We start from the raw sequence: 128,931 nt of genomic DNA, 5'->3' as shown, positions 1-128,931 counted from the left end.
AAAATATTTATATTTCAAATAAATGCTGTACTTTTGAATTTTCTATCCATAAAAGAATTCTGAAAAAAGTATCACATTTCCACAAAAATATTAAGCAGCAAAAACAGTTTTCAACATTGATAATTATAAGAGATATTATTTATTGATCAACATTTTTACAGTTTTTAGCACTTCTGTCAAAAACATTTTCCTAATGAATCCAAACTTTGGAGTATTGAAAAATGAAAAAAATATTTAATAATAACTATATTATTATAATTTCATTTTAATTTTAAAATAAAAAAATTACTTTATGAAATACATGGCTATGAAATTCATTCAAAAACTCAAAAAATAAAATAAAATAAATAAAAAATTGCAGACATAAAAATGCCATCCCATAATACCTGAAATGCTGCAATTATTTTATTTTTACATTGAATTTCTAACAACAGCAGCTGCCTGATTTTCTTTTTTATTCTTTTTTTTTTTTGTACTTCAATATAACAGGTACACCTTTTCAAATCCTGTGAACAAAGGTGTGATGCTGTGGTAACAAAAACAAAAATAAATAAATAAAATAAAAACCTTTCCCTGCAGTTGAGCTGAACAGTGCAGTAGTCAGCCAGGTGTAGCTTAGCGACAAGGAAGATATTTCAACCTCTTGTGGTGCGTGAGACCTTCTCATTACACTAACAGATTGAATAATTTAGCCTGGGTAGACTGAAAGAGGCGTTTATGACCGTTTAAAACAAATAGGATCACAGAGCCACTCCATCATACAGTGAAGCAGCATCCCCAGAGTCTGTTCAAGTCATTGTTCTCACACAGGACAGGATGAGAAGACAGACAGACAACAGATCAGTCAGTACTAATGATGGTCCTTACGCTATTTACATGTTAGACTGATGAACAAACAGGGAGTGATGCTAGAATACAGAGTAGGAAATATCAAAACAAGAAAAAATGTATGCATGGATGTAGAATGTAATGTATGTTTTGTTACCCTTATTAAAAAGCAACACAGCTTATTACTATAATTTTGATCAAATAAGAGACTTCTTTCCAAAACATAAAAAATATTTTTCCAAATTTGTGACCAGCAGTTTATATACATTCTGCATCTTAGTTTAATATAAAATCATTCAAATCATCATTGATTTTGTGAAAGTGCTACACATTTGTTTAGCTCATCACGGCTGATTACACTCAAAAGCATTCCTCATCTTCAAACTGTGTTTGAATTCCCTGACAATTGATTATCGATTAGCTGACTGTCTGAGGCAACATCCTACAGAGCTACGGCACGTGTCAGGTGCATACATGTGTAATGATATCTGTAATGGTATCTCAAGTGAAGAGCTAAAGTACAGCATGACCCTTTGACCCCATTAGCTGATGGTGTGCAATTAGGAACAAAATATCCCCTGCCCACATACTTCATAAAGCATCTACAATACATCACCACCGCCAGCTGAATCTAGACACATACTGCATGCTTTAAGAACCTTAAAAAGCATTACATTATTGTACGGCACGTTGACCTTATCGAAATAACTTATGTCCTGTGAAATATGACACCTGCACTATAGTTAGGTAACACACATCGCGCTGAAGCACTGCTCCCTTGGTAACATTTCACATGTTTGTGTGTCTATAAAAGGAAGTTAATACAAACATCAATCGTGTCACAGATGACACAAATGTCTTTTCTCTCACGTAACTGCATATAAATGGGAAAATGAAGGCAAAGGAGAAATGTACCATAACTCAGGTCAGGTCATATTACATCAGGTCAACCCACCGCTACACAAGCAATTATCAGGACATCTCAAGAACAGCTTTAAAGCGTGGCAGAGATGTTCCGCATGACATAAGATGGTGCATCGAGAGGGTTGAGCAAGAATCATTTGTCATTAAATATCAGAGAAATCAACCACACATTTGCCCCCATATTAATCTTGACAACACCGGTGAAAGTGGTAAATCTCTTGATGAAAACATGCACAGGTCACATTTCACCCCAATATTAAAAAAAAAAGAAGAAAAAAAGAAACTGAATTATATTTTGCATAAAGAAAAGTCATTTTTAAGACGACTTTTCAATTATTTTAATGACAGTTTAAGCTCAGTTGCTTATTACCATGATTTACAGTCATGGCTAAAAATATCGGCACCCTTGGTAAATATGATCAAAGAAGGCTGTAAAAATTAATCTGCATTGTTAATCCTTTTGGCGTAGCAACCGAGGGGACGGGGGTATTAGAAACATGTGATTCTGTCCCCCGCAATTTTTTGACCCACCGCCAATATTTCCATCCACGTTCTTCGATTTGTTACTTAGATTTGAGTGAACTGACATTCAGCCAATCACAAGGCGAGTCATCTCTTGGGCGCATCTGCCATGAGCTTCAAATCTCCCGTTGCTCTCGCGGTTTCATTCATTCACTTCTTTGCTTTTTGGCGGTCTGGCGTAAAATACACCCCAGAAAACGATTACGTCCTTTTTTTTTCTCCCCAGAAAACGATTACGTCCTTTTTCTATTCAGTGATCAAATCAGTGATTTGCCGTCACCTACTGGCAGTTTTATTTAAAATTTTAAAGTATCTTTTTCTGTTATTTAAATCATTTAATATTTCTATAAAAAATCAAAAAAAAAAAAAAAAATCGAAATTCAAAACCTGAAAAGGTACTTGTGTGTCGTCCTGTGCCACTTCTGTAGTACAAATTTATTTCTTAAATACTGATTTAATTTTATTGCTAACTTATTCTTAATCTATTTCTTATTCTTCTTGTTTTTATTCTGTTGTTTTAATTAGAAATGTTAAAAGCTTATATATATATATATATATATATATATATATATATATATATATATATATATATATATATATATATATATATAATTTTATTTTTGATTTGACATAAAATGTGACATACTTTTAATAAAGTTACAAAAATGCCATTACACAGGTAAAAACAAAATTCCCTGTAAATCACTTTAAGGAGTCAAATATTGCCTCTTAATGGGAAGGTTAATTTTTGATCAGAATTTTTGATTATTGATTAGAAGGTGCTCCTAAATTTTTTAAAGTAGAATTATCCGGAGTAGAATTATCTGTGAATAAGTGTTAAGAATTAAGATAAACATTATTATTCAAGTGTAGTGTAATTGAAATATTGTCCATAAAATATCTTTATTTTTACAAAAAGTATATTTTTACTTCATCAGAAAATATAGATGTCCACAGTGGTCTTAAAGTCCCAAGTCCTGAAGTTATTTTTCAAATTTTAGTATGATATCAAAAAATAGGTTCCTGCAAGCTATCATGGCACGCTTCCAAAATTGCAACTATGATGCTCTAAAACGCCAATTGGTATTCTATTTAGAATTTATTATATGAACATGAATGTACTTACTTTGTACATTATGTACATAATTTATTTTCCTTTGAGGGTCACATCACCTGACAGCTGTCCCCCCGTCCCCGTTTTGCAAGTTCTCCCACTTAGAAATCATGGAGGGGTCTGAAATTGTCATCGTGCATGTCCACTGTGAGAGACATAATCTAAAAAAAAAAATCCAGAAATCACAATGTATGATTTTTTAACTATTTATTTGTATGATACAGCTGCAAATAAGTATTTGAACACCTGTCTATCAGCTAGAATTCTGACCCTCAAAGACCTGTTAGTCTGCCTTTAAAATGTCCACCTCCACTCCATTTATTATCCTAAATTAGATGCACCTGTTTGAGGTCGTTAGCTGCATAAAGACACCTGTCCACCCCATACAATCAGTAAGAATCCAACTACTAACATGGCCAAGACCAAAGAGCTGTCCAAAGACACTAGAGACAAAATTGTACACCTCCACAAGGCTGGAAAGGCCTACGGGAAATTGCCAAGCAGCTTGGTGAAAAAGGTCCACTGTTGGAGCAATCATTAGAAAATGGAAGAAGCTAAACATGACTGTCAATCTCCCTCGGACTGGGGCTCCATGCAAGATCTCACCTCGTGGGGTCTCAATGATCCTAAGAAAGGTGAGAAATCAGCCCAGAACTACACGGGAGGAGCTGGTCAATGACCTGAAAAGAGCTGGGACCACCGTTTCCAAGGTTACTGTTGGTAATACACTAAGGCGTCATGGTTTGAAATCATGCATGGCACGGAAGGTTCCCCTGCTTAAACCAGGCCTGACTTAAGTTTGCCAATGACCATTTGGATGATCCAGAGGAGTCATGGGAGAAAGTCATGTGGTCAGATGAGACCAAAATAGAACTTTTGGTCATAATTCCACTAAACGTGTTTGGAGGAAGAAGAATGATGAGTACCATCCCAAGAACACCATCCCTACTGTGAAGCATGGGGTGGTAGCATCATCTTTGGGGTGTTTTTCTGCACATGGGACAGGCGACTGCACTGTATTAAGGAGAGGATGACCGGGGCCATGTATTGCGAGATTTTGGGGAACAACCTCCTTCCCTCAGTTAGAGCATTGAAGATGGGTCGAGGCTGGGTCTTCCAACATGACAATGACCCGAAGCACACAGCCAGGATAACCAAGGAGTGGCTCTGTAAGAAGCATATCAAGGTTCTGGCGTGGCCTAGCCAGTCTCAGACCTAAACCCAATAGAGAATCTTTGGAGGAGCTCAAACTCCGTGTTTCTCAGCGACAGGCCAGAAACCTGACTGATCTAGAGAAGATCTGTGTGGAGGTGGGCCAAAATCCCTCCTGCAGTGTGTGCAAACCTGGTGAAAAACTACAGGAAACGTTTGACCTCTGTAATTGCAAACAAAGGCTACTGTACCAAATATTAACATTGATTTTCTCAGGTGTTCAAATACTTATTTGCAGCTGTATCATACAAATAAATAGTTAAAAATCATACATTGTGATTTCTGGATTTTTTTTTAGATTATGTCTCTCACAGTGGACATGCACCTACGATGACAATTTCAGACCCCTCCATGATTTCTAAGTGGGAGAACTTGCAAAATAGCAGGGTGTTCAAATACTTATTTTCCTCACTGTATATATATATATATATATATATGAATAATGATTTTGGGGTTAAATCTGACCTGATTGACATATTGGTGAACTGTCAGTTCTTGCTTTACATTGTGCTGCTGAAGCCTTTAAAACGTGAAATGTCAAATTTCATTTTTGTAATGGACTGTGTGAGGAAGATAAAAACAAGCAAATGTGGTAACTCAATCCGTCATTCCCTGTCCCTGCATCAGGCTCCTCTACCGCCCACCTGAACGCCCCCATTCCTAGGACTGACCAAGAACACCCAGGATTCCTGCAGTCATCAATGTGACATCCTGTACCACATCATTAATATATGGGATTTCGATTAATGGAGGAATACAGGTATTCTGCAGGCTTAGTCTCTCATCTATAATCCAGTCTTCCTCACAACCTTGAATATTTCATACCGAGTCTCTTTTACTGCTGACACCAAATGATCATGCGGCCTTGTAAAATGCAGTACTGTCAAGTTCAGGACTGTGGGTCAGAGTGCAGTACAGTAAAGCTGAACACTTTCTGATCATCTGAAGCTGTCTTTATTATCAGTAATGGTCATTCACTGTCTTCTGTCACACACACTCATACAGAATCAGGAAAGGATGGAATTTGGTTTTTCAATTTTACACCCCACTACACTGGTCACACAAGCAATTTACATGTAATTTCAAATGTGCAATCATGCATCAGATGTTATTAAATCAAGTATGTCGCTGGAGCTTTGCAAATACAAACAATTCAGCAAATAAAAAAAATAAAAACATCCAACAAGCAATACATATATTGTTACATAACATGCTAACATAGTGGTTCATCTGGTATTCACACAACAGGATATGAGGATGAAAATGACACAAAAATAAAAAAGGACAAAAGTATTGTTTGGATATTTCATACAATGTGCGTAAGTACATATACAGTGTATATATATATATATATATATATATATATATATATATATGTGTGTGTGTGTGTGTGTGTGTGTGTGTGTGTGTGTGTGTGTGTGTGTGTGTGTGTGTGTGTGTGTGTGTGTGTGTGTGTGTGTGTGTGTGTGTGTGTGTGTATATATATATATATATGTATATATATGTATATATATATATATATATATATATATATATATATATATATATATATATATATATATATATATATATATATATATATATATATATATATATATATATATATATATATATATATATATATATATATATATATATATATATATATATATATATATATATATATACACACACATCCTGTACATAATGCCATATTCACTAATATCCTGGAAAATGAACAATTATGTCCATAATGCTGTATTAATTATGACAAATTAAGATTGTTTGTCATGTCACTTTTTAAGGCACCTTTTTGACCTGAATGACAAAAATGTTCAGACCATTAAGGCAACATTAAACGATCATTATCACACAACATTAAACACATAATAGAGCGTTGTCTTGCTCATCAGTGCGATTTCCTCACTGATGATGAGAGAATTATGAAGCTTGGCAAAGCTATTTACTGTAGCAGTCATGTGCAACTAACAAAACACTGAAAATTGGAAACATAAACAGACGCAAAAGAAACATATCCATGATTATATTAAAGAAAAAATTAACTCTTTGGATGTAACTATATATTTTTTTTGGTTAAAGTGAGGTTTTAAGAGGTCCAGAATGGTTGGCAAAAAAAAAAGAAGAAGAAAAAAGAAAAGAAAAACAAAAGCAAAGGAGATCTCTAATATCTCAGCTCATTCTTCTAGAAATAGAGAGAAAATGGAGAATTTTTGCAGAAGTCTACATGTTCTCAGGTGTTTCTTCTGAAAAAAAAAAAAGATTCTAGAAATTTCATGAGTTTCTCCTCTAGAGATTCATAAAACAACTGCACTGTAAATGTGCTGAGAAATAACAATATGAACTCAAAATCTCACAAAATTAAATATCCACATTCATTTCATAGTTCACAAATATACTTCAACAAGTGTCTAATTTGTGTCTATTTTTACTGTTCCTAAGAAAATTTAAATGAAAAATGTATACAACTGATACTAAAGTCTCCTGAGTTATGAAAGCACAACCTCTGATCAATAAATCTTTCCTCTTAGGGAGTGTATTGGTGTGAGACAGGACAAAAAAAAAAATCATGGACACAAGCATTCAAAAGTTTGAAGACAGATAGTAGGATAAATAATATTATTAATTTTCAGCAGCCATTATTCTAGTCTTCAGTATCACATGATCAGAAATCATTCTAATATGCTGATTTGGTGCTCAAATACTTATTATTAGCCAACAAAAAGGACCCCAAACTTTTGAACAGTAGTGGACGTGATCAATCAATATTAACTTAAAATGTCCAAAAATACATAATTATTTGCATGACATTCAAACATATGTATTGCATAGAATAGCATTAATGCAATGTATTCTTTTTTTGGAAGAGAGTGGGCTCACACAAAGTCATCCTATGACTAAATTTGTTGGTGATTTTGACCTTTGCTGGGGTCAGATATGTTGGTTAACAGCACAACAGAACAAATATTTACCACACACAAAGTCTTAGCACAATGAGAGCTAAAGCCAATAAAGCTGCCCATGCAGGGAGTAAACAGCTGAGGCTTTGTGACCATCTGTAATAACCAACAGCTAAACTTTGACGATCAACTAATGCTAAAGGAGCCGGCAGGCTTAAACAGTCCATGGGCGTGTTGAAATCCCTATGGTTAAACATGGGCAGGGAGGTAGAAAGAGAGCCAAAACTGAGATGGAATCTGAAAGTGCTTTTTTAAGGACACATCTGTAGTCCTCCCTGAGCAGCCTGGCGCTATAGTGGGATTTAAAATTATAGTGACCTTTTCTTTGCAGTGATGAATAGCACATAACTCAGTGCTGGTGTGAATGGTAACTTAATAGAGTGGAACTATTTTATGATGAGGTCTCCTCATATCTGATCAACCGCAGAAGCATCTGAGTTGAGGTGACTGCATTTTTTTCACAACCAGTCCCATCAACTTAGACATAAAAACTGTCCAAATGTCAATATTTGTGGGCAGGCTGCCCTTCATCTTGGTGTGACATGCATGGATAAACATGGACGATATATGACTGGTTGAAGTATTAATTGTCATCCTTAAAGGACATAGCAGACTATGAACCCAAGATGGCTCTTATATAACACATTATTATTTCACTTTTCCAAATCGAAAACCCTGGAAAAAAAAATATTTATTTTACAAAACACTGACACTAATAGTATAAAGTGAAATTACTTTGCTGAAAAGGGACTATTGATCTTTGCTAACAAATCTGTCTGTTTTTCTCATTTGCAATGCAATCATACATGATAAATCAGTTATGCATTATATATTTATGGCATACCCTCATGCATTTCCATGATGTGGCTTGGTAATTAAAGTTTGGTAATAAAATCATTCATCAGCAACTGGTTTTGACTCAAAGGCTCAAGTTTAAAAGTCTAACATTAATCTGCTGCTTAAAATATGGATTTTTATATGTGCGACTATGCAAGTAACAATTATTTAAGTGCTCTAAAATGAAAAAAGGACCACAAAATGTTAACAAATGAGCTAGCAGTTTGAATACAGGTTGTGGCAGATGCATTTGGCACATGCATTTCCCAGCACTTTAATTGCACTAAGAGCATATTGGCTCTCACAAAAGCTAGCAAAAATACAAATAGTAGAAATAACAAAGTGAAGGGGCATTCATTTGTCCTGTTGTAGTGAATCTGTTGGCTGGATTAGTTAAATGTTTTTATCAAATTTTTTAATCAAATAAAAGGTATAAGGATATCCAGCCATTGCATATAGCCTAAGGCCTGTTCACGCTTCTTTGAATGAAAACTTGCTGTTTGGTAAGACATAAATAACTTAAGGATAGAAGAAAAATTTAAAAACATTGTTGAATAAAAAATTTGTATCCAGCAGGGTTCAACAGACTGAAACCACATTGAAAATCTGGGATCCAAAATCAAATTTAAAATAAACAGAATATAAGTTTTAGGATTTTAAATTGAATTAAAACCCAAGCAGCATTACAACTAATCAAATACAAAATATTAGATAACTTCTAGGCCACTAATTTGTGACATGGAGCATGTGAACTAGGCCTATATAAAAAAGTAAAATTTTTTTGCATTAAAATAAATGAGAGAAAAGCAAAATATAACTATTTTCACTAGCAGTTTCAGACTTTTAAACCCCACTGTGTAGTAAAAAAAAAAAAAAATTTTAAAAGTAAAAGCATGTGGTTTTGCAGGTAAGTAGCACGTAGAATGTCCTCATTTAGGAGTGTTGATCATTATTATTGTAGTGATCTCAGCCCAGTTTGATTCTGGTGTCCTGGCCGTAGTAGCCCACCTGGAGCAGAATGGCAATGTCAATTATGATCTGTACCGCACCACAGACCACGAACTGGGTGGGGCTTTCATTGATCACGAAATACGTGGTCTTAAAGATGTCACCAGCCGTCCATAAAAGCACCATCTTTACGCTGAAAAAAAGGGAGAGAGACAGAGAAATAGAAAATTTTATTGAAACATTCAGAAATATATGAAAAGTCTCTCAGCAGTTGGAAAGATCCCACTCAGCTATAAAGCTCTGATAAATGAACCTCATTCGAAACCTTTTAAAGGCGTCACAAATACATCAGAGTAATGTATCGTACAATGTCCCATCCTCCCACTTGATAAAGTCATACATCTGTATATCTCACACATTTACAAGTCTCTGAAGTGCAATTGAGTGCAGCTTTCAGCTAAACTTAATTAAATTTAGAGGACGCAATTATTTATATAAAATTTCTATAAAATTGTGAAGGGGTGAAGAAATAGGTAGACTCCAATTATCAAACTTAAAGGGATAGTTCACACAGGAATGAAAATTACCCCATGATTTACTCACCTCAAGCAATCCTAGGTGTATATGATTTTCTTCCTTCAGACGAATACAATCGGAGTTATATTAAAAAATGTCCTGGCTCTTCCAAGCTTTATAATGGCAGTGAATGGGGGTCAAGATTTTGAAGCCCAAAAAAGTGTATCCATCCATTATAAAAAGTACTCCACACAGCTCCGGGGGGTTAACAAAGGAAATCAGCAAAGCAATGCATTTGTGTACGAAAAATATCAATATTTAAATCTTAAAAAAAAAAGTAATCTCTAGCTTCCGCTGTTGTACACGTTCATGGCATTTCAGTGGATGATGTATGAAGTAGTCATAGTGTAAGCTCCGTTGAGAATATGCTAGTCTCGCAAGAACCGTTTTGTTTACAGCAAAGGAAAACCAGTCTCCTCTGGTTTTATTAGAACACCTGACAGATCTGAAAATATTGACCCTTTTTTGCCTCCAAAACATGATTTCATTTCATAATGTTCATAAAACATGCAGATGGTTTCTCTGAGTCGTACTGTTTTTATACATTTTTAAGTTTAATATTTGGCATGTCCACCTTTTGTTCAAATAATTTTAGCCACCACTGTATATTGAAATCCTCCAACATTTCTCTTTACAAATCCTCATTTTGTACTTCTAGTTTGTGTTTTGTTTTGCTCTCTCCTCTGCACTTCCACTTATGCTTAGGCCAACGTCCTACGGCATCTGCTGGAACGCCACTCTCTCGTCATTTTATGATGGATGGATGCACTTTTTTGGGCTTCAAAATCTCGACCCCTATTCACTGCCATTATAAAGCTTGGAGGAGCCAGGACATTTTTTAAAATAACTCCAACTGTATTCGTCTGAATGAAGAAAGTTATATACACAAAGGATGGCGAGTGAGTAAATCATGGGGTAATTTTCATTTTTAAGTGAACTATCCTTAAGGTATATTATGGCTCATAGAAGCTATAAATAGATCCATTTATGCATTATATGCAGAAAATTTACATTTAAATGTCAATTTGACCTTGTGAGGTTAAGAGACGGGAGGAACAGTACATCCTGGGACACGGATCGAGCCATCTTCAGGATGCTTGGGGGATCACGAAAGCACAATATTTTATAAATGTCAATCCTTGTTCCTTTTAAAAAAGTTTAGCTGTAAAAACTTCCAAGAAGCAGCCAAGGATAGACACTGCATTCTCAGCGGTATTTATGCTGAATGAGTTCATTCATTTCTTTCAAGTGTAAAGAGGGAAAAGGTGGTCTAAAGATGAGTACAGTCTATACATCAGCTGTCACAGACAGAGAGGAATGAGCATTGGACTTTTCGTGCTCATGGCAATTGCCCCGACAAGATAAATGAGTCTTTCACACAGCGTGGGGCAGCAGAAGCAGACATCTACAGTAATGAAATGGTCCATTCTTGCTAGCTGTCTACTTGATGTTGCAAACCCACCCATCTCAACATGACATTGATTATTGTGCATTACGTTCTTCCTTATCACTATCTGTGCACTGTTCTGGTGTCACAGGAAGATTGCGAATAAGAATGTAGGAACATCTGCTGGCAGGAGATGCGATGTTCGCTAACAGCAGTGTGAAATATCATCATTTATCTGGCTCTTAGATACTTTACAGTGCTAAAATATCCTGTTATGGACACTGCCCTCGAAATGCTGATAGTTGGTGCTCTAAGCAAACTAAAAAAAAAAAGTGTCATGGAGGTGAATGAGGTGTAACAATGAACTGGAAAGGGCCAATAGGGATCCTGAAAGTTACACTTTCCATTTGAAAATCTTTTCATAAAATGGAACATTGCATAGCCGGAAATCTCCATTAAAACATCCTGCTTAATGTGCTTTGAGAGGAAACGTGTCCTCTATGTCTGATCTCAAAGTCATGCCTCTCATTCCTCTCCTCCTTCATTCGTCTTTTGCATTAGTTTACTCTAGAGACCATCTTGAAACATCATTAATGGGGATGAAACATTAATGAGGTAATTAAAGGGGGGTGGGTCATCTGTACAAGAGCGATGATAACAGTGATTCCACAATAAAAAACACTTAAAAGTTCTCCATCTTCCGCCCAGTGATCTCAAACTCTTTCAATTGTTCCCAAATATTCATGCAAACAAACACGCCCTTTCTCGCTCACAAAAAAAAAAACCCAGCTATCGTTTTCCCTGCTCCCCTTCCCCTCCGAGCCCTATATGGATTGACAGCAGATGAAAGAAATGCTCAGCAAACAGCGAGCAGCGCTTCAGGGCCTGTGAGAGAGGTAGAAGTGATTATTGCATTGATTAGCAGAACTGAGGCCACGGTTACAGCACTCCCAGTCCACACTGAACAGCCCTGCACTCAACCCTGACAAGCCTTCAATTGATCCTCTTCAACCTGACACTCATCTCTACACTGAGAGAAGCTTCTCTACTAGGCAGCTAGTGAAGAAAGAAAGAAGGAAATGACAAAGAAAGAAAGATAGAAAGAAAGAAATGACAGAAAGAAAGAAAGATTAATAGTAGCCAAAATGAAAGAAAAAACAGACAGACAGGTCAACAAACAAAATGAATGATATAGTGGTAGAATGTTACCATCATAAACAGATAAAAAGTTAAGAACAGACATACAGAGTGAGGAAAAGTGTTAGAACACAAAGAAGGACTGGAGGATAAACTGAATGATCAATAGAACCATAGAGAAAATGAAAATGAAAAAATTGGGAAAAGAACATTAGAACCACTGAGAGAACAATAGGAAGAATGATAGAAAGAACAGCAGAGTGATAAAACTCTAGAAAGAACAATACATGGAATTATATAATGCCAGATAAAAGAACAGCCTGAATGAAAGATTATATAGAATTTATAGAATGATAGAGACAAAAACAGTTAGAATGATAGTTATAGAACAATAGATAGAATAATAGAATGATGGAACAACAGAAAAATTGAAAAGATAGAATGACAAAAACAAAACATTAAACTTTTGAGAACTTTAAAATGGTTATGTATAAATATATAAACAACTACACACAGCATAGAGAGATAGATAGACAGACAGACAGCTGAAATGTTATAGAAAAATAAAACAAATATATTATTAGACAATAGACAGATAGATGGAATGATAAAGGGAGTGATAAAACAATAGTATGATTGATTGACTGATAGACAGAATGATGAATCGAGATAGAATGATAGATAGAATGACAGAACGATAGATAGGCAGAAGACATATAGAACGATAGAATGATAGCTGCAATGATGTATAGAACGACAGAAAGAACGATAGATAGACCAGCAGACAAACAGAATGGTAGTTAGAATGATACAACCCCTTCTTGTATAACTGGCCTGTTGGTCTGGTGAAGCAGACTTCATGTCGATAGTTAAAAGGTCTGTCTACTAGAGGCTAGAGACAACAGACATATAAGACGCAAGACAAGCCTACCAGGCTTCTGATGAGATTTCAGTTTTGACATTTGGCAGAGACATTTAAGAAGGGGCAACATTCTAAAGATCTGCTCCAGACAGATGTATCGACACACCGGCATCTTCCTTCACAGTCTCTCTGGTTTCTCTCTACTGAATTCACATCGATGGAGCGATAAACCGTGACCAGGACTCTCTCATAAAGACCCTCACTCACTACAAGTGTCCACAAAGGGACTGAAGAGAAACAGAAACTCGTCCTGCTTCTAGTCGCTTTTCACCTATGGAAAGACAAAGACAAGCGAAAACAAAACCTTGAGAATCCGTCAGGAAAAGCAACTGTATGAACCACTGAAGGGCTGAAGGTAAAGTAAGCTCTTCAAAACTCTGGCACATTTGAAGACGGGTGTATTCAAATGGTCGGTGAGAGAAAAGACAGGCCATCCTCAAAAAAAAGAATATGAAATATGTATGTAGATCGATCCATCCAGCTCAAACACGAGAGAGTTTACACACTTCCTAAAACAGATCAGTCTCCACCATACACACACAAAAAAAGAAAAACCACAGAAAAACGTCCAAGAGGAAAAAGTGATGGAGACATTAAAGGCCTCAAATCAAATTATGTTTCTCCACCATATGGCAACCAAACAAGCTCACACAGATCACTGTCTTACGAACAAAGCTTAGCCAATCAAAACAGTCAGAAACTACATTCAGCACAGCTGCAACGTGCTTTGGATGGAAGTAGAGTGTTCGAGTGGCCTTTAAATCAGTACGGTTGGACATTATAACATCCCCGTGATATATTTCTACTTCTGTATACACAAACCCATTAAGAGTGATGCTAATGTCATACAAATTGGCATGTCAACCAGAAAAAACGATGGTTGTCTCTTTCGTTCCCTCCAGAACGCCGGCACTCTGCTCTCTTGTATTTTTCTTGTTCCTCACCCCCCTCCTCCGCTGAGCCTTGCCCTGGAGGGAATGTGAATAATTCTGTTGCGGTACTGGTCCTGGCAAGCCGTGACTGCTAGAGGCTCCTCTAATTCAATCACACGGCTCAGTCTGATCAATGGGGACTGTGCAGGATGCTGGCGTACCTCAGCTCACCTTGGGTCATGTGTGGGGATCCACTCCAATGGCTTTTTCTTCTCTAATTAACCCAGACATGACAGCCAACAACTGTGAGGGCAACAACTCTACTGATAAAGTTCTGTATGTTTGCGTGCCTCTAAGCGATAGCAACTGAAAGATCGAAATGTGTCCAGACATACCTTGCTAATATGTGCTGAGGTGAAACATCACTTTCAGGTATCAGAAAGTCATTGCTATGTTTAGAACAGAATGCTACTATTTCTGGAGTATGAATCATGAACTCTCAATACCAAATTAGGGATGCAAAATATATTTATAACATATCAGTTATCAGCCATGATGGACAAATTCTTCGATTTATCAGTAGTGGCCCATATTGGTTATTTAAAAAATTTTTTTTTTTGTCTGTTTATAAGACTTAGATAACTCTCTCATTTAAAGGGACAGCAACACTAAAAAGTGCATTTTTCTTTTAAGAGTGCATATTGTCATGGGTTGCTGTGTACATGTACAGTAACAACAGCAGAACTATGTGCATTTGTGAATAAAATTAGTTTAGATTAGGTTTGCAATATCCACGTTTTATCGGTTATCGTCCATAAAATGGAAATAATTTAGATTGCAGCACGTCAGATTGCAGTTATTGGCTTTTATTCATCATTGTGCATCCATACACTGTATGTTTATTTTATATATGCAGGGAATAACTGAGCTACACTACCATTCAAAAACTTGGGGTCAGTAAGAATGTTTTTTAAAGAAATTAATACTTTTATTCTGCAAGGACACATTAAATTGATCAAAAGTAATGTAAAGACATAAAATAAAAAGAAAACATTGTAAATATGGTAAATAAAGATTTGCCATCATAGGAATCAATTTTTAAAATACATTAAAATAGAAACTAGTTATTTTAAATTGTAATAATATGCCACAATTTTACTGTTTTACTATATTTTTAATTAAAAAAACTAAATTGCCTTATTGAGCTTAAGAGACTTTTTTTAAAAACATTTTACTGACCCCAAAGTTGTACACTGCAAAACATATTTACATAATCAGTATTTTCACTTGGTTTGCAGTAAAATAATCTAATAAAAATGATTTACTTGCAAAGCAAAGATAAGAAGACTTGTTATTAGATATACATTGAATGCTAAAAATAAGAAAAAAGAAATGGAATAAATTAATTTAAAATATATACAAGAAAACAAGTATTAGTGTACTACATTTGACTAAATGTACAATATACAACCAGCATACAGTACATTGATTTTTAAACGTCCTTCTTGATTATTTTATTGGATTGTTATAACACTTTGCACAAAACAGGAATAAACATACAATATTGAAATTAAAAATGCAAAGTGACTGCCAAATTTAATATTCAAAGATTATCTCTAAGACAATGTAATACTTGAAAAGTTTAAAAAAGATTATCATTGCATAATGTTTCGCATATTTCAATTTTTAAACAATAGTAAGTAGAATACAGTGTATACTTTCTAGTATTCCATTCTAAACATATAGCTTGTTGGCAAGTAAGAAAAATAAATGGCATCCCTCAGTTTTGTTGACTTGTTTTAGGTTAATAAAGCATTTCTTTTACTCTGCTTGTGTCCATTTTCATGGATTTTGCTTCGCTAGCTATGATAAATGAGTTTTTGCCACCTGGGTGTATCACTGAGCACCATTTGAAGCGAATATAAGGTAGATCACATGCACAAACAGACCACAGAAAGACAAATAGCTCCCACCAGTTGTCATAACAGCAGCCACAACAAATCAGAACCGCATCTATGCTAGAGCAAGGACACTTTCCTTTCCCCAGATACCCTGTATAGCCAAGTTATATCCACTGCTTCCTTATTTTTTATAAATACGGGAAACGTTTCCTATGGGCGTGAAACTCCCAGGGGTAATCAGGGCCGATCAGGGCTCTGTGTGAGCAGCGAGGCCCATGGCGAAGCTCGGTCTCGTGGGAGAATCTGACTGCGTGTCTCTGCTTGTTAGGGAGACAGATTACGGTGCACTCGGCTTCATCAAAACAGCAGGGTCCTGATGCTAACAACGCTCTTGACTTAGCATGGAGCCTAAACCCCAGAAACTGGATTCAGCCGACATTAGAGCTGAGTGGCTCGAACTTTTTTTGTTAACTTTTTAACATTTTAGAGCTCCTGTGGAGGCGCCTGAACTGGGAGAAGTGGGAGACAACAACAGCACAGTGATGGTTGCTGTGCAATCTGAGTATTTGGGACTTATTCAATTACACTATATAGTGATTTTGAATTAAAGAAATGCATGGAAAAGCCTCTTCATTTCTGTTTCTTTTTCAATCTTACAATGCAAAGATGCTGCAGGTTATTTGTTGGATCTAATGCAGAAGTGCAATGACATGCAACAAGTGCAACTGTGATGCAACATTTAATTCAAGCAAAATCAAAGTCTAAAATCTCAGTTTACCTAAAACTTCAACACCATTTTGTTGATAATCTACCTTAGACTCATGTTGCCATTGACTTGAACCGACCCTGATGCCATTATTGCAAAAATTGCATACTGAATTATGGATGCTCTTCTGTTTTACCTTTATCTGCACATAAAATTTTGCTAAAACATAAAAAATTATGATGAATCAACGTCTAAACCATATCTTTAACATTACTGGAGCAGCTAAGTGAGTATTGGAAAATCAGAAAAGTTCAATTTACACCAAGAATAATAAATAGTTATTTATCTACTATTACATTCCTCTGTTATTTGTTCTAATTTTGGTGTGGACTACCTTATTGTCATTGAATTCAATTCTAATTATTAGAATGATTATTAAAACTTTATAGTTATAGTTATCAGTATCAGTCTTGGTGTGAATGGCCCTTTACTCCAACAACCTGCATCAAGGTCTTTGCTTGCATCAGACAAGATGTTTTAAAATGAGGATAATGAGTGTGAGTCTGTGTTTGAGACTATGCTGTAGGAGAAAAAGGGGTTTACAGGGTGAGACTCCATGTATGCTGGTTCATTAAGTCTCTATAATTAGAACCATCATCAAAGAGTCCACACCAAGGCTAAAGACGATAGCCATATGAAATATAATTCACACTGAATGTGGTTGTCAGATACGCACACACGATAGCGTGAGAAAAAAAAAGAAAAAATCTTAGATAAAATAGGTTGAGCTCCTTTTGCTCACATGTGTCAACAGAGCCCCCAGGGTACAAAATCTGAAATGAAAACGATCAGGAATCAATTTCTGTAAAAATACAAATGTGAACACACTAAAAAAAGCCCCTGTCAAGAATTCTGAAGGCCTTTCAGAACTTGAAAAATGGGGTAAAGCCTCATGGGAGAAGGGAGTCAGCGTGTTGCTGGATACCAGGTCCATTAATGTCAGTCACAGTCTAAGACACACATTGCCCTGCTGTTCCTCACTTCATCCTGTTCTTACATCTGTGTTTCCACCAGAGCAACATGAATTTAAACAGCAGCAGAGGTGGACACAGAATCAACGAGAAGTTCAAACGAGGAGAAAGAAGGTCAAAAAGAGATGGGAGCTTTCAGAGAATAACAAGGGGAGATGGGCCATTTAAACCCTTCAGGTTCAATAAATGTCTGGCTCAAGGGCACAGCGTTGGACCCTCCCAGCTTCACTGGCCCATATTAAGGACAGCAGGATGGTATGGATGGTTGCTCTTGTTAAAGACAGTACTGCATGTGTCATTGGTAGAGGTACTGATGTGGAGTCTATCACAACACCTCATAAAACTCACTCTACAAGGGCACAGCAACACAAAAACAAGCTCTGCTCCACAACCTAGTGAGCTGCAAAGCTAGACGGCATTTTACAACCAAAAAAAAAAAAAAAAAGTGCCATGGTCATGGTTTGAAAATTACTTTTGTATAACATAACCAGATCCATATATATGGATAGCAAACTTGCTCGGTAGCACACCCGGTAGAGCATAACACTCGGATAAGGGTACTGTGAAACAAGAGTCAAGATAAAATACTTGTAGAAGCAAGCTAAAATGGCATGGTTGTTCCGGCAAATGTGTTTTTATCTAAGTTAGGTTTAGTGTACATGGTACATTATTTTCAAACGTGATAGAATCCTTTAAGTCAATGCAATAAAACATTACCAGTTTCATATTTATCTTTTTTAGAAACACCTACTAGTCTGTTAACTTGCAAGAAGCAAATATAATATTGCAGAAATGTTGCCACAGGCATGTTTTTCCAAAAGGGCAGGGTTGGAATTTTAAGACAATATTGTTAAAATTTTAACATACATTAAAGAAGTATTGACAATTCTGTCACCATTTCCACACCATCATTTCGTTCTAAACCTGTATGCCTTTTTCTTCACTGAAACATATGTTTGAAAAATGTTGCCACTGGTCTTTTCTATTCAGTGAAAGCATATAGGCAAATATCCCAAAGCATAGTATGCTGCCTTCTAAGGTAGCTCACAAGAGTTTAATTTGTAACACTCTACATTGACAGTAACATTTCTCATGTGAACACTTAACCCACATTTGATTTCAACAGTTTGCTGTTAGCATGTTGCTTCAATAAGCATAAAATTACCTAGCACATACAAATGTTGGATAAAATAGTTAATCTGTGAATTACATTTACCTAATTTCAACTTTTATAATCAATTCAATTAAAACAAAATGGCACTAAATGAATTATATTTACATATAATCAACATACTAGGTTTTGGAATGGAGCCTTAATGACCAGGGGCTGTCAAGCTCCCCAAAGTGCCATAAAATAGTCTATAAAACCTGTTTATTATATTTTGAGTCTTCTGAATTCAAACGTTAATTTTGTATGAAGAACAAATAAAAAAATTTAAATTATTCATTATCTGCAGAAGCTCTCAAATCTTATTCACACATCTGTATACTGAAACTAAAATCACAGACAGATCACAAATGCAATATGTAGAACCTGAATTCATTGAGCAAATTATTATTATTATTTTTTTTATATATATTATTTGTAGTAGTTTCTGCACATTTAATCATTTTAGACAAAATCCCAAAAAGTTTGTGTGGAGCCTTGTCAGGTTTAAAGGTTCACTACATATTTATATGAACACAATATACTGTATTCACAAACACTGCAGTGCTGTCTTGGTGACAGATATTTTCCACTCATAGATGTTGAAGGATGGCTTTAAATATACTCTCTGAACTATGTCTCCAAAGACTTCGCAATAATAATAAATTCACTCGTATACGCAAAGAAACACAGATGTCATTGCAGTGATCGGTCGAAGGCCGTCAATGCCTGCAGACACTCTGAAATCACATCAAGGGCAAAGGCATTACACACTACATGCTACATGCAGTGACACATTCATTGTGTTCATAAAAAGATGGATTTCCGGAGAAATGCCATTTACATTAGCTTCCATTTTCCCTCTCTCAGCCTAAACTGTGCTCACAATGTTTAATTTGGCTCATAAAGGGGAGCCTGGAGCGTGTGTCACACCCAGTTCTGTGGAGCAGACCATGAGATGAAGGGCTTTTTCTTTTTCTTTTTTTAAATAAAAAGAGGGGAAAAGAGCTGGCTTCAGCTGAAGTGAGCTGATATTGAGCTGTGATTATTATGCTGACTGAAGCCTGAGGCTAAAGATATTAGCTTTACTCTAAATTCTCTCTGGTGCTCATTCCGAGTTTTTTTTTTTCTTTTTTTCAAAAAGTACCAGTAAGGTCAACTTTCTTTCACCAAGGAGTCTTCGGATTCGAGCAGAGTGGGCTATAACATAAATTAACAAGCTCATTAGCTGTCTAAAATTAATTATCATCATTACGTTCCTTTAATGAGTGATGTCTCGGGTGAAGCATGTCCTGCAAACAATTACCGTGTGTGAATTTAACCTTCTCACCATCTACCTGTCATGGCTCATGCGACACACATTATGGCAACAATGAGCAAAAACTACTACAAGAGGTTGTGAGGCATAGGCTGTATATTTTGAATGCTACATGGAAAGTAACATACATGGACATACTATTTTTTGTCTAATTAAACTAAATCTAAAACACTGATAACTAAAATCAGCTGTTTTAAATGCTACAGTTGCTACAATTTAAGGAATAGTTCAGCCAAAAATGAAAAATTGCTAAATAAATTGTTTACACTGATGTCATCCAAGATGAGTTTGTTTCTTAATCAGAACAAATTTGGAGAAATTTAGCATTACACCACTTGCTCACCAATGGATCCTCTGCAGTAAATGGGTGCTTATAAAACATGTTTATAAGAAACAAAAATCGTCATTTGTTTATTATAAAAATGCAGTTTTTCACTTCACAAAACATTCATTGATTAAATATATAGGGTCGTGTGGCTTACTTATGGATTATTGTGATATTTTTAGCCATTTTGGACTCTCATTCTGACGGCACCCATTCACTGCAGAGGATCCATTGGTGAGATTGTGATGTAATGATATATTTCTCCAAATATGTTCTGATGAAGAAACAAACTCATCTACATCTTTGATGGCCTGATGTTCATTTTTGGGTGAAATGTTTCTTTTAGCATCATAACTTTATAATGCACGTATTGAAAAATATTTATAATTAAAATTATTTTCAGATTCATTTGGGACAGAGCTGTTTTTAAATGATAATTAAATGATAAGTGTTTTTAAAGAACAACTTCACCTTTGCTGTAATATAATGCTCACTTAATCTAAATGCAAATGTAAAAACATGGGAAATGAGCATGAACAATTAAATAACCAATAGTGATAAACTACCTCTAACATCAGCTGACAAATTGGATATGGTATGGTATATTGGATATACGATATGGTACTGATATGTTGTGCATCCTTAGAGTCAACATTACCTAAACAGAATTTTTACACTAAACCTGTTACAATGAATTTTGGGATTGCATTTTCTGCTTGGTAAGATTTTGAATGCAACATTTTGATGTAATGTAATGCCCAAATTAAACATATTATTAAAAGATCAATAGGGTCTTGTTTACCTCATGCCTCGGGTGGAGAGGTTGTTGTAGTTCTGCAGCAGCTGAGGCAGTCCCAACATGGCTTCAAACATTACAGCCAAAGAGCCCAGGGCCTCCACAAATAGGACCCAGTCCAGAAAGAGGAACGTAATGAAAGCACACAGCAGCGTGAAGGCAAAGCAGAACATCAGATAGTCCTCAAAAGAACTCCAGCTCCAGAAATACCGAAGGTCCAAATCTGTAGGAGAGACAAAGAAAGAACGATAAAAAGGATTATAAAAATATTTCATATACATCTCCAAGCATCTCTCTATAACACTACCCAAGAAAATAAGAAAGGGAAACTTTAAAGCATTTTATTATTAGTATGCATATCACAATGCTCAACACCTCACACAAACTCTCTCACTCTATATGAAAAGTTAAATGAGCTTTGAAACCTGTGTGCCTTTTTCTGAAAATCTCCATTATATAAAGAAACCCATTTACGACAACTCAACATTTCATTTACAATTTTCCTGCGAGCCATGAAATAAATGACCAGGCTCTCCAGGGGAACACAGCCAAACATTCAGCAGGGAGGATTAAGCACTTGCATAAAATAATAACAAAAGCACAACTGCACTCCAGTCAGCAGAAAAGAAACCATGCACATATGGATATATATAAAAAGTTTGGGGTCAGTAAAGTTTTGTTTTCTTGGAAAAGAAACATTTAATACTTAAGTAATGGCTGCTGAAAATGCAGATTTGCCATAACATTAAAACAAATATACATATACATATACATATATATATATATATATATATATATATATATATATATATATATTAAAGTGTATTAACAATTGCACGGTTTTTGAATGTATTTTTGCTCAAATACGTGCAGCCTTGGTGAGCATAAGACTATTCTTTCAAAAACAAAAAATATTTCTTTGTATAAAATATGTACAGAGATTATAGCACAAAATAATAAATTTAAGAAAAATGGAAATCATTAAAATATTTTGGTAACACTTGAAGCCTTCATGTATAATGCGGTATTCATAATGTATGCTGTAATGAATTATCTTTTCATAAATATTTGTAACTAAAGTTAAAAAGCTGTGCAATATTAGCAGATTCCTTGTTACATCTGAAATTAGTTGTTTGTAATGTGTTTTTACTTTCTAAATGTGAAACAATGAATAGGTAAGTACTATATTGTTTTATAACTTATCATTACTCATGAAATCATGCAACGAAGGTGCATTACGAAGCATAATTAATGCATTAAAAATGTGTTATATAAAAGTATATTAATGTCAAAATGGAAATTAATGGCAAATGTGGTACATGTTTTGTCCGGTCTCTTAAGAATCAGTGAAGAGACAAACAAGTAAGACACAGGATTGTGAAGACAGCTTCTTTGTCACATTGGTCATCTCTACATTAGTGATCATGAACCATGTGAGACATCCTGACATGATCAACGAGTACCTGTCTCTAGCCCAAACTGATGGCACAGGATCCTGAAATGAGCTGACATCAGCTCCAGAGAATTGATAGCTAAATAATAGCCCTATTTGTTACAGCTCTGACTGGAGTGTCGCGTTCAGCAGCAGAGAGCCCGCAGACCACACGTTGTCATTTAGTAGGTTTTATGTTCTGATTTCTTGCATGCGTCTACCTGACAGGCACCAGCACTGTAGTGTGGCCGCCGTGCCATCCGCTGTCAGGAAACATTTGCATGACTGTGTGGTAAAGCATGGGGTGAGACGTCTCGATCTGTGTTTGTGTGATTAATGCACCGTATTATCAGAAAACTCACGGCTTGAAATTGGAGAACAGATAGGATCAGGAATGAAAAAGCCTCAGAAATCACATAAACGGTAAGTGCTAAGTTAGGAAGGAAAAGAAAAAATGTGAACGGCCTCTTCCTGACAATATGAAAGTATAGTTTCCATGAATTCATGTGATATCGGTCCAAAATTAGCTGTGGTATCACTGTATGTGGTAATAAAAGTAGATTTCGGTCCATGTACAAATATAATTTACCTTTTTTTGTGATAAACAGCAGATATTATTTGTATCACTCAAAAAAAAATTTTTTAATTAGATGATGAAATCACAGTTTCTACTGTTTTCAACATTCATAGTAAGAAATATTTCTTGTGCACTAAAGCAGCATATCAGAATGATTAGTGAAGGATAATATGACACTAAAGACATCACAGAAACAAATGACATTTTAAAACGGATTTTAAACAATATTACAGTTTTTACTGTATTTTTGATCAAATAAATGCAGCCTTGGTGAACAAAAGACACTCTTTCAAACTCTTAATGGTGGTGTAATTGTGTATTATGTTACCATTCTGAAAGTGACACGCATAACTGTTGACTAATTAATTTGGGACCCTGCATTTGATCCTAGAACAACCTGAGGTTAAATGTCTTTCTCAAAGGCACATCGGTGCTAGATCACTGAAAGCTCCAGGATCAAACCAGTTGCTTTCTGGAAACCATTTCTGAAAATTAGACACTAAACACACTATGCAAATTCAGCTACAAACGAAACACAAATGCACAGCACATTCATTTGGTGTACAAGACAAACATTGACACTTAATTTGTAATAAGCACCATTAAATAAAACGCTCTAACTCTGCATTATTCATCTGGGTGCAGAATGCATAAAAATATATTCATAGTTCATAAATCCCACACCTTCAGAACAAATAGCTAAGTATTCAAATGCACCACATCCCACATTGTAAATGATACCTCAAATCATATGGGTTGTGCTATTATTTTTCTAAAGAAATGAACCGACAGTCAATAAAACAGGCAAAAAAAAAAAAAAAAATCCAGCAGATTGACACTGAACTATTCATCCAAACCATAATTTGGGACAAGATCATCTTTTTTGACCAGCAAACCCCCAGAACACTCTAGAAACAGTTTATAAAATGCCATCATCCTTCATCCAGGCTGATGTGCAAGCTATAACCCGTCATGCTCCAGAACGTCTTGTTCTCCACTAGCGGCATTCAGAATGAAACGGTCACACTTCAAAACGAAAGATATAGAGAATAACCTTTTCTTCTCAGATGTCTACAGATCAAACATGTCAATTACTAACATAGCACCTCAAAGTCAGAAGTCTGCCTTAACCTTTGTGTGTCTTGTAGATGTAAACATATCTGTAGTCTCAACCTACATCAAGATGTGAGGCCAATAACGCAGGTTTTAGTTTCCTACTGCTTCATGAGCCACTTCAATCTCAGCCCAAAAACAAAACACAAAAAAAAATCAAGCCAGAGGAATCTTGGATGAGACTAACAACTAATAAGAAGGCCCATCCAAATAAACCATTTCTTCCGCTTCTCTCACAGTAGCTGTGTTCCCAAGATCTGCAGCCTGATGAGCCCTTTCTCATGTTATGTTCATGCCTGGATGAAGGCCAAGGGCCCTATTGGCAGATGTTTGTCCAGGCTCTGTAATTTTTCTGGGCTCTGCCCATCAGCTGCACCCTCAAAGCCATTCAAGGCCATGTTCAAGTTTTGCAGAATCCTATGAGTGTTTATTTATACACCAATTCATTTTGCATGCATAATCATGCATATTTATTTGCAGATGCACATGCCTCTGGTATGATATGAATGCTTAATTATGTGTTGCCATAAACAGTCAATGCAAGATACGAGAAAATGCTAGAAAAAAAAAAAATGTTTTATATTTTTATGCATGTATTTTACACACACTGTGAATATACACAAAAACATATGCATATTCAAATCTGATCTTTACATTGAACCTAAAGTCTGATATCTACAAATTGTACTATAAAAAAGATGACGACTAGCGGGCTATTCCTGATATTCCAGAATTTTTCATTGTAGCATCATCACTTATCAGCCAATATTCAATATTTAATTTTGATGTTTGTGATTCATTTTAAAAATATACCAAATTATTATCTGCTTATTGTTATCAGGCAGAATTTTAATCCTGATGCATCCAAAATCATAAATTACATCCCCTCCCTAGAAATGACTAAATTTAGGACTGTGTTGAAGTTAGGAAAACAGACTGATGAGATTTTTAATGTGCTGGGAAGGATCGTTCTGATCTCTCTGCCAATGTGTGGACGCTATCTATGGTGGCTTCAGTAGGTTTCTGGGTTTTGAGAACACTAAAATTAAAGGCATGCTGAAGAACAGATGTCCAGAACTGTTGAATAATTCATAAAGCTGATAACATGTTCAAATATAGCCATGTTTAGCTCACACATACACTTTAGTCTATCAATAACCTACAGAAGTCTTAACTCCACCTCCTCCTTTGAATAGTCAGCACAGTCAGTACATTTTCTTTTTGACCGACATAATCACAACTACTAAAACCTGATGCACTTCATGAATATTTATACAATTCGGTGATACTACTGTGCATTGATGCTTACTTAGTATGCATGCGTTCAACATATTTTCTGTCAAGTGTGACGGTTCTATTTACATTAAGCAGTTCTTTCTCTCACACACACACACACACACACAGTTTATCCATGATAAGCAGTATGAAAGTCCTAATGAACCTTCTCATTCGGTGTCTTTTTGACTGACAAAACTACTCTGAGCTGATCCACTCAATGAATATTCATGCAATAAAGTGATACGCACACCACTTTGCAATGGATTTCATGCATGCGTACCCACAGCATGTGCTTATTTCCTGTCAAGTGTGACCAGTCTCCATTTGGAGCACACTGAATATTAATTAGAAACCTTGTGGGTTAATTAGTGAAGCAGTTTATCAAGAAAAAGTGCTTTTTAACATGCATGTGTTGTATTTGTCAGATGTTTTGATGGGAATTTGAGGAAACATCTGGAACAGGCACCGAGCAAGTCCCACTCCCACGCCTCGACCTGAATGTCTCTACAACCTACAAGCACCCTTGGTGAGCTCTGACAGCCCTGATGCAACTTTAGAGCAATACATCATTGAGAGATAGTTAGAAGGTGGTTGAGAAAACTATGATGGTGTGATGGGCAGCCTCAAGGTTTGCCCTTGGCTGGCTAACATTTTGTGTTGGAAACAGGTAATCAATTAAGATTCAAGACTTTAAATTAGATGAAAACAGATAATTAGGTAGGGGATCAGGAGGGGTAATTAAGCAGCTGACCCCAAGGGGAGTGACTAGAACAGCATTTGCTGGGAAAACACTTCAGCATCTAGAGGTGGTGATGCCGGAGAGATGTCATTAGGGGTTTGAATGCCTGACAATACAAAGTCGAATGATTAATTTAACCTTAGTAATTCACGGCACTACAGAGTGACCTTCTGTGATCCACGAAGGTCGATGTGCTTCTCTCACAAAGCATCCTTGGGCCACTGAGGGTGGTGACTCATGCAGATTAACTTCTTCAGACAATCATCACCTATAACCTTCAGCATGGGAACTCTATTGCAACACCCAGAACAAAACTAGAATATACTGCACTCACAGCAGAGAAAAATGACTCTTGGTAGCCATCAGCAATGCTGGAAAATGTTTCGAAATAAAAGAGCTGTTTTAGCTGATTGGGACATCATTCAATGGTAGTGTTATAACTCATGAATATTATGAATATTAATTAGGACAGTGGCCTTTAAGGCCGTTTTCAAATCAGGTCCTCCACAAATTAAACCACCAGAGAAAATAAAATAAAATTAGGAATCAAAGTTAAAGTATGCATGTACACACACACACACACACACATATATACATATATATATATATATATATATACACACACACACACACAGTTGCGCTCAAAATTATTCATACCCTTGATAAATATGATCAAAGGCAGCTGTGAAAATAAATCTGTATCATTAATCCTTTTGAATGTTTTTCTCTAATACACATTGGCCACAATTAATCATACCCTACTTTTTGCAACCTCCTTTTTCCAAGATATCAGCTCTGAGTCTTCACCTATAATTCTTGATAAGTTTGGATAACACCTGACAAGAGATCAGAGACCATTCCTTCATACAGAGTCACTCCAGATCCTTCAGATTCACAGCTCCATGTTAGTACTTCTCTTCAGTTCACCCCACTCATTTTCTGTAGGGTTAAGGTCAGGGAACTGGGACGGCCATAGCAGAAGCTTGGTTTTGTTCTCAGTGGCCCATTTTTTTGTTTTGATTTTGATGTTTGTTTGTGGATCATTGTCCTGTTGGAGGATCCAACCACAGCCCATCGTAAGGTTTCTAGCATGGACAGTCAGTTTTTAATTTTTTATCTGTTGGTAGTTGATAGAATCTTTAGAATCACAATGCAATGTATGATTCAAAATATGGGTAAAACACCTGTAAAAACAAAATTTCTGTTATATTTCTGCTATGAATCAAATAAGCAAGTTTGTGATTGATCATGTTATGCTGAAGTAACATAGATCATCAGGTTTCAACCAAAATGTAAATTTTTCAGTTAAACCTTTAAGAGCTTTAAATTGGTTATGTATAAATATACAAACAACTACACACACACACACACCTATCTATCTGTCTGTCAGTCTATCTATCTTACATACAGATAGATAGTTTTGAAAAATACAGTAAACAATCAGAAATAGAAATATTGCAAACTTAATTTTACATCTCCAATATGTAACGGCAACAATTTAATATTTAATAATGATTTTGCAACATTAAAACCAACTAAATTGAAGTTTAGTTTTACAGTGTTTTTAGATGAATGTATTTCAACTATATTTTTTAGTAAACAAAAAAAAATTCTGTTAGGTACACCAGATTTTTAGCTATTAGGTCAGGCTTTGTTGGTTGTAAACTAGCCGTATATAAGAAGGCCTCACTACCTCATCAGAGAGCACGTACACTAGGGATTATCAGTCATTTAAAACAGCTTATCTTCCGCTCAGCTCCCTTGTTGATGGTGTGTACTGGTCGATGTTTAAAGCCATTATTGAACAGAGGCCTGATTTATTTATTTTTTATTTTTTGGTCTATCTCTCCTTATCACACTTCTCCTCTGTCCAGCTGCTTTGCCACTGATGGACATCCAGATCACCTTCACACCGGTGTGTGCATGCGCGCGTGTGCGTATGTGTCTGGATTATCCTACAAAATCTTAATCGTTCTCTGTGATAAATCTAAGTGGCCATAAAATGAGAGGGGAAAGGAGAGATTAGGTGTTTAAGGGTAAAAGCATTCTCTCAGACTGACTATTCTGTTTGAGTTCAGCAGTCATGCTCGACCATTCTCTAACCTCAGGCAAAGGCATCGAGATCACTTTGCCAAAGCAATTCACTTCATGTCCACCTGTGCATTCAGTCATCTTCCTGCTAAACGCGGTGAGGGCAGGTGGCCTTGGAGGGAGGGCTCATGCAGAAGCTCTATCACTTTACCCAGCTGTGCTGAGGGCACACAATTTTAACTACAGTCACGGCCCCTGAGCTTGCAACAAACACACAGATGTTTATAAAGCAAAGAGGTTAACCAATCATAACCTTCAGAAATTAAGCTGTGAATTAGGGAGGCACAGCAAAGTACCATATTGGTTATGTGTGATAGTATCAGTTAATATAGATTTTATATTGCGGCCAGTATTAGATATTTAATTTTGCATGCTTTCCCCAATTTCTTCTTTGTCATGATCAAGTGGTCACTTACATCTAATCTTAAAAAAACACTAATAATTTCATAACATTACGTAGACATAAAATGCAGTATTTTAATTATTTAATAAACTTTAAAAAATACTAATGATCAGTGTTATTTTAGTACCATTAAGTAGTACCGTTTAGTACCGCAAAATACTATTATATGTTGTATTAATATTTTGAATACATTTTTAAATGCATTTTCTGTCCTCATCTTAAAGTTAAAGAAGTTTAGTTGTGTTTTTGTAATTTTCTTTCTTTTTAAACTCACTTAAAATGATAAATGCTGAATTTTTTTAATTATTTTATTTCAGTTAACATTTATTTCATTTCAAGTAATGAAAATATTTTATGGTTTTAGTTTTAGTTAATTACAATAACACTGCAAATGGTTAAAAATGCTAAAGATTACATTTAAAAGAATTATGCTATTAACAAATCTTGAAATTACTTTTATATATTTTATATCATAATGTTGTGATGCCTAAATATACTTGTAGCATTTAAAATAAGTTATTTTAGTTATTATTTTTTACATTTTGTTTAGAAAGATAATATAGAATTTTATTAGGTTCTCTGCCATAACACAGAAATAATTATCGGTTTGGTTGCATGAGGCCAGGATTTTAAAACCATGCATCCCTATATTTATTGATTGTGACCCAACCAATTATAATTTTCAAAGTTAACTAATTAAAAAAAAAGTTTTAGTACATAAAAAAGTGTATTGGAGTCTGTTTGACAATTTCAGTCATTTTACTTAAACAATTGCTTAATTCAGTGTGTAGTGTAGTGTCTTTGTAATTATTTACTTTATGAAATTTATTAGCAATTTCTGATTGAATTGGAAAAAAGATGTGGGATTTAATTTGAAACAGTGCATGTGAACGCCACTTAAGAAAGGTGTCTGAACAACAGGTTAGCTGAACTTGAACCTAACCTATTCAGGGATACCTTAAGAATAATTAGTCAACTAGTCTAATATGAAGTTTTGCTTTAATTCGTAGGGTACATAGAACTTAAGTCAACCAATAAGTGGGCCACCGTCCATTGCAAGAGATGTGTAAGATCATTGAAAAGCAATTAAGTAACTCTAAACTCAAGTGTCCCCACTACCACATCAATGTCAAGTGATGGACTCTCTGCTACAGTATATAATGAAATCTTACCCTCACTGCTTTCCTCTCGGCCTGTCAGAGATTACCCAGCAAAAACACACTGGACAGCTTGTCAGCACTGGCCAGTATTTCATCAGGGATTCTGGAGTTACGAGGCAGCATTAGGCATGCAGGAGAAGAAGAGAAAGGCTAGATGAGAGAGAGAGAGAGGAGAGCACTAAAAGCAACTCTGATACGAGTTACATAAGACTACGCAAGACACTGACAGTGAGTCAAGGACACAGCATAAAGAACACACACACACACACACACACACACACTCACAGACGCTGCAGGAGGGATTCCCCAAACAACAAGGCTGAGCCAATGCAAGATTTACCTGCCATGACAATGCAGCCGTTTGTGCCGCACCATGACTGCGTAAAGACTGCAGAGATCCGGGATGTGCTGCACAATTCAGTCAATGACATAATTCACAGTGAAAGGGAAGGGTGTGAAACTCGTGTTAATGAGAAGGGGGAAAACAGTGCCATCAGGATAAAAATGGACAACGTACAGATGGAGGTGAGAGAGTGGACGTGAAAAAGAGAGAGAGAGAGAGAGAGAGACATTAGAAACTCATTTCAAAGTCAGAACAGAACAATTCATCAACAACTAAAGCAGGATGTGGGATTATAATGCCGCAAGGTGAATCTGTCACTTCATCATTGCGTGGTTCTTCAAATATACTTTGTCTTTAAAGAGTTGATTTTAATCAATTTTACATCTTTTTCTTTCTGCTATATGAAGGTCACATTAAAGGGGTCATATGACGTTGCTAAAAAGAACATTATTTTGTGTATTTGGTGTAATGCAATGTGTTTATGCGGTTTAAGGTTCAAAAACAATTAATTTCCACATACTGTACATTATTGTTGCTCCTCTGCTTTTACAAAGCTCATCGTTCTGAGAAGCGAGGCGTGCTCTGATTGGCCAGCTATCCAGTGCGTTGTGACTGGCCGAATAACTCAAGCGTGAGACGAAAATGTTACGCCCCTTACCGTATTTTGATGCCGTGTCCCGGCGCAGACGACACAGAAACAATAAAACCAATTACAAACGAGGCATTTGTTGCATCCACTGGGGACATAGTTACTGATTATAATGATACTGTCTTTTTACGTAAATATTTCCATGTCTGTATTTGTGATCGAGAAACGACAAACAACAAGTGCTACTCTACACAGCTCAAAACTCGCATTTGAATAGTTAGTGGCAAATTCTTTAAATATGAAAACGTAGTTATAGGCTGTGAGTAAGAAGTGCCAGACTGTCCTTGCAAAGTTGGAATTGCCCCACTTTACAGAAACAGTCTTTGAGCACAGCTGGCAGACTACTCCCAGGTTCAGGAAATAGTCCTCCGTAAAATCCCCTGCACACACTCTAATATTTGGGTTGAACTGTTCTGGAACAGTGTTGTAAATACAACAATCACTGATTTCTAGTTGTGTCCTCTTTTGGAAGCACAAACAAAGTAGTTTCGCTTTCACAACGAAACACAGCGTCTCCAGGACATGATGCCGGCGGCAGCGGCACCAACAACACTATAGCTAGAATAAAAGTCCCGCCCTCTTTCTTTGCCTATAAGTTTGGGCGGTGTTTTGCAAATCTCCCCACACCGTGACGTAGACATGTGGGGGCGTGTTTGAATGAGCCGTTTTCAAGTAGATATAACTGCAGACCGGAGATCTCCAAGATGGGGCGTGAACTCCAAAAGTGGGCAGAACCTCCAAAATGGGGCAGGGTCTCTTCTCGCAAAGACTTTCACCATTGGCTCTGGCTTCAGCCAATTGTTATTGACTTACATTTCAAAATAAAACTTTCTAAATTAAACATTGTTTCTAGTTGATCTAAAATACAATATGCTATATAAATCAATATCAATAAAATCTTTAGAATCAGCTGTGGGGCGGAGATTGCGCTGAAGTTGATTGGGAGAAAAAATTGCGCATGTGTGTCATGTGCCTGTCTGTCAATGGGAGGAAGCCACGCCCTATTTTGGAGCTCCCACCCCGTTTTGGATTTCCCGCCCCCATTTGTAGATCTCCAGGCTGCAGACAGTTATACCCTTCTCGCCGTTTTAGGGGGGGCGTGGTTGAGTCTTAACTTTTATAAAGAATATCTTTGGTTTTGAGACTTTAGAATCTTATCTATGCACAAACAGCTTGTAACATTCCAAGGAGAAAGGAAAACTTGAAATCGCATCATATGACCCCTTTAAAACTTTCTTGGAAACCTTTTTTAACACGACCTCCAACATTTATTTTGACCATTCTATGTGCTTCTGTCATTAAATACAGCAGATGACATAATGTAATTCATTCCTATACATTGTTATCTATAGACCAGGGTTATACGATTATAGTTTTTTGTTAATATTTTGAATCGGTTTTCATTTTTCCTTTTTCCATTTTCTGTTTTCACTTCATTTAGGTAAAGTTTCAGTAATTTTGTTGTTTGTCTTTTTTAATTTTTATTTCAGTTTTAGATTTAAGAAATTATAATTTCTTAATAAATTAATAATTTTCTTATTTAGTAACAAGAAATGTTGCCTTGACAACTTGCTGAAATACTATTTTTTTTTTTTAGTATTTTATATTAATGTTTGTTTTATTTCAAGTAAAAATTGGTTTTAATTTTAGTTTCAGTTTTAGTTAACTATATAATAAGGCGATAGACTGTATTAACATCAAGATTTACTGAGTGAAAATTATGTATAATCAGTTTTGGCACAAATTGCTGTTCCTCAGTTGTGGAATCATTTTCATCATTACCAGCAATTCTGCTTCTAGTACATTTTTCAAAATAAACGTGTGTACTTGTTTATCATGGAGGCAACATTGTCAGTAAAGAGCATGCGTGAGATCATTTGAGACAAGCGCAAAGAAAACTAAGAAAAATCAAGGAAAATATCACTTTTGAACAGAACATTTTCTGTAAACTGACCAAATTGTGTAATTTTGTATATTCAGAATACAGAAAATATTAGCTATGAAATTTCCACCACTGTCATTTCATCTAAATTCATCATCATTTGAGACAATTCAATTAGCTGAAAAGTATGTAGACCTACATATTTATTTTCAGCCAAATATGCATGTCAACAGACTTGCCACAAGTCCCTCAAAGTCTGATATTTACGCTAATTACCTATTCTAATTTGCACTGCTGTAACTCTTCAAAGAAACCGACTGCAAAGTGATAAAAGTGATATGAAAGTAGTACTGGCATGTTGCCATGGGCAACAGCAATATACATCTTAGCAGCCATTAGTCAAAAATATCTGACCGCTCAATGCCACGGCTCAAATATTCAAGAGAGCTGTGTAATAAAAAGCAGGATGTATAGCCACAGGACTTGAATGAATTATTTAGTTTGAGCGTCTCTCTGAATGAATATACAGTATGGTGCAGTGCAGCCTTTAGGAGCTCCGATCCCCTCACTGTCAGCTATTTGTCCCACTAGACACAGAAAGAAATGGACAGGACAGAACTACAGAGCCATGCCAAACACACAGACATAAACACACTTGCACTTTTAACATCATCCCATTACAGGCTGTGACTCTTTTTAGCAAATGCATTTCAGCAAATAGTGTGTCATTCATATTTAATGTTGATGCTTTACTGTCATCTTCATCTCACCGTCTCACCACAAGGTCAAGGTCAAGGAAATTGGTGTTAAAACTATAATGACAAAAAGGCACTAAAGAGGTTGAAAATATAATGGTTTTTGAAAAATATGGGATAAATCATTCAAATTTTCGTATTTTTGTTTATTTGACTCTGTTTAGATTATCATACTTTGAACATCATACTTAAATTTAACAATTCATAGTTTTATGTATTTTCCCAGGAAATTAACTATAGTTAACTATCAATTCTATATGTCTTGAATAAAAATCTAACAATATTGTGTTAATTTGGCAAAAAATAATAAAATAAATTAATAAATTAAAAAGATAAAATTCACTCAAGTAAAAGAAAAGCAGCTGGACACATATGTGGCTGATCTAGAACAGATATCTTCCATGTGAAATGGCTATAACTATAGTCAAAACAAGACGTTGGTCTGGAACACTGGGAGATCCAGAAACAGCCTTCACAAACAGAAACATAATCAAAACTTTTTAGTAGACAAAAGTTGTCTGCTCCTCACATAGCTCAGTGGGCACCTTTTATCTCCTACCTAAAGAAATAGGTGGAATCTGTCTGCACGCGTTTGATGGATGATACAGATCCGGTTTTAATGGGCCTTGAGAGAGAAAGCAAAGAAATGAGAAAGAGAAAGTAAGTGAGGAAATGAGAGAAACAGACAAACCAAGAGAGAGAGATAAAGATAAAGAACAAGAGTCCGAGACAGAATGAGAGAGTGCAATCAAAAGAATGAATCTGAGGTCACTGGAGAAAGCAAAAGGAAGAAGTGAAGAATAGCGGGGATCCATTAGAAAAATATGCAGCTGTGCTAACCGTAAGGCAGAACTCAACTCCGGGGTCCGAGTGGGCATCGGAGAGCTGTATCTGATGCCGGTCATTTTTAATGAGGCAGCGAGGGAACTGAAAACCAGAGAGCACGGCATGATACGCATGGTCAGGGCAGAACAAAGCCCAGATGAAACCTCCAGCTAACTATGGAGCATCTAAACTGCATTACACCAAGTTAAGATGAGGATTCTAAGAAAAAAAAAAAGAAAAAAAAAGGGGGTTTTAATTTTATTTTTTGTATAAAGGGACATAAAACACAGTAAAAACCAGCTAATTAATAAAAACAGCTAAGAATTGTAAATAACATTACACTGTATGGAATTGTACTGTAAAATACTGTCAAATGTATGATTTTCACTAGTAGAAACTATAAACTACCATGTTATTTACATTGAAATACAGTACAAGGACGTTCCTAGAAATGCCTGGTGTGATCCATCACATTGATTAAGTTGTAAATATATAACATATTACATTATTTTAATGTCATTTAGTTTGTTGTCTTTGTGTGCATGACCCTGCAATTTCTAAAAATACATTTAATTTATTTTGAATTCATTATTATGTTTATTTTATATATATATATATATATATATATATATATATATATATATATATATATATATATGTCAGATTGAAGCTCTGGATATTTGAAAGTTTTAATTCTGTCCTTTCCATTTGTAAATATGTAAAGGAAACAATTGACAAAAAAAGTCCTTAAACTGTGTTTTTATTTAATTATTTTAAACTTTAAACTAGGAAAATAAACTCTGTTGTTAAATGAACTTGAATTTTAATACAGACAAGTTTAAAAAAGTACTTTTAGTTACTTTTATAATGACATTCAGCGAAACTTGGTAAGTCCAGGATACCTGAAATAAATTTGTAAGTTGAAAATATTTAATATTCTAAGTATATACAACATAGTTGGAGTCATAGTAAAAAGATAATTTAAGTTGGGTAAGTTGAGTGAACAAAATATTTTTACAGTGTGTGTATCTTCTATACACAAGTATTGGCCATGTATTAAAAGCCATTTACGATGAACTCTGATTCAACATGTGGTTTTGTATAGTGCCACCTCTATTACTATGGTGGCTATCAGTACATTTTAAATCAAAAAAAGCTTATTTTGGTAGATCAAGCAGCTTGGCATTAACATTATATCACTTCTTAAAATATACGGTTATAAATATGCCACAAAAATTGTTGCTGGAGTTTTTTTCAACCTGGTCTCATGGCATAAACGTACCTGGGTGCACTTTTTAGCGAGACCGTTTTTATGTACCTTACTGCACGTTTCGCCGCAGTTTCAAAGAGAAATGTCCACTGAGTGGTGCTAAAACACGGGTTCAATACGTAAACCCTGACACGTTTTTATTACGTTGATATAGGTATGTATTGCTGCTGTGTTTTTATTACGTTGCTTCAGGTACGTATTGTGGCGAATTCAGAAATCAGAAAGGACCGTTGCTAAAAATGTATGCTCTATTGTGTTGGAAATATGCCCTACACCAAACCGAACCCTAAACCTAGCCGATAGGCTTGACAAATGCAAAACTGATATAAAAACGCATTTGTTGATGCAACCATGCTATTTGAACTTCCTTATGTGCCGATTTGAACCGTTTTGTCGAACCGTAGTTACACGGGATTCGAACCGGAGCTCCTCACCTCTCAAGTACGTCTCCGTACTCTGTGAGCTACCGAACAAACCTACCATCTATGAAAACCCATAGATATGAAGCTGGATATGTGTGATGCTAACGTTCAAATGCATCAGTTTTACAATTAATATTGTTTTGACGTCATAACATGATATTCTTCAAGTAATTGTGAGAAAATTACGCTTTATTAATCGAAACTCTGTAAATTTGTGTGAAAAGGAATAAAACGCATCGGAATTTTACTGCCTCTAGTGTTAATTTCTTTAGGAAACTGCAGTGGTATGTACTTATTGGTACTTATTTCGCGTCTCGCTAAAAAGTGCCCCCAGGTACGTTTATGCCATGAGACCAGATTGTTGTTGTTTTTTTTTTTTTACAATGAATTTCTGGCAACCACATCTGCCAGTTTTTTTTTTTTTTATAAATCGCAAGTTTCACAGGATTTTTTTTTACAGTGTGGGGTCTAAGTGAACTCTCATTAATAATAGAAATGAGACAGGCAACATGTGGAATTGAGGCCCCTGGGGGCAAGCAGCGGCTAACCAGCACTCTCATCTATCATCCATCTGGACTGTCACCAGAGCTGTCACGTCTACAGTGAGAAAAGAGGGAGAATTTAGGAGTCATTGCCTTGTCTGTTGTACACCAAGTACTTTCAGATTGCGTCACATTTGTCCATAACAGGTGACAGTCCGCTGCCAAAAAGCATTTGAAATGTGAACGTGCTTGTGGGTGTGAGCTCATGAGGATCATGCAATGTAAACTGCAAATCTTGAACAGTATTTTAAGTCAAACGTAAACTAAAATATATAGGATCAGACTTTTACTACAAATCTTGCATCAGAAATAACCAAGGAAGCAGTCCCTAAAACCATTAATGAGTGGAAAAAGTCACTACAAAGCGAAAGCTAGAGGGGTGAATCTCATTAAAACATGTCCAGGGTCACATTTCACCCCAAAATCAAAAGAAAAAATATTTAGCACAAAGAAAATGAGGTCTATTTTGAGGCCATCAATATTTTTTTTCCATTGCAACATTATTTTCATGAATTTTAAGCACAGGTTTTATGAGATTCACGAGCTAGAGTGGTGAAGGATATAAAAGGAGCCAAAGGTATTATGGAGATCAGGTTTGGGAAAGAGCAGCAAAAGGGCAGCAAGAAAATGAAAGTGTGCAGAAGGAGAAAGAGATTTAGACTCACTGAAGAGATCTCGAAAAGGAAGAGCTTAGAGATGATGACCCTGCGGCACTGTTTCAAGCTCTATAAGACCATCTCCTTACTGAGTTTTCACCTTGTTATGTGTCATTGACTGTTCTGTCAGAGCCCAGTAAGGATGGAGTGATTGAGGGATGGGGAGGGGACCCGACTGACTGTCAGATTCCACTGCTGATTCAATGAGAGAGAAGCCCCTGCTGAGACCAGACTCCAGAACCGAGGGTCAAAGATGAACTCGTGAATTTATAAAAGCGCCTCACAAATAACTAGCAGACACAGCCACGGCCGGACACTAAAGAACTAAAGAGCTTTCCTGCACTAATGGATGAGCTGTATGAACTCCTGACTCAAAGTAAAGTGAGACGGATATGTGCAGAGTGAAAGGGGAAATGGCTCTTTTAAAAATGTGAAAATGTGAGTGGTGCAATGCATATAAAAGTGCAAGGATGTGGTTGCCAAGGCGTTGCTATGGGGTTTCTGGTTGCTAGGGCAGCAAAAATCCAATTATCAGACTCAATTCAGTTTAGTCAAATCTTCAGATCTGCAGTTTGAAGTTATATATAAATGCAAAAGAAAAAGAAAGAAGAAGAAGAAGAAAAAAAAAAAAAAGATTTATATTAGGGATACACCGAAATGAAAATTCTGGGCCGCAACCGAAAAAAGTCTTTATGCACTTGCCCAAAATCCAAATTTTTTATTATATAAAATAAAACAATGAGACTTTTTAATTTAATTGTACTGAATGAAAATACAAGCCAATAAAATAACCACACTGTTATTCAACACAAAATTGGTCAGAAAATATATTAATATTAAACAATCAATATATTATTTTTATTCAATTCTATTCAACAGAATCCGATTTCATAGTTTTTTTGACTAATTATCCAAATAATTTACAGTCTGTAAATTGGGTTGCTACATTTTCTCCCCATTTTATCATTTTCCAGGGGAAAATCCTAAGTATGATTGCTTATAAAAGTAATTGCACAATTGCAATACAATTTGAAATATATTTTAAATCCGTGGCATAAACAATGCAGGACTTGTTACATGCCAAATAGTGATACCTGAAGTAGAAAGAAGATGGAAATGTGAGCAATTAATTCCTGCTGTCTGAGATTATATTTCACATAATTAAACATTTACACAATATTTGCACAGAAGCCTATATATATATAAAAATAAAATAAAAAATCAAAACACGTTCAGTGGGAGGGAAAGAGGTAGCAGGGAGTCTTCCAAGGATCTGTGATATATTCCATGTAGTCTTAATAATTAATGTAAGCGTCTTACAGCAGAAGTGTGAAGCTATCACCTAACAATTATGTCAAGTATTCACAACACAGTGGGAGCTCCAGGTGGGCTTTTCATATATACGAGTCAATCCACACTGCTGCAAAGCTGAAGTGTGCACACATGAACACACACGATTACAATGTAACACAGATATTTGGATACAACTGAACTCTGCCTTATGCAATTACATCATTGGCCAAACGGTATCACTTGGATGCATGTACTTATTAAATTGCAATTTGACTTAATTGGACACACACCAGGGTGCTAATGAAATGAGTATCAGAGCTGAGACCCCAGTAAGAGGCCACACTTGAGTGACCACAATTCAGCTCTGCGAGGCACAGATAACAGCACCTGCCACTCCTCTGCCCACAAGAAACTCACTGAGCATGCTCAAACAACCATTTCACTATATTTAATGACCTGGTTTAATTTACTGGGACCACCAAAGTGTCACTTTTGCAGTGACACTTGAGTGACACTAAAAAAGTGAGCTCCACTGCATTAGATTATAAAATAACCAAGCAAGTGACATCTGCAAACAAATCACACATGTCTGTTTCTCAACAAACTTTATGTACTACATAAAGCCCCCAAATCATGTTCCACATGTTTCCACAAGAGGGCTCTCTGTTCTAATCTTTAATGTCTCATTATTATAATTTAACAAAATGTAATATATATATATATATATATATATATATTTATTTATTTATTTTAATCCTCTAAATGTCTGGGATCCACTTCAACCTAGATAAAACAATCAATCAATAAATAATAATTAAATAATAAATAAGACATGCCCGTGATATTAGGCCTAAATACATCAAAAACTGGGGGGGGTCAGTAATTTATTATTATTATTTTTTAATTAATACTTTAATTCAGTTAGATCTTTTAATTTAGCAAAATCTTTAAATTGATTAAAAGTGACAGTAAATACATTTATAATATTAAATATACTGTAAAATAAACTGTCCTTTTAACTTTCAGAAAATAATCCTTAAAGTGTAACAGTTTCCACAAAAATAAAAGTTTTTGAACAATAAATTAGCATATTAAAATGATTCTTAAGTATCATATGACACTAAAAGCTATAAAATTTAGCTTTGTCATTACAGCAATAAATTACATTTTAAAATATATCATAATAGAAAACAGTTATTTTAAATGGTGATAATATTTTACAATATTACTGATTTTACTGTATTTTTGATAAAAATAAATGCAGTCTTGGTGAACCTAAAAGACTTCTTTATGTCAAAAACAAAAACAAAACAATCATACCAACCACAAACTTTTGAACGATAGTGTCAGATCCAAGCTGTGGGGTGAATATAGTTTTGTCATAATGACAGTAATAAATGTGCTAATTATTGTGAAGCGGCAACGCAGTTTTGCTAAAATATGTGTAGATATACTCTGAAAAGGCCACTAGAAGAAAAGTATTCTGTATGAAATGGAACTGACACAAACTCCAGGGCAAAGCACGTTCGCATTTAAAGCACACTCTAAAACAACAGATGAAACAGATTGGACATTGGCTTCCTTAATTCGTTCTTCTAAAGGTCACACTGTAACACCTCTCGCTCTCAACATCTACAAATTCATGTCAAGACAACAACAGTAGAAATCTAATGAACAGCCTGAGGGCAATCAGTGTGAGTCGATGCAAAATCATTCATAGCTCGCAGCGATAAACAGACCCAAGCTTTACATGTGATCTTACATATTTCCTGTAACTGACAACAGAAACGTGTGAGGGTACATCATACAGCACATATACAAAAACGTATATGTTAATTGGTCACTTTGAGCATATACCGTCAAAAATGCACGTGTGTGTGTTTTTTTGAAGATTTGTTCTTGCAGCCTGACCGCTTGTGTGTGTGTATGTTTGTGTGTGTGTGTGTGTGTGTGTGTGTGTGTGTGTGTGTGTAGGTGTGAAGGTATGCAGGGACAGGTGGACCGTAGGTCGCACATAGCCTGCGGGGTAGTCAGTGATTAAAGAGGGTCTCACATGACGTCTAACTTTCAGAGGGAGGACCCAATGTCCGTGCTATTCTGGGTCCAGCACACACCCCACACCCTTCCCGTCTGTCCCTGCTGTAACCGGACACCTTAACTGCCATTCAGGCAAACCCGTTGACACACACAGTTCCTCTATCAAACCGGATGTTCAGCACTCAAACTGCTGTTAGCAGGCACACTAGGGGGAGCTGATATAAGAAAAACTGTTTTGTTGAAGATCAGAAAACAATCGGAAAACACACTTTACAGAAGCTAACTGATATAGCAAATCCTTTTCTACACCTTACAAGAATAAAATCAAGTCAGTAAAAATTCCACCCATTTGGATTACAGAGGTTTAACAAACTAATAAACTTAAAATGATCGATATTTGTCAGTCATACATACAGTGGTGGCCAAAATGATCAGAACACTATAGTATTTTCACCAGATGAGTTATTTCTTCACCAAGTGAGTTATTTATATCTTTTGCTGTAGTGTGTCAGCAAGAAATATCAGTTTACATTTCCAAACATTCATTAATTGTAATAATTCGGCGAAATTTTTGTTTGCAGAAGGAGTCTGACGACAGCCAGTGCTCCACACAGAGATCTGATCTGATCATCATCCAGTCTGTCTGGAATGACATGAAGAAACAGAACAAACTGAGACAGACTAAATCCACAAGAACTGTGGCAACGTCTCCAAGATGCTTCAAGAAACCTACCTGCAAAGCTACAGTACTGTTAAAAGTTTAAGACACTTGTGTAAACATGCTGTAAAATGAGGATGCTGTCAAAAATAATGTCATAAATAGATTTTCTTTATCAATTAACTTCTATTAACTAAATTAAATCAACATTTGGTGTGACCATCCTGTGTGTTTAAAGCACTTGTGCATAGTTTTTTAGGTTTTTGCAGGCATTTGCAAAGCTGAATACATAAGCTTTCTGTTGATGTATGGTTTGTTAGAATAGGCCAATATTTGGCCAAGATACAGCTATTTGAAAATCTGGAATCTAAGGGTGCAAAACAAAAAAATCAAAACAATGAGAAAATCACCTTTAAAGTTGTCCAAATTAAGTTCTTAGCAATGCATATTACTAATCAAAAATTAAGTTTTTATATATTTACGGAAGGAAATTGACAAAATATCTTCATAGGAACATAATCTTTACTTAATATCCTAATGGTTTTTGGCATAAAAGAAAAATGGTTAATTTTGACCCACACAACGTATTGCTGGCTATTTATACCTGTGCTACTTATGACTGGTTTTGAGGTCCACCCCTCAAATATTATTTTGAGGGGTGATATTAGGGATGTCACAACATTCAAATTATTCTTTGAGATCAATGACAATTAAATTATACCATATAAAAACTACAAATAACTTTTTGTAAATTAAACCATCTGATTTTCATTCCAAATAAATTTGTCATTAAAAAGTATTTCTTTGAGTTCCACCAAAATATTCAAAAAAATGTTCCCTCATGATTTCCCCTAAAACTGTCAAAACTCAAGTTTAGGTTTCTCATTATAGAGAGAGGAAGCTTCCCCCCACCGTTAGCATTGACTGATTTATTTCATAAGTTAATCATGGACTCACCTCAAAAATACAGTCAGCTGACTTTATAACAAAGTGTAAGAGCGAGCTGCAGCCTCCAGCTCAATCAATCAACATGACAGGTAAATTAGGGCTATGTCTGATTTCACATTCAATTTTCTAATTATTACAACATAGTAAAATGTTATCTTCCAAGCTCCCTCCCCGACAGTGATCTCATAAAAAATATGACTTCAGATTGACTTTTCCCTAGCAAACCCAGAAAAAGCCAATCAACTGGAGCCTAACTTTATCATAAATCAATTCTGTGGAAGAGCGAAGAGGAAATTAAACACAGTTTGCACCCTGATCCACGTGACACCAATATTCTCAGACACTTAACATCTTCATTATAAATGAATATGGGACTAGACTAGCGCCCCGGGCAATGGGTAACATTTATGCGATTTTAATCCCATCTACATGACAGAAGACAAGGAGTTGATATCTGCTTAATAATATTCTCACATGCTGAAGTTTATATACAATTCACATGACCTCAGGCGTTAATATAACACTTGCACACTGTAAGGCCGTTGCAATCATTAAAACTGGTACCTTACAAACTTCTACTTTCATATAAATGTTAAAAATTTATGAGATAACCAAATATTAAACCAAGTAGTATTTACAAGTAGAAAAAGCACAGTTGTTAAGTAAAGCATTTCACACGACCGCTGGACACAGACTGTTTAATGTGATTACCTGTGATGTGGTGCTGTTTAGTACTGACACGGTTGCTGCTCTGGATGGAACAGCACAAATGTAGCATAACCAACATGGTGAGAATCATCACCACACTCTGCAGGAGCAAAGGGAGCTCGAACTGCTTGCCTATCCTGCAAAACAAAACAATAAATGCTTAATTAAAGGTAAAGTGTGCAAAAGCTGTGAGAAACCTCTAGAGAAACCAAACAGAACTGCAAAAATAACAAATGTTTCCAAACAGGTTTCCCAAACAGTTCTCGCATTTTCTTGGCCAAACAAATGGAAAGCCCCACCCCAAACACACACCATTGGTTAAGCCATTGTTGCTATGTAAGGCTGCTTCAGACACTCAAATATGGTTAATTTTGAAAGCCACAGAGCTGAAAATGTTTATACTTTTGGGGGAAAACAATCTATGAATGGCTTAATTAAAGTTGTCTTTGCACATAAAAGTAATAGTTCACCCAAAAACAAAAGGCAGCGGCTATTTGCACCAAGTGTAAATAGCAATTAGATGTTATTTACACTAAGTGCAAATAGCAATGGATTCTATTTACACCAAGTGAAAATAGCAGTATTTTTTTAAAGATATGCTATTTACACTAAGTGCAAATAGCTATAGATTCTATTTACACTATGTTAAAATAGCAAGATTTTCTACTATTTACACTACTTATTGCAAATAGTGGCAATTATCTGCACCTCAGTATTGTAGTACATTATAAAACAGTACGCAATAATAACGTATTAAGTGTAAATTATAGTTTTAATTCAAATTATTAACTGGATGCCACCTTATTGGGACAATAAAGCCCTCCCTACATCTACCCTAACCCTACCCAATACTCTTATTTTCAACTTTTTGATTATTTCCTTCATTTTTACTTAAAATAAATTCCTTTCTGATGCAATATGAGATTTGAAAAAAGAGAAAAAAATGTTTGGCAAAAGGCGGGCTGGAACTCGTGTCTATCACGTCAAAAAGCATGCGTCTTACCATCTATGCCACTGAAACCGATGTTGATTTAATGTCTTTTTTTAGTGTTGACTAACTCAATCACACCTTAGTGGGCGGAGTTAGTGTAAATAGCCTTTGCCAACAAGACGGGCTATTTGCACTTAAACAAAAATGTAGATAAGGCGTGGATTACTTGATGTTTCTATCAGGAGTTTGAATTATCATTCTGACGGCACCCATTCACTGCAGAGGATCCACTGGTGATCTAATGCTAAATTTCTCCAAATCTGTTCCGATGAAGAAACAAACTCATCAACATTCTTGGATGGCCTGCAGGTGAGTAATTGCAGAGTAATTTCTGCAAGTGTTAATTTTTTGGGATGAACTATTCCTTTAAAGTCACAATGTAACTGAAGCAAAGAGTTCTTCCGCATTGTGAAAAACAAAAGTAGGGCGGGGCTTGGCTCCACCGGTCGCTGATTGGATGAAGGCAGATCTGAGTGCAAACTTGCAGTCAAATGTAAAAAAATTATTTGAGAATGGCATATATCATGTGTTGTTTACCGGAGAATTGAGTTATGACATTGATTAAAAATTACAAGTTCAAAAAACTGTTTAAAAATGAGACCCATGCATGAATTAATTGCTTACAATAAGATGAGCAAGATGCATTTAGAAAATAAATGGGTTAGAAAATTTCCTTTAATTTATTTTTACATTTAATAAAAAAAAAAAAAAAAAAAAGCAATTTGAAACACACACACACACATATAACCAGAATATACATGAAACTGCATTATAAACTGATATTAAGTATAACTGCCTTTACTGATTAGATTTGTTCTTGTTTATTTTACTTTGATTTCCACATTGGCCTCTAAGCCATTAATCAACTCTTAACTGCTGCAGTAACATTAACTCTCCTCCACTCACCAGAAGAAAATGCGAAGTATATTAGCAACGAGCAGCACCAGACAGACTCTTGTTGAGAATCCCTCTGCGTTATTGGTCCTCTGGATCTCCTGGTACTGGGGGACATAGGGAACTGCACCTCCAAACACCATCACTCCAGAAGCAAGCCAGGAGAGCAGAGTCCATGAGCTCTCCATGTTCTCCTCTGACCCCTGCTCCATCGCTTAGTCCTTCTCAAACCACTGTCTTTATACTCCCATCCCCTGCAAGAAGAGGATAGGACACTTTTACATTTGATCACAAATACAGAAAGTGCAATGCAATGTAGTCAAGATTAAATTATCTGTCTGCTAGCTAAAAGATTCTAAAACTAATAAAAGAGGCATATATTGCTGCAACAAACCCTTACAACACCAATAAAAGCAACAGTGCCACCTTCAGTAACCTTAAAGCTACCACAGGAACAATAATACCTACAATATAAACACATTGTAAATTATTCATGTGGACCTTTCTGGACATAAAATCCAATGAGGGGCCATTTTCACAGTAGTCAGGAACAAGAGTTGTCTACATGCTGCCACCCATTCTGACGGTATCTCAGCTAAACAGGACGTTTGTGCTCACAGGAGGACTGTGCACCAAAAGATAAGGCTCCTTTTTGTTTCTGACCAGAAAACGTCACATCAAAAGAACAGGCTTTAGAATACACTGCTGAGAAGTTTTGAAACAGTTTTGAGCTTACTTTGCAGCATCAGTTCCCCAATTCAGCGCAAGTCTTTGGACAGACGTGTTTCCTGAGGGTGTGAATATTCTTTAAAGGATGTAAGAAAAGGTTTGTGATGCAAGAATGTGTCATCTATAACAACAATAATAAGGCCTACATTTAATTTTTTTCGGACTAATTCGGATATCTATTTGATCAACAGCATTACTGGCCCAAACACAAAAAATGTAAATTAAAAGTAATTTTTATATGGATTTAAATTGTAATTTTATATTGTGTATAGTTTTAAATATATATAATTGTGACACTGTCTGTGAAATCCAGGCTAAAGTCTCAAAATCTAATTATGAGATAACAAGCATCAAAATTTGATTTCAACCATTAATTTCAATATGATTTCAATCTTTGACATGGTCTTACTCAGTCAATATTAAAAATATCAAGGTTGCATTTTCACAGAATGTTCTTTACCTTATGAAGGATGATGTTATGCAGAAAATAGTAAATCACCAAAAAATGATTTTAGCTGGGTTTTCACAGGCATAATTTCACAATTATAATTTAAGCAAAAAAAAAATATTAATATTAATTTCAAAAGCTCTTAAATAAATAAATATACATATATTTATTTATTTAAGAGCTTTTGAAATTAATCTCATATAGATTCATTTTAAAAAACACTTAAATATTTATAACATTATTTACATATATAATTTATTTTCCATACAATGTTAAGTTCTCTTTGCAAAAATAATACAACAATAGTTGGAAATTAAATATAAAATAATAGTTGGAAGAGTTATTATAATCAGAAATGCCAAGACAGCCATAAATCCATAAACAATATTGCATTATGATTAAAAATTATTAATTGGATCCTCATCTGTTCAAGTTATAAACAAATGGTAAATAAAAATGAGGGGAAAAAAAACATATGAAACATTTAATTTCTATTTTATTCTATTTTATTTTAATTGACCTTTAATTAAATAAAACAGACAGTATAACGTTAAACATATAAAACTACATAAAAAATTATATTGAGAAATGCTCTTCATCAAACAAAAAGTGGCCAAAAGAAAAAAGGCAAATGGCATAGATGGCAAAACATTACAGATTGGTTTGTCATTTTCCATTTTCAGCTGATTCTTGTTACCAAGACTATCACAAGTCACTTTCAACAAAACATTATCTGTTAGCCAGTTAGAAGACTCACTAGCTGACGTGTTGATGGCTGACAAGGAAAATTTGCAACCAAATTGCACATAAAAAAGTGTGCAATTAAGCCATAAAATGCATGAATATGAAAAAGAAAAACAAACCCTAAGTCTAAAGGTCCTGCAACATTTTAAAGGAGATTTTGTGGGTTTAAGTGATCGGATTAGTAAGGAATGTTTCCTAGTCCCCATGAAGTCACTGCTCATGACCTCTATAGTGGAGGACTAGCAGTGAAGTTTGCTTGCTGAGAACTGCTACTGTACATAGAGGTGTTGCATAACTTCTGCATTCCGTAGGGGGTTGGGCTCTTCTGACATGTCTCCACCTCTCTCTCGTTTGTGTCTCCTACATGAACAGATGTTTAGATCCACACCTACTGTAAACAGATTTAGCTTTGCTGGACGTAAAAAGCCTATCATTTTTCTAGAATGGCAAACATGGGCATAAAATACATTTGGTATGCTTGAGGCACTTCATAATGCCATGTGCACGTCTGTCTTATGATCTTTAGAAACCGGATCCAGCAGCAAATTAAATTAAAATCCCATAACTTGGTTCCAGTATAAAGAATTGGTTTACAAAGAACGGGGTTGTCACTGCATTGCTTTTTTAACTTTTCTTTTCCTGCATAAACATACACTGTTTGACATTCCAGTCAGTCGCACTCCAATAACTGTTTTAAGAGCAACAAAGCCTCGTGTGAATGGCTACTAAGACTATTAGGCCTATTAGGGATGGGAAATCTGAATCATTTGAGTGAGTCGATTCTTTTGAACAGCTCGTTTCAAAAAAAGATTCAGTGGTTCGTTTACGTCATGTATCACAAGATCTAAAGCTTTTTAATAAACCATGTATGCATTATTGTATTTTTAAATTAAGTTTTAGTATTAGCCTAAAAGAGTTTAATCATGTGACTCAGTCTAGTTTTTCGCAGCCGTGATTCAACTCATAAAATGTAAATTAGAACCCTAAATATAGGTTGATTTGAATTTACAGTATTAAATAGTAAAATTTACCACAATGCGGTGTGTTTTTTTTTTTTTTTTTAAACCACCATACAATCGAGTCGTAAAGAATCGTCTGTTTTGTTAGTTAATATTTCAGCTATTTGGCTATTATTGCAACTTTTTTGACTTATTAGTTTAATCCTCATTTACTTTAAACGATGTATAATTTAAATCATGGCTTCTCGGTTCATAACGAATCGGACATATCCGAAAGAGTACAGCCTATAACCATCATTTCGAGGCAGAAAAGGTTCACTCCGACCCACTCGGTTAATTCGAGAAACCTAAACTTTCAGTTTTATCCTTGAACGACATTGTCCGTACCCGTTCTATGAACCTTTTTTTTTTTTTTTTTAGGAAAAAGATCCGAATCAAAAGAACAATTCGTTCACAAACAGGACATCGCTATCATTACAAGGATATGGACAAACATGAATCCGGGTGTGCATATTTTATCGACTTGTTCAATATCAAGCGAACCTGATAAATCAAAGTGAATATTAATGCAGTATCGCGTGCAAGAACTCTCCGATCAGCAGTTAAACGCAATGCACAAGAACACCATGGTGCTTTTCGCTTTAAACGCTAAACTCAAAACTCTTTATGCATATTCAGCAGAGTTTCGCGGCGCAGGTTTCGCTTTACTGTAACGAAACAGCTTGATATAGCCTAACAGAAAGAAGTTGCAAAGAAGGGGGGAAAAAAAACTTAGGAAGTTAAAGCATACCTTGTTTCGGGCGAAGACTTGTTTGGCAACTATAATAGCAGCAGCACGCACACACACATACTCATGAGCATATGCTGTCTCATCTAGCCATCATCTAGTCTAAATCAGGCTGATGCAGTTTGGAGATGTGGGCTTGACCGCGCAGCTTTCATCGGTCTAATGTTACAAAGGGGAAGAGGAAAGAAAAACAAATAAACAGGGAACACCACGAGATCTTATCAAACCAAATTTGTTTGAGTAGCGATACTACTCCCATTGTCTTCCTTTTAATGTTTGTTATATCATTGGAACGGTAATACGTGATAACAACAAAACCACGTCCCTTTCTTGCAGACATGTAGAAATTTAATACAACCTTCACAACCTTTAAAAGTAATTTATCGTTCAATCTTTATTATTATTATTATTATTTACCCATTAACCTACTCTAAATTAAGCCTGTTTTTTTTTAAATTTATTATTATTATTTTTTTTAATTTGCCCAAAATATATAAAATGATAAAACAAGGACTTTCATAATCTCTGCTGATTCTACTACACCTTATGGAGCAAAAAACAAACTAAACAACTTTTCTTTTTTTTTAAATTCGCAACAAAATCAGATGAATTATTTAAATGAGGTCTGGCCTATCCTGCTGTAACCGGTCACTGGTTTTAATAGATGAAATGACTGTGCATCTTGTGTGAGAACTGCTCTGTTGCTGCGCGTCTGATCACGCCAGAAGTTGATTTGCCTGCCTGCAGCTGTGGGAATGTCTCACTGCGAGGTCTTTATAATCTCGCGATATTTGTCACGTCTTCGTGATTTATCCAACAGCTGATCATTAGAAAGCAAAGAGCTGGGAAGATACACAATTAAAAGAGGAATAGACATCTTTTTGCAGTTGTACTATCTATTTATTAAAGAAATATGGCAGAGACGGACCCAAAATCGGTGCAAGATCTCACAGCAGTGGTAGGTTTGATAATAAACGACATATTTGTGAGGTTAGCTAAACTAGGCTAATGCTAGGCCCTGTTTATCTGTTCTACTTGGATTATGATGCGACAAACTTTGTTTACTGTTAGATTAGACGGTTGTTGTGATGTAAACAAGGTGATTTATTTGTCATGTCTTGAATATATTTTTACACGTGAGATGAACTGAATGTTTCTCTCTAACAGGTGCAGACATTGCTGCAGCAGATGCAGGATAAATTCCAGACAATGTCAGACCAGATCATCGGGAGAAATATCCTTTCTTGTTTTTAGCACAGCTATAGACTTTCAACGAGGTAATATTAATCTCAGTGATACCGCCTTATTTTTAATGTGACCGTACGCTGTTTAGAGGAATTTAAATGAGGTTAGCTGTCATTTAGCAGATTCTTTATCATCTAAGATGGTGTTTCATTTTTGCATACATCTTAAGCAAATGGGGGCAAAATGCTCTGCTCAGGTGTTTCTGCAGGTCTTAAAAAGGCATTAAAGTATTCCACAAATTAAGGTCTTGAAAGTAATGGCATTGAATGTTGCATGCACTAAAATTATCTCAGTATTTTTGTCTTGTTTTCCCAATACAAATATCTAAAAATCTTTAAATGAAGATGCCTTTACTTGATGCAATGATGTTATTAAGTCTATTCTGAAAAATTGAACGGTCTCACTTTATATTAGGTGGCCTTAACTACTGTGTACTTACGTTTAAATTAATCATTTGGTACAATGCACTTATTGTGTACATGTTTTTACATTGTACTTATATTTTTAAAACACCTATATGTAATTACATTTGTAATTAATTTCTGTAATTACATTTAGAATTACACTGTAGAATTACACCCTTAAACCTACCCATAACACCAAACCTGTCCCTAACCTTACCCCACCTCAATAGCAGCGGAAGTGTTTTGCAATACAATATGAACACAATAAGTACATTGTACTTATTTTTTGATGTAAATACATAGTAGTTAAGGCCACCTAATATAAAGTGTAACCAATTGAACAAAACCAAGTATTTAAAATGAGAACAAATATCCATCAGATGGGTATGAAAACTGATTTTTTTAAACCAGTTGTCAAATACTTATTCTTTAATCAAACTCACTTAATTTTGATCAGTTTCACAGAAAATAACACTTCTTGTGTCATTTTGCTTCAAGCAAGAGTATCTTGATTTAAAAACTCCCACATACAAATCCCACAGATCTCTTCAGAAAAGCTCCACATTTTCATAGAACCAAAATTTACCACAACCACAAGATCTTCAAAATCCTATTGCCATTCTGTGATCATCAGGTTCACGAAACTATCTGCAAAAATCCAAACGCATAAATGCTTTAATCCAGTGCTGTGCAGGTTTACAAATACATACATTTTGTTTAGTCAAGATCTACTAAGCAGACATTGCTTTAGCCATGCACGCAGTGCCTTGATATGTGGATTTAAATGGTGGTAGTACCTGTACTTGGCTCCTGTATCTTCCTTAATAAGATCCACTTGATGAAATGAGCACTCGCATTGATGATCTAGAGAAGAATATTGCAGACCTGATGACTCAGGCAGGAGTGGAAGAGATTGAAGGGGAGAACAAGGTCAAGGAGGGAGATGCCTCCTAGTAGAGGTGCTTTCCATTTCTATCGATTAAACTATTTTAGTTGAAACCAGTTGTAAATGTTTGATTCTAAATGGTGATTTGAAATGCATTTCATTCTGGTATGCTGTATTAAAATGCACTGCCCTGATTCAGTGTTATCTTTCACAGAATCCTGAGTAGCAAAAACTATCAACACTCTTCAGGAGCAGCAAGATTTTCTCTATGGTGACTAACATATTTTGGTTTGATGTGATGCTTTTTTAATATTTAGAATTTAAAGTCAGTCCTAATACTGTGACTGTATGCTACCCTTTTTCTGTAAAGGATTACAAAGAACTTTTTAAAAATGACATCCAACTGTAGAACCGAACCCTGCGTTACTGTAATAGCACTAGCCCAAGTGCCAACCTAACACCATTCCTGTTCAAGTGAATTTGTTGTTGAATTAAAGTTGTTTCTTAAAACCTGTGTCCTCATCTCTCTTTACTGGTACAGCTCTTTTAAACCAAATTGTGAAGTCTGTATTAACACCACTATCGGTCATGGTTTCACCCTCTCCTCTCTAGCAGTTGCAAGTTAGTTAAATATAATAAAAAGGAACGCATGCTGACATGCAAAATCTCGTCAAATACGCTCAAGCTAAAACTAACAGGGTGAATTCTTGGAAATGTAAATAACATTGTTTATAATTGATCAATATGTAAGCTAGGTAAGATGATGATTAACACCTTTACATGCAATTCAAAACCATACTACTTTCAAGGTCTTAACGCATGATGCAGAACATCAATGACTTCAGCTAAAATTTGATTAAATCGCTTGATAAGATTTTTCCCCTCCAAGAAAAATGTATTTCTGAATCTGGACTCATGGAAAAAGGCTTGAAGGGATCTTGGAATTATCGTCATACAGAACTGTATCAGAATATTGTGTGTGTGTGTATATATATATATATATATATATATATATACACATACATACACATATACACACATACATATATACATTATATATATATATATATACATTATATATATATATATACATACATATACATATACATATATATATATATATATATATGTGTATATGCATATATATATATACATATATATATATATATATATATATACACACACATATACACACACACACATATATACACACACACACATATATACACACATATATATACACACACACACACACACACATATATACACACACACACACACATATATACACACACACACATTATATGTATATATATATATATATATATATACACATATATATATATATATATATATATATATAATATAATTTATTTATATATTTAATTTATTTATATTATTAATTTCCTTTTTCCTTATTTTGGGGTGAAATGCAAAAGAAAGGACTTCCCTACATAGGAAGAACATTTATTGAACTTTCTTAAAATAAGTTAGAACATTTGATTACACAATATAAAAACTGAACAATATAAAAGTGACAACAATAATCAGCAAAACGCTGCACAATGCACAGTTTCTATTAAAATGTACATTTGTATAAAATACTGAGGTCAATTGGAGAATGAACAAACCACGCTTAGAACACAAAGTCATGTTCAGTCATGTCAATAGCCCAGGCAAATTTATCCCTTAGGGTTTTGTTGTAAATTTTCTCCAGCGGCACCTCCATGTTCTTACACCTAGAAGCAGAAAATAAAGTAAAGAAACACTGGAAACATTCTCATATGAAATACAAAAAGACTTCCTGTGTAGCAAGTTTGTGTCATCACCAGGCCACGCTGATGCGTGGATCCAGGTAGTTGAGTTTGGAGGTGCTCAGGGCGACCTGTTTGTTCTCCTCTCGGTCTGTAGCCTGAACCTCCATCTTCAGAAGCTGTTCTTCACACCTCTGCACAGCTTTCTTCTTCTTCTCCACCACACTGAACACACATAAAATGCTTTTACATGTGAATATCATAATCATTTATAAAAGGATCCTAATAGCTGGAAGAGCAAATAAATGTCCCCTTTCAGAGGCCTGGAATGAGATACTGACATAAGCAGCTTGTTGTCTGAGCTCCCTTTGGCTTCTTTCTTGGCCTGCTTTAGCTCTTTCTTAGCCAAGTCCAGCTGCTCCTTCCTGCTGTCAATCTTAAAGAAGAGAAGAGAGAAAAACCAAACCTAATAAAACAATCATATTCAAATGCTTCTTTTAATTTTTTTTTTTCACTATTCAGTTTAATATCTCCAGTACCTTTGATTGCAGGGTAGCCATGGACTGTTCGAAGGTCTTTGGCGGCGCCCGCTGATGGTTACATAGAATTGCAACCGCACGGTTTGCCCTGTTGTAAGAGAGCAACTTCTCTGCCACATTATCCTTCACTGTAGTAAGAAAGACACATTAACACACACACACACACAGACAGACACACACACAGCAAGAGAGAAGTAAAAAGATTTGCTAAATAACAGCTACATTTAAATGTGGAAACTTTCTGCCGTTACATTCCTCCTCCAGAGTAAACGTCACATCCATTTGAACAAAATAACTATTACTATTTAAACAATTACTTATGATAAAGATTATTTATTTAACAAATCAAACTAAACTACATAAATAAGAAATGAGTAAGCCAATAATTCAGTGACCGATTCATAAAGACAGTTGCTTTGTTTCTGAATGAATCAGCTGTTTGAAAGAATCAGTTGAAGTAATGACTGAATGACTCATTTATTAAAACAGTGACTTGCTGCCACCTACTGGCTGTTTTAGTTTCCTATTTATATTATCATTTCTTTTCTTTTTTTTTTTCATTACTTCAATATTATCATTATTTATGCAATGTTGAAGCAATATATTTCTTTCTAAAGCTGCTTTTCTGTAATGTCTATTGAATGCTTTTTTTTTTTTCTGTTTAACACAACGACTTTAAATGATCTTTTAGGGGTTAATTTCTCAGCCAAAACTGCTGTGCAATTAATTAATCAGCACACCATGTAATTAATTAGATTAAAAGTTATTAATTAAATGCAAGTATATAATGTAAAAATACTTCCATTTAAACTTTTTTTTTTTGCATTAAATTTATTTTTCACTTTATAGTAAAGAGACTAGTGCTTAATTGTATTTTTTTTTATGACACGAGTGTTTATTCTCGAATTTTTTCTCGAAATTTAACAACTTTTTTCTCGTAATTTAATGAGTTTATTCTCATTGACTTTTTTCTCAAAATTTAACGACTTTTTTCTCGTAATTTAATGAGTTTATTCTCAACATTTCATTTCGACTTTTTTTCCTCGAAATTTAAAGACCTTTTTCTCGAAACAACTTTATTCTCGAAATGTAATGAGTTTAATCTCAGCATTTTATCTCGACTTTTTTCTTGAAATTTAACGCGTTTCTTCTTGAAATGTAATGACTTTAATCTCAAGATGGTTTTATTTTTTTATTATTGCTTGGCCCTAATCCTCTTCCGTACAATGATAAATATTTTTCATGAAAAATGTAAAAAAATAAAAAATAAAAAAAAAATTCGATTTATTTTCAAGGTCCAATTCTCGCTATTAACAAGCCATTAACTACGACTTTTGCCAAAATAAACTCCTAATTTGCTGCTTATTAATGGTTAGTAAGGTAGTTGAGTCAAGTTAAGTTTAGGTATTGGGTAGGATTAGGGATGTTGAATATGGTCATGCAGAATATTTTTTATAAGTACTAATAAACAGCCAATATGTTAATAATATGCATGATAAGCAACTAGTTAACTGTGAGAATTGGTCTCTATACTAAAGTTTTACCCAGTTACCTGCACTTTCGCCTGCATTGTTTGAGGTTCATCATAATTACAATTTTGCATGAAGGAAAAAAAGCAAAAACATAATTAAAATGGCTAGAAATTGATAATTACAGGGCCTCAAATAGGCTTCTCTGTAAATTTGTAAATTCCAAGCCAACATGAACACCACTTACACACACACAGAGCACATGGCACCTGATGGGCGAGACCCTGCCACACACTGAGCTGATTTAATTAGAGCTTGTAGCGGATGCAGAAAACAGATTTCCTCTCAGTGGCGATCCGACACCTCCACCCCAGCATTACACACACACACACATCACATACACACACTGCAGCACTCGCTCTAGAGATACTCGGATAGTTACACTACTCAACAAACACACAACAGTCTCATTAGCACAAACACACAATTCAGTAATTAATGAAAACAGCAAAGCTAGCGGCACAAACCAACTAGAATGCGATTGTCAAACAGTGTCCTAACCAGGCATGATGCAATAAAAGCAATATCTTCCATGTTAACAATGAGTTTCTGTCTTAATTCATGACCAATTCAAGCAAAGAGCTACAGTAAATTTTGTTAAGACAGCTGTATGTACACACACACACGCACAACAAACAATATATTTTTTTTCAATATAGGGTTTTCCTGAAGCAACATAAGAGCTCTTAAAGCACTGACTAAATCCAGATGTTTAAACTGTTCATAGCTACATTCTATGGTTTCTGGTTTAGGCTCTATAGATCTATGATTTATGACAAAGGAAAAACTCAACTTTGCAAACCAGAAATCACGTTCTGATTAATGTTATCATTATCTGATTAGCTGCTACTTCTGCTTACGGTGTAAAACTGAAGAACTACTGATGCAATATACACTTGAAGTCTGTGAAAAATTCCAAAACTTTGCACACAGTCAGCATGGTAATGGATGAAGGAGGGGCGGGGGTTTTTAGATACATGTTGCATTATATAAAATTTGAAACCTTTACAGTTAAACATAACTCTCCACAGCAATAGCACTAGACTTTGATGAGGAATGTATCTTTTAAACATTACCCCAAAAAATAAAGAAATAAAATAGAAATGAAAACAAACATTTAAACTAAATTGAGAAAAATAGAAACTGCACAATAAAGTAATAAAAAATGAAAACTATAATTACCCTGAAGGACAATCAGTAAGGCTGCACTGAGCTACGGACACAAACGCTAGTCACTTTTTCTTTTCGCAAAGTAGAAACTTTGTTAATTATATTGCTTGCATAAAGTTTGGACACACTAACAATATCCATATGTTCCTGTGGACTCACAGTTGTCAAAATGTACGTTGTTTTGAACACTCTGACAGCAATCCATATTGGCATCATATTCAAGCGTTTTAGCAAATGTTCCAACATGCATCAATACTGACGGCACGACTGAACATCTGGAAGTTGTACAAGTTTTCTTGATGTTGAATGTTAATTTAAAGTTTGATTGATAGAATGGAGGACAAAAACAGGAGAGAGAAAGCGAGGCAGAAAAACAAGACACTCACTGTTGCCGAGTTCTTTCAGCTGTTGCTGCAGTGTTATGGAGGCGTTGTATGTCCTAAAAACCTTTGCAGTCAATCCTGGCATGAGGGAACTCAGGTGTTTATTTAGCATTTGAGTCTGTAAAGGCAAAAACAAGACATTAATGGTAGCATTCAAACACCAACAAGGAGAAATCATCGCATTTTATTATCCAGCTTCACTGTAAACCACACACAAGATGGCGCTGTTGCCTTTATTGTCTAGAAATAAATACACACAAAATAGATGTCTAAGAGAGCAAATCTCAATAGGGCAATCTTTTTTTTTTCTTCTCTTCCAAAGATATCAGACATTTGTTCCAACTTCAATGGATTTGTGAGTGCAGGAGTATGGGTTGTATGTTCCAGACATAAAGAACACATAGTTATTAAATCTGACTAAGTCAACAAGATGCGTCTTAAAAAGGGCTCACAGATGAGCTATGCAACCAACAAGTTGTCTGATGTGCATCCACATCACACTCATTCGAAAACTTCTTAGCCCTTGCTCACATTTCCTTTACGACCAAAGTACTAAAAACATCCAAATATTTACTTCACAAACTGGTTTTGTGCGACCCAGTGGAATACAAGTACAGTCACACATCTGCATTCTAATGATGCTAGATGTGTTTTTAAAGATACTAAATGCTAATGACACCAGCTGTGTCCTAGCATGTCAACCGCTGCTAATGTTCAGCACACGCACTGCCATCTGATCAGACGTGCATGGCAAGACACTTGACACATGTTGAACATGTCGGACTGTTCGACACTGTTCACCAGGGAACACTGTGACATTTGGGCTAAGACACCCTGTGACTCAAAGGAACAGCAAAGAGTTTATGTGTGTGTGTGTTTAACTGAACTATACCTCTGGGAACACAACTGCTGCAAAATGTCCCTCAAATGTTAGCTAAACCTGACAAGCTACTTTTGGGGACATCCTCATAAAAATGACTAAATGTTTTTTTTAGCTCGACAGTTGTATTATAGGGATAAGACCATAATTAACAGACAAGCAGATTAGTTTGTATATAATTATTGTTAGCCTTTTTCATTATTTTTGGCCTTTTTGCCATTGTGTGGATTTGAATAAAGAGAGAAGAGACAAAACAACAGTGGAAAGTGATGAAGGAAATGACAATGCGGACTCAAGCCTCTAAGAAACACATTCAAATGTGCACAAAAAACAAAACAGAACAAAAATACAGAAATGACAATGCGGACTCAAGCCTCTAATAAACATTCAAATGTACACAAAAAAAAAAGAATCAAATAAAAAAAAAAAAAAAAATGTGCACAAAACAAAATGAAACGAAACAAAACAAAAATAAGAACAAAATTAAAGAATTGACCCAATGTGGACTCAAGCCTCTATGAAACATTCAAATGTGCACAAAACAAAACAAAATTAAACAAAACAAAATAAACAAAAAACAAAATCAGAGATGCAAACAGGTAAAGGGGAAAAAGGTCAGAACCGGGGGGGATGCACTACATGGAATTTTTATATTATATTTGTATATTTTTATAAGATATTTGTTTTACATGCTCACTTGTGGTTACTTTAAGGTATTTTTAAAAATATTTATTACCTTAGCCCCCAGTTTCACAGACAAGGCTTAAGCCTAGTCCTAGACTAAAATGTAAATCTGAGCTGTTTCAACTGAAAGAAACTTGCACTAACTGATCTTAAAACATGTCAGTTCCTTTGTTTTGTCTTAAGATGCACACCAGGGGCCTGTTTCATAAAACAAGTTTACCAAATAAGCCAGGTTTATTTCAGTTAGTCTGACGTATTGTGAATCATCCGTATTGTGAATACTGACGTATTGATTTGGTTCAAAATAAATCAGACTAACTGAAATAAGCCTGGCTTATCTGGTAAATTTGTTTTATGAAACGGGCCCCCAGTAATACTTTTTTCTAAGGCATGTTTATAAAAATCAGTTAAATGTCCTAATTGAACTATGGCCTAATCCTGGCTTAGGCTAAACCCTGTCTATGAACCCGGGCGTATATGTCCAAAACTTAAATTTTTCACAAAAACTAAATAAATTAATAAATAATTAAATAACATCTTGTTGCAACATTTTCCAAAAATCGAGATTGAATATATTTGGTCAAAATCCCAAGTTTTAAAAGATGAAGTGCTATGCAGGCTATTTAAGACAATATTGGCTGATTAGACGGCAATGCTGACTTAAAATACAAAAATGTTGGCCCTCTCTCTCTTCACCGTTCCCACAGACCCCAAATACATACAATATTACCCTTTTTAGACAGTTTAGTAAAGAGTAAAGAAAATACTATCAAATACTACAAAGCTTAAAGTGCCCCTATTGTGGGTTATGAAAGGTTCATATTTTGGTTTTGGGAGTCCCCAACAACAGGTTGACATGCATGCAAGATCAAAAAACACTTTCATTTTCTTATACTATGCATTTATTTTTACCTTATTTGCTCAACGACTCCCAAACAATTAATTTAACGATTAATTTTTCCTAACCCCTCCTTTGCGTGACGCTAATCTGCGGGGATTGGTCGATTTCATTTAAAGCAGTGTTTGTGAGCTTTTGATGCTCCAAAAGCGGCACCTAGTGGCAAAGAATGAATTTGCATTTTCATTCAGACCAATGCCAAAATCAAGTTTTTCTCAGGTCTGCGTGCGCAACAAGTGGTCGGGCAATATGCTAATGTTTCATGTTGACGTGGGATTCAGTTTAAAAACAACTCAAGTTTCAATGATTCAGAGTCCACTCTTTCTTTTGAGAGACAATAACTTTATACACGGTGCACTTTCAGATTTAAAACTCTGCAGGATGTTTTCATGCACTTAGAGCTGTGTTACACACCGCATGAAAGGTAATTTTCAAAAATCCATAATAGAGGCACTTTAATAGCAGCTGCCAAGTGGTTATCAGTCTTACTATTCCAATTCAAATAAGACCAGTCTACCTTTTCATAACTGAATATAAAAAGTTATGACCAGCCTGCAACCGGTCCCAGTTCTTTAATTACCGTTGTAAGGGCAACAAACACCAAATATATATTTAAAAAAAAATATGGCTTACATCCCTCTTTCAATTAAAGTTTATGGTATATTTTCTCCCATTTTATTGGTCTTACCAGACTTAGAAAAGTAATAAAACAAGTAATAGGCAAGTTAAATACTCCATTCTTATCCTCCTATACAAGCATTCTCTCATTAAAATGTTTCTATTTAGATAGCTAGGTAAATGACTGAATCTGACTGTGTGTAATATATAAAACAGCGTCTGTTCTGTTGAGGGTTTAGCCAAGTTAAAAGCACTTATTTTTTTCTGAGCATCATATATGCACACACTTAAGCACACAAGCTTAAAAGCACAGCAGCATGTAATAAGATTTGCAGCACTCTGTGGAAGAGGGCCGGTATTACTCTCTGCAGCATCCTCCCTCGTTCACCCCTTCGCTCGGCCTTTCGCCGAGTCAATCGGAAGAGCCCAAAGTACAGATTAACATTCTCCCTCCACGATGGCCCACCATTACCAACCTGACCTCACTGAAAGGGCACATTTCTCTCTCCCTCGGTCTCTCTCTCTCACACACAAACAGTTTTCCAATTTTCTCTACAATCTGTCTCTCTCTGTCCTTCAGTGAGGGCAGAATCTTTCGGCTGCAAAAATTAAGACTGAAATATTAAAAAAAAGAAGAAAAAAAAAACCGGCTGAAAAGAAAAACTACCATCCTTTAGTGAGAGCTTTTATGATGCAAGTCTCTCGAGAATCGTATCCCTCAGAATGAAAAATCTATGACTGTCTGCAGCCGTTTCAGAATATTACACTCACATTGAGTCGATCAAAGAGGTCGTCTCCTTCTTGCTTGTTTTCCATGAAAAGCTTGAGGTTTTTGAAAACCTGAAACAGAAAACACATGTTAGCTTGTTTATCGTATGCACAGAACAGAGGTGGAGAGGAAAGGAAAGAGAGGGAGAGGCACTCTCAATTATATTTGACATTTCGCAGAAGTCCTGTTTTCCTCCACTCCTACTAAATAAACCAGCTAAAATATGCATGGAACTAATTAATGGTAGCAGATGTGGTGCTTTTAAATCAGTCTCATTTGAATAACAATTTATCCTTGAGCCAAATGCATGAAGAAGAAAGTAAACAGACCGCTCGCCAAGCAATGACAGAATTTATATTTCTGGAACATTTTCCCCCAATTTAACACGCTCGTATGGTACTAATGATTGATTCATATGCTGACCTTCCTGTCTAATAAGCACACAGAGGGGAGATCAACATTAACATGATCACATATTCAACACTCACCCTAATATGGCCAGATAAAGCAGGTCCAAAATTCTCAGACCACTAGAATGTTACTTTTTCCATTTTTGTAATACAGCGGAACATTTTTCATTACAAATTATATTATCAGCATAATAGTTTGAGTAAAAGCTTGAACTGGGACATTAAAGTGGATTCTACAATGTCTCGAGTTTGTGTAAAACCAGATGATCGTGTTCTCCAGCATGATTTGAGATGATCTGAAAGCATCTCAATGGAAGTAAATCTGTACAAAAGAAGCTACATAATCAATGTCACAACTTTGCTTAATTAGTGACTTAAAAATAGCGCAGGATCTTAAATATCTCTTTCCTTTCCTTTCCTTTAAAGCATTCTTTGTTTTTTATTTTCATTTCTAAAAAGGGAATAACAGCATATTGACAGTAATGAATCTAAAACCAAAGATGAGCTCCAGATGATGTGGTACGAAGTTCCAAAGGCTTTAATTGTTATTCATTATGCCTATAACAAGGTGATGAGGAAGTGGGGGTTGGTTTTCACAATACCTGCAATTATATCTGACATTTCCGCAAAGTCTGCCTGTCGCCATATAAATTTGCAAGATAGAAACTAATTAATTTTCACTTGATGAGCTTCTTTCAAATGTTCTCATTTACATTACGAGGCCTATGCAAGCAAACAAGTTCCAGCGGCTGAGCACAGCACACATCTCACACTCTTCCTCTAGTGTGACCTGCTGCTTGTGAACAATGAAGAAACAACACTTTCTACAGCTATGAGCTGTGCTAAAATAACAGCAACCCACCTGTTATGACTAAAATTACCATAAACATTCTTTTTTCTTTCAGCTGGTGCTCTAAGGAGGTAATTGATAAAAGGTCTAGATTTGCATGTTTTGTAAGAAAGAACAATTCAAGCACAATTCAGTATGCAAATAAAGGCAAAAAAAAAAAAAGATTTCACACAGTCAGTGGAAGATTGTAAAAACTGAATCGGAAATATTATTAGAAATTTATACAAATCAAAACACAGACCAGACAAAGAAATGTAGATGAAAGCAAGCACAATCAGCCTTCTTTTAAAAAATCCTTACCCTTTTGATCACTGGGACCTTGTTGTAGTAACGAATGCAATCTTTACCCAGGAAGTCGAACTCTACCACACACTTGTGCCCGTCCAGTGTGTCGTGTAAAGTGATGTGCTCCACACGTAGTGAGCAACAACCCACGGTGTCTGCCGTCTCGCCCTCTTCCTTTTCATTACCTGCTCTCAGAGCCAGCTGAAGAGTTTAACACAGACATACACCTGCTTCATACAGACATGACACTACATCTCCAGAATATCTTAGAGTGAATGCTTAGCTGTTTGTGAACGTTTGGATATGACAGTGGACTGAAAGCTGCAGCACGGTACTGCTGAATGTAATAAGAACTGACTCATAAAACCTTTGATACTGGATGTAACCTTTGATCCAGTATCTCCACACAGAACTTTTTGAAACTGGAAAAGATGCTTGCCTTTGACATAGTTCCATTTAACAAAAAAAAGTCACATCATAAGTTACACTGTGATAGTCAAAAATAAATTATGAGATTTACAAGAAATGTGCATTATAATTTTTTAATTAAAGTTGCAAATTAGGAGAGAGGTGCAACAGATAAATTTGATATCATGCTACTATGCAATCATGAGATATGAATTTGCAATCACGAAAATAGTCACAATTACGAGAAAGTTGCAACTGACAAATTTGCTAATATGCAAAGTAGGGATGTAACGATGCCCTCCGAGCCGGTTGAAAATCGATACAAATGCGTGACGATTCAAAGCAGTTGAGATGTTAAATGAATCGCGATATGCTGAATCGCTGCTGTTCCATAAGCGCCACCTGCTGTCAGAGAATGAATCTGCGCTCTTATTCAGCCTGTCTGCTGTTGTTCTTTCATTCAGATGTTTTATGTACTATAGTTTCACAAAACTAAAGTCAAACCATTCTGCTGCTCATGCTGGATGTATGCAGCATCTTTGTTTCGATCCTGATTCAAATATAGTGGTTGCCTCTAATTTTAAAATGTAAATAGCTAGGGCTGCAGCTAACGATTATTTTTATTGTTGACTAATCTGTTGTTTTGTTTTTTTTTTCCCCCAATTAGTCGACTAATCTAATCTATCGATATTTTTTTTCAATTAATTAATTTATTATTTTTATTTAAAAAACAAGAAAATAGAGAAAAAGAAAGAAATAATAACAATTAATAAAAAATAAAAATGAAAAAAAAAAACGAAAGAAAATAAATAAAAAAATAAGAAGAGAAAAATAAATTAATAATAAATAATAAAAAAAGAAAAAGAAAGCAAGGAAGCAAGAAAGAAATAATAGCAAGGAAGCAAGAAAGAAATAATAACAAGAAATAAAGAAAGAGAGAGAAAGAATTACAGGGCAGTGATACAGTACAATCAATAGAAATGCACATTATGGCTGCATTCAGAGTTACTGTTTGGGACTGACAGCAGTTGCTTAAAGGTAAGAGACTTAATGTTTTATTTATTCAGCAGATTAAAACATCTGCTTGAATATCTGTATGATTGAACAGCTAAAGTCACAACCGCATTCAGGACACTAGAGCGAAAGTATCAAAAATGGAGTCATAACAACAGGAAGTTTTATCACAGTTGACAGCCCGTTTTTAAATAAATGAGCCCAGTCGAGGCTTGTCCAATTCATCACACAGTTAAACAACTAACAATGACTTTAAATGCTTTGTTAGCGAGTGCAGACAGCGCATTTGGTGCACTCGCACCCACAGCACTGACGGCAGCTCCAGTGGATCTTGAAGATGAACGCGAATCATTTCTCTTCTTCGTCTCTGTGGGTGAATTAAACCCGTCATGATATATATATATATATATATATATATATATATATATATATATATATATATATATATATATATATATATAAATCAATTAAACCTTTGAAATCACATCACATCGAATATTTAAACCTGCTTTCACGCAGCCGCTGATGCAGAGATATATATATATATATATATATATATATATATATATATATATACAGTGAGGAAAATAAGTATTTGAACACCCTGCTATTTTGCAAGTTCTCCCACTTAGAAATCATGGAGGGTCTGAAATTGTCATCGTAGGTGCATGTCCACTGTGAGAGACATAATCTAAAAAAAAAATCCAGAAATCACAATGTATGATTTTTAACTATTTATTTGTATGATACAGCTGCAAATAAGTATTTGAACACCTGAGAAAATCAATGTTAATATTTGGTACAGTAGCCTTTGTTTGCAATTACAGAGGTCAAACGTTTCCTGTAGTTTTCACCAGGTTTGCACACACTGCAGGAGGGATTTTGGCCCACTCCTCCACACAGATCTTCTCTAGATCAGTCAGGTTTCTGGCCTGTCGCTGAGAAACACGGAGTTTGAGCTCCTCCAAAGATTTTCTATTGGGTTTAGGTCTGGAGACTGGCTAGGCCACGCCAGAACCTTGATATGCTTCTTACAGAGCCACTCCTTGGTTATCCTGGCTGTGTGCTTCGGGTCATTGTCATGTTGGAAGACCCAGCCTCGACCCATCTTCAATGCTCTAACTGAGGGAAGGAGGTTGTTCCCCAAAATCTCGCAATACATGGCCCCGGTCATCCTCTCCTTAATACAGTGCAGTCGCCTGTCCCATGTGCAGAAAAACACCCCAAAGATGATGCTACCACCCCATGCTTCACAGTAGGGATGGTGTTCTTGGGATGGTACTTTTAAAAATTTAACACGTTTAGTGGAATTATGACCAAAAGTTCTATTTTGGTCTCATCTGACCACATGACTTTCTCCCATGACTCCTCTGGATCATCCAAATGGTCATTGGCAAACTTAAGTCGGGCCTGGACATGTGCTGGTTTAAGCAGGGGAACCTTCCGTGCCATGCATGATTTCAAACCATGACGCCTTAGTGTATTACCAACAGTAACCTTGGAAACGGTGGTCCCAGCTCTTTTCAGGTCATTGACCAGCTCCTCCCGTGTAGTTCTGGGCTGATTTCTCACCTTTCTTAGGATCATTGAGACCCCACGAGGTGAGATCTTGCATGGAGCCCCAGTCCGAGGGAGATTGACAGTCATGTTTAGCTTCTTCCATTTTCTAATGATTGCTCCAACAGTGGACCTTTTTCACCAAGCTGCTTGGCAATTTCCCGTAGCCCTTTCCAGCCTTGTGGAGGTGTACAATTTTGTCTCTAGTGTCTTTGGACAGCTCTTTGGTCTTGGCCATGTTAGTAGTTGGATTCTTACTGATTGTATGGGGTGGACAGGTGTCTTTATGCAGCTAACGACCTCAAACAGGTGCATCTAATTTAGGATAATAAATGGAGTGGAGGTGGACATTTTAAAAGCAGACTAACAGGTCTTTGAGGGTCAGAATTCTAGCTGATAGACAGGTGTTCAAATACTTATTTGCCGCTGTATCATACAAATAAATAGTTAAAAAAAATCATACATTGTGATTTCTGGATTTTTTTTTTTTAGAAAATCTCACAGTGGACATGCACCTACGATGACAATTTCAGACCCCTCCATGATTTCTAAGTGGGAGAACTTGCAAAATAGCAGGGTGTTCAAATACTTATTTTCCTCACTGTATGTATATATATATATATGCTCTCTCTGCATCAGCGGCTGCGTGAAAGCAGGTTTAAATATTCCGATGTGATGTGATTTCAAAGGTTTAATTGACATAGCGGAATCATCATTTAGGAATAAGATCGTGTGTTTGAATTGAGATCGCGATCTTTTAATGAATAAACGTGCATACATATGAGCCTATGTTTTTTTTGTAGCCCATGTCATATTTGTACCAGACCTCAAAAGTAACCAGGCTCGGGCGTTTTGCAACTGAACTTCAGGAACCAAAATTCATTAACAGTCCAAAAAAACCTCAAATAACATAATAAGTCAACCACAGGGGGAAAGATGTGTCAAAATGTATAATATAACCTCCCATGAACACCTGCAGATATTTCTGAGTGGTTGTCACAGTTTAAACAAATGGCCAGGAAAAAATGCATCATGCTGTCCTCTATGATATCTCCTCAATCTCTGCGGGGTTTTTTTTCCTCAACAGGCAATTTAATTGACATGAACTGATTAACGGTATACTGTAACTCTTTGGTCTTTCTAAAATAAAGTCATCATGATTGAAAGCCCACTGATGTAGTGCGAGTACACAAATTATGTTTGTGCAGCTTGTGTGGCCTGACCTTGTCAATAAAGTAGAGGGCTACGGCTCTCTGGCGTGTGCCCATCTGTTTAGACTTGAGGTCCTCCTGGTACTGGGCTCGGATGGCATCCACACATGTCTTCAGTTTACGAGCCACCTCATACTTTTCCCAATCCTTCTCACCCTACAGGAGACAAAAAAAGTAACAAAGAAAAGCCAAATGATCTGACAAGGGGCAGCTCACCCTGACACACCATGAGTGATCAGTTTTAAAGTACATCTTATTCCAAAGGAGCAGATAGAATTATTAGGTGATGTAAAAGATTGTTTCATAAGAGACTTAAAAAAATAGCTTAAAGACTCCATGAAATGGTATGACTAATACAATTTTTTTGCCAGCCTTTCCTGTGCAATTTTACAGGAAGTTGGGAACAGAAAATATCCAAAAGGCTTATATATTAGCTAAAAGTACATTTACTAGCATACGGATGACTTCAAAATAACAGACATGAACTAAAAGCCACAAAGGTCATATGTTAAATTAATGGAATCTTTAAAAAAGAAAATAAATGATATAATGAGAAGAGTAATAAAAATACAAATAAAGAAAACCAATATCGTATTTACCTTTGGATAAACAAATCTCAGAATCCAGGCACTAGCACTTAATTTGTACAAAACAAAAGTTACTTTGTTGTCACAGCAACAACATAGTGACCAACATAGTGTAAAATAATTTAACCTTCACTAACTCAGCACATAGAAAGCAACAGGAAGCCGACGAATGAAAGGACTCAGGAAAGAAAAGCAAAGTGATGAGGCGGTTCGGAGACAGTGTTGTGAATCTGTTCTTCTTCATTTATGATTATTACGTTTCTTGAGAGGTGTCCATCACTCAGTTCTGATGAAAAGTATCGCTTTGCTTCCTAATTTAATTAGTGAGAGGAAGTGAGTGGAACGAAGGTGAAGATGAGGTGCTGAGCTGAAACTAAGTGAGTGTGATTCGGCAGAACGCGAGAATACACGTCTGCTCTGTTTGATTGGCCCGGACTCGGCGCTAAAACACGACATCAAATCACATCTATTATTAACAAGGTGACAGAGACAGCAGTCAGTCAGGAGGTGAAGAGGACGTGAAGATAAGTTAGAAATTAAGGAATGTACAGGCAGAGAGAAGGGAGAGGGCAACAAGTACGATTTAATCAAGTGAATAATAAGGTACTCACTAAAATATTACTCTCACATCGCCAGACTTTTGACTAACTGCATGAAGTTGCGTCAAGATTGCAGCTTATTCTGACCAAGAACCTTTAACTTATATAAAAAGGTTTGTCCGACCAACATATAAAGCAACCAATCATAGTTTTGTGTTTAAGTGTTCTATTGGAATGGTTTTATCTGAATTTATCAAGGTAGTTTATACTGCAGTAAGTTTTTTCTAGAGCAAATAAAAGGTAGAAAATAATGATAAATAAAATATACATTTAGTTACTAATAATAATATTTGCCATAATACCTTCAAATAATAAATGTTTAAGCGCTTAAAGCTTTGAATTTGTAGCTGAGACTATAATATATACCTTAAGTTTGGAGTTGGCATTGAGCATCACATATTTACAAGATCCTTGCACATTCTCGGTCCAGCTTGCTAGCCATGTTACAGTGTTGTCGTGACGAACTTCCTTCCAACGATGACCAGCTGGGGGTTCTGGGATACGAGAGTCCCTGTGGGGTAAATGCAAACCTTACGCTTCCTCTGAACACAACACACTGATTGTAGAGTGAAACATTACTTGATGTTGCATATGATTTTTCAAAAGAGCTCTTAAGGGAAAATAGCTTTTTCCCACTGGCATACAACTTTCTATGAAACATATCTGTGGCGTGCTTTTGTTATGCCTTGCATTTACGCCAGAGTACTACAGCAATGATCCCACTTCTGAACAAATAATACGGCTTAAAAGCAATGCTAACAGAGGACTGTTACGTCAAAGCCTCACTTGCTGCAGTTGATGATGACGTCTTCAGGCTGAATCCTCTTCTTCAGCATTCCCTGTTTAGGATGGTCTCCTCTGCCTCGGAAAAGTCCTGGAGGTTCAATCTTGAAGTTCCCAATGCGTTCACGATGGTGGTCCAACACACAGTATCCATACTCATCAACAATTTTTTGATTGGCCTCTTTGTTAACCTGGAGAACATTTATCAATTCAGAGGAACATCAGAGGAGCAAAGATTGTAACTTTGATTTATACTGTATTTAAAACATTCAGATGTTATGAAGGACACCTACCAACTTCTCCTCTTTGTTCAAGTTCTTCCTGGCTTCCACCTTCTGTTTATGCATAGCATGGAGTTCCCCAAAATCACACTTGTTCAGGTCCATTATTAGCTGTCTCTCCTCCAAAGTCATCTCCTGTGCAGAAGAGCACATATAAACCATCAAAACCAAGACTTTGCAAATGAAGTCTGAGCTAGGATAACTTAAGACGTCTGTGAATTTGGATCTCTAGTTTTTACTAAGATTGTTTATTGTCTGGATTTTGGGTGTTACATTAGTATTATTAACGTACTATTATAGTATTTATTAATAATTTATTTTAATTGTAGTTTACATTGTATTACTAAAAAATGTTTTAATAGTAGTTCATTTACAACAACAACACTGTTACGAGTCTATCATGTGAAATCAACTAGAATACAGCAAACTTTTTACAGTATGTGCTAGTTATAACATTATGCACATAATTACAAGAAAAAATTAATAGGTGTTGAGGATCAGACCAGACGCTGCTCTACAGTGGCCGTTCTGAGCAGCAGCTTTCCTTATTGATTTAATTTTATTTTCAAATAGGATGAGATGCCAGCATTACTTGAAACACCAACTGTTATTTTACACAGAAAGTTGGCATAAAGGTCTAAATCCATATTGAAGGTTCACCAGGCAGTGAAACTACAAATTTTGCTTTAGTTGCTGTATTCGACGAAGGTCCAAATAAATTAGAAGAAGCATTGTGATACAACACAGACATTCCTACCCAGATGTCACTTGGTTTCTCAGATGACCCAAGAGTAGAAATAAGTAGATAATTTGCACCAAAATTTGACCTGAGGTTGGGTGAGAAAAACTGATTTGGAAGGGATTAAAATCAATATTAAATGCTGTGAAACACAAATTTAACTTGACTCCTCAGGGAAAACTAGTTCCATCCAAACAGGGCTTTTAAGATAGTTGCTGCTCGCTTCATATGTCTACCAGACATCTGATAAGTATGAAGCTGAAGGCACTGTTTTGTATCCATACAGAGTGATAGACCAAGCACAAATTGCTTGAACTGAGTGAACTTCAGCTGACCTTGGGTAAGCGTATGTGTGTGAAGATCAGAAAAGGCTCAAAGACACCCTGATGTTTTTTAGGAACACATACACACTTAGCCACAAGAACTGCACATACTGCATCAGAACTTGGCCTTTTTCTGTATCAGCAGCAAGAATTGTTACAAGGAGGATTATGTGAAAAAACTGATGAGAGAGAATTAACAAGAGTACTGTTTAGCCAATGAAACATTATCCAAATGATACTGAAGCTTCTGGCAGTAAAGGCTTTGAATCATCAGACTTGGAGTAGAACATTTGATAAACAATATATTACAATAGAAAACAGTTATTTTAAATTGTAATAATATTTCACAATATTATTGTTTTTAACTGTATTTCAATTACAAATGCAGCCTTGGTGAGCATAGGAGACTAAAATAAAACCTTTTGAATCAGTGTACATCGCTCAAGTGTTAGAAATAAGCTGAGCTATGACTTTGACTTTGCTCAGGGGTCAAGATTTTGAGAGATTACAGCAGGTTTTTGAGTTAGGCATGCATTCAGGTTGATTCCAATTGGTAGTCCTGTCATGAACTGCAACTTTGTAAAGGAAAACCGGTCACATTTTATTTTAAAGGTTCAATTCTCGCCATTAACAAACCATTAACTACAACTTCTGCCTCAATAAACTCCTAATTTGCTGCTTATTAATACTTAGCAAGGTACAGTGGTGGGCAAAATTATTAGAAAACTAGTATCACCAACTAAAAAATAGTTTCAAGTCAGTTAATTCTATCTTTTTCAGTAGAGTGCAAGGAAATATCGGTTTACATTTCCAAACATTCATTTTGCCATTAATTGTAATAATCCAGTGAGATTTTTGTTTGCTCCACACAGAGATCCGATCATCATCAAGTCTGTCTGGAATGACATGAAGCAGAACAAACTGAGACAGACTAAATCCAGAAGAACTATGGCAACATCTCCAAGTTGCTTCAATAGACCTACTTGCAAAGCTACCTGAAAAACTATGCGCAAGTGCACCTATAAGGCAAAATCTACTTTAAATGCAAAGGATGGTCACACCAAATGTTGATTTAATTTAGTTAACAGAAGTTAATTAATAAAGAACATCTATTCATGACATTAGTTTTGACAGCATCCTCATTTTACAGCATTTACAGCAAGTGTCTTAAACTTTTAACAGTACTGTAGCTTTGCAGGTAGGTTTCTTGAAGCATCTTGGAGATGTTTCCACAGTTCTTCTGGATTTAGTCTGTCTCAGTTTGTTCTGTTTCTTCATGTCATTCCAGACAGACTGGATGTTGATCAGATCAGATCTCTGTGTGGAGCACTGGCTGTCTCCTTCTGCAAACAAAAATCTCAAACCAAAATGACTTGAAACCATTTTTTAGCTAATAATAAACTGAAAAATAATAAAAGGACTTCTAAAGCATCTTATCGTAATGTGTATTCAATAATCTACCCATCTTCCATAATAATGCCTGCATTATCTACTTCTGGGAGCTTTTCTCTGCAAGTATTTAAATATGTCATTAATTAACTGGTATGCTATGTTAATAAATTAAAATTTTAACTATTGACAGCCCTACTTCAAAAGTTAAACTCCTTTGAGTGTGCAATTTCTTGTTTTTTTAGCAGTTGTCTACATCTCAGTGACTAAAAAAGCCTGCTTTCTGATCCTTTGCACTGAAATTGCTTTGGGATATGGCCTGTTTCATGACATACAATAACAACAAGTACATCCTACATCAGAAGACACTAAAGATCATCCAAGCAACTCTAGAGGACCGAGATCCCCTCACCTGTGATGATCACAGCTTCCCCGCGGGGCACAGGAAAGGAGAAAGAAGAGGACGACAAGTGAAAGAGGAGAGAAAAGTAAGTATGGGATGGAGGGGTCACAAAGGACTGCCATACGCGTTTCTCTTTTGTCGGCTTATGATTTATTCTTGCACTTTTGCGGTGCTAAATGTCACACTAACACTGATTCACTCTAATCTCTCCTCCTGGGGCTGGCGAAGAGAACCTGCACCACGGGACCTCACACAAGCAATTTCCTCTGACCTGCCCCCCTCCATCTCCCCATTCTGTCACACACATACACACACTCGACCATGAATGGCACCCCTGGGCCATTAGCCAGGGAGCAGACCCCAGCGCAGAGGGGAGGAAAAGAGTAAAATGAGAGGGAAAGTGAGAGAAGGGCCCAAAAATGGCACACGAACAGACTCTCAAACCTCACAGACCCACAAATCAATTACAACGGATAAGAGCACAGCACGATCCATGAGTCTATACTGTTGAATAAATCAAATTTACTAAATGGCACAACAAACTGGCAATCAAGAAATGTGTCACTGCATTTAAAGGTAAAAGGTCATTTCTGTAGCAAAAAATAAAATAAAAAAAGCGCCAATTTTCCCCATTTTAAACTGTTGCTGCGGGTTGATTTTTCTTCCACTGGGTTAAACATTTGATATACTGCATAAAGTGTATTCTACTTGAAATATTTGATTCATTTTATATTCTATTAATGATAAAACTATGCTTGATATTAGGGCTGAGCAATTAATCGTATTCGATTATCATGCGCATCTCGTCAGTAAAGCCGGTTTCGTGATTAGCAGTAAATCGCCATCACCTGCTTTCAGATGGAGCGGCAGTTAATACACAGAGCCATAGTTCACTGACAAGCTAGGCAATATCACGTTCATAATCGAAGACGAATGGCATTTTCATCTTCGTACCACGTAATACCTAAAGGAAGTGTTCTTAATCGCAATACTGCCTTGTCCACGGAGTTTACGGGACACAGCTGTATTCAGCTTTTCCATATAAAGCGCCACCTGCTGTCAGAGAGTGGATTTACAGAGACTTATATTTACATTTAGCCTGTGTGCAGTTTCTGTCTGGCCAAAAACGGACCGAATTTGCATGCCCTGCTGTAAATTTTGACCGGTTGAGGAAAAGCAAGCTTATGTGGATTCTACACATTTAAACAATTCAGATAAGTTATGTAGAATTATTTATGGAGCAGATAAAATACATATAACCATTTATTAATCAATTATCATTTTGACTTAAAACTTTTCTTTATATAAAGGCTGAAATGTGAGCTTTACCTTTATATTAAACTTTTTCAAAGCTTTATTTGAACACTTACATTAGATATTTGAACATGCTATTAAACTGTTGTCAGTCAAGTTGTCATTTAAAATCCGAACATCATTGGTAATGTTATTGTTTTAGTGATTACGCAAACAAAAAGTCATTTTATTTGTTGTTTGTTGATTTTTAAATATAAAACTTTGTGAAGGAATTTATGTGTCTGTACTTTTTTAACATCTCCAGCACATTTTAATAATACCATGATAATACTGATAACCGTGATCATTTTGGTCACTATAATCGTGATAAGAAATTTTCATACCGTTACATCCCTAATTATGATCGGTTGTGATTGGTTCATACGATAAATCCCGCCTCGTGTTTGTGCACGTTCCACATTCGTGAATCAGTCTGAATTAACAATATAACGGGAATACTATTAAAAAAGTAAGTTAATGGGAATACTATTAAAAAAGTAAGTAAACAAGTCACACATTTAGATATAACCACTTTGTTACATCAAAATAAGACTTGAAATGGCCTGAAAACATGATCTGTGGTTTTTAGTGAGTAATCAGCTTGGTGAAATTTAAAGTAAATCTCCGTGTCTGTGACCAGTATTTACCTAGCTTTGATGACTGATGATTCAAAAATCGTTAAAAGTTAACTATTAAAAAGAATAGCTGAACATAAGCTCACAAAAAAAATATATTGTTTAAAGGTACCATAGAATGCATTGATATTTTAAAATTGTTCTCTGATATCTACATAGAAGGTATGTGGCTTAGGTAAGGGCAAAAATTCTCCAGAAATGGTTTTACATGTCAATTTACAACCCTAGGATTTCTCCCTATAATGAAACGGTCTGTTATTTACCTTATTTGGAAGGGTTATGAATAATAATATTGAGCTCTGCTCTGATTGGCTGTTTCACAGTGCGGCTCATTTCAGTCGTTCACAGGAAGGAAACACAGGGAAAATATATATTTCAGTACTTTCTCGCACAGTTGTATCGCTGGGTAATTATACTGTAAATAAAATGCGGGCATCAGGGAGCCGCTATTAATATGCTGGGCATGGAAACTGCTTTCAAATGCACAATCACTTTTTAGTTTCACTTTCAAGATTCGCGATCACGCATACTCTGTTTATTCTATGGAGCTGCAGTACTTACCACACATTTTACAAGATCAGATGCTTGTCAGTGGTGCTCAGGATCTGCAAATCATTCGCCATCATCCTCAGCCATCTCTCCTTACTCTGTTTAAGTGAAATTGTATGTACTGTAATGTAACAGGCTACCGCTAGCAAGGAGCTAACCATGTCCCTTTAGTGGCTCACGTTATTTTATTAGAACACGTTATCCGCTTTCCGTGCCTTTCTGAATACAGACACCAACCCATCCCTGCACTTCACATCCCCTGCACAGCCTGGAACATAACATTTATCTCCATGATCTGCCATTTTTGCTGTTGTCCTCGCTTGTTTCTTCACAATACCTGCAGAACCTCTGATGGTTCGGCTGGCGGCTGGCCTAGAACATGGGCGGGTATATGCAAATGTTGGGGGTGTAAATGTTAGTGATCCCGACTGTAACGTCACAGTCGGTGTTATGTTCTGATTCACCTATTTTTCAGTGCTCTTTTGCATTCAAGAGATTTACATAAGGAGGAGGAAACAATGGTGTTTGAGGCTCACGGTATGTAATTTACATGGAAATAAACAGAACTGTTTTTATTCAACTATGCCAAAGGTAAATACAGTTTTCCATTCTATGACACCTTTAAATGGTTACTACATTTAGTTATTATTTTTTGAATAAATGTAAACATGAAAAACACTAACTTGATGAGATTCGTACTCGGCTTTAATAAACAATATTTATTACATTGCCAACGTTAAAAAATAAATAAATAAATAAAAATAAAAAAGTTAAAAAACTTTGCCTCCTGATTTCAGAACACTACCACACACCACTGATATATATCTCAGACATTTATTGGTTGCTTGGCATAACTGAAAAAAAAAAAAAAAAAGTCTGTATTGGCCAGAATATCAGTATCTCTGCTTCCCAAGTTGAAGACATCACTAAGAAAAGGCAATCAAAGATGAATTCTGCTATATCTGCAATTGCACTTATCCTAACAGTTTTGTAGCCAGTTACAAGTTAAGCTGCTCTCTGATTACGTCCTGTGGCGCCCAGTTCTGGCGGGTCTCTAATGTGCAGTAATTACCAAATGCTAAGAAGTACATAAACACGCCTCCTCCCTCCCAGCACACTTTTCATTGACCTTGTTTTCCTAATTGCTGTCTGCACTGCACAGTCAATGATTGCGGGCACAACTGTGGGCAGACATACATTGAAACACAAGAAATTCATTATCCACTGGACCCTCAATGGTATTCAGAAGTTTAGTCTCCATTAATAAGGACTAAAGGGGTCAAAAGGTCATGATGCATCTAAATGAACATTTTTAAACAAGTGTTTGCTGCAAGCGCTGCACTGTAGATCACCCGGAAGAAAACAGCGAGCAATAAACAAGCTGACACAAAAACGCTCTCACAACACTTTTCGAAAGCACTATAATAATAGAGCCGGTGTCTCATCACTTGAATTCCTCTCTCGCTCCTTCTCAAGATTGACAGTCGGGCACGGGGCGGAGACTGTGCTCAGTGAAGCGAGCAGGAGCTTCCATGTTATAATAAAACAGTTAAATTGGATTTGTTCATATGCGGAAAGCGAGTTGTCTGGATTAGCATATCAATGCCTTTACACAAATCGTATTTTCAAGAGCATTGAGCACTAAGCAGCACAAAATTAATTCTGCATGATACGCCCCGAGGCCTTCTGGGATGCTATAAGCTTCATAACTGTTCCGTACTCATAACCTGACATCCATCCCTCCTAGAGCCTCCACAAACGTGTAAGTGTAAAAGCTAGCGGTTAAAGATTGAGATAGGTTTACAAGTGTCAGAGAGGTTTACCTTCCTCCAGTCCCTGAAGAAGTTATTGCGGAAGACCTCTTTTGTGGTGTATTCGTGATCCAGCATCTGAGCAAAGAAAAGGGCCACTTCTTCAGCTGGTAGGCTGAGCTTCACTGGCTTTCCTACAACAAAACAGAACATATTTACTATAAGAACTTTAACGACTAAAGCAACCAGCTAACTATGAGTGGGTTGGGTCAAAGTACGTACCATTAATAAAGTATGTTTTATAAATATGCAGTAGATGATTCGCGATCATCTAGTGTTAATGTATTGAAGACAACATGAAACGAAAATGCACCCTACCTTATTTTTAACTAACTGTCTTTGCATTGGTTTCATTTTTTACATGTTTTTGATGTCATAATTTCTAAACAAAATGTCATTTTCGAACGCAATGCCCAAATTTCAAAATCCATTTAACAATCTATGGATAGAACCAAGTACTTTTATTTGTTTGCTACTTTTGTTTCTCTGCCACTTTAATAATACATTTAATAATGCTGTTATATGAATCTTCAGAAGATCTTAAAAAGGAATATAGTCTATTCATTTCATACATAAGTGACGTCTAAATTCACTTTAAATATTATACTTTTAATATATTATTATCTTGGATTTTCTTTTTTGGACTTTACATGGAATAGAATTTTAACTTTGGCCATTTATTGGTAATATTCCATAATATCAAAATAATAACTGCCTTATTTTTTTAATTTAAAAGGGGTAATATGATGTTGCTAAAAAGAACATTATTTGTGTATTTGGTGTAATGCAATGTTTACGCAGTTCGAGGTTCAAAAAATAAATTTTCCACATACTGTACATTATTGTTGCTCCTCCTTTCTGAAACGCGATTTTTACAAAGCTCATCGTTCTGAGAAGCGAGGTGTGCTCTGATTGGCCAGCTATCCAGTGCGTTGTGATTGGCTGAATACCTCAAGCGTGTGCCGGAAATGTTACGCCCCTTACCATGTTGTGATGCCATATCCCAGGCTGGCACGATGAGACTAAAACCATAAAACCCATTATAAATGAGGCATTTGTTGCATTCAGTGAGGACATAATTACTGATTATAATGACTCATATGGTCTTTTTGATGAACTCTGAAATTTTGGGAAAAAAGCACCTCATTTACTTTAAAACAGAGTCTGGGGCAGTTTTCATCCTGTGCGAAAAGTCATGCCACTAATTTAGGCATAATTTTTGACTCTGAGCTCAAATTTGATCGTCAAATAAACACAGTAGTAAAAAACAGTTTCTTTCAATTGAGGATTGCAAAATTGAAGACAGTTCTATCAAAGAATGATCTTGAAAAAGTTATACATGCTTTTATATTTTCACGTTTGGACTATTGTAATGCGTTATATGCAGGGGTTTGTCAATCGTCCCTGTCGAGGTTACAATTGGTTCAAAATGCTGCGGCCAGACTGCTGACAAATACTAAGAAAAGAGACCATATAACACCAATTCTGGCCTCTTTACACTGGCTACCAGCTAAACAACAAATTATTTTTAAAATTTTATTATTTGTCTTTAAAGCCACCAATGGCTTGGGCCCAGAGTATATCAAGGATCTTTTAGTTATTCAATCCTCCTCAAGATTGCTAAGATCTAACTCTCAGATCATGCTCAAGGTTCCACGTACACGTATTAAGTGTAGAGGTGATCAAGCATTTTCAGTTGTGGCCCTTAGACTATGGAATGATCTTCCTTTCTCTGTGCGCTCTTCGACCTCTCTGCTGATGTTCAAATCACATCTTAAGACCTATTTGTACTCACAGGCATTTGATGTGTAGTTTTATAGGTATTTACTTTGTATTTTAATTAATTGTTATCATTGTTTTGATCTGCTTGTACAGCAATACCTTCATGGTTTTAAAAGAGCTTTATAAATAAATGATTGATTGATTTTTACGCGTTGCGCCACGCAAACATTACCATGTCTGCATTTGTGATCGTAGAAACGCCAAACAAGCACTACTCTACACAGTTCAATACGTGCGTTTGAATAGTCAGTAGCAAATTCTTTAAATATTGAAACGTACTTACAGGCTGTGAGTCAGAAGCACCAGACTGTCCTTGCGACTTTGGAATTGCCCCACTTTATAGTGTTCACAGCCATTCATACTGTTCACATTGTAGGCTACTCTCCCAGGTTCAGGAAACAGTCCTCCGTAAAATGCGCTGCACACACTCAAACATTTGCATTGTACTGTTCTGGAACAGTGTTGTAAATATAACTCAACCACTGATTTCTAGTTGTGTACTCATTTGGAAGGCCAAAAAAGGACTTTCGCTTTCACAACGAACCACACAGTGTCTCCACGACATGGCGGCAGCAGCAACAATACTACAGCCAGAATAAAAGTTACGCCCTCTTTCTTTACGTATACATTTGGGAGGTGTTATGCAAATCTCCCCACACCGTGACGTAGACATGTGGGGGCGTGTTTGAATGAGCCGTTTAGGAAGGCGTGGCAGAGTCTTAACTTTTATAAAGAATATCTTTTTGGGTTTGAGACTTTACAGATCTTATATATGCACACACAGCTTGTAACACTCCAAAGACAAAGGAAAACTTGAAATCGCATCATATGACCCCTTTAAATTGAACAGTCATTCACAAATATATTGATTCCTCTTACAAGGCCTCATGGGATAACACACCTCGTCTATAAAAAAAAAATTAGACATTGCAAGGCACAATGAGAAAATTCACTATTCTGATTTTTAGAAGAAAAAGAAAAGAAAAGAAAAGAAAACAGGTCATATCTTCTCCATAAACAATGATTTGAGATTTAATTCATGTCTACAGCACTAACTGCATGCAAGTTTAATAGTTAGTGTACACTAATCCTAAATTTGAGCATTCTAATAAAGTTTGTTTCTGAAAATTCGGCAGATAAACCATGTTTCATTTATTTATTAGCTTATTTCCTCCTAAGACGAAAGCATATAAACATGATATCTTTTGCACAGATCTACTACAGAAGATTGCTGAAGGTTTTTATAACCACGTTAAGATGAGTCATCAGACTCGTGTTCCCACAGGACTCACCAGCACACCCCGCAAAATAGGACTTTAAATGCATCACCGAGAATCATGGCCTAGGACAAATATAATCAAAACTGCATTTATAGCTTACCGTTCAGAGAGTCTCGGGTACAAAATCCAAATACTTCCCCCTCTGGGTTATTGCACTAAGATTAATGGCCTGGGCCTTCTGAAACGCACTTATAGTTTAAGAAACGCCTCTCTACGGTAAATGGCAGAGTGGATATTAATAGAGGAAGCTGACCTTAAAGTTTAGCAAAGAGATTAAAGACTCTTCCTGTGCTCTCTGGAGTACGCATGACACCAGCGGAGGAACAGGTCAACCTTGAGCTGGGCTGCATGCCCAAACCGAGAAAATTAAAGAGAACAGCATTGACCAATGAACTAACCACTCTTTGACCAAAATCTCTTTCTTTTGAATATGTTTTGCCTTGAAACGATTGCATGTGATGCATCAGTAACACAGCCACAACTAGATCTTTATAACATCTGAATACAAACCGTTATAGTAAAACTTGATATCATCTGGAAGGGGTTGATACTCGGGAGGGAAATACGGCCCTTTGTGTTCTAGAAACCTCCATTTAATTCCATCCTCATACTTCTCCTCTTCCCACCTGTGAAAAAGTCAAGTCGTCGAGAAAAGTAATCAAAACTTCTGGGCTAAAAGGTGTCTTTCTTCCATACAGACAAGAAGATGCATACAGAGAGCCTACCATCTCCATCTTTGTTTCTCTTCCTCTTCCTTCTTCTTAATCTTGAGAGCCCTGGCTGTCTCTATTTCTTCCTTGGTTTTTTTCTTCTTAGTGGAGACAGAACGCCCTCCTTCCTCTTTTATCACCTTTGAAAGGAAAAAAGGAGTCATCACTGCACATTTTGTGAATATCGTCTGCATTTTGCAGGAGTTGCAAATCTTAGCTAGTTAACATGACCTTGGTGGCATATTTAAATCAGCAGAATTCACAATATTTAACAACAATGTTCACTACATCTTATACGTGTCAGTTCAATAAAAATGTTAAAGCTGAATCCTGAAAAAAAAAAAGTCCAACATTTTAATTGAACATATCACCTACACAAAAACTTTGAATAAACTTTTGGCACAACACTGCACCCTAAACTTGACAGGAAGATTAACACTCTCAAATCGACAAGTATGAACTGTGAAACTGTAAAAACAGGATGCATGTATACACAGGATTAATTATTTCTTGCTGTTGACAATTTAGTTACAAGTCTTGCTGTTTAGAAAGTTTTGCAAGGTATAGATCTCTAAACATGTCTTTGTTACAATGGAGGAACACAATAGTGACAAATGGCATTTTGCTATTTAAATAAAAAACTTTTCTCATTGAGATACTGGTGGATCCACATGAGACACAAAGCATTTACTTTTCCAAAGATAAAACTACTTTGAGAAACTGAAGTACACAGATGTCTAGTCTGCAGTGGGAAAATTGACAACACCTGATCAGAATGAACTCCTGAGGGGCAGTGTGGACTGCATCTTCTCACAGTAAGCCAAAAACAAAACTGTAAACAGTTTCTCCTGAGAATAAGATTTTGAGCTCTGCAAGAGAGAAATGTTCTCCAAAACTGCTCTCCGCAGAACTAAAATTACTATCAATTAGGGCTGCACGATTATGACAAAAGTCATAATTGCTGATTATTCCCTTGAGACTGTAATTGGGACTATTAATAACGATTAATCATTATTTTGAACAGATTTATGCCATTGTTTGAAGCTGCATGCCATATTTTTTTTTAATATAAAATATATATTTAAAAACTCTCTTCCTGAACTTTTATTGCTTTTATAACATTAAGCCTCAAATGTCAACTATACATTGGTTTGGTTTCTTCTTTAAACAAACAAAAAAAAAAAGGTAAAATTATGCACTGTATAATAATGTTATACTAAAACTAAAAGAAAAAGAAAAGAAAAATGGTTTACTGAAGCTATACATTTCATTTACAATTAAAAAGACAAAATTTCAAATTACAGTAACATTTTACAGTACAATTTATATTATCGGGGCTCCAGACTAACATTCGAGAGCAGTGGCACCAGCACCTGATTTGGTAGCACTGAACATGTAATATTACATGTTTTGTCTCTTAGAAATGCACATTAGAACAGGAGCTTGAGTTCAGATTAGTGGGAGCTTGAGTTGCGATGCAGATGTACATTTGACAGTACCATTGAGAAAACTGTAACAGCCTCCTCTTTTATAAATAACCAAAAGTACAGCACCTCATTACCATGGTAAAAAAGTAGCCCAACTATATGGTTTCTATGGTGTTTGCACTGAAAAACAGTAGCCTAAAGACATTCAGTCAATTACAAATCCACATCAACTGATAGAATAATTAACAAAAATAATTATATTCCATTACTCCTTTAACATATTTAGTATATGAATAATATAATAATACTCAATATGAATATCCTACTTTTCTGCCACCGTACCATTGTTACTGTTGATACAGTAAAACTATGGTAAATGTGGGTGATTTGTGGATTGAAACGTCTTCTAACTGGATCGTTGTTGCACTGTTTCTGCATCAGTGTTGATGAGAATAACAGCTCCGATTTATTTGGCTTTAAACTAGTTTAAATGAAAGAGACGTGATTTGTACTGGAGAACTCTAAGCTGAACTCGAGTGCTTCTTACTGGATTTCACAGCGTTGTTTAGCGCGAGATCGCGACTGGTCGCTGTAATAAGCGCATGCGCTCTAAGCTCGCGCTGCGCTGTTTTCTTTTGATGCGAGCGGATAAAAGGTCCGTGTAGCGCGCAGTTCAAACGAGTACCGCTATTTTGTTCCGCTTTTGACACGTTTGGCGTTTAACATATCCATCATGCACAACAGAGTGACAATGACTTTCAGTTAGACAAAATGTCGTTTATCCAGTGTGTTTGAGTTTGTTAAACCTGCGCTGCAAACACCTCTTAAACACGCAGAATAATGCAAGTGGGCGTTTTTAATTATTTATTTTTGTAATCGCGGCTTTGAACGATTATGTAATCGTGGCATCCATAATCGTAATCGCGATTAGAAACTCGATTAATTGTGCAGCCCTACAATGGTGGAGAGCAACAGTTGTTGAACAAAATGACGGCTTTTCAGCACAGGCAATCGCTTTGTGATATGGTCTTTTAAATCCATCAAATTAGAGGGTGATTGTGAAGTTGACCTTGACCTGCAGAAGGCAGTTTGGATAAACAGCAAAAGATGAATGAAATGACATTTCTGTGATATGTGCAAATAAAATTGAAAGTGCTAACATGCCTATTCATGTGAACAGAAGTTTCAACCCCCCCCCCATAAAAAACTGGTAAAGACATTCACACAAAATCAGCCCTGCATGGAGCATAATTATAGTTAAAGCAAACTTTACTGACATTCAGTATCTTAGAACTTTCTGACAGTGCCTGTATGTAGCTTATCTCAGCATGTGTCCTTTTGAAAGATTTTGGATTTCAAATAATAAGCATTTCAGTGAGTGCTCTGTCACTCAGTTCTTGTCTCTATAATCAATATACCGCTAATGCACTCTGGGTAAAGCCCACCTTTTCTTTTTTTCCCTTGAACTTTTTCTTCACTGTTGCTGAGTTTTCCTGTCCCTCTTCTGCAGGTTTCTTTTTCTTCTTCTTTGGCCTTTCAGAGAAATACAGCAAGCAGACAATACATGTAAAGCGTCCTTTTTTTGAGCACCAAATCAGCATATTTCTGGAGATGGTCCTCACTGCAGAACACAAGATCCAGGGGGTGGAGTTGGATCTAGATCCAACTCCTCCCACCTTACATAGACCTAAACCTACCCGTCTCCACCCCCTGATCAATAAACCCACCCATCCCCACCCCTAAACCTACCAATCTCCACCCCCTGGATGTGAATCCAACTCCGCCCCCTGGATCTTTTGTTCTGCAGTGAGGGGCTACTGTATTTTTGAAGGATCATGTGATAATGAAGACTGGAATAATGGCTGCTGAAAATTCAGCTTTGCCATCACCAGAGAAAATTACATTTTAAAAGTTTATTTTACAATTAGAAAAGTTATTTAGATTCTAATAATATTTCATAATATTTTTTAATGGATTTGTAATAAAATATCTGCTGCCTTGGTGAGCAAACAGTAAGAGACTTTCAAAAACATAAAACCCCCAAATGTTTAAATAGCAGTTTATATATATAGAATGGGCCCAGCATAAAGAGCTGTCTGTGATTAATGCACATGTGACATGACCACTTTTATCATGCTAAAAATTCAAAGACGACCATCAATAGTAATTCCATCCTCTTCAAGAAAAAGTTAAATAAGCTAGATAATTAATTACAAGGTCTCTGAAATCCATCCTAAAATGCTATTTTATATTAAATTATGTAAAAGCCCATTTGTTCAGGAATAAAATGCATATCATGCATGTTGGTAAACCTCCAATGCACAAAACCATGGTAATTATTTGACTAACCCATAAACCATTAAACATCCAAGCCACTCTTTTCCATAAAATGAACGTAAATGGCGAACACGGCTGTCCTTGTTATCTTTCACTGTATGGACAAAAAGTAGCTTTGACATTCAGCTAAACATCTCCTTTTGAAATAGTAAGTCAATGTAGGTTTGGAATGACATGAAGCATGGTGAGTAAATTTTTGGGTGATTTATCCCTTTAAGTAAAAAGTGGCACAGCTTACCTCACTGGCTCAATAAATAAGAAATATGTGACCCTAGACCACAAAACCATAGGGTCATAAGCAGCACAGGTATATTTGTAGCAATAGCCAACAATACATTGTATGGGTCAAAATTATCGATTTTCCTTTTATGCCAAAAATCATTAGGATATTAAGTAAAGATCATGTTTCATGAAGACATTTTGTAAACTTCCTACCGTAAATATATCAAAACGTAATTTTTGATTAGTAAAATGTATTACTAAGAACTTCATTTGGACAATTTTAAAGGCGATTTTCTCAATATTTTTTTGCTCCCTCAGATTCCAGATTTTCAAATATTTGTATCTCAGCCAAATCTCAATTTGTTTGTGACCCTTATGACTAGTTTTGTGGTATAAGGTCACATATATCAAGCAGGAACTGTTATTGGCCTATTCATTCATTGCTACGCCTAGGAAAAACAAACACTTACAAAGAAGCTTCAGAGGTAGAAGAGGGACCATCCGTGTTATCCACCTTTCTTTTCCTCTTTTTCCCGTTCCCTTTTGTTACAAAGTCTGGATCTTCCTCTGGCTCTTCCTTCACATTCACCTGAGAGCTAAAGAGACAAACAACCAAAAAACACATTTAAAGGCTCTAAGAACTTTAATCTAAAAAAAAAAATTTTTTTAAAAACTCAAAAAGGACAAATATGCATTGACCAGTGACAATGACTAAATTACAGTGATTACACAATAATGCTTAATGGCCACTGATGATAATTATATAATTATGGTAATTATGCCCAAGGATAATTGCAGAGAGATACAAGCTTCAATTTCCATAAAGCATGATTCAGATGTGGCGGGAGGTGAGCAGACCAAATCAATTAATTACAATTACCATAACAAATGGTTCAATTCAGTGGAGAGATTAAGTGTAAAAGAACACTCGGACACCTTCAGTAGTTTCAGAGTCTGACCTCTGTCGTGTAAATCAACCTCCCACCTGCAATCACCGGCAGGACTTGATTTACAAAGCGTCTGATTGTCAAAGTCCCTGATTAGAGACGTACTGTTCTTATCAGGAGACAGAAAGAGTCAACGAAATATTTTAGATGGTCCAGCTTTTCTATCTAAAAATCTTACATATGAAATTTATTTCTGTGTATGAAATATAATTTCATGTTAAATGTTTGCTTGCGCAGATTTATGCCTCGGGCTCCATTCTACATCCCGACCCCCACCCCACCCCAGGATCCCCTCCCATCCAGTACAATCTGAATGCTTTTCACTTATTACTTTTCTGACATGCCACAGCTTTCTTTCCAATAAATAAATTAATTTTCTGAAAGACAGCCAATGTAGCGAGAAAATCGGAATGGATATTGTCCAGAACTGCGCACATTCAAATCATCAGAATTAATTTTCATCAACTCCAAAGGCAAGAAAAAAAGTATGATTGCATATTTGAATCGTAAATGGATTAAAACTCATTTCCAAGTGCAGCTGCTGGCTGCTGATGCCGATGCCATTTCTCTAAATCAAAAGCCTGAATCTGTGAAACTGCAAGTGCAGTACTGGCTACTAAAAATACCATCACATGTGACACAGCGATCTCACTGTACCTTCTGTCACCGCTGTCTTCAAAGTCCATGCTCTCTTCTTTAGGCGTTTTCATCTGAAAGATTAAAAAAAACATGACAACTAGATGATGGAAACTTGTGTAACTAAATATATAATTAATTAAAATGTATGTTTATATGTATGCATATATCAGAGTACCTGGAGTGGTTTTTAAATCAAATTTGAAGCTTTTTAAGGCATTTTTTTTAAGATGTGAACAAATAAAATGAATACCAAATGAGCAGAACTTTACAGTTCAAATACAGGTTGACAAAAACAAAAATTTTGTTAGTAAAAAAATATATATTCTTTTGCTCACCAAGGTTGCATTTATCGGAGCAAAAATACAGAGAGAAAAAACAACAACAAAAAAACTAAATACTGTGAATTAAAAAAAAAAAATTCTATTTTATTATTATATTTTAAAATGTATTTTATTCCTGAAATTTCAGCAGCCATTACTCCAGTCTTCAGTGTCACATGATCCTTCACAAATATTCTAATATGCCTGTCTGGTTCTCAAGAAACATTTCGTCTCATTAACAATGCTGAAAACAGTTGTGCTGCATAATATTTTTGTGGAATCCATGATTTTTTTCAGAATTATTTGATAAATAGAACAAAAGAAAAGCATTTATTGGGCTTTTAAACTCGCTGTTGATTATTTAAAAAAAAATCTATACATATATGGTCTAAATCATATGCGCTAAAAATCAAAAATAAGTTCCAAGCAATCTACATACTGACTTACAAGGACGTTCCTTTATAATTCCATCTCGTTCCACTGTGCAAGTACCAGCAGAACACTGTATTAAGGTGTCAGGTAATAAATAAAGAAGAGGCAATACATGGAAATATCAAAGAGATGAAGAAGCTCAAGAGGCCGCATTATGCTAATGTAAAGGTGCAGGGGGAAAGTAGGGCTATTTGTGGGTTTGACGCACCACAGGGAAGCCCAGTCTAATCAATGACTTACAACCTGCTATCAAGGAAAGCCATCCAGATCACTTGAGGCCAAACCAGAGCCCGGAGCTGTCAAGGAGAATCATATTCCTCTACAAAAATATCAGCATGGCTGGAAGTAGGTTGTATTAAAGAACAGACTTGCATAATGGCAAAATACTATTACTACCGTTCACAGATAATGAGAGGTTTCGTGTAACCGCCCTGAAGAGGGAAGGTTTGCTTCGCTCTGCGTAAGTCTATTCTTGTTACATCTAGGTTTTGGCAACCTATGAATCTGACATCCCTATCACAGACTTGATTGCTCGCTGACTAAATGCTTTTAGGTTATGCTCTGTGTAGCAGTCGGTTCTTGTTATATTTGGGTCTCTGTAACCTACAGTACGAAGCAGGCTCTGAATGATATGTCTGCATAAATACTCCTTTACAGCAAAGCTAACAGGGCCTCTTAATTAAGCCGGACTTGAAGAGAGAATCCCAGGGGCATGACGAAAGAAAATGAATGGTGACATTGAAAAACTACCTTCCTGTGTGTTTTCTCCTTCCCTTCGTGCTGAGGCTTTGCCTTGCCTTTGGCCTTTGCTTTCTTTTTCTTGGAATTTACTCTGCGGAGGAACAAAAAGGAAGAGGAAAAGATGATGAGAGGAATATGAGACAAAAGACAAACATATATGAGAAAAGAAAGAGGGGTGGGAATAGATGAGACCAGGGGGGACATAAAAAGGCCATTAGTGCTGAAGAGTTCCGAATCCACATTAGCGCTTTACAAATAAACTTCTCCCTTCACTGGAGTGTGTGACAGCCTGCCAGCAGGCCTCGTCACAACAGGCTGCTGTCAGCAACACTTACAGGTGTCCAAGTCTTTCATCAGATTAATTACAAACGCCAGAGACGGATGGATGTCCCCGGCATTAGTGTGCCCGTATAATGCATTAGATATCAAAGTAAAATAATTTATTCATAAAGAAGATGGAGTACAACTCTTTGAATAATAAATGCAAGCTCTTTGGCACTCACTTCACACTTGGTTAGATTTACGATTTCTGGTGCACATCATTTGTTTGGGAGGCTCAATTTGTCTCCATCTTTCGCAGTAACGTGAAAGGCGTTTCCTGCTGCAAAGTGCAGCGCGGTGTATAATAATGTGCAGCTGTTGTTTGTGTTGCCATTAAATCGTGCTTATTCTCAGTTGAATAACAAATATTTAGCTCACTTGTATACTCATACAGAATTCACAGATGCATTAGGGGTGATGTGTGTGTGTGTGTGTGTGTGTGTGTGTGTGTGTGTGTGCCAGCAATGCACCAATACAGGATGGAAGTCAAGGGCTTCTTTTACCTACAGTACATTTGGATAAGTGTTTGAGGATGTGATGTGATTGGACATACAATGCAACATTTATTTGTGATGCATAAAGGGCCTAGTGGTGTGTTGTAATTTTATAACCCTTGTACTCACACAAGTGCATCTCCACTCAAGCCAGGATCTTTCAACTCCTTTTCCACGGCTTTCACAGAGTTGGAGTCTTCTGCCATCCCTAAAAGTTGATGCCAACAATTCAACTGAATTCATTGTTGAATTCATTAAATTCAAAGATCACTGAAAGCAGCCCTTATGCAAAGCAGGCGTCTTAATACGTTCATAAACTTCACAAAATAAATACACTATTTCATTTAGCATGCTAAAACAGGAATATTTACTTGTGAGATGTGAATAAAATCAATAAACATCAATGTAACGTTACCTGCAAATTTGTATATTGTGCGGTTGTTATCAATCCGCGTGGTTCGAGCCACTGATGAGGTTTTGGTGTCGCTGCTATTTTATTGACCAGTTTATACTATACTTCCAGTGTGATTGTAAAATTACCTGCTGGTTCAACAAATGTTAATTTAAAATGAGTATTAAAATTGCACGTGCCTGCGTCCAATTTCTTTAAGTCTACAGTATCAATGCTGCTGTAAGCGTTTGGACCACTAGCGACACCAAATGGAACTGATGAAAAAATTGCTTTCCAAACAGGTTCCCATGGTTTCCTCAAATACTCCCATTGGTCGGACAAAAAGATATTCCCGCCTCATATCCACGCCATTGGTTGATTTTGGCAGAAAGCCTTCTCTATGTTTTCTGATTGGCTAACAGTGCTGTCACTGAAACAACAGCGATTTTTCGCCAGTAAACCTAATAGAAGCCAAGACAAGAAGGATTTCTTCTGACAATAACATTAAAATAACATTTGATTATAATGTAGTTATACATGTGTTCGATACCCATGATTTTTTTTTAAGATAACACACAAATACGATTTTATTTTAACTAATAGATATCACCATATTCCCAATTATTACTAATTTGCGTAGAGTTGCTGAAGAAAAACCTGAAGATCTGTTACCTCATCTAAAGGTAATGCAAAATATCTCGTATAATACAGTTGTATGACTTCACACATATTGCATACATTGGCAGATTTCATAGAATAAATTTATTTATTTGTTTGCTTATACATACATACATACATATTTTATAAACCTTTTTTCTTTTATTAAAATACATACCCTTCCATACCGTTTAAAAATCCCAATATATTACTTTATTAATTTTTATAACGTCTTTTTAAAAACTTACTTCATATTTCTGAGTTTGTATGATTTTATTTATTTATTTATTTATTTATTTTTTGTTCTGTGCTGTCATGCATTTGACATACAACTGTGCGCGGTTCCTTTAAGAGACCCCGGAAGTGGATGTGTATTGCAACACTAATACAAGGTTTATTTTGGTGCGTATTTGTCAGGCGCGCAATGACATCCTTCCACTTATGTACAACCGCGCGCTCTTTGCTAAAGTCTTATCGACACAGAGCAGTGTTAAAAACGGTCCAGGGACTCAGAGTGTGGGAGTTCAGAAACATGTATCCATGTACTTCCATCGCAGTACACAGCAGCATGGAGGAGATCCTGAGAAAGACAGTGGCCCCATTACCCACCTATGAGATGAGAGACAAATCTCCACCTCCACCCGAATCCAACAGTCTGGAGTTCATGCACTTCTACAAGAGTTTAGAGAAAGAGCAAAAGCTGGAGTTTCTCGAGAAGTTGTCTCATGATTTCGGGGTAGATCACAGATGGGCTTCGGATCTGGCTTTGAAGTTGCTGGACACTCAGGGGCGGGATGTGGCCACCATCCTGCAGGTGGAGGACAGGTTACGGTACAGTTTAACACCCCGGTACCGACAACTGCTCACGCACATCAGCAAGGTTCAGGGCGGGGTGAAGTTTCTGGTGGACCTCAGGGCAGATCTCATCGAGTTCGCCTCCTTAAAAATTTGTGATAGCTCACATATGAGGGTAAATACACATTATTTTATTGTTACTGTTTATGATATGTAGATTAAAAAAAAAAAAAAAAAAAGGTGCCTTGTGTCCCACATGGACATAAATTATATTCTATCTATCTATGTATCTATCTATTCTTATTTACCAGACTTGTTTCCAACTTTTTAATATCCCACAATTCAGGCTTTTTATTTGTTTATTTAATTTATTAGTAAACTCAGAATTGCAAGATATGAAAAAACAATTCTGAGAGGAAAAGTCAAAATTGTAAGATAAGTTGCGATTTACTTTTTTTATTTTTTATTCTGTGGCAGACAAAAAAAACTAAATTGCAAGATGCAAAATCTGAAAATTGAGAAAAAGAGTCAAATTTTGACTTCATATCTTGCAATTCTATTTATATATTATGGCTTTTTTTCTCAGAATTGGAAGAAAAAGTCAGAATTGTGAGATAAAAAAGTTGCATTTACCTTATTTATCATTCTGTGGCGTAATTCTGTGTAATTCTGATTACACATACAAATAAAATATTTAATTTAATTTAATTTAGATTTTAGTGAGCATATTAAAAAGAGTTGCATCTCTAGGTCACGTATCAACCCTGTTTACCATCATAAATGTTATTATTACCTTCTAACTCTTGATGAACTCTGTTTCCATGATTTTGTACAGTAACTAACTGATTATTGAAAATATGATATATTTGTAGAAACATCAGCATTAAATCTTTGTAAATAAACCTACCATGGGTGTAGGTGCCCATGCCATGGAATGACCTTCTGGCTTTTTCAGTGGTTTCAGTGACTACTGCATTCCTAACATTGGCTTTGGTTATGACATGGCATGCAAACTTGTGATGTGCCCTTTCCCCTACTTTAGATCCTGGTGGTCTCTGATTTCGCATGGCTGGTTCTGTTTGCAGCCACACGACCTTTGTCCCACATTGGGGAACGTCAGAGGCTTCAGCTGTGACATAGTTTGTAATGTTTTGGTGCCAAATATACACTTGAATTTATGGCATGACATTTTAATTTAAGCCATGACGTCACGGAAACATGTCTGTTGTGCATACTAAGTCTACAGTGCCTCACATTTCGTTCCTGTTATGGCTCCTCCAAATTTGGTCAAACTCCTATACATCTATTAAACAAGATAAATGATTTTTGGATTAATATATATATATATATTTTAGTTTGACACTTATGCTTTTAGGAATTTTGTCAGTTTTTTAAGCATGCTGAATTCATGCTGAAGCGTTCTGCTTGTCATTCTCAAAATTTAACACATCCCTTTGCAAGTTATATTTTGGTCAATTTGATTATGCTTTCATCTCCATTTTACACAATTAACTGGTTTAAATTCTGTTCAGCAGAATTCCAGGGATACCTTCTTTCAAAGTCAGTGTAGAAAATGTGAAAATAGTCTGTCTGGGCCTGGTCATACTGACAATAAGCTTTTCATTAGGATTCTAGTCTAGACTCTGGTTTGGCCATTCCAGAATAAAACCTTCTTGTTATGCCCCCCAAGGCATTTCTCATGTCCTATGGGTTATTTTTCTGCTGAAACATCCCACAAACAAAACTCTGTGAGAATGACACCAAGGATTTTTGTCTGTTTTGGCCTCATCTGCAGTGCCCTTGATGGCAACAAACATAGACTGATACTGCCAGTATAGACTTACTTAGCATAGTATGGACCTTTGTCAGAGCAGATGCCATATTTAAATTTTAAAGAATGAGGCTGTGATTAATAGAAATACAGTCTGTGCAGCTATAGGTGTCCATCTTTCAGCTGACAGACCACTGAAAATATGTCTGTCTAAAAAATTCCCAGATGACAGAAACATATACTGGGGAAATAAGACATAAACAGCCTTGCTATTTTGAATTAGGTCTATGAGGCTTCCTGTATCGTATGTTGGGCTGTTTTCAGGCCATGTAGGTCTTACCAGACCAAAAAAGAAAAACTTCCAAAATGATGCAGTTTTTCGTCGTGGAGCCTAGCAAACTTGCATTGTTGTGACACCATCTGTCTTTTTCAAAAGTGAGCTTCAGTTGCTCTAGCTCTGTGAAGTGCAAAGAAATCATTGAACTCTGGGCAGTTTCCTCCATTTCAGTCAAAGAGATGTTAGTGTTGTAGACAGCCTCTGGGTCACTCGCACAGCACCTTGTACTGATACTTATTTTGAAGGCATTCCAATCTCAACTCCAGTGTTTTTCCCCCATTTTGTTACAAAGGACTTCACAGTGATTCTCGGAAAGTTTGAAGTTTTGCCAGTCTTTTTATAGCTTACTCCAGGTATTTTTTCTAACGTTATCTCAAAGTTTCACGGGCTGCTCTTTGGTCTTCATGGCAGCAGGGATGATCTGATCTGCTGTTTTAGTAATGAGACTTCAAAGTCAGCATTTATTGTGTACTTGAGCAGGTGGATTGATTAGAACAGATTATGTACATTGTAAAAAAAATAAATAAATAAAGATATAAAAGTATTAAAGAAAATACTTGATCAGTCTTTCTACAAAATTTCACATTACTGTTATTTAAAAGTAGTATGTGAAACAGTACCCATATGCAAGAATAATTATGTTTCATTGTTGCTTCATGAACTTACACTATTATGTGCATGTTTAATTAATCAGTGGTGTTCATTAATTAATCAAAAATTGTCTGGAAAAACAGTAATATTTCTTCTGTTTAATTTGTTTTATATACTGCAGAAATTATAAGATTAATATGGTAATTTGCTATTCCGAATAGTATTATCTTTATACAGAATGGACATTATAAAGAATTACCTAATAACATTTCATTTAAAATGTTGTAATTTGACTTTGCAGAGTGGGAAATAATCAATGAAAGCTGAATACATTCTGAAAGCACCATTGATGTCAAGCTGACATTCAGCCAAGCAATAATTTGGTCACATGATCATTGTGTATTCTGCACTTCATTTAAAAGCCTTTTTACCTGTTAGTGAATGTTAGCACAGCTCTCAGCGGTGGCGTCCCATGCTTCTCGCTCTCCATAATAATATTGCATTACAGCGTATCCATAAGGTATGCTTCAGAGAGACCGTCTGGCACACCTCCAGCCCATCAGAAAAGATGTCTATGTCTATGAGCTAGTGACAGTGGGGTAAAATAGCAGCCAGTTGCAGGGTAAGGTGGTTTTCGGTTACCCAAAATCTAACTGTCCATCATCTGACCCTTTGCTAAGATTAGTTACTTTTGCATGCTCAGAAAAGCTTTACAATTTGTCCTGTGAACAGCACAATTTTCTGTAAAATGTGTTCAGAAACTATAGGATAAGGATATTACTTGGACTGGAATGAAGTGTGATGTTGCAAAGTATCTTTTATCTGTCATTTATTTTCTTTTTTTTTTTTAAATTGCAGTAATGGGATTAAAAACAGAGGGGGAAAAAATCTAATTTGACAGCAGTTAGTGTACATGAACAGAACCGTTCCTGGCATTTCTTCAACATTCTCAATACTTCAAATGAACAAATAGGAATATTAAAGGAATATTTACTCGCCCTCAGGCCATTCAAAATGTAGAAGAGTTTGTTTCTTCAGATTTGGAGAAATTTAGCATTACATTACTTGCTCACTAATGGATCCTCTGCAGTGAATGGGTGCCATCAGAATGAGAGCAGCTGATAAAAACATCATAATAATCGATAAGTAATCTACGTGACTCCAGTCCATCAATTAACAGTGCCTTGTGAAGTGAAAAACTGTGTGTTTGTAAGAAACAAATCCATCATAAAGGTGTTAAACTGTCGCTTCTGGCCAAAATATCATCTGATAATCCATAAGCTTTACACTTCACAAGACATTAATTGATGGACTGGAGTCGTGTGGATTGCTTGTGGATTATTGTGATGTTTTTATTAGCTGTTTGGACTCTCATTCTGACGGCACCCATTCACTGCAGAGGATCCATTGGTGAGCAAGTCACGTAATGCTAAATTTCTCTAAATCATCTCACCTTTAATCTCACCTTGGAGCAAATAGGTATTCTGTCTGATGTATGTTAAGCATATTCATTTGGAAATGAGGGTGACAGATGCATGAACTTCTCAAGATTGGTGTAAAGATATGAAGAAAAAAATCATCTGTGCACCTTGTGTTAGTATTATAAGTGACCACCACACCTCTGTTTCACAGACAGAGAGAGTGAAAACTGGATGAAACCCATAAACTGTGAACTAGCACCTGAACTGATTTAGCTCACCTCCTACCAGAGTGCTGAGGAACAAAATGTGTTAAAATGACAATAATCGGTCAAGACAGAGAACAGCTAAGATGCTGAGCTTTGCAGTAAAATTTAATCACACATCCCAAACTCGACCGAGTAGAATTATCAGGATCCCAAAGAAATGTCAGTTCAAATCTCTGAGAAGGTGAGATTTCTTGATATGTAATCGATAAACAGACATAGTCTGTCTGGACTCAAACAGGTGCCCAGCAGAACTCCTCCAAGTCTGCATTGTATTGGACAGTCAGCAAGCTGCTTGCAGTGGTTTTCACAGAGCAATTTAGGTGGACTATACTGACATGTCCTCTGCAGAATTAATGATTGAAAGTTACACTGGGTACCTTGTCAGTAAGACATTTACATTTCCACAGTTCATTAGTTTTGAGATTTACATTAGAGGTATATATTATATAGCAGGAGAGACCTTCTCTCTGAAGCGTTAAAACAAGTCTTCTATTCAATGCATTTTGAAGTAGCAATGTACCAAAATTCTTGGTTGAAACAGACAATTCTGTGGGCTATAATCCAAATGAAAACTTTAAATGTTTGCAATAACTATATATTTGATACTGTAATATTTTTAAACTGATCACACTGCGTTTTGCAGTGACTTTTTAATACATATACAATTAAACAAAATATAATATATTTTAAATAAAGTGAAAGAAAACCTAAGCAATTTCATCATATTTTGCTAAGCTACGATAATAGTATTTTTAAGTGTTTACACTGTTAATCATTAAAGTGGTGTAAATGTAAATTAAAATATGTATTTTTGATATGTTATTGTAAAATTTAACAGTCATAAATATGACTAATATAGCATATATTTCTGATATATATATACACACTTTATTTATTTATTTATTTATGATTCTGCATGTTATTATTAATGAAAATAGTGTTTTAACTTTTAAAGTCCAAGATCGAGAATTCCAAAAATTCCAAACACAAAAAATATATTTATATTTTGGAAAATGTCTGGGGTTTTTTTTTCTTTTCTTTTCATACTATAAAGGTTAAATTGTTTCACTTTCAAAATAGCTTTATGTTCCACAGAAGAAAGTAAGTCACACAGGTTTAGAACAAGAAGAGGCTGAGTAAATGTTAGGGATCTTTTTTATTTTTTGATGAAAAAATCCCTTTAAACCATTTTTGTATATTTTTCCAGCATATTTTACAAAGCTACAATTTCTCAAATGCTCATAGTATGAAACAGGCTTTCATTTTATGTACAGTATGGACAGGTGAAAATTGCTTTAATGTCAGATTTCTTCAATTTGCTCCTGCCTTCTCCACTTTCCATTCACGTCAGTAAAATCAGAGAATGTCAAAAGCCCACTTTCAGGTTCTGTTCAGGTGCAGTCATTGACACGTCCTTGACATTCTTGCTCCTTTTGTGCTGAGCAGATTCTGCACTCTATTTCCACCGAGCGTGTGTTCTCTGCCCTTTTAAATTTCAGCGTGGCAAAGGTTTTTCTAGCACTTTGGTTGGATTAATAATTTGTGATCTCTACATCTGCCTTGGCGCTTATAGTTTAGCATGAGTTAGATATCTTCCTTTCCCTTATGCACGTAAGAAAATAAATAAAGCGGCCCAAACAGTGCAGCGCTTTTGAAAGTTGTGGCCTACGGTGCGGTGGCACATATTAAAGTTGGATTCCACTTATGTACGCTTGGCCCTAGAGTAAATTCAGCCGTGTAAGCAAATACAAAACTCTGTTGGGTGAAGAATTTCAAATGCTTTTGGCTGCCCTGAATTTTAAGGTAGAACACCGAATAAATGCTTAGAAGTAATTTCCCAGCCCAGAGAGGATTTGATGAGTTTAAAGTTAAGTGGAACGGTGACTGCTGGGGCAGCCAAGGGCTGTGGATTGCACTTCGAGTAAAGCTGAGATAGACAGAAAAGCAAAATGCCATAGACTACATTGCCAGTTGTAGTCCCCCGATGGCCTGCTTTCCTTGAACAGCCATCCTGTTTTCAGGCAGCGCTACAATCTCAACTTTGTTAGATTGTTTTGCTGCTATTGAGCTATTGGGAGCCTTTACCTTGACACCCCCTGGTTATTTTCTACATACAAATGCATCACTTAGCGACACATTTCTGTATGCTGATCTGAGCGAGCGGGTTTATAGAGCAAAGTGTGCCGGGAAATGGTAATTCGAGATCTTTTTGCTTGCAGGCACAGCTGAAAGCGCTACAATAAGGTCAGAATTTACGTGTGCTACCTATAGATGAAGCCGAAGCGCGTACGGATTGCCGGTGTGGATGTTTGATTGACAGGCCCGCAATTCTTTTAAGCACATGCATCTGTGGGACAGGCTAGTGTAGAATTTTTAAAACCGCTTTGTACGAGTGCCCCAGCGACTAGATCCAGATATTTGTATGCGTGTTGTGTTGCTCATCACCATTATGAAAGAAATCTGACCCTCGAAGGAGAGTGCAGAACCATATCTCATGTGGGGAGCAACAGCACTTTGATGAAATGGAACTGTGTACCAAAGAAATCTTTCAGCATCCTAGTATGGACGCTGACGCCGATGCCGGCGCTCTAATGAGAACACTACCAGAGCAAATAAACAGACGCTAAGAGCTGCAGAGGAAAATGAGACGACTCTGAAAGTGTTTTGTACTGTACAGATGAAATGGCTGTGAGTTGGTGGGGTTGCTGCACACAATCTGTGAAAGTGACTGTGAAATATTAATTCCCTTGACGGAAGCTGCACACTTTATAATTAGGCACCATTATGAGCACAGCTGTACTGAGAACGATTCTTGAAAATCGGTGGGTATTGCACATGAATCATAATATTAAACCGGCCATGTTACACTTTTTGCAGTTTATTATTTTTTCCCTGAAGTCCATTTATAATATTAGTCAAGTTTTTTTGCACATGATTTAGTTTTGCATTGACCATTTGCAACACTCTCTTTGAGCCTTAGGATTAAACAGGCTGGTTTTGTGGCTTTACTTTTAAGAACATATGTAAATAACCTCTTTGCAATACTATGATTATTTCAGAATGACCCATTTTTGCATCTAAGTTATCATAAATGCATAAGTGCAGTCAGGAGAAAGTTTTGCATTGGAAATGTAGCATTTCAGGTTTAACTTTTAATGCAGGTTTAATTCAACACAGGTTTGTGTTGGATTTGTGATGGAAAAAAAGGTATTTAAAATATTTTGTTTTAATTTTAACATAACTCACATTGCTTATATAAAATATAAATATGAATATAAATAATAAAATAAAACATTAATATGTTGAAGCACTGAAATTAAAACTAAAACTGTAATAAAAATAAATTAAACATTAAATAGTAATCTTAAAAAAATACTAATAAAAAAAATAAATAAAAAAAACTAATAAACAAAACTAATAAAAATCAGAAAAAAATAAAAACTGAAAATATAAATTCACAATATTTAAAAAAAAAACAAAAAAAAAACCTATGATAGTATATAAATAGTAAAATAATAGTGGTTCAGGGTCTCACAATGTACAAAGTACATTTAAAATAATAATATTAAGAAGAAGAATAACATGAGAACTTTAAAAAATATATATACAGGACTTTATGCTATATGTGTATTCTAGTGATGCAACTGCATGTTCACTTGTCACATTCTTCAATTCTGATCTTCTTGTGTTTGTATATCTTGGTGTTAGGATCTGAACAGCACTCTGAAGAGTCTTCTGTCAGAATGGTTCTCTGTTGGGTTACTTCGACTGGAAAGAATCACTTGGCAGTCCCCGTGCGAGATCCTTCAGAAGATCAGCCAGTACGATCTCTCTCGTATGTATAAACATTTCCTTTTTATTTGTCTTCGCAGTTGAGCCTTTTTTGTTTGATCCTACAGGTACGAGGCGGTCCATCCTGTGCGGAACTGGACGGATATCAAACGCAGAGTGGGGCCGTACCGGAGATGTTACGCCTTCACCCACGCCTCCATGCCTGGAGAGCCACTGGTGGTGCTGCACGTTGCCTTAACTGAGGACATAGCAAATAATATCCAGGTAAATGCAAATGAAAATCACATTTGGTATTCATAACAAAGAATAATTTATAGCTTGATGATCAAATAGATTGTAAATGAATTATTGGGTTCATGAAGGTAGAAAGCGTCCTTGTGCAATGTCATTACTTCTCACCAGTACCTGCTAGGATCAGAAAAATTTGTAAGGAGACGGTAGTGGTGCAAGACAGTGGATAAAGATGCTCCAAGAATGTACAGAATTCTTCACTATGGTCCCAGATTCTGCCAGTGCCTCCAGTGTATCCTGTGTAAGTTTATTAATTTACCGTGTGCCTCTTATTTTCCCAGGGAATTGTAAGAGAGTTTTCCACTCTAGACGCGGCCGAAGATGTTAACAAGATCAATGCAGCCATCTTCTACTCCATCTCCTCCACTCAGGCCGGATTGCAGGGGGTGGAGCTTGGAAACTACCTCATCAAGAGGGTGGTCCGAGAACTGCAGGTGGGCAAATGAATGAGAAAATGAATCATAAAAGTGATGTTTATCACAGATGTTTGAAGAATTATTGCAGCAAAATACCTGTAGATAAATAATAAATGCTAGGAAAACAGTCTGCTATTGATATGGTAGAGTCAAGCAGAATTTTCAACCTTTTTGATTTGAAGAGCACAATAAAATATTTAAAAGTATTCAACAGTTAAAGTAATGTATATTATAGAAGTGTGTGTGTGTGTGTGTGTGCATATTTTATATTAAAATGAATGACTTTTTATTAAATTTTTAAATAATCAAAAATTTAAATAATATTATATATTATTTAATCAAATTTTAGTCAAATATATATATTTTAATCAAGTTCAGTTTTTTTTTTTACATTTCAATGCTAAAATAAAACTAAAATAAAAATTATATATACACTATATAAAATGTATAAATTTTTTACATTAAAAAAATTAAACACAAATTAAATTTTTTAATTGAAATTTTATTTATATCAAATTCACTATATATAATCAATTAGAAGTATTTATTTTTGTCTATTTATTTCCTCCTTTTGTGAAATGGCATGGCTAGCCAAATCAAGGTCATCAATGGCCAACTTTGCCCTTAATATGCATACAAAAACTAATACACAGTTTAATTAATTAATTGTTATTTTGTAATTAACTCAATACAAAATAGAAATTGAATCTAAGGACTGTAATACCATTAATATATTTGTCCCACAGCATCACCTAGTGCCAGGCATTGTACTTTAGCACATTTCTAAGTTGGAAGAGAGAAAAAAAAAAAAGCAGGAAAATAATACAATTTCAGCTGTCACCCTCAATAACATGAAGAAGGAGGGACACATGGCATGTCACAGAGCTCCTGCCTCTTTACTAGATGAAGGCGAAATTAAATGGAAAAGAAACGAGAGGCACTCAGTTTTATAGATTCAGATGAGTTTTGCTTTAGCGGGAATGTTGGTGAAACAAAGTGCTGGATGGCTGTTTGTGTAATAGAGGTTAACCCTAGTAAAGAGCTCTCTGCGAAGAGCTGTGGTTCTCAGAGAGCTGATTTACCCAGATGAGAGATTGAAGGCATCATTTGAGTGAAAATGGACACTCGATGGATATTATTTCATGCAAATTGTGCATGTTGATGCTTTGGGTTTGTATTTAAATTAGATGGTTTCTGAAGTGTGTGTGTGTGCAAATGCAGCTCACTTGTTTTTCTTTGAAACAAATTCTCTCCATCAATATCAAAATTAACCTTACAAAAAATGTACCATGGTAACCATAGTTTCCAGCAAAACACCACTGTTACTCTAGGTACTAAATTTATTGTTACTACTGTTATAAATAGACTTAAATAGATGTTCATATGTGAAATCAACTTTGTATTAAATCTGTGAGGAGAATTTAAAGCTGTATATAAAACTTGAGAAAATTTGTTTAGTTTATGTAGTTTGAAAGAAAGTATAAAGTACCTGTGAGAGCTGGAGCTCATCCTTCTGCTGAAGAAAGAGTAAAGGTGACTCACCATGCCACAAGGGGACGATTGGCGTGATGGATGGATGATAGACAGAAAAAAAGAGGTGGAGAAAGGTCACAGTGTGATTTAGGAGAAGGGGAGGAGGGTTTGCTTGTCTTTCAGCAGAATCCTCATGGGGCTCTTTTGCACTCGCTTTCTATCTTACATTCACTCTCTTCTTGGCCTTACTCTTCATTCTCTCTCGCTCTCGCTCTCTGTAGCTTTAAACCTGCTGACTGATGTTTTACAGTAAATTGAGTTGATGAATGAAAAGTGACCCTTGGACATGCTTAATCTTCCTTCACTCCTGCCCGTCTGAAGGAGTGATGCATGGCAAAGAATGAGAGCGAAAGGGAAGTGTGATGGACTTGAGATGTGCCGAACTTAAAATCTCTGCTCCTCCGGGGCCAGTCTGACACGTTTGGTTTGTTCAGTGCTTTCTTCTTGTTGAATGTGGGCAGAAGAGGGAGGGAAAATGAGTGCCTATGTCCTTGTGGGGGATGAGAAAGAGACACAGTGGACTTGTTCAACATGGTTTTTAAATTAGTACAAATGGAGTGTGGATGGAGGATAAAAAATAAAGAGAAAAGGAAGAATAAGGAGAGAGGATATATATATTTTATATATAAAATATCACAGTTTATACAAAAATATTCAGCAACACAACGGTTTTCAACATTGATAATATTAAGAAATGTTTTTGAGCACCAAATCAGCATATTAGAATGATTAGGAATCATGTGACATTGAAGACTGTAATTGCAGCAGAAAATTCTTTTTTTTTTTTTCAATCACAGTAATAAAATATAGCTGCATGCAGTGATTACCGGGGCCAAGCCTATTTGGTCATTTTTGGCCTGTTTGAACGTTGGACTTTATTTTGATACTTTTAAACATTGCACAGTTTCCATGGTTAAACACTTGCTACACATTGAATTTGTACAGAATCTTCAAAGCTATAGCCTTTTGACATACATAGCATGCCACTAATACACTGTGGTTTGTTTAATTTTTGACTTGAGTTGTCGAAGGTACAACTGCAGCAATTGGCTCCAAGTGACACAAAATTACACAGTTATATAAAGTTGTACCAAACGGGATTTGAACCCACAACCTCCCGATCCTGTTACGCCACTGGGGAGATGGGAATATACACAGATGCAGAAGTTCAGAAGTTGACCTGAGAATCAATTAGTACTTAAATGCACTGTCATATTTTTAATAGATTGACATGAGATCATCCTTGGAAAGGCACAAAGCCTGCAACATATGCCACCCTGGATTTGAACCCACAACCTGAAAGGTTCAGGGACAGTGGCTTAGCAGAGTGTGCCACTCAGTTGATGCATATTTAAGAAGCTCCAGAAGAGAAGTTTAGGTGTGAGAATGAGTTCACAAAAGCATGACTTAGCATTTTAGCCAGATTAGCATGCTAAGCTAACTTAATAATAAAGTAGTTTACAGTTAACCTGATAGCTGAAGAGCCACATTAGAACGAATGGTAACCGGTTAGCATGCTATCCGATTAGCATGCTAAGCTAACTAGCATAAATGAACAAGCACAGGCACGTTCTAGTTTGCCGAAGTAGTTCTTGGGAATGGTAGTGACTATCAAAAATCAGTTCAGTCAGATCTGTGCGGCTCGGTCCAAAGATCGTATGATCAGGTTTTGGACAAAATTGAACAAAATTTGTAGGAAGAGTAGCAAAAACACTGTTTTTCATTTACTTCAATATGGCTGACAGGTACATTTATGGAAAATGACAAATGAGACATCGTCAGAATCGGCATAACCCAGGGAACGAAACGACATAAAAGTGACAAATTTTGGACAACATTTTTAAAAATTCAATGCAGAAACCATCTGATTTAAATCTGTAATTCTTTAGTTTTTCATTAAAAGAGTCCGTTTGTAAGAGTCATTTGCTCATAAGAGTCATTTGCCCATGAATCAAGATACTTCTTGTGTTGTATTATATATAATTTTTGTGTGTGTTTGTGTAGATATGCATTTGAGAGTTAACTGTCTGTGTTTACTTTTCTGTGCAGAGTGAATTTCCCCACATGGCCCAGTTCTCCAGTCTGTCTCCCATCCCCGGCTTCTCCTTATGGCTACAAGGGGCTCTCAATCAGCACAAGAAGGAAGGACGTGCCATAGAGCTCCTGTCTGAGCAGGAGTGGAGGGAGGTGGAGGATGTGATGGGAGCCGCCCCCGGTGCCCCTGCTCTGGAGGCCCTGCGCAGGCTCATCAGCACCAGCGAGTGGATCCGCTCCGACCGCCTGGTCCGCGCTCTGGAACCTGCGCTAATGCGGCTCTGTGCATGGTACCTGTATGGAGAGAAACGACGAGGCTACGCCCTAAACCCTGTGGCCAACTTCCATCTTCAGAATGGTGCCACCATGTGGAGGCTGAACTGGCAAGCGGACACAAGCCCGCGAGGAATTGCCAACTCTTGCGGCATAATGGTTAATTATCGCTACTTTTTACAAGAGACCAGCACTAACAGTGCCGCCTACCTGCAGAATAAAGTCATCAAGGCTTCGGAGCAGGTGCTGGGACTGGTGTCGCAATCCCAGAAGAACAGCAAACTCTGAGTCAAATCTGTGGCTCTGAATGTGTACACGCAAATTCAGTGTTATCATTTTTGATAACTCTGATCTGCACAGGGTGGACAAACACAATGAAGATTTAAACAAGCCTTATGTGGATCTACAACTGAAACCAGCAAGTCACATTTCATTGTTAGTTCACAAATGGACAGTTGTACTCTGCCTTTCTGAAAGATAATAATCCAATAAATCCAATTTTAAAGGTATAGTTCACCAAAAAAAAAGAAAATTCTGGCATCATATATCCAAATCTGAATGACTTTCTTTTTTCCTTAGACAATTGTCCTGCAGCTTTTTCATCCAGCAGCAGTTCATAATGACAACATAATGTCATAGATAGAATTATTAAAAGTATTAAAGTAGTCCATATGATTTACCCACTATATTCTGTGAAGTCATACAACTTTTTCTGAAGAATAAATTGAAATTTAAATCATTATTTGCTCTCAAATTGTTCATGCAAATCACTTATGAATATTTAGCACTTATGGCACAGGTTTGATGTCATTACATGCAAGAACCAAGGACATTTGATGCTATTGATGCCCAACCTGCATATTTGATTTGTGAGCAGTAATGAATTAAATAGCTTGTTTTATAATATTAAGCTACCTTAATAATACTTTAAGTATAGTTCACGAGTTATACAGACCACTTTCTTTTTGGAAATTGATCACTACTGTTGTATATGTAGTACACGCATATAACTTTACTATAACTTGTATTTTGAGATGGCCTTCTCTGATAATAATGCAGAAGTTTATTCAGTATTCTGAAAGATTCAGAGTTCATTCAACGATGGAACGGTCCAATCCGTAATTCATGAGGTTGACTGTTTTTGAGTGACTCTTTAAAAAGAATCAGTTCTTAAGAGTCATTTGTTCAGAAATCGAGATACTCTTTGTATTGTAACAGAACTAGACAGAAAGATTTCCTCGCCATTATTTTGCCGGTTATGGATACAGGATTTTGGGATCTGATAACTATGTAAATACTATTAAATATATACAATTCAACTGTAAAACATAACATAAAATACATATAAAGCAACATACAGTTTGACATGAAGGTAAGTAAATGATGGCAGAATATTCATTTTAAGTGAACTATCCTTTTATCACGTTTACTATTATGATGTTAGAGAGATTTCACTTAATTTTTTTTAGGTGTGCCAAATCTCCACTAATTTCAAGCAAGAAAAGGATAATCGTCCAAATGAAGCTTTTTTTTTGTCCTTTTCTGCAGTGCTTGAGCCTCTGTTTGATTAGCCGGTTGCTGATTTTGATGTAGACTTATGCTACACTTTGAAAGACTGGAGGTAATGAAGCGGGAAGAATCTATCAGCCCCTGTCATGTCTTTGCCTTCTCAGCGTGTGTACGTAAGAGAGCGTTCCAGCGCGACTGAGTGGAAGCTGCTGTAATAAATGATGTTTTGATTCCTTCATTAGTGTGATCTGATTCACTGTGAAATGGCTGGATGTTCAAATCTCTATGTAAATGTGTCTCAATGTGCCAGCTAAAAATGTTTATTTATGAATTAAAATTCTGCTTCTTTTCCAAAAACTGATTCTTTCTTTTGTTTCCATTGTAAACATGATGTACTATCTTGGCGGTTTGATCAATTTTGGGCAATGGAGGATGTTCAAACGTTTTTTGAAGTTAACACAAGACAGTATGCTATCTCGTTGGGCCAGATCCTATCACATTTGGACAGATCCGTTCCTTGGCGGTTTAACTGGCGGTGTTTAAAGAGATTTAGCACTCTCCAGCAAGCACTTTATTCCTCCATGACTGCTGTCTCTAGTGTCTGATAACAGACTGCAGTGTTCAAGTAGGCCTCCTGTCTTTTTTTTTCCTCCATTGTTGTGTAAAGAATCTCAGTGTAAGTTGACTGTGAAATTGCATTTTTACTCTCAAAGGAGGAAAACATCTTCTCCCCACCCCCACCCCCGTCCCTCCATGCGGTGCCCCAGAAACTAATGAAGTGAGAAATAAAGTTAAACTAAATTGATGATAAATTTATGATATTCACTTAAACGGAGTATGGGGTGGAAACAGAACAAAGCGGACAATGTTTAAAGGATGCCCTTGAGAAACTCCTCCCACAGTGAAACACAAAACACATCTGTAGTCACAGGCCCAAGGCTGGATGGACATACTTCACAACATCAAGCACTTTACTGTGAGGCAAATACACGAGGTTACCATGGCAACTGCTTAGTGTAGCATCTACAATATGGTTCAATTGTAGTTCATTTGTCCTCTTCGGATTAGTTTTGCCCAAAATCTGGGGCTTGTTAAGTAGAAAATATTTGTCTGTGTTGCATTATTTGCATGGTTTTAAGATATTTGATGTGAAACTGAAAGGCTTTTCGTTTTTAACGTCTCACAAAAATATAATGGATCAGGAAATGAGGTGTAAAGAGTCCTGATGTTTTTAGCCATTCATGAAGAGACTTTTCTATACAAGTAAAATGAATACCCAGCGTTGTTATGAGCCTCAAAATTGAAAGGAACAACAATTTAGTTGGAGATTATGACCTAATAAATTTGTGTACTGTGTAGTAGGGCTACTTGAAAAAGATGCATTTTGAGGACTTACAGGACGACTCTAGGGAGGACTAAAGGTGTTGCTCATCAAAGACACATTTGTATTCAAGCTTTACAAGCCTCGGGTACTTGTTGGTATTCATACCATGCTGCTGTCACACACATAGAGAATAAACTGCAAAATTTTTAAGCTGTTATTGAAGAAAATGTGACCATTAGTGCGAGTCTCCAAGCAAAATCCACTGGCAGTTCAAAGTACCAACAATAATAATTTCAGCAAGTTGTAACCCTAATTCAAAGTAACACATTTTTAAAACGCTTTTAAAATCAGCGGTACAGAGCTCACATGAGCTAGAAATCATTATTAATATAAGTCTATAAGCATTTTATTTGTACTGATTAAAGTTAACATGGAATGTCATGCAATTTACGGGACTATCATTATGTACTATTATTGCCGTAAACTAAATTATATTGATTTCAGTCAGAATTAAATTGATCATTTATTTTTTATTGATAATAATATTAACCAAACAGCTATTGGTTAACATTATTAACCCCATCTGTGCAGGAGAAAAGGAAGATTTAGAGCAAGTTACTACCTATTAGGACCGAAAGGATTAAAAGTACCTTATGATTTTAGTAGGAAAATATCATATATATAAGAAGAAATTGGCTCTTAGTTTTACCGTTTTTCAGTCTGGCAGGATTATTAATGTTGTAAATAATTTTCAATACCTCTTATTCTCATGTCACTGAATAAAACAAAATACTACATACTGATGAAAGTTTTTTTTTTTTATGTAGACTAATGTGTTCTGAATTATACACAATAGGTACTTAAAGTAAATGGGTCAAATCTGAATTCATGTTGATTGACATTTTCATGTACATTCATTTACAACTTCATGTACATTCAAATGTTCAATACATTTGAAAATATGCATTGACTTACTAAATGTTCAGCTTTGTACAAAGTTTATTCTGAATCCCAGAGCAACAGTCTTGTTGAACAAATCATTACAGTGAATGATTCAATGACTCACTCATACAGTAAAGAAAAGTCTCTTGTTTCAATAGGAATCAACATTGTTGTACAAATTGCTTGAGTAATAATTCAATGACTAATAAAGATACTAGTTTAGTTCCTGAATAAATCAGAGTTGAGTGACTTGATTGAGTAATGAGTCAATCATCACTAATGTACGAATGGAACCTGCAAAAAGAGGCACTCCAAAAAAAATAATAATAAAATAAAATACACCACTAATGCATAGACTTTTTTAAACATGCAAACACAGACAAGCCTAGTGATACAAAGAGTGAAAAGTCCCAGTGCTGTTGGACTGTAAAATACACTTTTGGCTCACCCTTCCCGTGACCGGAAATAACTGTTACATAACAAAAGTTACGTAATATAATGCTTTGTTAGTTATAAATACTGTATCAGTTTAAAAGGCATTAGTGATCTGCCTGTCCAGAATAGCAGCACTGGATATAAACACAAGGCCTTTCAGACCTCAAAGAGCATCACATAGTGTCCTGGAAGATTCAGCACAACATGTTAATCAACAAACCCGCAGCTGCTAGCCAACCGCACATTAACATTTTAGTGCCCATTTGTTAATACGCAATTACAGGCAGGATGGATTAGGAGGCACTTTACACCCTTTTTAATGGCTGTGAGCTTGTCATTACAGTTAAGTAAAGCACATGCTGAACAATGTTCTATTGCCTTGTTGCAAATTTTCCAACAGCACATTAATCAATTTGCTGTTTGAATGCCATTCTTCTAGATTCCACATGCAGAAAATATGGGAATTCTCATTTCCACATATTGATGTGCTACCTGAGGTCTTCTCGCAAACCATTTTTTAATTGAGACACAGTAGCTTGTATTGTAAGCGCACGGGGCGCTCATAAAAATGCATATGAAAAGATGGATATGAGAATGGGCTGAAATGAGCAAATATGCGGTTTAATACCTCGCTGAATTCACACAATAAGTCATTGAGGCGGAGGATTTCACCGAAAAGGTTACCTTGGAAGACAGCTTAGTCCAAAAAAAAAAAAAAAAAGGTGGGGGCATAGAGAGGGGAAAAGTGATTTTACTGTCTTTTGATAAGACTATAGAATTGCTCATGTGTATAAAGAAAATGAAAGGAAGGTTGAAAGTGGCCTTTTGTTCCTTCAAACATCTAGGAAAAATGTCTGAAATAGTATAATGTGGCATGTGAAATTTTCAAGTGCCACGTGATTTGGTTTGAAACTTATTTCAATAGCTCAGGTCTGCAATATACTTGAAGAGATGACTAAGGTTATATTAAAGAACATTAACAAAGCCCTTTAGGCAAGAAATATAAATGGTTCAGTCATACTATATATATGCATATGCATACATACTATATGTCAGCAGCCATATCACCCTGCAGCCCAAGACTGGTTGCCCACTGAAGCTAAGCAGGGTTGAGCCTGGTCAGTATCTGGATGGGAGACCTCCTGGGAAAACTAGGTTGCTGTTGGAAGAGGGGTTAGTGAGGCCAGCAGGGGCTGCTCACCCTGCAGTCTGTATAGTGATGGGGACTCTACATTGTCGACATGCATCGTTGTTCGGATGAGACGTTAAACCGAGGTCTCTCTGTGGTCATTAAAAATCCCAGGATGTCTTTCTAGAAGAGTAGAGGTGTGACCTCGGCATCGTGGCCAAATTTGCCCATTGGCCTCTGATCATCATGGCCTCCTAACAATCCCCATATCTGCTGATTGGCTTCATCACTCTGTCTCCTCTCCACCAATAAGCTGGTGTGTGGTGGGCGTTCTGGGTGCACTATGGCTGCCGTCACATCATCCAGGTGGATGCTACACACTGGTGGGGGATGAGGAGATAGTGTAGAGCGCTTATAAAAAGCAGAAAAGCGCTATATAAATGTAACGAATTATTATTATTATTATTATTATTATATTGCCCATTATAAAACGGTTAGTTCCATTCCTCGATTCTGATTGGTCGGCAGCTGTGTTTTATTCTCGATACAGCATGGCTATGACTGCTTCACTGAACCATTCTGTGTATCACTTAGCAACACCCTTAGCAACATAAACAATCAATAGCATTCAAAACTTTTCATATATTATGTATTTCGGCAGAATTAACTGTCTGTTATTTATTTAATGAAGTGATCTTTAATTTTGAGACCCCGCCCATCTAAATAAACGCTTCTCATGCTGAGATGTGTTGAAGTATGTGTTTGGCGCGCGTCTGAGTGAAAGACTGCAGTTTCCGAAGTGAGGAGGGAATATTACTGAATTTATTAGTTTTCTGTTTCAGGAATGATTCTGTATATCCATCAGTTTACACTGTAATGACGCTTGCAAACTCGCGCTGTGCCGAATCGGTCTGTTTTAAAATTAAAAGACAGAAAACAGAAGTTTTGTTTTCTCAATCTGAGAGATAAGCAGATGTATATGTGTGAGAAAATATCATATATGGTATTTAAAAAATAAATGACAGCGGATGATAAGAGCCTATTCTCTGTTTTTATTTAAGCTCCATTAGATGATGAGGCAGGTTCAGAACATTCTCTTGCTGTTTACTGTTGCTGTCAGGAACTATTTTTTAGCGGAAGGACAGCATTTAACGAACTTGCTTCAAAAAAGTAACATTTTAATACATACATTTTGGGTTTTAATATTTTTTATTGTGTGGTAACCGTTTTATAAAAGCAATAAGGTACTGGAGGCCTCACTGTATCGTGAATAAATCATGGCTGAAGGGGTTGCAGGCACTCCACTTGGCATCCTGCCTAACAACGCCCTTCAGCCGTGATTTATTCACGATACAGCAAGGCCTCTCGTACCTTATTACTTACATATATGCTCTTTAGATGCATTGTTCACAAATGTATCTGCAGCTGAACGTTCTAAGAAATCCTTCTTAAACTTTTAAAGTAATAAACCTTTGAAATCCGCTTCTTTCTTTCTCTCAGGGCTGGATCATTGGGGCCCCAGCTGTTGTAATTAATAACGCTTGCTTCGTTTCTCTCTGTAAGGGCAAACCGCAACAAAAGATTCAATTTTGAAAAGGGCTTCCATTTTTATCCATATCATGATGACTACTGGCAGATGTTGGCAAATGTAGAGGATATAAGCAATGTACCAGGAAAAGATGAACGAGGATGGATGGAGATATCCTACGCTTCACTGTGTGTCCTGAGTGAAGCTACTAATGAACTTAATCAGTCTTAAAGGATACCATTACTACCAGTCGACTGACCATAAAATTGCACTTATTGAGAGAATAACCAGACAGAAATGATATCCGAAATACTGCGTTTAAAGGTCTTTTGTGATTGGCTGAATGCAGGAGTGGAATCAGCCATGTTGAAGGTGATTGTGGGTGTTATAGTTCCCGGGGTAATTTGAAGCTAAATGAGGCTGGATTGTCCTCCATCAATGGCAGCTGCTTCCCCAGTGCAGGTCAGGTGTCATTTCTCTCTCAGTCTCATCTGCATAGGCTAATGGAGGCAAATGGTTTGGTAATTTATTCATTCCTAAGGCTGATTAAGGTTATACTGTGCCAAAGCGCTTACCTGGTAGAAACTGTCATTTGACTGTAAGATTTTAGTCAGTGTGAACTGTTTGGGGTTTATGACGACAAAAGCTGACTTTCTGCTTCTTTCAGTTTAAGATGTAGTATGAGTGCTTTACATAATTCAACATACTTTAATGTATTAATATTTGTAAATGGGTCAATGACAAATAAAGATGTTCAAGGATTAATCTTTAAAAACAAATCTCCACCAAATTTAACAGAAACTCATATTTAAAAAAGGGATGCAACAAATAAATAAAAAGTAACAAATTATTTTTTAAATCATTTTTTTTTTGCAATGTTATACTGTGAATGTCTTCACTGTCACTTTTGATCAATTCAATGCATCTTTGCTGAATAAAAGTATCTCTACCCTAAACTTTTGAATGATAATTGCATTTTACACATAATATTAAACAGCAAAAACAGTTTTTAAAATTGATAATATTACAAAATGTTTCTTGAGGATTTATGAAGGACCATGTGACACTGAAGACTGGAGTACTGGCAGTTAAAAATGAAAATTTCCATCACAGGAATAAATGTACTTTTTAAAATAATTTAATTAGAAACCAGCTCTTTTAAAATGCAATAATATTTCACATTATTTCTGTTTTTACTGTATTTTTGAGTCATCCATCAGAGTTTTTGATTCAATAATTAAAACATTTTTTTCCTGAATTGAATAGTGGGAACTTTTTTTATATAGCCACTGTGCATTTAGTTAATTTTGTGAATTAGTATATTTTGTTGGGCCTCAAAGAAATATAGTGTAACTCCATGTTTCTTAATGATATCTCCCAAGGGTAGCATGTACACAAGGTGAAAAGCAATGGTCCAAGTACTGAGCCTTGCAGTATTCTATACTGAATATGCGACCAATATGACACCTCTTCATGTACTACAAATTAATAATAGTGAGATGATGTGCATGTAAGTATGAGTATGATTTGAACCATGCCAGTACAGTTTCACTAATGCCGACATCATTTTAAAGCTTTTCCAAAAGCATGGTGTGTTCAGTAGTGTCAAAGGCAGAACTAAAGTCCAATAACACTAAAATAAAGAGATGCATATATATATACAGTATATATATATATATATATATATATATATATATATATACACAGTATATATATATATATATATATATGTATATATATAGTGCTGTCAATCGATAAAAAACTAATTAATTGCACACTTTTCTGAAATTAATCATGATTAATCGCGATTAATCCCACCTAACATTAAAGGTTTTGAATATACTTTTATATTGCAATAATTTCACATTCAATCTTCAAATTAATGCACAAACAACATATTTTTAATATTTGTTCAATTGCATCTTTTTTATGACTGGAGGACAGTATCACTGATACCAAATAATACTGATTTCCCTATAAAAAAAGTTCCGCTAATATTTAACCATTGATTATAGCCATTAAACATTACATTATAATTAAGAGCTATCAATTTTAACATTTATTAGACTTTAAAAATAACTTAAAACAATCTTCATATAAACCCATTATAATAAATGTTATATTTAGCTACCTGTGCCCCTCTGCAGAAATATACAGAAATTGAATAAAGTTATCAAACACTAAATTCTAAACTAAATACAGATAAATACTTAGCTATATAAAAGTTATTGATTTTCTCTTTTTTCTTTTATTCTTGATGAACAGACATCACAGCAGCTGGTTAATAGGTTGTTTTTGGCTGCTATTTTTTTAAGAGCTGCCGCTGCTGAACGTGACCCGGAATGTGATTTTCTCTCAACTCTCATCACCTTTTCTGAACCAAACCATTAAACTGAAAAAATTAATCGCCTGCTTTAAAGCGCTAATGTGCTAGTGCTTTTGACAGCACTAATACACACACACACACACACACACACACACACACACACACATATATATATATATATATATATATATATATACACACACACACATATATTTATATTTAGGGAATTGAATCATTAATATTATAAATTTGACATCTGAAAATCTACCTTCAAACAGAAAACTTTATGTGAAAACACAGGTGCATTCAGTGTCTTTATGCATTGTATTTTAAATGCATTTTTAAATGAAACTCCAAAATGTTTATTCCACTACATACGACATATTAATCAAGTACATATCATGTACATCATGCAAAGTTTAGCTTTATGATGTTTTGAATACAAAAGTCTTTCTTCTCCTGCATGTGGGCAGCTTACATGCCTTTCCAAACATGGTGCTGTATCATTAGTCTGAACGTTACTACAAGGTAGGTTAGAGTTGAGTGCATATCTCAGGGCAGTTACAGTGCTACTGAATAAGTAATTGCACTCCAGTCTTGATCCCTGTGTCATCCACCCGTGCTCTGCCAGATAATACAAGCCTGTATGCAGAGAATGCTGGACCGCAGCCCTGTGGCAGTGGTGCAACCTCTGTCCAAAGATGCACCATTAATTCATGCCACCCAACCATTCCCTGAGGCCAGTATCTATATATATACTGTATATATATATATATATATAGAGAGAGAGAGAGAGAGAGAGAGTAATAAAAATCCTGAACTAACATACATCTCTCGATCTCTTTCTCATGATTTTAGTGTTTTTCTTTTTTCTGGGCTTAACTTTAGTGGAGTACACAAGTCTGAGACCAGTGAAAGTCTGCATTTTTTATTTATACCTTAGAATAATAATTTGAATAATATTACTTTTTTAAAAGTAAAATATAATGTAAAGCATATAATAAAATAAATATAATAATATTAGAAATATATAAATATAATGTTCTGTACTTTCCTGGTCACTAATAAAATATTTTCCATACCAAAATTAGAAAATATAATTTGACATTTAAAAAATATTACATTACAAAATAATAATTATATGAGCAAAAAAAGTATTTTCAATTCCATACATCTCTCAATCTCCTTTTTATGATTTTACATGACCTTTTCCCCTTTCATTTGGTTTAACATATGAAATACACTGCCAAGTCTGAGACCACAGTGAAAGTCTTTTTTTTTTTTCAACTATATGTGTGTATATACATGTGTGTTTGTAATAATATTAGAAACATAAAAATAATGTTCTGCACTATTTATTATGCTCTTATGCTAATAATATAGTTATCAATTTAAAACTATTTTTTATAACTTTATACTTAACTTTTTATGGTAATAATATAATTTGAAATTTAAAATTTGTATTAAATTAGAAAAGAAAATAATAAAAGCAAAATTTTACAAATTGTATAACTTTGGAACCTCCTGTATTTATTTTTCAGTTTGGTGGCCGTGTTGAATGACAATGCTCTGATCAGGTGTGGTGTTTGCCTGTGTTTGTTATCAGTGAACAAATTTAATCCCTTTCTAAGCAGTAACTGTCAGAGTACAAATTTGACCAGAGGGCATGACTGATGTTTGCACACAGTAATTTGGCATCATAAACTGATGGATGTGTGATGTTGCACTGTAATGATACAATCTGTAGCCCTGCAGAGAACAGAGGCTGTGTGCACTGATTGCCATGTGTAAATATTGCACATCACATCACGGAGGGCAGAACAGGCCCATGGCTCTCTCCGACATTCAGGATTAATGCCAGAGCTTATCATGCACGATTGAAATTGAGAAAAGAAAGGGAATAAGTGAAAGAAAAGGGGATTATGGTGGTGGAGGAGAGAAGTGACAGAGTGTGTGTGCGATCATTAAATTACACATTTGAGATGGCATTAGCAGAGTGCTTTGGGGATTCATTAGTCAATATGCCACTCTTCTGAATAGAGAGAAGGAAAGTTGGGATGTGTGGGGAGGAAAAACTATATCATCATGTTCTTAATGAGTATTTCTCTCGTGTTTTTGTCTTAAAACAACATAAATTCACCTAATACAGACAAATTGGTCAACATTTCCTCACCTTCATGTTGTTCAGAATATGTTGTGTGACATTACATTCACTTTGGTCAGTATTTATTGACTAATCTATCAAAGATGGATTTTGCTGTGTAAATAGATGCACGAAAAAAGAAAGTGTGAAAGAAAGAAGAAAGGGGCTAGAAAACAACAAAGAGGGGGGATTGTTTTGACAGATGTGTTTGCATCAGATTCATGCCACACAGGATTTGGTGTCACAGATCTCTCTTAATTATAGTCTCTCTCTGAACCGCCCTGTTTGTTTCTCTGTCTAATGAGTTAGATGGGGATTAAGCACTATGCTCGGGGCCAATTAGCTCACCCAGTCCCCAACGCCCACCGCTCTCCGCCCATACAAACAGACTGCATCTGAGAGAGAAGAAAGGTATTAAGATGAGCACTTATCCTCATATTTACCTTGGCTCTTTAAAAACAAGTGGCAGAAGAGCTCTCTTCACAAAGGGCAAGACGAGCGAGCAATTGAGTGTTCAGATAGACAGCCAGAAGAGTTCCAGCTGTGATGCTGAGGGGCAGAGAGTAAGACTCCGAGACTATACAAACAAATATGGAGCATCAGTGGAGTGCATTTACAACAAAACACCACATGCGATAAAAGACAATTGTGTCGTCTTAGCTATGCCAAAATAAAAGATGTGTACATACAGTAAGTCACAGTCTGAATGCTTGCTGTTTGTGATGTAATACATGATCCAGCTCTCACGTCTCAGCTTTAGATTTAAAAGGTTCTGGTTCACTTGGATCATCAAAGGTCAGCAGAAAAGATTTAATAAAATGGGATACAATACATTTGTGTTATTTGACACATTTAATTATTGCAGGTTTGCGTCATATTCTGAGTTTGCATTTCACTGTTTTAATTCATTTTGATGAATACTAAATCTGTTTTTTTGCGAGTGAGATGAATTAATGCACATTCACATTTAGTCTAGAACTACAGTAACATCATGTTCTTACAGCGCACACAACGCCTCTGTACTTCCGATCTCTCCCAACATGGGGACAGGAGAGCTGTCAGTCAATAAATGGGAAAACAAAGTAACTGGCGTTACTTTTTTGAAAAAGTAACAGAGATATTTTCTTGTAAATTAAAAGTAATGCGTTACTTTACTAGTTACTTGAAAAAAGTAATCTGATTACGTAACTCGCGTTACTTGTAATGCGTTACCCCCAACACTGGTGCTGTAATCATCTAACACAACATTTTAAAAATAATTTCAAATCACTTCAATTATAACATCTGTGAACCTCATCAACATGAGCGAACAATAAACACAAAGCAATGCTACAAATAATAACATTCGCTCTGAACATTTTTTCCACATAATTGTGCTGCAGGCCTCTGGGAGCTAATACAAAGAGCGTCTGTTTGGATTGTGTGAAAACGAACAAAAAGCACAATTAAAACTACACATCTCATTGCTTTGAAATGAAGACGAATGAGAGGATAAATGGATGAATCGAATCATCAATACACGCCGTTTGGAGAGGTTGCGAGAAGAGCGTATGCCGTGCAGTGCTCCCTGTTAATGTTGTGAACGGGAAGCGTTCGGTTTAGCATTCTCTGTGCGATTCTCTTCACGCAGTAATGCCCTCAGTGCTACTCTGTGGGCTCTGGCCTCCTTGCTTGTCTAATTGGATCTGGTGATTGCCGGGTTTTGTCACACAAAGGGCTGATCTGCGCAAATTACAGGCCAGAGTGTCAGAGAGCGCTGCAGTCAGTGTCAGAACGAGTCGAGCCAAAGCAAACAGAGCGTATCAGTCTCTTTCTCTTCCTTCACCCCGTCTTTTGCGTGGACAAACACCACTCATATTTTCTTTAGAACTTAATTTAATTTCCAGTGACTAAAACATATACTGGCAGTTTGGTTGTTTTGAGCTTGTAAACATTTGTTTTTGAGTCGGGGCCTCTTCTATTTGTAATTCGTGGATATTACGCAGACTGAGACGGTTCGTCTATTGTGAAATAAACACATACACAATACACCATCAATAAGTAAAGACACTGAATTTTTAAAATCCCACATAGGGAAGATATTCTTCTGTTCTTCTTCAAACACGCACTGCTCAAAAATGCATTAGGTCACAACAACAACAACAGATCTTGAAGTGAATGAATGGTACTTGATTCAGAGATTGACATGTTTACCACTACAAACTAATACATTGTGAACACACTGAATGAGAGAGACTCTAGGACCACAAGTGTGTCTAGATTCAACAGACCAAGGGAAGCCTATAATTACAGCTAATAAAATATATTTGCAAAAAGACTTATCCCTCTACTCTTCATTAATGGGAAGATTTAAAGTGGACAGAGCTGACATCTGCTATAAAACAGTATGAGTTATACTGCACATTAGCGCTGTCGCGATTCGTCGATTTTAGTCGACTAGTCGATTTTTAAAAATCGTCTACTTCATTTTGCTCGCGTCGACTAACTGGCAAAATACCGGAAGTGGCACATTTGACGGACGAGAATCCATAAAGCACATTATTAGACTATTTTCCAAGGCTGCATGATATATTAGACCCATTTAAAAATCATAATTAAGCATAATTGTGAATTCACAAACGCTATTTAATTCAATAATTATATGCGATGCAGTTCTAATACAGTATATGCGCTTTAATTATTTACATGCTTGTAGGTTAAATACGTGCGTCACACAGCGGCTTCCTTCACAGTAGCTCCACAGAAACTGTTATAGTTTACATGTGTGGAGCGTCTCAAACTCATCTCTGCATGTTGTTGTGAGTTTGGGTTTATTATAACGTTCATCTGGGAACGCAACGTGCGCCATTTAATCAGGTTTGTAAGGTAAATCATTTATAAATCTACACAAACACTGGATAATACATCGTGATTTCAAAATAAAAGCTCAAACCCTCAGTCTGAGTTTACAGGTTTTGATGTCCACATATTCATTTAATTACAGTGGCTATAGCATTTCTGTCCTAAAGAAATGGCTAAGATTAAGTGGACATTCGAATTAAATGGTGCTTGGTCAATATTAAACAAGGATTAGATCGCACAGTAATGTGTAAAAATAATAATCAGGCCGTCGTCAACTCCCCTGCAGGCCTTTGATGTAATGCCTAATGCACATTAGCTCTGTTGTTTTTAAACAGTTTTGTTCAATAAAACCATATGATTTCTTGCTTTTGATACTTTATTTGAACTAATTATTATTGCATCATTGCTATTATATATGTATTTTAAGTGTATTTTATTATAATTAAAGGGCCCTATGAAATCCATTGTATTTCAAAATTCATTTTTTTCCATTTTCATTTTTCTATACTTTTTAATGGTTAATGTTTTAATGGTTAAATTAAATTTTATGAATCAAAAAGCCTGTCTAATTAATTGAGTTTTACAGTTTTATCTTTACCAAATTCTTTTTTCCATTATTTTCTGGATTCCATTTTAATGGTTCCATTTAAATTTTAATAATCATAAGCATCTCCAATTAATTGATTTTATATTAAAAATTGTATTTATTTATTTATTTAAGAAAAAAGTAAATTTTTCACCTAAATAAATTCTGGTAAATAATATTTCTGGTAAATACTATTGATTATAATTTTATTATTAGTAGACTAGAACACGTGGATATGTTGTCATTCTTACACTATAATACTGAACTTTGATTTTAGTGATTTGGACTGAGATGGACAATTGCTTCTTGCACTCTATGTTGCAATTTACTTTTGCTTTAAAAAAGGATTTCATAGAAATTTGGATTTCATTTTGTTTAATAAAATATTCTTAAGTAAAATTGTTGATTTTTTTTGTGGGAAATTAATTGTTTAGATTAATCGATAAATTAGTTGATAGATTAATTTAAATAAAAATAGTCGTTAGTGGCAGCCCTACTGCACGTCACTTTTCCCATTTAATAAAAAAAAAAAAAAAAAATTAAATATTTGGTTTAACCTTCAGAGGCTGGCGATTATCATTTTCGTAGGCTAAAAAACAACTTTACAATAAATAAATAAATAAACTTCTCTTATAGAAAACTATAGACCTGTCTCGCTCCTTCCATTCATAGCGAAAACACTTGAACGTGTTGTCTTCAACCAGGTCTCATTGTTTCTTTCACAGAACAACAAACTGGACGCTAAACAGTCAGGTTTCAGGAGTGGCCATTCAACTGAGACTGCGCTTCTCTCGGTCTCTGAAGCCCTGCGAATCGCAAAAGCCCATTCCAAATCATCAGTCCTCATTCTGCTGGATCTATCTGCCGCGTTTGACACTGTCAATCATCAGATACTCCTCTCCACCCTCTCATCACTGGGCATCGCTGGAATTCCACTTCGCTGGCTTGAATCCTATCTCACTGGTAGGTCTTTCAGGGTGGCCTGGGGAGGGGAGGTATCCAAAGCACATACACTGGTCACTGGGGTTCCTCAGGGATCGGTTCTTGGACCCCTCCTCTTCTCCACATACACTACATCACTGGGTCCCATCATACAGGCACATGGATTCTCCTACCACTGCTATGTTGATGACACACAGCTCTATCTCTCCTTTCAACCAGATGATCCAACGGTAGCTGCAAGGATCTCAGGTTGCCTGGCGGACATCTCGGCTTGGATGAAAGAACATCACCTTCAGCTCAACCTGGCAAAGACTGAGCTTCTTGTCTTTCCTGCCGCTCCAACTCTACAGCATGACATCACGATCCAGTTAGGTTCATCAACAATTACCCCATCAACTTCGGTCAGAAATCTTGGTGTAATCTTTGATGACCAGCTGACCTTCAAAGACCACATTGCAAAGACTGCTCGATCTTGCAGGTTTGCACTACACAACATCAGAAAGATCAGGCCCTTTCTGACGGAGCATGCTGCACAACTTCTTGTCCAGGCCCTTGTCATTTCTAGGCTGGACTACTGCAATGCTCTTCTGGCTCGACTGGTCTTCAAGGAACCCAAAAGAGCCCATGTCACACCTCTCTTTATCTCATTGCATTGGCTACCAATCGCAGCTGGCATCAAGTTCAAGACACTGATGCTTGCTTATAGAACAACCACAGGCTCAGCACCCGCCTACATGCACTCACTATTAAGAATCTACATCCCCTCCAGAAGTCTGAGATCTGCTAGTGAGCGACGCCTCGTGGTACCATCACAAAGAGGCTCAAAATCACTCTCCAGAACATTCTCGTTCACCATTCCTGGCTGGTGGAATGATCTTCCCACCCATATTCGGAGTGCTGGATCCCTGTCAATCTTCAAGCAACAGCTGAAAACTCATCTCTTTCGACACTACTTGACTTCACCCTACACATAAAAAAACAAAACAAAAAAAAACCTCTTTCTCCTTATTTATTCCTTCCCTTGCTAGCTTGTACTTATTTAAACAATGCCTGAGACTTGGTGTTACAAGCACTTTGTTTGTCGGATTGCCTCTTCAAGATGAATCGCTTTATGTATTCCCCAAGTGAAAGTCGCTTTGGATAAAAGCGTCTGCAAAATGACTAAATGTAAATGTAAATAAGTAAATTTAAAAATAAATTAATAATAATAATAATAATATAATACTAATCTTTACTCTATTGCTTGTAAATTTCACAAACAATGACAAAGAAACAGTGTGTATATGAAATTTTGAAGTAGAAAAACTGAAATAGTATTTTCTTGTAAAACCTACTCTAGTAGTCTTCGTTTTATTCAAAAAAATATTTTTTACAGTGTTATTTTAGACAAGTTCATGCTTGTCTATTTTGATTTGTTAAAAAATATATATTTTCATAATATTTTGTACTATTTGTACCATATTTGTGGAAAAGTGCTATATGCAGTCCTATTTCATATCTGTACAGATCTTTCCCCTTGAATATATATATATATATATATATATATATATATATACAAAAAAAAATTACAAATAAAATTAAAAAACCTGTGGAAATCTATTAACAGCAGTTTCACGCTCTCGTTCTTTTAACTTCGATGTCGTGGCGACCTGCCGGATAAATTAAAGGCATTTAAAGATGTCTAATGTGCCTGTCTGGGTCCTCCTCCATCCGCCTGGGGGAAAAGGGGGCGCTCTTAAAGGCGTGACCATCTGCTCCTCTTTTAAATTACATATCTTCACACACACGGTGGGCAGCTAAGATTTAATTAGTCGTTTCCCGAGTGCTCAAGGTTAGTGTGCCTGAGAAACAGCCTTATTGATCTCAGTAATTAACACAGGGAGGCAGAGAGTGATGGACATCAGACTGAAATTTCAGAGAGATGATATGACCCGATTTGCATACTTATACTATACACTAAATTTATACTTTGCTGATAATGGAAAAGTACATACACGTTTTGAGTGTGTAGTAAGCGTATGGGCCGCATTAATGCACGGGCTTACCTGGGCTTAAGGGTGGCCCCGGTGATGCCGGAAAATATTGTAACCGCATTTTATAATGAGTTGACTGTTCCCTTAAAATTACGCTTTATCGGTTTGCTTTGAATGCGCGTGCGGGCGTCTCAAGTGCTGCGCGAGAAGTTTCAGCCAGTCAGAAAAGAGAAAAATTGCCAAAAATTCCGACGCTCACGGCATATTAACGCGGGGCTGGGAGAAGATGCCGATGCAGATCATGGCAGGTAGGTCATATGCTATCAGTAGTTAGATACAGTAGGCTATTAGTCAAATAATTAACTACTTTTCCATCTTAACATAGTTACAGCTGTGGAAGTGAACATAAACAGTTGTGTAAAAAATCTGACGTGTAACATAGATTCGTGGTTTAGATCTTAACATGGCTACACCTCAAACAACGAAAGAAAAGAGCGAATTACTCACTGCTCTTGACTGAATAACTTTTGTAGCTTTATTAATTGTAATTATACACTAAAGAATATGCAATGATTATACTTACATTTGATTATTCAATTTCTGTATTATTCTTACTTAAATGCTTCTGTAAATTATATGTAAAATGAAAAAAGTAAAGGACTGTTAATTCCATTTTTTCTTAGGCCTATTTTGTATTTGCTCTACTGTTTTTTTATTTGCATCTTTGTTTTAGTTTTAATAACAAAGGTAAAATAACAAAAAGAGCTTTATTTTGATAATTCTTTAACTATGGTAATTAAATAATTGGAGGAAAAGATGCATTGTGATACATCATAATCATAATCAAATCCTGAGGCAACTGAAGATTTATGTATGTGACCTGTTCTGCCAAAATGAGTCACAATGAGCAAATTTTCAAAAATATGTTATTTTTATTTTCACATTCTCTATTAAAAGACCTTCAAAATAATATATATATATTTGGTGGAATCGGACGAAACACGACTGAGCTGCAGCCCTTTGAATTCAATGAAGTCAGCAAAGTAACTTCTGCGAAAAATAGTGTTAAAAGTTTTCCGAAGGTTCCAAAACAAAATCACATAGCAACGCTGCATCTTTTCCTTCAATTATTTTCTTAATGATCATTAATATATTAATAATCACAATAAAGCAATTTTGTATTTTATATTTATTAGTATAAATAAGAACAGATGCAAAAAAATTAGAATAAATATAAGAAAGAAACAAATTACTTTTTTTCATTTTACACCTAAACAAAGCAACAAGCATTCAAAATAATCAAATGCAAAAATCACATTAGTGTGTTCATTATAAATAAATTGATTATTAAAACTACAAAAGCAGTTCAATCAAGAGCAGCGATCTTTCCTTTTATTGCTAGATTAACATTAATGGGACAGACGGGCTATAAGACATACTGTGCACGGATCTAATATAATCAGATGTTTTCCCCAACAGTTCCCGAAACGTTCACTTAAGACATAACTGATTATGTCTGCGTGAACAGCCTACTTAAATACTGTAATTCTGTGTATACAGTATGTGTAGGCTATAGGTATTTATCGGGATCGCGCGCTGGCAGAAGCGCCATTAGGCCTGTGCGCGATTCATAAATCAGTCAGCGAGCAGAGAAAAAGGTAGGTTACTCCTCTCAGAAAACTTACAAATAAAGATAATTTTAGATGTTTAATTACTATTTGGAGCATTGGGATAGACGAGGGCTTAATGAACTCATTTTTGTGAAAACCTGAAATTTGACCAAAATCAACATTTTTCACTTTTTTTGTCTGTAGCTCAAAATTAGCCCGTGCACATTCTGACTCATTTTGCCAGCACGGGTAACATATGTGATTTGGCCATAAGGGCTCAACAGTGGTTTAAATTTTTACTTACCCTGCCACCAAAAATAAAATAGTTTTGTTAGCATTGTTTTTGATACCAAATTTATAGATACCAGTTCAATTTTACAATTCTCGGTTCCAACTGAAGACAAGTGAACAGTCATTAAGAACAAATGAACAAATTATAAGCAATAGCACAAATAAATAAACAGAACAAAGATTAAAAATAAAAATAAAAATAAAAATTATAATAATAAACAATGCTTTAGGTTTCGAGTTTGTAGATGTTCATGTACAGAAACTGAACAATCAAATGTAAAATAATGTACTGCATAGTCTACTCTTGTATGTTTTTTTTTTTTTTTGTGTTAGTTGAAAGAAAGGCAATTTGGGGCTCGCGCGCTGACGCGGCTCTGTGTGCGCACAGAACATACTGAATGGACCTACCTTTCATGTCTTCTTGCCCTTTAATGCTTTAAACTCTCTTGAATGTTTAAATCGGCAAGGATTAAATCAGTGCAAATGATCAACTTTCGTGACAAATCCGTCCCTCGCGTCATTCACACTGGCACCAGGCCATCTGATCGGGCAGTCCTTACTGGCCAGCCGTCGGCCTTAATTGTGATTAAAAAGGCTAAAATACAACTATGATGGTAAACACTTAAAAACTTTGCTACTGCAGCACGTTACAAAGGTTCCACTCATTAATATTAGTTATTGCATTAGCAGTCAAGAATATTATGATTATAACACGATTAACAATATTTTACATCTTTTATTTCTTTTGGTTGATGTTAATAAATTATTTCACAATTATTAAGGTAAATTAGTGATTTAAAAAACGGCGAAAATCCACAAGCAGAAAGACATATTTGTGAAGGTAAATCAGAAGCACTGACTGTTTTGTGAAGGTGTATAGGCTACATTTACCTTCACTAATTTTCCTTCCTACACTGTTCCTAACTTAATATTAGTTCATAATGAATTTAACCAACGTTAACATGTAGAATTAAATGCTACACATTTTTAGATATCTGTGTAAAATATGTCCGACTATGTGCGTAGTTCATGCAGTGATATTTGTGCATATTTTATAGGACCGACCTTTAGGTTTGGATGGTTTGTTAATGGCATTTATTACTTCAAAATTAAAGGCTGACGACTCACGCTTTGTGATTATCAAGATTGAGTGAATGTAGACTGTAGTTCTAGTTGATAAAGGGCCTCTCAAGAGGGAAAGCCCGGGGGCCCCTTACGGTGTTAATGCGGCCCTGTCATAAAAATCCATACTGATACCACAGACCTCTTGTTTTGTACAGTAATGTTAATTTAATTAAATGTATTATTACTTTCATATATTTTAGGCAGGTTTTACAAAGGGGTCAAGGTTTGGCTGGTTAGAAGTCCATTTAGTACCTGCTGGTAGATTTCATAACTTCACCTTATGGAAGAGAAAAGCATTTTTAATTTTATATATATATATATATATTTTATGAATAGCATTTAAAATGTATTTTATACCTGTGATGGCAAAGCTGAATTTTCAGCACCCATTACATCAGCCTTCAGTGTCACATGATCCTTCAGAAATCATTGAATGGATTAATCAGTTGAATGAATCAATGCTGATTTGGTGCTTAAGTTAAAGTTTTTATCACTGTTGATTATCAGTCAAAACAGTTGTGGTGCTTAATATTTTTGTGCAAACTGTGATACACTTTTCAATATGCTTTGATGAAAAGAAAGTTCAAAAGAATAGCATTTATTTTAGTGTCTTTAGTGTCACTTTTGATCATTTTATCACATACTTACTGAAAAAACAATTTCTTTCAAAAATCTTGTGAATGGCAATGTAATGTTTTTTATTATTTTTTTGCAATTAAGCCACACATCAAGCATATATATATATATTTAATGTTTTCCCCATTGGCCCACTTTGATCCTAATTAATGTTTGTCTGAAATGCTCACCAGTCAATGTCGCAGAAAAAAATAAAAAATAAAATATTGTTTACCCAACACAATAGAAAGAAACAAGTAGTTCCTGCAAGTTGACAAGGTAACGTTTGAGTAATTAGTGAGGGGTTAACGTATTTTTCACTTTAAAGCTAAAGTGCTACTAAGGAACTACTAGTGATCTGGACCATTATTTTAAAGTGAAAAACACGTTAACCCCTCAGTAATTACTCACATAAATTAATAAGTTATGTAATGTTTTATATCTTACACATGATACAGTCATACATTTGTGTGAGGCACTAGTGATATTTTACCAGTAGGTCATTTGGAGTGGGATACATATTGAACTGACATAAAACAGGGTTCATAATTGTGAACTAATTCAATCATGAGCTTGTCAGCATCACTTCCTAATTATTAACATTTTTAAGTGAATTATCGTTTTTATTATTATTCTATGTTTTTGTTTGAAATAAATAGAGAACATCCATCCTTTGGTAAGAGTAGTAGTTACAATTTTAACATGTAGCCGACTTATTTGGGGGATATCATATTCATAAATTAGTTTCCACAAAGAACCCAATTGTTCACTTTTAAGACGTTACTGTTGTGATTAGTAATTAATTGGTTATTCTTTATTAATTGGTCATAGTTCGCAAGTAGTTCTCAATGAGGAGATTTTTATTTAATAATTATCACATATCTAATAAGGAACTACCTTTGTCCTAAAATTGTTACTACTTACTGCTTAGTTAATCTTGCTTCCCTATTAGTTAATAGTTTTAAGTTAAGTGTTAATGTAGTACTACCTATTACTTCATGCATAGTTACTTGTTAACAACGGACCATTATTCTAAAGTGTTTCCCAAACTCCTATATAATATCCTTCAACATGCAAACATGACAGTCTGCTTCTACAGCCGCTTTTCTGTTTCAAGTCAATATTGTCTAGAAAATAACAACTGTTTTTGAATCCTGCTGAGCAAATAAGTTAAAGTTGACACATTTGTAGCTCTGAATAATGTCACATTTAATAGCACAGATATGTGAAGATAACTCTATTTAACCTTTAATTACTGATCTTTGTTACATTTTTCAAAGTGTTGGCCAAGCACTTGTTTTTCTGGACATATTTTTTCTGCCTCCTGTTGCACAATTTATCTAGGCTTGTCGGAGTTAAAAATAGAATCAGAATCAGAATCAGAGCTTTTATTGCCAGGTATGTTTACACATATGAGGAATTTGTTTTCACTTCCACAGTGCAACAGAATGACAGTGACAGAACAAAAAACACAGATAATAAAAAGAAGAATTAAAAATAGAACAAGAAAATAAGGAGTAACAATATACAAATTGACAATTGTATGTACAGGTATTACAATAGACAGTTTTGTATGTACAGGTATATTATGTGCACATTGAAATGTAGACTAACTAAGTGTTAGATAAATAAGTGTATAAGTGTATAAATGGTGTGTTCTCCACAATTATTGTCAAGTGTTCATGAGATGGATTGCCTGAGGGAAGAAACTGTTTCTGTGCCTGGCCGTTCTGGTGCTCAGAGCTCTGTAGCGTCGACCAGACGGTAACAGTTCAAAGAGGGAGTGTGCTGGATGTGAGGGGTCCAGAGTGATTTTGACAGCCCTTTTGCTCACTCTGGATGAGTGCAGTTCTTTGAGAGTGAGGAGGGTTGTACCAATGATTTGCTCAGCAGTCCGGACTACCCTCTGTAGTCTTCTGAGGTCAGATTTGGTAGCTGAACTGAACCAGACAGTTATTGAAGTGCAGAGGACAGATTCAATGATGGTGGAGTAGAACTGTTTCAGCAGCTCCTGTGGCAGGTTAAACTTCCTCAGCTGGCGAAGGAAGTACAACCTCTGCTGGGCCTTTTTAACAATGGAGTCAGTGTGAGTGTCCCACTTCAAGTCCTGGGAGATGTCTCCACTGCAGTCACAGTGCTGTTCATGATGGTGAGTGGGGTTTTTCCTGATGTCCACGATCATCTCCACAGTTTTGAGCTTGTTTGAGCTCCAGACTGCACCAGACAGCCTGCTCCTTAACCTCCTGTCTGTAACTAGACCCGTCACCGTCCTGAATGAGGCTGATAAGTGTGGTGTCGTCTGAAAAATTCAGGAGCTTGACAGAGGGGTCTTTAGATGTGCAGTCGTTGGTGTGCAGGGAGAATAGCAGTGGGGAGAGAACGCAGCCCTGAGGAGCTCCAGTGCTGATCGCACGAGTGCTGGATGTGAGTTTTCCCAGCCTCACTAGCTGCTGCCTGTCTGTCAGGAAGCTGTTGATCCACTGACAGATGTTGGTGGGCACAGAACTGAGTTAGTTTGGGCAGGAGGAGGTTTAGAATGATAGTGTTAAAGGCTGAGTTGAAGTCCACATACAGGATCCTCACATAAGTCCCTGGTCTCTGGTTTAGTCCTGTAATTTTGGATTTCTTTGGGATGGGGATGATGGTGGAGCGTTTCAAGCAGGAAGGGACTTCGCACAGCTCCAGCGATTTGTTGAAGATCTGTGTGAAGATGGGGGCCAGATGGTCAGCACAGGATTTCAGACAGACTGGTGTAACACAATCTGGGCCTGATGCTTTTTTCCTTTTGTGCTTCCGGAAGACCTGGTGCACATCGTCTTCGCTGATCTGAATTGCAGGTGTGGGGGAGAGGGGTGTTGCTGAAGGTGTTAATGGTTGTGTGGAGAGGTGTTCAGGGCGGGTGAGGGGTGTTTTGAGTATAACTCATTCAGATCGTCTGCCAGTTGTTGATTCTTCACAGTGCTGGGGGATGGTGTCTTGTAGTTGGTGATCTCTTTCAGATCTTTACACACTGATGCTGAGTCACTGGAAGAGAATTGAATCCTTATTTTTTCAGAATAATTCCTCTTTGCCACTCTGATCTCCTTCTCCAGTGTGTATTTGGCCTGTTTATACAAGACTTTGTCCCCCTTTTCTGTAAGCATCTTCTTTGGCCTGACGGAGCTGTCGTTGTTGTAAGTTAGATGAGTCCTGGTAGGAATGCACATATCTTCACAGAAACTGACATAAGATGTTACAGTCTCTGTGAGCTCGTCCGGGTCGGTAGCAGCAGCTTCAAAAAGACTCCAATCAGTGAAGTGGAAACAGGCTTGTAAATCCCGCTCTGCTTCATTAGTCCATCTTTTAACAGTCCTTAAAACAGGTTTAGCTTATTTCAGTTTCTGCCTGTAGGTTGGTATAAGATGGACCAAACAGTAATCAGAGAGTCCTAAAACTGCCCGTTGGACAGAGTGATATGCATCTTTTATTGCTGTGTAACAGTGATCCAATATATTACTGTCTCTGGTGGGACATGTAACATGCTGTCTGTATTTTGGCAGTTCATGGGAGAGATTTGCTTTATTAAAGTCCCCGAGAATGATTAAAACAGAGTCTGGATGTTGTTGCTCAGTCTCTGTGATCAGATCAGCGAGTTTCTGTAAAGCTGAGCTCACGTGCGCTTGCGGTGGAATGTAAACACTCACGAGAATGAACAAGCAAAACTCCCGTGGCGAGTAGAAAAGCTTACAGTTAATGAAAAGCACTTCTAGATCGAAACAGCACATCTTCTTTAACACAGTTACATCTGTACACCACCTCTCATTGATGTAAAAGCATGTCCCGCCACCATGGGATTTCCCCGTTGATTCTGCGTCGCGATCTGCTCTAGACAGCTGAAAGTCCATCAGATGAAGAGCACTGTCCAGAATGGCGTCATTCAGCCAGGTTTCCGTGAAACACAGAGCAGCAGAGTGTGAGAAATCCTTATTTGTCCGGGAGAGCAGAAGGAGTTCGTCCGTTTTTTTTTGGGTAGAGAGCGGTGATTCGCCAGATGGATGCTAGGCAGTGCTGTCCGAAATCCGCCATGGAGGCTGCCATGAGTGGCGCCATCTTGGATCGAAACAGATCCAAGAATATAGATACCATCGAAACAGAGCAAAACACATCTCGATACCCTTGTGTTCTCTTCCAGAGTCTCTCTGTTTGTGAAAGCATCTGTAACATGCCCCTTAGAAAGAGTGAGATATTGTTAAAAGTTAACTGTCAAGCATTTTCAGACCTAGCACAGAACAAGTTAAAACAGCACAGTGGATGCTGAGATGATGCAGAAACACACAGAAACGCAGCAGGCGTTCAGTGAAGTGACCTTTGCCTGTTCCTCCCTCTGGTCTCCTGCTGCAAAAATTGAGGTGAAAGTTCTACGGAAAAGGAGCGTGAAAGGAGGTTGCATCCTGCATCCTGACCATTTCCCTCCGGCTAAAACCTCTCTTTTCTCCTGCCATACGTAACCATGGAAACGCACATTCCAGACTCCTCCACACCTATTCCGTTTCTCCAGGGGCCAAAAGGGACAGTGAGCGGGATGGGGGTGGGGGGAGTATAAAAGACGAGAAATCTCTCCGCTGGACTCCGATTAAATTCATTTTCAGTCATCATCTTCTGAGAGGCCCGCCACTCTAAGTTGTTTTTCACCCAGGGTTCCAGTCGTATCTGTAATGCTGTGTTGCACGCTGAGACTAAGAGACTTACATAATGATTTATGAGTCCACAAAACTATGTGCTTTTAGCTCGGAGCGAACAGGTTTTTTGTGCGTTTTTTTTTTTTGATTACACTTTGTGAACTAATTTAATTTTCTGCTAAGTGCATACACAGACAGGCAGGTCATAAACACAAGCACACGGATTCGTTTTAGTGTAATATATTCTCTGTCACCTTGCTCAGTCAAGGACATGAAAACCAAAGGAACGGAAATTCACTGATCATCAAGTGTTAAAAACTTCGAGACCTCTTTTAACAAGAATGATGAAAGGTGTATTTAATGCACGGGGAAAGATGTCTGTTAAAGTTGAAGCTTTGAAAAAATACCTTCTCCTTGACTAGCTTAATATACAGACGCAACAACAAGAATATTCAACAAACATATTGAAGAATAAATAACAATATACAGGGAAAATATCACCTTAAACAAACAGAACAACAAACACAATAATATATACAGTATTATTAAAAAAAAGATAATAAAAATAGGTAAACAAGCAAATAAAAACAAGTTTGTTTGTATGCATGTATGTATGTATGTATACACGCACACACACACACACACATACATAAACACTAACAATATTATATTTATTGTATATCAAACTTCTAAAGCAAACTGAACTGCTAAGTTTCAGTGTTCAAAGGGTATATATTTCCTGGAAGTTTGTTTTCTTCACTTTTTGGAAGCGAAGTCATCAATTATTTCTTTGTAGTGTAATAATAATACATCGAGGGACAGAGTTGCCAGCCAAGAAAAGGCCCTGGAAACAGCTACTACGTTAGACATTTGTAGGTTGATTATCCAGAACACTTTGGCTCCATAGTCCAGGCATTTTGGTGTTGTTTACATTTATATTTTAGTTTTCTCTTAGAGTAGCCTTAAGCTTCTCTTTATAAAACCGTCAATAAGTTACTGACAACAATAGCTCTTCAGATGTTCAGTGCATATCGGCCTATTTTTCATTTTTAGCA

At 36.1% G+C, this 128,931-nt stretch overlaps 4 protein-coding genes across 5 annotated transcripts; 2 read left to right on the top strand and 2 right to left on the bottom strand.

Moving 5' to 3' along the window:
* Window positions 1-8,617: 8,617 nt before the first annotated feature.
* On the bottom strand, window positions 8,618-49,442 carry si:dkey-246g23.2 (solute carrier family 66 member 2). Its single transcript, XM_058751953.1, has 5 exons — window positions 48,797-49,442; window positions 45,139-45,380; window positions 43,245-43,378; window positions 21,467-21,683; window positions 8,618-9,535 (listed from the first exon to the last, which is right to left on the bottom strand). Exons 2-5 carry the CDS (start codon window positions 45,336-45,338, stop codon window positions 9,361-9,363), a joined length of 726 nt encoding a protein of 241 aa, XP_058607936.1. The 5' UTR covers window positions 45,339-45,380; window positions 48,797-49,442; the 3' UTR covers window positions 8,618-9,360.
* A 137-nt stretch (window positions 49,443-49,579) lies between these two features.
* Window positions 49,580-51,840, top strand: hsbp1b (heat shock factor binding protein 1b). Its single transcript, XM_058751954.1, has 4 exons — window positions 49,580-49,751; window positions 49,961-50,027; window positions 51,278-51,401; window positions 51,543-51,840. Exons 1-3 carry the CDS (start codon window positions 49,707-49,709, stop codon window positions 51,394-51,396), a joined length of 231 nt encoding a protein of 76 aa, XP_058607937.1. The 5' UTR covers window positions 49,580-49,706; the 3' UTR covers window positions 51,397-51,401; window positions 51,543-51,840.
* A 962-nt stretch (window positions 51,841-52,802) lies between these two features.
* zgc:173742 (DNA topoisomerase 1) lies at window positions 52,803-88,013 on the bottom strand. Of its 2 annotated transcripts, XM_058750856.1 has the most exons (20): window positions 87,747-88,013; window positions 87,461-87,539; window positions 86,526-86,607; window positions 85,042-85,094; window positions 83,908-84,033; window positions 82,324-82,411; window positions 79,467-79,591; window positions 79,252-79,367; window positions 75,692-75,813; window positions 68,550-68,672; window positions 68,260-68,447; window positions 67,840-67,984; window positions 66,300-66,443; window positions 62,113-62,298; window positions 60,555-60,623; window positions 56,707-56,821; window positions 53,622-53,749; window positions 53,424-53,518; window positions 53,158-53,307; window positions 52,803-53,067 (listed from the first exon to the last, which is right to left on the bottom strand). In XM_058750856.1, the coding sequence occupies exons 2-20, from the start codon at window positions 87,535-87,537 to the stop codon at window positions 52,965-52,967; spliced, it is 2,235 nt and encodes a 744-aa protein (XP_058606839.1). In that variant the 5' UTR covers window positions 87,538-87,539; window positions 87,747-88,013; the 3' UTR covers window positions 52,803-52,964. The 2 variants fall into 2 exon arrangements, with proteins under 2 accessions (XP_058606839.1, XP_058606840.1); XM_058750857.1 differs by lacking the exons at window positions 79,252-79,367; window positions 79,467-79,591; window positions 82,324-82,411; ... (3 more) ...; window positions 87,461-87,539; window positions 87,747-88,013 and adding an exon at window positions 77,745-77,879 and having other exon boundaries at window positions 52,805-53,067.
* Window positions 88,014-88,686: 673 nt separating this feature from the next.
* mlycd (malonyl-CoA decarboxylase) lies at window positions 88,687-103,765 on the top strand. Its single transcript, XM_058750858.1, has 5 exons — window positions 88,687-89,349; window positions 97,269-97,381; window positions 97,460-97,616; window positions 97,925-98,077; window positions 101,642-103,765. Exons 1-5 carry the CDS (start codon window positions 88,747-88,749, stop codon window positions 102,185-102,187), a joined length of 1,572 nt encoding a protein of 523 aa, XP_058606841.1. The 5' UTR covers window positions 88,687-88,746; the 3' UTR covers window positions 102,188-103,765.
* Window positions 103,766-128,931: the final 25,166 nt, after the last annotated feature.

This window comes from Onychostoma macrolepis, chromosome 18 (genome assembly GCF_012432095.1).
Source record: "Onychostoma macrolepis isolate SWU-2019 chromosome 18, ASM1243209v1, whole genome shotgun sequence".
Taxonomy (NCBI): domain Eukaryota; kingdom Metazoa; phylum Chordata; class Actinopteri; order Cypriniformes; family Cyprinidae; genus Onychostoma; species Onychostoma macrolepis.
This window is presented reverse-complemented; position numbering and strand designations above follow the sequence as displayed.

Excerpts from the sequence above, each read along its gene's own strand:
- si:dkey-246g23.2 (XM_058751953.1), bottom strand. The coding sequence starts at position 45,338 with ATGGAGCAGGGGTCAGAGGAGAACATGGAGAGCTCATGGACTCTGCTC. Across the intron at positions 43,379-45,138 it reads ATACTTCGCATTTTCTTCTG|GATAGGCAAGCAGTTCGAGC; the intron begins GTGAGTGGAGGA and ends TTTGTTTTGCAG. Across the intron at positions 9,536-21,466 it reads CTCTCCACCCGAGGCATGAG|CGTAAAGATGGTGCTTTTAT; the intron begins GTAAACAAGACC and ends CCTTTTTTTCAG.
- hsbp1b (XM_058751954.1), top strand. The coding sequence starts at position 49,707 with ATGGCAGAGACGGACCCAAAATCGGTGCAAGATCTCACAGCAGTG. Across the intron at positions 49,752-49,960 it reads TGCAAGATCTCACAGCAGTG|GTGCAGACATTGCTGCAGCA; the intron begins GTAGGTTTGATA and ends TCTCTCTAACAG. Across the intron at positions 50,028-51,277 it reads AGACCAGATCATCGGGAGAA|TTGATGAAATGAGCACTCGC; the intron begins ATATCCTTTCTT and ends AATAAGATCCAC.
- zgc:173742 (XM_058750856.1), bottom strand. The coding sequence starts at position 87,537 with ATGGCAGAAGACTCCAACTCTGTGAAAGCCGTGGAAAAGGAGTTGAAA. Across the intron at positions 62,299-66,299 it reads CCCTCTACTTTATTGACAAG|CTGGCTCTGAGAGCAGGTAA; the intron begins GTCAGGCCACAC and ends TAAACTCTTCAG. Across the intron at positions 53,750-56,706 it reads GCTGAAAGAACTCGGCAACA|TGAAGGATAATGTGGCAGAG; the intron begins GTGAGTGTCTTG and ends TTCTTACTACAG.
- mlycd (XM_058750858.1), top strand. The coding sequence starts at position 88,747 with ATGTGTATTGCAACACTAATACAAGGTTTATTTTGGTGCGTATTTGTC. Across the intron at positions 97,617-97,924 it reads ACATAGCAAATAATATCCAG|GGAATTGTAAGAGAGTTTTC; the intron begins GTAAATGCAAAT and ends TTATTTTCCCAG. Across the intron at positions 98,078-101,641 it reads GGGTGGTCCGAGAACTGCAG|AGTGAATTTCCCCACATGGC; the intron begins GTGGGCAAATGA and ends TTTTCTGTGCAG.